Source organism: Leguminivora glycinivorella, chromosome Z, assembly GCF_023078275.1.
Source record: "Leguminivora glycinivorella isolate SPB_JAAS2020 chromosome Z, LegGlyc_1.1, whole genome shotgun sequence".
Lineage (NCBI taxonomy): Eukaryota > Metazoa > Arthropoda > Insecta > Lepidoptera > Tortricidae > Leguminivora > Leguminivora glycinivorella.
This window is the reverse complement of record NC_062998.1, coordinates 8,673,563-8,817,741: the sequence shown is the minus strand read 5'-3', so window position 1 is coordinate 8,817,741 and position 144,179 is coordinate 8,673,563. Positions and strand designations below refer to the sequence as shown.

Genomic DNA, 144,179 nt, shown 5'->3' with positions numbered 1-144,179 from the left:
CAACCCAATACATACCTACCGATAAATAAATACATCAATGTATCTATGGGACAAAACAATGGTTCAAGGACAAAGCCAAAGTTGCGAGTTGAAAGAAGAGTCATTATTTATACTCGGATTTAAATATTCAGAACTTCAGAAGTCGTCCCTACACTGTGTTACCCTTGACCGCTACAGCAGAGTGTGTCACTTGACTGATCGTGAATGCCAGGCTGTGAATCTCGGCCTTTGACGGTAATAAGGTTCAATTGTTTACACTCAGATTTAAATATTCAGAAGTGTATTCCTAGGAGTTAAACTACTGTCGTCATCCATACACTGTGTTACCCTTGACCGCTACAGCAGAGTGTGTCACTTGACTGATCGTGAATGCCAGGCTGTGAATCTCGGCCTTTGACAGTAATGAGGTTCCCTTTCCGCATCTGCAGAATCATTTGTGGTGTAAGCAAAAAGGTCAATCCGCGGCAAGAGTAACACGAGTCACTATTTCATGGCATGTTCATCATTCACGACGCAAGAGTGATAATCTGTCCGTAAATAAATGTTACTTTCTCGATATATGCATAGATCCTTTCATTAGCACCTGTAGTTCAAATAAACACTCGATGAAGTCGTGACTCACGTTACTTTTACGTGGAATCACCCAAAAGGTCGCCGATGCAGTGGACAGCACTATCAGAGTAGTATTGTGTCAAGAGTAGTATTGTGCCTTTAAGCCGTGACGACACGATGTTGCCGCTTTTTAATTTCTTCTATTTTTAGCTAGGCTGTAGACGCACTGCATGGACCACGATCACACGAGAGAGAATACAAACATAAAGTATGGCGATGGATTGTGAAGTATTTTAGTACGGCTTTGTAGAGATATTGTGACCTAGTACTTTGACAACAAATAGATAAGTACCTCGTTTGTCGTTTTCGATATTTGTCAAATAATTAATCAATTTTTTTATGAAAGGATAAAACGTTTATTTAAAAAATGAGTTCACGTAAGATCCTACTTTCTTTCAAATATCTAATCTAAATAAGAAATATGTATGTTCCTACAGCGTTAAGTACGAAAATCGCAATCTTAGAAGTAATTAATTACTTTTGCATTGATACGAATCATATGAAAGTCAATACATATAACTTGTAGGTCATGTAATTAGAAACTGTTCCAGAAAGTCTTGAAGTGGCATATGCATTCCGCGCACACGTGCATATGTCGGCGGCCGATTATAATATCCGGCAGATCGTGCTGATCGTTCAATAGGCATCGTGCAAATATTTTTTTAAAGTCTGTCTTATATGATTAAGTACTGTCCAATTAACCGAAATAAAATCTTATCATATTTTATTATGACTTAAAAATAGCAAAATAGTATTTTATACAATCGTGATATAATACAAAGCTTTTCAGTCGAGTACCATGTTTAGGCCACGAAGCTTGCTGAGTGGCCTAATAGTACGGTACGAGAGTGAAAAGCTTAATTATATCACTATTGTATACAATACTTTTTCTACGAGTCATCATCTTCATCATCAATGGACGGAAATATCATCATTCAAGTTAAAATTAATGTTAATAGAGTCGTTCACCGGTGTATCAACATCGAATTACCTAGCAACCAATTGTTTGTAACAACCGTCTCTGATTGGCCGATAACGCGACAGATAAAAAAAATGTATTTCAGATGCAGAAAAATTTGCCTGGTATCGCAAATTGGTATAGAAATTGTATGAAGTTCTATTTTTGAAATTATTACAGTTAACTATAATGAAGTAAAGTCAACTATAATGAGATATTATAGTTGAGTCGGAACTGCCATAGAGTATCCAACACTGAAAAGTTAGCACTTATAGTTTAGTCTGTGGTGTCCTAATTGACAGATTACAGTCGACGAGTAGAAAAAATATTTTTAAAGTATACTTTTACGTAATCAGGCGAAAACAACACAGTCCTGTTAATCTATAGATTATATGTGTATCAGGTCATTCTATTCGAAAACAACATTTTCTGACTTTTTAAGTATGAAGGCATAAAGTTCAATACGTCAGTGATTGTTTTGACATGCAGTAAGGTTCGAATTCGATGACGTCACTACATCGCTGACAGCGTTTTCGGTGGCCGAAATAAATAAAAAATTACGCACATTTTAATCGAAAATACGTAGTCATCATACACTTTTAATACCCAAAATCTATAAATATTGTTATTTTGTGTCAAATACTACAGAAGACAATCATTTATTGGGCCAAATTCGATTTAAGTCTAGTTGCCTATTCCTAGACATATCGTGAAACGTGAATACGAGTATCTTTTTCTCGTTCTCTGAGTTGACGGAGCACTTAGAGAACTATTTGGCCTATTTGATAGAAGTTTGTCTTTCGAGCATCAATTATCCTTTTTCAGAAATATTATAAATGGGGAAAGGCATTTTTGCATGGTCTGGTCTAGGCGAATCAGAAGGGGTGACCAACTAACCTGCTAAGGACTACATTTTAACGAATATTCGATTCCATCTTAGATGGAGTGGGTAGGTATATTTTAAACCATGTTGATCTCTATATTGACTAAATTAGATACCAAAAACGATTTAATACGGGACTGGCAAAGCGCATACAAAAAAGCGTATGGCGCTGTTCGCAGCCTGGAAGTGGTCAAATCATATTTTTCCCAAATATTTTTGCGTGTTTTTATTTTTTATAAGAACAAATGACATATTTTTTAAAATCATAATATAACGTCAAAACACATTTTGAAACAAATAAATTTGTAGGCATCATCAGTGTAGTTATGATGGTATTTAATAGGTGGCGCCAAAAAATCGAGGTAAGATTCTTAGTATGAAGTATGTAAATCCTATATAATCCTTGTTAGAGACGAAAAAATTCAAAATAAATAATATATTTTAGTTGTAGGTACCTAAGACTAGGTCCAAGCATCGGGAACAGAACCAGATCACAAAGGCAATTTGTTACGGACTATGAATAGATCCGGGCGATACAAAGGTCGTGGTAAAGGTCACTACCCGTCAAGATGCGCCTTAAGGTAAATTGGGTAAGAGGAGAACCACAAGAGGTTGAAATACGCCTCGGCATGGGCATATAAATATATACCGGGTGCGTATCGATCGATATAACTTTTTTTGATATATTTTTAGTCGTTATAACGATCATTTGATATAATTATTGAATCATAGAATAACAAATAATATACTAACAAATTGTATAATTCTTATTTAATATAATGATCATTTTTTCGAATAACATTTATTATAACATACTTTGTGTATAATGCTTATTTCCGATAATAAATAAATTGTATAACACAAATTCTTTCTAAAGCACAGTTAGCATAATAAAAATATAGAATAAATTAGATCTGTAATCTACCAGAAAAGTAGATTAGGTTAGAACTGTGGCCCCTACACACAACGCGCTGCTACCAGACAAAAATAGGTTAGGTTAGGTTATAACTGTGCCCCTTAAACATATGTACTGCTATCAGAAAAGTAGGTTAGGTTAGGTTAGAACTGTGATCCCATCAAAAAAGAATAAAATTAATTCATGAAATGTTTTATACTGCTTGCTAGTTATATTATACTGTATATCAATAGATAGTTATACCATATAACGGTTATTATAAATAAGTGTTATACGAAATAATCATTGTACAAAATAAAAGTAGATATTTCGTGGTTATACCAAATGTTAATTATGTCAAATGAATGATTATATCCTTTAAATATATACCAAATGTTGTTATATCAAATGTAACTATACCAAAAAAGTTTATACCAATCATTACACACCCATATATACCGGGTGTCTCTAAAACTAGGCCAAAATGAAAAGGGATGATAAAAAAATCTCATTAGCTGTCACATTAAGGGTCCCTTGTGTTCAGAACAGAACACAAGTTTAATTTGTATTAAAACTTTTTGTGTGTGAAACTTTTTAAGTAAAAAGTCTATAACTGGTTTATGGTTGAAAAACAATAGAGGACAAAAGAAAAGAAAATGGGGAAAAATATGTAGGCGGATTGAATGTATTTTTTACTTTTATTATGAAATAAATGATGCAGTGAAAGTTAAAGTTGAGTTTTTTATGTGGAAGCTACAAAAATTGTGGTGACCAACATAAAATGGTCCTTCGAGATATGGAGATGAATTAAGTGAAGAAGTCAGTTGTAGAAGATAATAGTGAGTTGTGAAAAATATAAGCTGTTTGCTGAACATAAAAGTTAAAAGAAGATTACGATTTACAAATTAAATTGATTTTCAAGATTTTCCTCATAAGTCGCTTTCAAAAATTTTGTCGAAATTACTAAAACCATCGATGATGTTAGCTGGACAAAACGTTATTTGAAAATTGTGCCAGCACTAGAAGGGTGCGATCGAACATCCTGTCCGAAGAAGTCGCCGTCCGTGCAGTGATTTGGAGTACGCGGTTCCAGTCAACGCTGCAGCAACGGGTTACGAGTATCCGAACGTACCCGCTCACGTTCAACTCTTCGGCCGGCAGAACTGTCAGTGTCAACGCTCCGTCGGTGTGTTTCAAAAGTTTTCGCGACGTTCAAAGGCGGGCGTAGTTTGTATTAATTTATCGTAATACAATTGTGCAGTTATGTTAGTGACTTATGTAAACATTTAGTGTAAATTGTACAATATGTCGTCTGAATTGAGTCAGTTGAAGGCCAATCGGGGCTACCATAAAGGCGCGATAACGCGCATCGGAACTTTCTGTATGTCAGAGGATTTTAAAACTGCTTCTATCGAATTGATTTTGCAGAAAAAAGACAGGTTGATAAAATCTTTTAATGATTATGAGTTGTGCAATAGGGCCATCCTGGCGTTAGAGCCGGAGGATGACGAATCATATGAATCCTACGAGACCAAGCGGGATTTGTGTCTTGCACTAATCGAGACTCGTTTAAAACAAGTATCGCCGGCAGCACAGGCGACTCCATCCTCCGAGCTGGAAACAAGTAAGTTTAAAAAACTTCCCTGTATTAATATAAAAACCTTCGATGGTGTATCCATTATGGATTACCATCCATTTGTAAATATGTTCAGAGCTGTCATTCATAAGGATGCGAAGTTAAGCACCTGCGAAAAATTGTATTATTTGCGGTCCTTTCTAGCAGGGGAAGCCTTGGACTTGATAAAAAACTTGATGTTAAATGATGAAAATTATGAAGTAGCTCTAAAGCTCCTTGATGATAGGTACAATAACATACCTAAAATTGTAAATTTTCATGTAAATAGCATTCTTGACATGCCAGTTTTGACAAAGTGTACAGCTTCTGCCCTGCGGTCTGTAGTGTCAACTGTAAATATGCATCTTGCAGCTTTGAAAAACTTAAATTAGAAAGTTGAGTTCTGGGATACTATATTGGTTAATATTTTAGCTAAGAAGATTGATTCCTATACATACCGTGGATTTCATCTTGAACGTGATGTGAAAGAGGTTCCTAAATTGTGTGAATTCCTTACTTTCCTAGAAAAGAGAGCGATTGCCTTGGAAGCTACCAGTACGGAGGAGCCCAAGAAGACAGTAAAGTCTACTGTGAGTGCCGCGGCCACTATGGGAGTTTCTTGTAAGTATTGCCAGAATTCTCATAAAATATATGAATGTCCCAAGTTCAAGTTGCTTCCTTACCAGGAGCGATGCGAGATTGTTGAGGCCAATGAATTATGTAAGTTATGTCTCAATAGTCATCAGGGTAGATGTCTACTGAAGTTGAAATGTGCCACATGTCATGAATTGCACAATACATTATTACATTCTCCAAATACAGGAAAAGTAACTAATGTCTCCTTAGCTGATGAAGCCTCTCAGAAGGTGAGTGACAATTCCAATACTGATGATCATTGCTTGCCTACCCACTCATCTAAAACTGTGAGCTTTTCTGCTAGGCCGCAGAAGGTCAGTATATTGCTTCCATCCATAATTGTTAAACTAAAGAAAAAGGATGGCACTTTTGTTCATGCTAGGGCCTTGCTAGACTCATGCTCACAGGTGCATTTTGTTAGTGAGGAACTGATAAATGAGGTAGGTGTTTCGGCATACAGATCTGATGAGGTAGTAACTGGTGTGTGTGATAAGGATAATGAAATTGCAAAGATGGCGGATTTAGTTGTTTATTCGACTGTAGGTGATTTTAAGGTTGAAGTGTCATGCTGTGTAACAAAAAGGGTTACTCGTGCCCTTCCACAGCAGTCATTTGATACTTCTCAATTTAATATGCCATCTTATGCCGAATTGGCTGATGAGAAGTTTAACGAATCGAGTGAGAATTCGTTATTATTAGGGGCCGATGTCTTTTTCCAGGCGTTCCAGTATGTCTGCAGGCAGCTGACACCTGTGGGTCCTTACTTGGTGAAGACGAGATTCGGTCATATTGTAGGCGGGAGGCTGCCCTTCCCTGCTGGCAAGAAGTCTATAAGTAACTTTTGTGTTGCTTCCAAAGGTAAGGCATTTACTTGTAATAATGTTGTAGAAGATGATTTACAAGCTCCCTTTCCTTGTTTTAAACAAACTGAAGTTTCCTCCCTGTCAAGGAATTGTGAGGCTTCCGAAGATATTGCAGATATAATGTCGAAATTTTGGGATTGTGAGAAGGTACCTAATATCATCAAAGAGACTGGTACTGAGGCCGAGCAGGCTGAACAGATTTTTCAGGAGTCTGTTAAGTTGGAAAATGACAAGTTTACTGTAGCCTTGCCGGTGAAGGTTGATATGGATAAATTGGAGTTAGGCGATTCTTTTAGTAGCGCTTTGCAACGACTTTACAATTTAGAAAAGCGGTTTGCGCGAGATGTTGATCTGAGTCAAAAGTATAAAAAATTTATACATGATTATATACATCAAGGTCATGCCAAATATTTTGACATGTCTAATTATGACCTTAATGCGGGAAATGTCATGTTTTTGCCCCACCACCCTGTAATTAGTGCCAGTAAAACAACACCTGTTCGGGCTGTCTTTGATGCTGGTGCTGTCACAAAGAATGGTATATGTTTGAATGATATTTTAATAAATGGTCCCGTGGTTCAAAAGGATCTCTTTGAAATTCTGATTTTATTCAGAACTTTCAAATATGTATTATTGTGTGATATAAAGGCTATGTATCGGCAAATCTTGATTGAGGATAAATATCGTTGTTTGCAAAATATTCTGTGGCGTGATTCTCCTGACGAGTCAGTCAAATGTGTGCAGTTGCAGACAGTAACCTATGGGTTAAAAAATTCTGCCTTTTTGGCATGTAGGTGTTTGTTAGAGCTAGCTCAAAGATACGAGGGCCAATATCCTTTGGCTTCGTTTGTGTTGAAGCATACTTGCTATGTGGATGACATTCAGTGTGGTTCAAATGATTTTGATGAGCTTTGTCAGATGAAAAAGGAGTTGATTGATATCATGAGGTTGGGTAGTTTGTCTCTCCACAAATGGTGCTCTAATAATAGGGAAATATTGAGCGACATTCCAGTCGAGCTGCAGCAGCTCGACAGTAGGAGCTTTGACAAAAATAATGAATATGTCAAAACTCTTGGACTGACATATGATGTTATTACTGATACTCTTCACATGCAGTGCCCTGTTAAGGAGGTTCAAGAAAAGTATACGAAACGTCAAATGCTTAGTTTCATAAGCAAATTTTTTGATCCGTTAGGATTGTGTGGCCCTGTGTTAGTGCAGGCAAAGATTTTGATGCAGCAGGTTTGGTTCGAATCGTTAAAATGGGATGATTTTCTACCTCAGGATCTAAATAAAAAATGGGTTGACTTTGCCTATAGTTTAGTTCAGATGTCTGATATTTCTATTGGCAGGAATATCAATGTTCACGGAGCGATATCGTTGGAGTTAGTGGGATTTTCGGATGCTTCCAATGCTGCTCATGGATGTTGTTTGTACTTACGTGTAATTGATACTGATGACAGGGTTTCGGTGAACCTTTTATGTTCAAAGTCCCGAATCAATCCTAAGGATAAATTACAATTAACTGTCCCAAAATTGGAACTGAATGGCGCGCTCTTACTTGCGATTCTAGCTCGGAAGGTGTATTCCGCTCTGTCTTTGAAATACTCGGTAAATGTGCATCTTTACAGTGATTCTATGATTTTGTTGGCATGGTTAAAAACACTTCCAGTAAGGCTTAACGTGTATGTAGGTAACAGAGTTGACAAGATTCAAAAGTTATCCTCCGGCTTTGAATGGCATTATGTAAATACTCAGGACAATGCCGCGGATATGTTATCTCGTGGTGTAGAGCCCCAAATATTGGAAAAATGTAGCTTATGGTGGCATGGGCCTAAGTTTTTGTCTGACCCTACTTTCCATCACAAGACTGTAGAAGATGATGTTTTCAAATCTTCTGACATGCCAGAGTTAAGGCCTACAACTAAATGTTGTAGTACGTGTGTTGATGTAAGCTCGAATTCTATTGATGATCTGATACAGAAACATTCAAGTATTAACAAATTAACAAGGATTGTAGCATTTCTTCTTAGATTTGTATTTAATTGTAAAAAGGTAAATACTAACAAACGTCAAGGATTTTTATCTCCTCGAGAACTAGATTGTGCTTTGCATATAATAAATAATTAAATGTGAACAAAGAAAGTTTTTCAGTAATGATATTGATAACTTAAATAACAACTTGCCATTGAGATCTAGCTTGAATAGTTTGCATCCCTTTCTTGATTCTGAAGGGTTATTACGTGTAGGTGGTAGATTAGAAAATACAGGATTATCCTATGACCAAAAACATCCGATTGTATTGCCGAAAGGTTCTCATGTAACTAAAATTATTATTCATAATGAGCACTTAAGATTGAAACATGCTAGTACCACTTTGTTGTTGAGTACCCTTAATGAAAAATATTGGATTATGAATGCAAATAGGGAACTCAAATATGTTCTGTATAAATGTATAAAATGCTTTAGAATTAAGGCGAAACATGCTTCTCAATTAATGGGTTCTCTGCCTCTTGATCGTGTTAATATGACTCGTCCATTTCAAATGGACTCCTAACTTAGAAATAGGATCTTTAGTTTTGTTGAGGGAAGATAATATCTCTCCGTTGTGTTGGCCAGTAGGTCGGATTGTGGATGTTCAACCCGGTAAGGATGGTAAGGTCCGAGCCTTGCATGTAAAAAATACAAAGGGTTTTATTGTAAAGATGAGTGTCACTAAAATATGTCCCTTACCGATTGACTATAGTGAAGTAGATAAGTGTTTTGTTTAATTTATGTTAATTGACAGAATTAGCTTTCAAGTTTAGTTCGTTTTTTAACGTTGTACATATTTGTTATTGCTTGGCCTGGCCCCCAATATGTTCAGAACAGAACACAAGTTTAATTTGTATTAAAACTTTTTGTGTGTGAAACTTTTTAAGTAAAAAGTCTATAACTGGTTTATGGTTGAAAAACAATAGAGGACAGAAGAAAAGAAAATGGGGAAAAATATGTAGGCGGATTGAATGTATTTTTTACTTTTATTATGAAATAAATGATGCAGTGAAAGTTAAAGTTGAGTTTTTTATTACAAAAATTTTGACCAACATGCACCACCAAAAATGGAGGGGAATTTGACAGTTGATTGCCCACTAATCTTGAGTTAAGTGGGTGGTGTAAGTGGCCCTAAGCGAATTTAATTTGACCTTGAGGAAAATAACATATTTTTCAAGATATTGGTATTTTTTAATTTTTTTCCTTTACGTTCTATAAATTGAACGGCCACGGCCTTAAGAACCACAAATTTAAAGCTCTAAATAACCTTATGTCATCCTGTATACCATATACTGTAGCGTGTCGCTACGATTATTTTCGTATTTTTTATTGTCGCTACTCCCTGTTCGGGCGCCATTTTATCAGAGCAGTTTGTATTATTTTCACTATATATACTGAAAGATACAGATATTTGTACAAAATAATCCATACTAATATTATAAATGGGAAAGTGTGTGTGTGTCTGTTTGTTTGTCCGTCTTTCACGGCAAAACGGAGCGACGAATTGACGTGATTTTTTAAGTGGAGATAGTTAAAGGGATGGAGAGTGACATAGGCTGCTTTTTTCTAACCCCTTACTTCCCTAAATTGGGGGGTGGACGTTTGTATGGAGCATTCCTCAATTTTCGAATTTAACGCGAGCGAAGCCGCGGGCAAATGCTAGTTTATTATAAAATAGAAGGCTCTCATAACTATTGCTATACTCCGTGGAAAAGATCGACATACATTATTTAAATTACGCATTTTTCAAAATATTTGATATTTTATTGCCTCCCATAAAAGGCTTTAATTAGATGATTTTTCGGTATACTAGAGAGGTTGAAATCACACTTCAGTTAGATTCAAGAATTCAAGCTCCCGGGAAGTTTAAGGTTCAAATGTTAAAGAAATATTGAGAACACAAATATTCTCAGAATAACAGAGATTCAATAGAAATACGATTCGCATAATTAAATGAAGAAAATAAGATAAGAATTTTAAATTTTGTTTAGTTTTTAGTGTTTCACCTTTCTGCTTTTTATAGCCTGACAAGTTTTTATTTGACCCTCGCCACGTTGCGGATTTTCAGTTGAACTAATTTCTTTTACTGGCAAGGATTACTTTGACACCCGTCGTCGAAAGTCATCGAACGTCAGTGATGTAAACGAGAAGTAAATATTATACATTTTCTAAAGGTTTCATCGCAAATATGCCCAAAATAATATTAAAAAAGTGAAAATAGTTATACTTAACGTGATAAATTACTAACAACAAAAGAGGATGAAAGATTTCACAGTATTTCGATAACAATGTTCCGAAATCGGTTGTTGACATGTCTGGTACTGACAATTTATAGTGCGGTTCTCCTGTTTTTGTTCTTATTTAAGGTGTCTGTAGCTCTGCCGTGAAAAATATTTATAGAAATAAGGAGGCCACATCATTGATACCAGTATAAAACAAGGTCCCACGCAAAAAGAATCGACGACTTCGATAAAGGCACAAGATTTATGGATTTTAGGCTGTGCGGAGACAAGTAGCGAGTATTTAAACCTTGCTTATTAAACTTGGATTCTCTAAAACCATGTTTTCATTCTCTACAAATATTAACGCGAAACCAGTATACGCTGTCCCCATTATATATGACGTCTTTAGTATGTCATTGACAGATGCCATTTATATGCATGATACGCCGGCTGGACATTATTGCCATATGAAAGCGGTTTGTAGCGACACTCTTTCAGGGTCAAATAAAATCTTGTCAGGCTATATATGATAAAAACTATTTATTTTTTCAGTACAGATGATGTTTTTTTTACGCACTAGTGCGAGAAGTGGTTCATTATATTATGCCAGGGCGAAACTTCGGAGTGCTATCTGTACTGAAAAACGTCATACGATACACGTGCGAAAAGGAAATTTGTAACTCGTATCGATTTAAAACACTCCCATCGGTCGTGTTTTAATTTATCGCCACTCGTTTCGAACTTCCTTTTTTACGCACTTGTATCGTAGTGTACTATTCCAGCTCGGTTGGGCGGCATTCAATAAACTTGCGGATATCTTCAAACCCGCTGACATTCCACAGTGATTGAAAACTCGCCTCTTTAATCAATGTGTCCTGCCCACCATGACCTACGGTGCCGAGACATGGACGCTCACTAAGAAGGCTGTGCATATGATACGAGTAGCACAGAGAGCCATGCTCGGTATTAAGATGCAAGATCGAGTAAGGAATACCGAAATCCGTCGTCGCACTAAGGTGCAAGACGTAGGTTTCGTTATTACTAAACTAAAATGGAGTTGGGCGGGACATGTTGCTTGGCAGACTGATGGCAGGTGGACCAAAATGTTAACGGAATGGTGGCCGCTAACAAATGTAAGAAGTGCCTGGCATCCGTTGGCCCGTTGGGTCGACGACATCCGAAAAACTGCGGGTTACAACTGGATGAGATTAGCCCAGGACCGGGAGAAGTGGCGTACTAGAAGAGAGGCCTATGCTCAGCAGTGGGCGATAAAAGGCTGATATGATGATATGAGGTACTATTCTATGACCATCATGCACTTAGTTTTTAATAGTTTTTTTGAATAACATTCGTGAAATTCACACAGTTTCCTATATTTTGACGCAGAGGTTTGCACTGTCAGCGCAGTATCGTTATAACAATGCGTTGCCATGGTTACAGAGCCAAACAATGCGTTTTCAATTTTTTCGTTACTGCGCGCATGCGCGAAAAGCCGGCGGACACTGGTTTTTGGGGAATAGACTTTTACGTCGGATTTTAAATCTACTTATAGTAAATGACGAATAACAGTTCGGGAGTAGAAAAAAACTATAACAAGTAGACGCGGGTTGTCATTTAATTGTCAAGGATACTAATCATAATTTTCATCCTCCTCCTTGCGTTATCCCAGCATTTGCCACGGCTCATGGGAACCTGGGGTCCGCTTTGACAGCTAATCCCAGGATTTGGCGTAGACACTAGTTTTACGAAAGCGACTGCCATATCTGACCTTCCAACCCGAAGGGTGGTAACTAGGCCGTATTGGAATTAGTCCGGTTCCCTCACGATGTTTTCCTTCACCGAAAAGCGACTGGCAAAATATCAAATGACATTTCGCACATAAGTTCTGAAATCATAATTAATTATTCATTTTAAATAAATCGCTGAAAGTATAGCACGTTCTAACTCACTGTTTCAACTGTCTACAGGATGAAAGAAAAAGGATCGTTCAAGCTTTGCATAGTGAGTTTTGACGTCATAAAGAACAACTTTTTCATCACATTTGATGTTTAAAGGTCTCATTGCGTCCACGTGTACTGAAGAATAATGTACTATTTTATTCCCAAGGGAATAATGGATTTAGTTTTAAAAATTAATACCATCCGTACAATACTTCAGGCAAAGGGTGTTTCAATCAGCCAAGGATTTTTTTTGCACAACTAAAATTTGACTATTAAGCTATAAAAAAATTTATACGGTATGAAAAATGCATTTTATTTATATACAATTATTTCAGTGTGTTTTACATTATTTTGTAAATTTCACGTAGATAAATCGTTATAATTTGCAATCTGGCAGAAAATTGTGACGGCCATTTCGATTTGTGCTTGACCGCGTTGCCATAGCAACGGGCAGTAAAACACCGCCATTCACTAAAAGTTTTGCCTTATGATTTTTTTTCTGTGTTTTCCTCTCAAATGTGATGAAAAATATTGTGTGTAACTCAGGAGGTAAGGAATTTGTAAACTCGTGTCTATAACTCTCTCCAGCCTGCGGCTGTCGCGAGTTATTACACTCGTCGACAAAATCCCCCTTACCTCCCTTGTTGCACAATAGTTATTTTGTGGAATTGAAAAACGAGCAAGTGACAGGATTCTATAGTTGAACCACGAGCGAAGCAAGTGGTTCGAGAATAGAATCCTGAACTTGTGAGTTTTTTAACACACGAGAAGTAAAATACATTTGCACCCGTGTGTATAGTCTGTCCGACGGTTTAAGAGCTAAAAGCCATAAAACTTGTTACAATGGCATACAATGGTTAACAATAGATGAATAATTAGCTTATCTTTATGGCTTTTGGCTCTTACACTGCCGGACGAACTATAACACAAAACTTTTCCCCTCACTATAGCGAGGAAACTACAACGCAAAAAATGCGTTTATCACTGCTTCCAGTAGTTCCACAGGAGGAAAATCATCTTTATTACTAGATTCACCTACGTTTATCAATTTTAAAACAGTTAATTTTACTTTATTCAAGATCAAATTACTTTACCCACTAGTGGATAAACTGCGTTTTTACCCGCTGGTATTAAAGGACAAAACACGTGTTTCCGAGCTAGTGAGGGGAAATATACTATTACTATGGGACCAATGCTGAAATCGCGAAAAAAATAATTGGCTATTCCAAAGAAATGAGCGGCATCATGACAGACGAAATGTATGAAACCGCCAAATTTTTTTTGCGATTTCAGCATTGGCCCCATACTAAATATTGTTCATTATGGCCTCAAAAGTCACTATGCAAAGTTTGAACGGTCTTTTTTCTTTCACCGTGTATAACCAATCGAGTAAAACCTATGTCGTAGAACAAAGCTTACCCGACTGATTCGCAGCCTGTCAGTAACGCCGTGTCTTGCGTGGGCGACGGTCGCGAGACCGTCGCCGTCGCGTCTCATACTTCCATATCGATAAGGTTTGATTTCGTATGCGTCGCATCGCCGTCGCGCTACCATCGCGCGACCGTCGCCCACGCAAGCCACGGCGTAATAGTCCCCCATTCAGCCATTGTCGCTGCAGACATCTCATTTTACAACCTTCGTCCCAGGGTACATAGCTAAATGCACAAACCCTTACTATAATATCGTTGTGGTAGCTCTCTCTACCACTCTTCCGTATTGGCGCGACAGAGACAAACAGCGTTTCGATCGGTGTCTAGCGTCTACGAATGCCATTTCGGCTAGGCCGTCAGTAACCCTCTGTGGATTCAAAATTTAGCTTTAGCTTGTCTTTGCACAGTATATATTAATTAGGTACAGTAAGGTCTCCTAGGTTTTGTTTTCATTCAACCCCTTCATTGCTAAGGTTGGCACTAAAACTTGAGCAGTTTCTTGTGCTATGTCTACCCCTTTGGGAATACATGAGTGAGTTATAATTTGTCTAGTTCGTATTTCTTATGTCGTTCTTATTATTTATAATTGATGAATATCTAGACATAAAGTAAGTAGGTTACCTCAAAATGAAAGGACATGAAAGTAAAGCCTCCGCCACACAGTGGCGTGAGCGGGGCGCGATGAGAGCGTACCGCCAGCGTCGCGCCCCGCTCACGCCACGCTCTCAAAACGCTCATGTGTGGCGGAGGCTTAAGAGCTTGACTCGGGCATAGTCGCTAATGTTGTGCCATAAGTTACTTTAATATAAACATCTTGCTCGCACTGTTCCCAAGTTCGAAATGCGTAGATATGTGGTAAGTTACGCCAAGGATTATTTATGTAGGATTCATTCACATCGGTACTTCATACTAAGAATCGTACCTCAATTTTTAGCGCCACCTATTAAGTACTATCATAACTACACTGATGATGCCTACAAATTTATTTTTTTTCAAAATGGGTATTGAGTATTGATATTGACGTAATATCATGATTTTAAAGTAAAGAAATATGTAATTTGTTCCTTTAAAAAATAAAAACACGCAAAAATATTTGACGAAAATAAAATTTTGGCCACTTCCAGGCTGCAAACAGCGCATTCTAGTTTTAAGCCTAAAAGGCCCATACATTTCAAGGGTACGCTTTTTTGTATAAATAGGCTTTGTCAGTCCAGTATTAAATCGTTCTTGGTTACGCACACTTATAGGTCACAGGAGCCTTAATATTATTTACTTCCTAAATAAAAAGAGTTCTGACATACATTTCTGTGGCGACAAGCTTATTTACCACGTAATCGCCCCGAAGATAATAAAACGAGTTATTTGTAATGAAATGACACACTAGCTAGCAGTAAATAAGGAACTTAGTTTTTATTACCTACGAAGGAATATCGTGGGTCCTATAAACACATTGTTCTCTCTCTTAGGGATTATATGTGGCGTTCCATCTCTAAAGGGTGCTTTGTGTAATAAACACCTTTATAATAATCATAATTTCTGTTGTAATTCCAATTAAAAAATAACCTTCTGTAATGGAAACCTCCATAATACCTCAATGTTTTATTATTACCAAATACATATATAACTCCGTATAGACAGATAAAGTCTAAGAAAAAAACGTAGGTACCTCAGTACTACTATACGAAAAAAGGTACGTTGGCCTAGATGGCATTACACCTTTGGGGTACGCTCAGCTAGATGGCGCTAATATTAATATTTGACATTTTAAAACATATCAAGCTAAGAATATGGGCCAAATTGTCAAAACTGAGGTTCATAAGTTTTAAGCCTGTGTCAAGAGATGGCAGTCTATGCACTGTGATTACACATTTTACTTCGACAGTAACTCTCTATAATACTCGATCCTCTTTGTTATTACCTAATGAGTCTAATGACTGTGCAGTGGCGCCCTCATTAAGGATCAGGTCAGGAGTGTGACACTGAGCTAGGGCAATGTTATTTTAAAGTTGTACTTAGACATTAAGTTACTTTATTATAAATACAGTGGGACTGGATTTTGTAGAAATTAAATGGTTTATTAGGAAATAAAAAATAGTGCGTGGAGTCCCTCCGCGTGGAAGAAGTGAAACTTAATAACATAACCTCAAAAACATTTTGTCAAGTAAGCAAGTAACTATCACGTTTTTGCGTTTAGTTACGTCCATACTTTTACTGTTTTAAATGTTTGTTTTAAATTAATAAAAAAAAACATATACTCATTTCGCACTCGATCTAAATATAACATTCTGGGGATTCTGTTCTGTCGCTGACTGAGTGAATGAATGGAATGAGTGAGTCGCGTTCAGAGCAACGACACTCACGACACAGAGTGAGCGGCGTTTCACGCAACGTAACACTGACTGAGTGTTACGCGCTGTCAGTTGGAAGTTGCATTAGAAGTTTCACTTCAAAAATCTAAGGCCCGATACAAACGAACTGCAACCCAACTGCAGCTTGTGTGGGAATGGGAAATGCTCGCCGATGTTGCAGTTGGCGTGCAGTTAGTTGCAGTTAGGTCGCAGTCCGTTTGTATTGGCCTTTAACTTTTATGGAAACGGCACGCCGACATTGGACTTGGCGTGCAGTCGGTATGCAGTCCCAAATAATATGAGTTGCAGAGCAGTACTTGCTGTTGTGTTGCAGTCGATCTGTATAGGGTGAATAAGGGTGACGACTACATAAAATATGGCATTCTGTTTAGTCCGTCAGTTAGATCGCCAAAAAATACTGAACACATATTTTTCGCTTTATCTAATTAATAAAATAATACAAATATAGTATAGAGCATCAAAGTTCCCGAGTGGGGGCTTGTGACGTCACTTTTAAGAAAAAATTGTACCTAGGCGTGAGGTCACGCGAAACTTCAACGCACTGTGCCGTCGTAATTTTTCGTTTACGAAAGAAAAGAAAAAATATTTATGTCGCCTATTTCAATTTATTATATCCATTTATGTAATTTCCACAAAGTTTAGTATCAAAGTATCATAATAAAGGAACTGTACTTTAAATAAAATTACACCAGCGCCCAGTGTCACATTACTCGCACGGAAGCTGGGAAGAAGCAGAGGCAAGATTCGCGGCGAGTTGCATTCATTAGACGGGGCTTCGTTAGACCGAGTCTTATTTAATTGGGCAAATGAAAGCGTTCGGAGAATATTCGTCAGCTGCTACTTACTTATTTTTTGCAAAGAAACTTGGGTTTAGGAATTTCATCTTTTTGAGTTTTATGCCATGATATATATTCTGGCATTCCCACTTTTTCAATAAACAGGTGAGAAGTTTTTTTTAAACTTTTTCTACACGTCGTAGTGATTATGAAATAATTTATAAGACGGTCATTCGGTCAACCAAATCTTGGCACGACTAAGTGCGTTTTCACATTATCCGATCCGATATCGGATGTCGGACCGAAATAACATAGGTACATTACAGGCGCCGTCTTGCTTTTTTCCATTGAAATCCTTCCGACATAACGTGAACTAATGAGGAGGCACACTGACGTTTTATCCCGCCAGGCGGTGCCTGTGCCAGGGACCGGCCCGCTATCCCTTATACGGGGTTTTGTATGGGTATTTCGTTAGGCTTAACTTACCCTACCCTTTTGACGCGATACCCTTTCCTTTTGCTTTTAAAGCCCTAACGAAAGCGCTTACCTAAAATAGCCCAATACCCTTTCAAAACCCTTATCATCGGCTCAGCCTAACGCCATAAGGGTAAGCCTTATATTGGGTTTTATTTGCTTTCCCTTATAGAGCATATCGTGCGAGTTTAAATCATGTACCTCGCTCATAAAGCACACATTACTCCGAACGAAATAACATACGATCGTTACCTACGGCGGCACTGTGTGTGATATTTGCGCGTTTCTGTTTGATGGAAACGGCTGTAGATAAAATAAGGTTCAATTTTCAATACCAAATAAATACCAACTAAATACTTATAGTTATGATAGGCTCCTGCTTGCTCAGGTGTAACACAGGCAAACGCTGCTTTTTTTTATCGGACTTGTCTTGATGAGTACCCGAAGTCTAGCTGATGCTGAACCCTGGCTGCACCTAGGGGAACTCGGGTTTAGTGTAATAAAGGCAAACGCTATTTTCGTCATCGGACTTGTACTCGAGTGAGCAGTACCCAAAGTCCAGCTGATGCTGAACCCTGGCTGCACCTATGGGAACTCGGGTTTAGTGTAACACAGGCAAACGCTGTTTTCGTCATCGGACTTGTCTTGATGAGTACTCGAGTAAGCAGTACCCGAAGTCCAGTTGATGCTGAACCCTGGCTGCATCTAGGGGAACTCGGGTTTAGTGTAACCCAGGCAAACGCTGTTTTCGTCATCGGACTTGTCTTGATGAGTACTCGAGAGAGCAGTACCCAAAGTCCAGCTAATGCTGAACCCTGGCTGCACCTAGGGGAACTCGGGTTTAGTGTAACACAGGCAAACGCTGTTTTCGTCATCGGACTTGTCTTGATGAGTACTCGAGTGAGCAGTACCCAAAGTCCAACTGATGCTGAACCCTGGCTGCACCTAGGGGAACTCGGGTTTAGTGTAACACAGGCAAACGCTGTTTTCGTCATCGGACTTGTCTTGATGAGTACTCGAGTGAGCAGTACCCAAAGTCCAGCTAATGCTGAACCCTGGCTGCACCTAGGGGAACTCGGGTTTAGTGTAACACAGGCAAACGCTGTTTTCGTCATCGGACTTGTCTTGATGAGTACTCGAGTGAGCAGTACCCGAATTCCAGCTGATGCTGAACCCTGGCTGCACCTAGGGGAACTCGGGTTTAGTGTAACCCAGGCAAACGCTGTTTCCGTCATCGGACTTCTCTTGATGAGTACTCGAGTGAGCGTACCCGAAGTCCAGTTGATGCTCAACCCTGGCTGCACCTAGGGGAACTCGGGTTTAGTGTAACACAGGCAAACGCTGTTTTCGTTATCGGACTTGTCTTGATGAGTACTCGAGTGAGCAGTACCCGAAGTCCAGTTGATGCTGAACCCTGGCTGCACCTAGGGGAACTCGGGTTTAGTGTAACACAGGCAAACGCTGTTTTCGTCATCGGACTTGTCTTGATGAGTACTCGAGTGAGCAGTACCCGAATTCCAGCTGATGCTGAACCCTGGCTGCACCTAGGGGAACTCGGGTTTAGTGTAACCCAGGCAAACACTGTTTTCGTCATCGGACTTCTCTTGATGAGTACTCGAGTGAGCAGTACCCAAAGTCCAGCTGATGCTGAACCCTGGCTGCACCTAGGGGAACTCTGGTTTAGTGTAACACAGGCAAACGCTGTTTTCGTCATCGGACTTGTCTTGATGAGTACTCGAGTGAGCAGTACCCAAAGTCCAGCTGATGCTGAACCCTGGCTGCACCTAGGGGAACTCGGGTTTAGTGTAACCCAAGGCTTATTACAGAGTCGAGGACTATTTGACAGACAAACATGCATGGCCCGAACCAGAAACTACAAAAAACGAATAGCAATTAAAATAATTGTATTATGTATAGAGGACACAGTTCAGATAAGAAAGCACATCAAATATTTTATATTTTATGTTGTGTAGGTAAATTACATATTTAATGATATTGAGATTCATATTATCTTTTTCTTCTGTGACAATTTGATATGTTTTCTCTGAAGAAGAACGACGTATTATTAAGCAATAATATAATTTATTGAAATTAATTTCCATAGAGTACCTAGTCTGTTCATATTCTTTGATGAATACTTTTGCATGTTAAATTGTATCTTGTTATTTAATGCATGTTAGTTATAAGATGTAATGTTTTGAAAAGAAGTTGCCCGCCGAGTTTCTTGCCGGTCCCATAGTGGATACCCCCCTCCCAACTGAGGGGGGACTGAAATCTTCTCGAGGCTGAGGCGTAGGGTTAGAGCCGGCGTAGCTTTATTTGACGTTCATATGCGCATTGTAATATGCCTACTTGAAAAATAAATATTTCATTTTCATTTTCATTTTTCAAATTCCAGGCAAACGCTGTTTTCGTCATCGGACTTCTCTTGATGAGTACTCGAGTGAGCAGTACCCAAAGTCCAGCTGATGCTGAACCCTGGCTGCAGCTAGGGGAACTCTGGTTTAGTGTAACACAGGCAAACGCTGTTTTCGTCATCGGACTTGTCTTGATGAGTACTCGAGTGAGCAGTACCCAAAGTCCAGCTGATGCTGAACCCTGGCTGCACCTAGGGGAACTCGGGTTTAGTGTAACCCAGGCAAACGCTGTTTTCGTCATCGGACTTTTTTTGATGAGTACTCGAGTGAGCAGTACCCGAAGTCCAGTTGATGCTGAACCCTGGCTGCACCTAGGGGAACTCGGGTTTAGTGTAACACAGGCAAACGCTGTTTTCGTCATCGGACTTGTCTTGATGAGTACTCGAGTGAGCAGTACCCGAATTCCAGCTGATGCTGAACCCTGGCTGCACCTAGGGGAACTCGGGTTTAGTGTAACCCAGGCAAACACTGTTTTCGTCATCGGACTTCTCTTGATGAGTACTCGAGTGAGCAGTACCCAAAGTCCAGCTGATGCTGAACCCTGGCTGCACCTAGGGGAACTCTGGTTTAGTGTAACACAGGCAAACGCTGTTTTCGTCATCGGACTTGTCTTGATGAGTACTCGAGTGAGCAGTACCCAAAGTCCAGCTGATGCTGAACCCTGGCTGCACCTAGGGGAACTCGGGTTTAGTGTAACCCAAGGCTTATTACAGAGTCGAGGACTATTTGACAGACAAACATGCATGGCCCGAACCAGAAACTACAAAAAACGAATAGCAATTAAAATAATTGTATTATGTATAGAGGACACAGTTCAGATAAGAAAGCACATCAAATATTTTATATTTTATGTTGTGTAGGTAAATTACATATTTAATGATATTGAGATTCATATTATCTTTTTCTTCTGTGACAATTTGATATGTTTTCTCTGAAGAAGAACGACGTATTATTAAGCAATAATATAATTTATTGAAATTAATTTCCATAGAGTACCTAGTCTGTTCATATTCTTTGATGAATACTTTTGCATGTTAAATTGTATCTTGTTATTTAATGCATGTTAGTTATAAGATGTAATGTTTTGAAAAGAAGTTGCCCGCCGAGTTTCTTGCCGGTCCCATAGTGGATACCCCCCTCCCAACTGAGGGGGGACTGAAATCTTCTCGAGGCTGAGGCGTAGGGTTAGAGCCGGCGTAGCTTTATTTGACGTTCATATGCGCATTGTAATATGCCTACTTGAAAAATAAATATTTCATTTTCATTTTCATTTTTCAAATTCCAGGCAAACGCTGTTTTCGTCATCGGACTTCTCTTGATGAGTACTCGAGTGAGCAGTACCCAAAGTCCAGCTGATGCTGAACCCTGGCTGCAGCTAGGGGAACTCTGGTTTAGTGTAACACAGGCAAACGCTGTTTTCGTCATCGGACTTGTCTTGATGAGTACTCGAGTGAGCAGTACCCAAAGTCCAGCTGATGCTGAACCCTGGCTGCACCTAGGGGAACTCGGGTTTAGTGTAACCCAGGCAAACGCTGTTTTCGTCATCGGACTTTTTTTGATGAGTACTCGAGTGAGCAGTACCCAAAGTCCAGCTGATGCTGAACCCTGGCTGCACCTAGGGGAACTCGGGTTTAGTGAAACACAGGCAAACGCTGTTTTCGTCATCGGAATTGTCTAGATGAGTACTCGATTGAGCAGTACCCGAAGTCCAGCTGATGCTGAACCCTGGCTGCATCTAGGGGAACTCGGGTTTAGTGTAACCCAGGCAAACGCTGTTTCCGTCATCGGACTTGTCTTGACGAGGACTTGGGTGCGCAGTAGCCAAGACAGCGCTGTAGCTGAGCCCTGGCGGTACCTAGGGCAACTCTGGTTTCAGTGTATTATAATATAGAAATATTTCTTGCAATGTCAAGTTAGGCATACAAACATAATATTAACTAAACAAAAATCCTACCAGAAGTGAATATTAACATCAAGTAGTTAGAACAAATTTATTAATTTGCTATACATGAAACACTTTATTTATGTATAAAAAAATACGTATGTATATTCATTTGAATATCAAAATTAAGTACAGTCGATTTCACTAATAGTAACACAGGGAATAAAGAGAATACTGGAGTTCCTAGCGTCCATAGGCTGCGGTAACTACTTACTATCAGACGGGCTGTATGCTTGATTGCCACCAGAAAAGTATTTCTGTTTCAAACGATCTTTATAGAATTCACAACAATCAACAGAAATAGTTTGACAGATTCTATGGTACTACTCAACTCAACCAAGTACCAGTCATAAAGACAAGTCTAAGATATATCACACGAAAAATACTATGAACAGAAAACAGCGTTTATTTATATTGCACCGAACCTGAGTTCCCCTAGGTACCACCAGGTCTCAGCTACAGCGCTGGCTTGGGTACTGCGCACCCAAGTCCTCATTAAGGCAGGGCCTATAACGAAAACCGGGTTAGTCTATGTTGCACCAAACCTATGTTCGCCTAGTTACAGCAAGGGTTCAACATCAGCTTTACCAGTACTCATCAAGACAAGTCCGATTACGAAAACAGCGTTTGCCTATATTGCACGAAACCCGAGTTCCCTTAGGAATAGTCAGGGTTCAGCATCAGCTCTACCTTGGTTACTGCTCACTCAAGTACTCATCAATACAAGTCCGATGACGAAAACAGCGTTTGCCTATGTTGCACGAAACCCGAGTTCCCTTAGGAATAGCCAGGGTTCAGCATCAGCTCTACCTTGGTTACTGCTCACATAAGTACTCATCAAAACAAGTCCGATGACGAAAACAGCGCTTGCCTATGTTACTCCAAACCCGCGTTCCCCTGGGAAAAGTCAGGGTTCAGCATCAGCTCTACCTTGGTTACTGCTCACTCAAGTACTCATCAAGACAAGTCCGATGACGAAAACAGCGTTTGACTATGTTGCACGAAACCCGAGTTCCCTTAGGAATAGCCAGGGTTCAGCATCAGCTCTATATTGGTTACTGCTCACTCAAGTACTCATCAAGACAAGTCCGATGACGAAAACAGCGTTTGCGTATGTTGCACGAAACCCGAGTTCCCCTATGAATAGCCAGGGTTCAGCATCAGCTCTACCTTGGTTACTGCTCACACAAGTACTCACCAAGACAAGTCCGATGAAGAAAACAGCGCTTGCCTATGTTACTCCAAACCTGCGTTTCCCTGGGAAAAGCCAGGGTTCAGCATCAGCTCTACCTTGGTTACTGCTCACTCAAGTACTCATCAATACAAGTCCGATGACGAAAACAGCGTTTGCCTATGTTACACAAAACCCGAGTTCCCCTAGGAATAGCCAGGGTTCAGCATCAGCTCTACCTTGGTTACTGCTCACACAAGTACTCACCAAGACAAGTCCGATGAAGAAAACAGCGCTTGCCTATGTTACTCCAAACCTGCGTTCCCCTGGGAAAAGCCAGGGTTCAGCATCAGCTCTACCTTGGTTACTGCTCACTCAAGTACTCATCAATACAAGTCCGATGACGAAAACAGCGTTTGCCTATGTTGCACGAAACCCGAGTTCCCTTAGGAATAGCCAGGGTTCAGCATCAGCTCTACCTTGGTTACTGCTCACACAAGTACTCATCAAGACAAGTCCGATGACGAAAACAGCGCTTGCCTATGTTACTCCAAACCCGCGTTCCCCTGGGAAAAGCCAGGGTTCAGCATCAGCTCTACCTTGGTTACTGCTCACTCAAGTACTCATTAATACAAGTCCGATGACGAAAACAGCGTTTGCCTATGTTGCACGAAACCCGAGTTCCCCTAGTAATAGCCAGGGTTCAGCATCAGCTCTACCTTGGTTACTGCTCACTCAAGTACTCATCAAAACAAGTCCGATGACGAAAACAGCGCTTGCCTATGTTAAACCAAACCCGCGTTCCCCTGGGAAAAGCCAGGGTTCAGCATCAGCTCCATCTTAGGAACTGCTCACCCAATTAACTCATCAAGGCGAGTTAGATGACGAAAACGGCTTGTTTTTATGTTGGCAATTAACGTTTGCAATGTGTAATGTTAATGATTAATTGTATTGATTTTCGGCCAACACTGTATATTTACATGCATACATACATATTTACATAATTATATACATACATACCTACATACATTCATACATACCTACATACATTCATACGTACGAACATACATACTGATCTGGGCGACGATGATCATTTACCATAATCAGGCGATCCATCAGTCCCTTGTATCCCAGTTCATTAAAAATAATTTCTAGCCGTGTTCTACTTTTATCCAACGAAAACATTGTTTCGTTGCAAAATTAAAAATGGGGCGCATAGTGCGGAGTGGCAACAGCGCATTTTCCTTCCTGTTCTTACACTAGCTTAGATTCATAATCCTGTCTCTTTCACGCAAGGCTCGACTACGCTTTAACAAAAGGGAAAGCCTTATAAATAGCGCTTAAAATAAGGGTAACCCTTATTAAAGGCTTGCAAGCCGTATCGGATAGCGGTAAGCCAATGCACAGGGCTAGCTTTATTGTTTTGCTGAGTTTTTTGTAAGGGCTAGTCAAATGAATGGGCTTGCAGTTGGAAAGGGAGAGTCTCTCGTTTGGGTCGTCCTTACGTTAGGGATTCCCAATGAAAGGCTTGTAGCGCGGAAGGGGTTGTCCGGTCCCTGGCCTGTGCAAGTGTCTCTAGGTATGTCTCTGTCATTCATATGTGTGAGAGAGAAAAGAATATCTTCTTCTCGCTCTCGCGTATGAAATTCTTTATCTGTGCAATGGACTAATGAGGTGGCGCCATCTGTAATAATCTTTGAGTGTGCCACCTCATTAAAAAAAATACTTTCGTCTTGAACTACATGGCCAAATTACTTGTATCTTTCTACTATTCTTGTGTATCCAATAACAAAAAAATAACATAGACAGAAAAATTAAGACGGAAGTTTTTAAGCAGAATTTAAATAACCTTATGGCATTCTGTTCACCTCATAAAGCGTATACCATATTCTGAAAGAGACAGATATAAGCTGCCATGATGTGTATGGGTCACTACGCCACGTCAACAAGTTTGTCACTAGAAAAAAAGAGCGCGAAATTCGAATGTCCAATTGGACCATAAACATTCACGCCTACATTTTTAAACATTTTCTGCTTTTTTCTAGTTACAGAAAGGGCTTACTAGACTTCGCTACACTTTGGCACAGACAACTTATTGTAAATACTCAATGTTCAAAGTAGTCGGCGTGTTTGAAAATGTATTTAAGGGGTATGCTATAGAGTATACCAAACCTACTTACGCAACATGAAGGTTATGTAACACACATGATTGGCTGAATAAAATACTTTCCACGGCAGTTTCCTCAAACACGATGAAAAAAAGTAACTTTTATAAGCAAGTCTTGTCTATGGGTCTGTGGTTCCTGAATCTCAGATCAAAATCTACTACTGCGATAAGTCACGCCTAACACGTGAAAAATTATTAAAGCAATTTATCCAGTGACAAAATTAATAGGTACTTACCTGTCTTAGGCAGCCAAGCAAAGAAATGAATAATTAATAAATCATAATTTCTTGCCCGTTCCGTCTCAGGCGAATTCCGTCATAAATGTCAATAAACGGCTTCGGCTTGTCTATTTATGTGTCTATTTGACGTTTCTGTGTACTGACTGTGGGATTTTCACTTACGGTTTGATTCTAAAATAATAACTATGGTCGACAGGTTTGTATATTACTACTTGGATATCTTAAGCTACATAAATTAGTGTTATTAAGATGAAGGAACATAATTATATTTACCTTACAGTATAAATATAGACGGCACAAGGATATCTTACATCGTGCAAGAACCGACTAACGCTAATGGCGTTTTCTCTATGCAGGTATTTTAATTTATTACTTAATTAAACATTTACCTATTTTATGGAAATAACACCCCCTTTCCTCCCGCGGGTGTCGTAGAAGTAGACTGTGGGATATGGGTTCAATTGTGTTGAGTTGAAGGCAATGGGCTAGCAATCTGTCACTTTAATATCATAATTTCATTATTTTTATTAACTCTCAACCCGCTAATTGCTAAAAGTGGCTCTGGAACTTGAGCCTACCTCTTTTGGGAATACAGACTGAGTTTATGTATGAAGTATGTGTGTGTATGTAATGGTCGCTGTACACATGTGGCCAACGGTTCCACCAACCCTTGGTGGCCAAGATAAGAGCCGCTGTTTACACACTGGCGAACCAATCACTTGGCATCTTTGAGTAATTATGTTAACTAGAGAGGGCACCTCAACTTGATTTTGTGTAACAACACTTAGAGCTGATCAGCACAAACGCGCTTAGTCTGTGCCGAACGGCTGTGGTAGATTGACGTATCGCAATGAAAAATATTTCGTCTAAATAATGCCGTCATGTGTAGTGAGGTACTGCACAAACTGCTCAGGAAAATCTAACAAAAGCTAAGGAGTGACTTTTCATACGTAGGTTTACTGCATTTTTGTTTAAACACGCTTACTTTTTAAAAAATGTATTCAATATAAACTCATGCCGAAGCGCCATGTTGCGGCGGCCATGTTTCGTTGAAACCAAAGAGTAAAAAATGCAACAAAAGCAGACGTGACAATATCGCAAGTTAGTTCAAGTTTCCTATCATACATTAAATTATATATATTTATCGACGCAAAAAAGGTTATTTAATTATTATTGTCAGAATTGCACAGTTTTTCGACATGTCGGTCTATAACAGATTCTCAATACGCGTGTCGAATTTCATGTGAGTATGTAAATGTAAGTGCAGTACCTAACCTGCCTGAATGAATTTGGGTAGGTAGACGGTCAAGCAAATTATGAGAGTATAAAAACGCGCGAAATTCAAATTTTTTATGGGACGATAAACCCGCGCCCATACATACATGGATGTAGATAAAGTTATATGTGTATAATTAGGCATTAAACACTCATGTTATCTTATTAACACAACAAAAACAACACTCATCTTTTAATGCCTACCATTATGCAAATGTCACATAAATAACTAATATCCAGTTGCGGCTACGTGTACACATGTACGCTCAGTCCGTATACAGCTTTAAAAAATGTGGGCATTTGAAAAAATTGGAATTCACAGAGTTGTTAAAAAAAAGTTAAATCGCTGTCGGTTTTGCAACGATAATTAAGCATGGAATTTCAATAAAAACATCGTGAATTATACTAAGCTATAATCTAAATTCAGAACGTGAAAAAAGTTTATAATTACTCAATGCTTGGCATTGGCTCTTCATGAAAGATGGACGTGGGATGAAAAAGGCTAGGAAATTCTAGGTCAAAAACGTTGTCAGCAAAATTTGATTAAAAAATATTAACCCCGTAGTAAAATTAAATTATTTGAAAATTTAACAATTTTTTGAATATTTTGATAAGCACATTTATCTTTTTTAGGCAATACATTAAACATTTGCAAGGTTATTTTATTTCCTAAAATCAACACTAAGTATTATTGGCATAGATAAACTTATTATTTTCGTAAATATTACACTACTGTCCTCTCTGACGGCTGACGACAAACTGAATGAAGCGGCAACGTGTAAACGCAGTTGGCCATTGGCGCCAAGATCCTTTGATGTGTGGACAAAAAACCGACACCAATCGGTTGGCCGGCCAGCGCAAGCGAAAACTGCCAACTTACGGCCAAGTAGCCCTCTACACGCTTGGCCAAGGGGGTTGGTGGAACCGTTGGCCATATGTGTACAGCGGCCATAAGATGCTTTAATGACAATAGTTTTTTTTGTGTTTTCTATGTGTAAAGTAGCACAAGTAAACTTTCTGGTATTTTCATTAGTTATCATTTTTGTATTAGTCAAAATGTGTTAAATGGTCTAAATAACTCCTAAAGAACCATCACATCTACTAGGTATACTTTTAGGTATATAAAGGTAAAGTAAGCGTGTCGTGCGAGTCGTCATATTTCATGCACGAAGCGTAAATGTAATGAATCAAGGTCACAAGATGGCCGACCCTCCAACGCGTTCGGCCGCCATCTTGGGCGCCACACTTTGAAGCACTACGTCAGCGCGCTCACCGCTATGCCCAGCCAATTTTTTTTAATTTCCCTAGAACCCCATGCCATGGGAAGACGACTCCGGCGCGAAGTTCGTGTGCAGTCTGTGCCACAAGACATTCTATAATGCAGTCGCGCTGCAGAACCACAAGAACATGCAACACGACGCGCAGTGCTCGGGCAGCGATGCCGAGTTCCAGTCGGCCACGGGCCAGGTGCAGGTAAGTCGTTATGTTATTACATTACAACCAAAAATTAGGTCAATTTTTGTGAGATACAATGTCTTCATGGATACGGTGCAATTTCAGTGTAATGTCGCTTACCATCAGGCGACCTATTCGCCGTCTGCCTTCCATCTCATTAAAAAACAGTAAGATGCAATTACCAGGATAGATATTTACAGGAGAATGCGGTATTTCCAAGTAGTCTTAAATTCTGAGTCTCTGCAAGTTCCTAACACACTTTTCCTTGTTCCCTGTTTTGCGAACATAAGCTTATTTTGAGTTTTAAGTGCTTGAGGTAGTAAGCATACGCTTATATGCTTTTACAGTATATTCCTATTTTAAATATTTTTTTATTACGTTCATTTTTAATGATTTTTCACACTTTCAGTGTATGAGCGGCATCAGCAGTTATGACTACAAGTTCTATCCGTTGAAAAAACCGTACGATCCCAGTGAAATAATAATCCAAAAAGACGGCATAACGACCAAAACATTTTCGGAAGATACCACGTTCCTTATAGTGAAGGTAGAGGGCGTCAGCATCGACGACAAGAGGCGGCGGCTCGAGGGCGTGGTCAAGAGAGCGAGGATGAAGCCGGTCAAGCAGACTGTCGACTTGAGGTGAGTTACGTTCAGCACTCGAATGTATGGGCTAGGAAAGCTTCTTATTCTATTCTTCTCATCATTATTATTTCCCCGCACAGGGGTCCCTTCACATGCACCTTGCCATCGACGTTGCGGCCCGACATGCAGTGTCACCAAGTGTTCTTCAATTGCTGCCAATACTCCCTTCACTACCGAGAGGAACATACTAAGCGACGAAAGGCCGCGTTGCGGTGCCAGATATGCGAGAAACGATTGGACGAAGACTTTTATTTAGGCTTGAGAGCACCGACTCGAGCTACGTTTTCCTGTCGTCTATGTAACATGACTTTTCACGATAGTTTGGACTATGATGAGCACAACAGTTCCGTACACGCTAAAGTCAAGCCTCACCAGTGTTCACTCTGTGCAAAACGCTTCACTCAGCAAGGCGGTCTGCAGCAACACATGCGAATGCACAGCGGCATCCGCCCATTCGCCTGCACCTTCTGCCCTAAAGCTTTTACTCAACGGGCCGGATTGGATCAGCATTTACGCATCCACACTAAAATAAAGCCGTTCAAATGTGTTATCTGTCACAAGTGCTTCTCCCAATCAGTACACTTGCGGCAGCATATGCGCACTCACACTAACATTCAGCCGTTCGAGTGTTCGGTTTGCGGGCGGCGGTTTAAGCAGACGAGTCACCTGAACTTCCACATGCGGTCGCACGCGAACGAGTGTCAGGCGGGGGTGATGGAGAAGTTGGAGCAGTTGGCGCTGCACGGGCAGGCGTCGCCGCTGAGCCTGGCGCGGCTGCAGCCGGTGCGGGACGGGGACACGCTGTACTACGCCGCCGAGCTGGCCACGCCGGACTCTCACTACTACCAGCAGGTCGCCGAGTCGGGAAACTACCTGCATGCTTGAGGTAGACTTTCATTGCTTGCTTAATCTTGCATAGTTGTATTTTGTGCGTAGCCGCCTTATAGGCTTACATACATGCCTTGTAGCACGTTTTTATTATTCCAATGCAATTCACTGTGACACTGCACGTAGCTTTAATTGTATAAGTGTAAAAGGGTACGTAGCACAATGTTTAAAATGAAAAAACCTAACGTTAAATGACCTACGTTCAAAATACCTAAAATCAAAATACCTAATGATTTTAAATACCTAAGCAAGTTACACCTACGCACGAATTACCGAAATTGAAAATACCTATTGGACTAAATACCTAATGTTTGAAATACCAAAAACTATGTCACCTAAATTTTATACACCAACATTTGAAATACCCTATGGTCAAAATACCTAAAATGATTAACCGGTCAAAATACCGAAGTAGTAGGGTAGGTTCCGCGAGCGTAAAAGAGGGTATATTGAAGTATTAATTTTAAGCATAGTATAGTTACGCATAATATATCTAGGCATATTTTTGTTCGTTCGAATATATGTTGTGCATAAAGGTTTTTCGTCGAATGGTTTTTATGCAATACCTGGTTTAATGGAAATTTATCACGCAGAATTTTTATCATAGCTAATACTACTATATTGATGTGTATTTCTTGAGGTCGCATTCTAACCTAACCTAACCGTCTCTCCTGACTGCATTTAGTATGGGTGGTTATTCTGATTTTAAGAAATATGCCAAATACAATTATATGCAAATCAATGCTATTCATAAAAAAACAATCGGCGTAAAAAGTATTATGCGAACTTATTTTCGGGCAAAGTAATATTAGTATTATTTTAGATTATGTCAAATAAGTTTTCTGCCAAATTAACATTCGTCGAAAATCGATTATGCGAAGTTTGTTATGCGAAAATCGTTCCGGACAATTAAAGGTATGCCAAATAGAGGGAACCAAATAGAGGGAACCCGATAGGTTTAAATCCTATATTAGAGTAGGTTTAGGTTAGGTTAGAACTCCGCCCTTACACAACAACGAACGGCTTTTAAAGTAGGTTTGGGTTAGGTTAGAACTGCGATCACACAGAAAAGAACGGCTTACAGAGTAGGTTTAGGGTAGGTTAGAACTGCGACCCTACACATCAACGCACGACCTTTAAAATAGGTTTAGGTTAGGTTAGAAGAAGGTTAGGTTAGTTGTGACCAAACATAAAAACAAATAATTTACAAATTGTAAAATTTTATAAAAATTAACAATTGAAATAGGTTTATAAAATTGAAATAATATTATGCGTAATAAATTTTATTTCATGTAAAACAAAATGAAATGAAAAAACACAAAACAAAATACCATATCGGAATAAGTTATCCACGAAGTAAAAGTCCACGGTTTAATTTGACTTGTATCGATCATTCTACGATATGAACTGTCGATGAAATGAAATTATTTGAAACGTTGTCTTTGAAATTTAATAATATTCGATTAATTGTCTGTCGACGATTCAAGGGTAAACCGGTTATTTAAGCCCCACTTATTAGACATTTTTGCTTTTCGGATTTAATCATTAAGTATTTCGATTTTAGGTATTTTGAACGTAGGTCATTTAACGTTAGTTTTTTTAATTTTAGGTATTTTGAACGTAGGTCATTTAACGTTAGTTTTTTTATTTTAGACATTATAATATGCACCTTTTTAAACTTTAGGTATTTTGAATTTCGGTCGAAACACCATTATGTATTTTGATTTTAGGTATTTTCAACGTAGGTCATTTAACGTTAGGTTTTTTAACTTTAGACATTGTGATACGTACCCGTGTAAAAGCATACATTTTAAAATAATAATTAGTATTTTAACAGAGTTGACACTGATTTTAATTGTTATATGTACCCTTTTTAAGAGTAAATACAACTCATGGCTCACACTATTTAATTTTTTAGACTTACCTTAACTTCATAATATCACGTTTAAAAGCATTTTAAGTTTAGCTGTAACCTCAAACTATGTTACTTCCGAAATGCCGATCATGCGAAAACTTCAGTTTCACGTTTGACACTGGACTCTATCTAACTCTAATTGCATCGCGTTGAAAATGAGTTTCTCTGCAGGCTTCGTAGTTTTTGAAATATTAAAGAGCTCAGCTTACTGGGGTGCATGTTAACAGCACGACATTTAGCATGCATGAAACACGGAATTATTGCTGTTGCTTCGCGATCCGGTATTGTTCAAACCAGAGTCCCCTGAAACCCTGTCCAAGCTTGGAACACTAAGTTTTCATATTTTGCTTTATACCGAATATTTTCCATTTTAAATTTACAAAGTAAGATGTCTGTTATATACCAAACCTGACGCTAGTTTTTAGGCAAATGTGAGTGTGTTTAGTAAAACGTCCCACTTTGTTACCATTAAAGCGAGATTTACTTGTGTCTTTATATGAATACACTGACAAAGCGGCTTTATAGCAACTGACAAAGTGGGACGTTTTCCCGTGCACACTCACAAATATGCAGGGGTTAATAAAGTAAGTACTTAAGTAAAAAAGTAAGTACCTAAACACTTTATTGTACAAGAAAAGAAAACAACACATATAAAATAAAATGTTTCAGTACAAAGTCGAACTTATCTTTTAGCTGAGATTGACATCCTTCATATTGTAAAAATTGAGCTAGGCAACCAATTTTATGTCAAATTGTTTTGGTGGGATAAAGTTTTCAGTTACCTATATCGATTTTTGAAGTCATAAATAATTACATTGGTTCATTATTGAATCGAAGCTGCATTCGTTTTCGCTCGGTAAGCAATGTAAGCATATGGAATAAATCCCCGAGTATATGCGTATGCATGAAGTAGGCCGCATTGATATAGTTTTGTGGGTATACACGTACACACTAATTAAGGGACGATGAACTATAAGGTGGGTGCACATTGAATTCAATCTTGGAATTGAAAATTTGACAGGCGATAATGATTACAGCAACTGTCAATACTCCTACTGGGACGTAAACAGTGCGAACAACAAAGTTCGCAAATTGTGGGTTATATCAAAAACTCCCGCAAATTTGCTAGCTTTCTTATTGGCATAAGGCCCTCTTTAGTATTACTATACCTACTCTTAAGAGGGTGCGCCCACGGGCGACAAAGTTGCTCGGCGACTTTTTTGTCGCTCACATCTATGGGCTAGCAGCAGCGGCTGATCCATACAAGCCGACTCCCACCGGCTTGCCTAAAATTGATTGCTAGTAAAATACCTTAATGTTAAGGTAGGTTTCTTTTTGCTCAGTGTTTTCACCAGCCGCCATTGTGGGCTAGTATGACAGTGCGCACACTTGCTGGTCTGTCCACTTTCATACTATCCCATAGACTAGATGTGAGCGACAAAAAAGTTTGCCGAGCAACTTTGTCACCCGTGGGCGCGCACCCTAAGTCGTTCCGCCGAATCGTGCCGCGTTTGTACAGTTTGTACACAGATTGTGTGAAAAAATATTATACAATCGTGGCAATATGCGACCGGCCTTACAGTGACGTACACCTGGAAATGCCTTATTACTACACCCATAAGTGCGCAAGTAAACAAACAAGACATGTGTGGCACAGTACACCCTGTCCACCAAATAATTTTTAAGCACCGCTCCTAATATTTTATATTGTGGCTGTTTTCGACGAAACGTGGTAAGTAATGGATAACTGTAAGGTGTAAAGCTTTTCAAACTGTTAAAGAGGAATATGAATTAAGGGAATATTAAGACGTGATGCGTACAGCAAATTACAGTCGAGTTCATAATTATGTGTACATTTCTTCATCTTAACTCGTTGCAATAAGGTAAACAAATGTAAGTACACATATTTATGAACTGGACTGTACTAGCTACACCATCAAAATAATTATATTGAAACCAATAATGGGGTGGTATTTTTAGAAGTCCGATAGCGGTATATAATTACGAAATCCATTTTATCTCGAATTCAAGTCCGATTTGTCTTCTTTATTTGGAAGTTGAAATTGTCTCATACCAATTTTATTACAATAAATATTTATAGAAATAGTCGGTATTCATTGGATAAGGAAAAATGTTCGATCAAAGAAATATCTGCCAGTCATCGGTCCAAGGCTTGATGCCACCGAATATTGGAAGCAATCGACTTTAGTAAGTGGCGGAAAAAGCATATAGAGGAAACACGCATTCAATATGAATAATAATCTGAGCTCGGGAATCGGAGTAAACATAAAAAAAACGTAATAAACGAAGTCTATAGCATCATTTCAAGTGAGGTAAGACCTGCGTGTCGTAATAAGTATCATTTGAGCGAGGGTAGAACCGCAAACAGCCATAAACACAACATATTCATAGAAATCGTATTGTGTTACTGTCCTTCCTTGCTTCGCGGGTTTAGAAAGAGATAGGGTCAACGTGTCGCAAGCATTCGTTTGTGTCGTCGGATACTCGGGGCTCGTTATCCGTGCGTTTGCTGTGTACATAACGAAGCCGAAAACGATGTGACGAGGGAAAAGTGCGCCTTGTTAGCGGCTATACTTAAATTACAGTTTTGAATTTAATGAGACGTCGGCAGTTGACCAATTTGGATATGAAATAGCTTTGTTACGGTGACAAAGACCTACTCGTAACACTCTTAACAGCCTGCTCATTAAAATTGTCGGTGTTAAAAATACCTTCTTATTAAAACAATGCCCAGATAAAACATTTGTTTAGGTCCGGGGATCTCGTTAATTAAAAAAGTCCTGTAATTACTCAGGTTTTATTAAAAATTATATTTTGGTACAAGATTTAATGCGAATGTTTGCGACGCGATGCCCTGTGCATAACTACTATGTTTTCAAAATTTTTAGAAGCAAATTCTATACAGGTAATTCGATTGACGCGCCAGCGGTGTGAGTTCGAACCTCGGCTGAGGCGTGCTTTTGCAGTTTTATTTTTGTTTCTTTTATTTTCTATTATTTGATTGTTTACTTTTTTCTTTCTGTAAGAATCTTCATTCTTATTTTTATTTTATTTTTAATAACTCCGGCTTTTATACTAACAAGGAAAGGTACCCATACAAAAAAAATATAATTAGACTACTCTTTAAGGGGCGTTCATTGTAATTCCTGCGATTCCTGCATTTATTGTAACTCTTAAATAATAATATTATCCTAAACCAGAACTTCTTGTTGCCATATAACAAAAAATACATATAAGACATACCTTTGTGTCGATAGATATTTTTCAGTACAGATGGTGTTTTTATTACGCACTAGTGCGAGAAGTGGTTCATTATATGCCAGGTCGAAACTTCGGAGGCTCATCTGTACTGAAAAACGTCGTACGATACACGTGCGAAAAGGAAATTCGTAACTCGTGTCGATTTAAAACACTCCCTTCGGTCGTGTTTTAATTTATCGCCACTCGTTTCGAACTTCCTTTTTTACGCACTTGTATCGTAATGTACTATTTTAAAGCACATAAAATTCGAATAAAATATACAGCGCTCATAGACAGTGGACCTACGTTCGATAGTCCGGCGCACCGTGCTCTCGTAAGCGTAAGCAGGTAGATAGTTCTGAGAAGTGCTGTATAGGTACTGCGACTAAACAAATCTTGATCCTGATGGTGGCAAACAGGCATACGGTCCGCCTGATTTTTACACATGCAATTTTATCCAAGAAATTTTACTTGAAATCTGATGAGAGTTTGAATTATTATTATATTTCGGGACCAGGGGACCGATTTTTGAGTCTCACGCGTTCGAATTCAGAAAATTGTCACTGAAAATACTAAGCAATTCACTGTTTTCAACCGGTATTTTAGTGACAAATCCCATATGTGAGATTCAAAAACCGGCCCCCAGGATGAGGTTCTGGTCTTCATGGTGGAGTCAGGATATGGTCAACAAAACTGCTATTTTACTCATAATAACTCCACTATGTTTGGGCTTATTACATTTGGGCTGATGAGCAGCGTCGATCTCGATGATGTCCAAGGTCACATGATCGAGTCAGGAAATGAATAACAGAACTGCTATTCTACTTATCGTAACTCGACCATGTTTGATCTCATTAGCCGGGCCAATAACACATGTAATTTTATGCACACAGCTCAGCTCTTTGAAACTGTTTATTTTAAGTTACTTACAATTAGTAGGTACCATATAATAATAATATATTCTTATCTCTTGTAAACTTTACAAAAAAGTTAACACATGAAACCAAAAGAATTGTTACTAGCAATTAAATTCAAAACTATCAAGATCATTCTTGCCTGTGTGTTGCGTTACCGGTGGCTCGCGTACCGAGCACCAACGCCATCTATCAATGGCTATTTCACGAAATTGATGAACGCTCTAAGGAATAAGGGCTCTTAGTGTAGTGGTTATGCCAGTCGACACTAGATGGCAGCATTAAAAACACTGGGTTACACTGTATGACATTTTTTCATTTCAACATTAAGTAAATAGCATTCGTTATAAGTAAATAGTATACGTTAATTCGTTGCTCAATTTTGCCGTGAAGGACGGACAAATAAATAGACACACACACACTTTCCCGTTTATAATATTAGTATGGATTAAAATAAACATTAAGTTCATAAAAACAAAATGCAGTATTATTGTGTGCTACTTAAAACTTTCCTTGTTAGTATAAAACCCGGAGTTCTTAAAAAAAAATAAGAAAGTAGAATCTTAGAGAAAGAAATAAGCAGGTAAACAAAATCAAATAATCCATACTGATAAAACTGGAAAGTGTGTGTGTGTCTGTTTGTTTGTCCGTCTTTCAAGAGAAGCCGCGGGCAAAAGCTAGTAGAACATAAAAGAAAAAAAGTAAATAAAAATGCAAAAAGATTGCGTGAGCCGAGATTCGAACTCACGACACTCATGGCGCAATAAGACCCCAACCACAATGACGAAGCAAACTGACGTTTTATCACGCCTGATGGGCTGATGGCAACTGCTATAACCGCCTGTTCCGTCTGTCCGGTTGAGCCAAATAAAGAGAGAAATGGGTTAAATTACATTTCCAACAGCAAGTTAAATAAACGTTTGTAATACATAATAAGAAACACTTATTTTATTACTTAACGTATTTTTACAAAACTTGTTTCGGTCGAACTTCAATATACAGTGTGTTACCACCACCCGGGTATTTATTAAAACCAATAATAAATACAGTCAATTAGCAATCGTTTGCGCATATCAGCAATTCTGAAAAATTAAATTATCTAAATTATCTGAAAAATTAATTTTCCGGAATCCCAACATTTAATGTAATGCGTGCACTTCTTCATTACTCACATCGCTCATACTTATGACCTGTCATTGCCCTCACTTGACAACTGTGTATGCTGTACATTGCCGGTAATAAATTTTTTGTCAGAAAGTTTATAAAGTCAAGATTTTTAATTAAATTAAGGGCATGGTTAAGTTAAATAACTATTTATGTAAGATTACGTTCCTTTAAAAAAGCCCACTTGTTGGTAACACACTGTGGTGTATGTATGTATGTATGTCAAATATTCGATCTATATGTGATATGGATCGATGTCATAATTTACGTGTATGATGAAGAAATGTCACTTATGACGTAACAGGTCGGTGTCACATCGCAGCATATTAAAGGCATTTTCCGAATACGGCAGTACATCTCAAATACTACAAAAGAGGCAAATGAAATAATCCCCTAGGAAGTTTCATAATGTTTGAACGTTCCAGTTCTAAGCGGAATTATCTGCTCCCATATTCCAGCACGTTCCTCGCTCGTGCAAATCTTGGGATCCCCGATTAATATAAATGTGCACGAGTGCACTAATCGCTGGAATGCACAAAGCTCCAAGCGTTTAAAGAACATGGTGTTATATAAATTCATAAGTTAGAGATGGAACGTACGAATATGTGATGTACAGTGTGGGTGAGCTTTAAAAAGAGTCTTCGGACTTTTAGATCGACAATTACGGGAATAAGACAAATCAGTTTCCATTTTATGATTACGTCCGATTTTACCCGAAAACAGAAGACCATTTTGAAATTTCACGGACTGTATATGGGTTGAATCAGATGTCATTTCAATTCCTGGAAAACTTGGAACTTTATTACGAATTAGTAGGGGACCGACGCCAGGCTGAAATAATTGAAATAGAAACAATATTCTTAACTTAACAGATATGGCGGCGTAGTTAGCATAGATACATGGGGATAGCCCCGCAGTTTACTAACTATATCTAAAAACAAAACTGATGGACAATAATTATATTTTTTTTTATAAATTCAATTTTAATTAATAAGTGGATAAAAATATATAAAAGTAAATGAGTTGACTGTGACTTCACTCAACTCGATATCATATTAAATTCCATATTAACAAACCGTTCAAATTCAATTTGATTGATGATTATTTGACTAAAAGGAAAGTACTGGATATTGAAAATAAAAAAGGTACCCGTAAAATATAAAGCTCATAAAATAAACACGCCATAAGAACATCTGTGAGTACCTGTAAAAATAAAAGCTTGTTCTCGTAATAACATTTCCAGAAAAAACCATTGCGAAAGTGGCTCTTGTAAGCTGATGTTCGGAAAATAAACAATCGAATTAGTCGGCGCGTTCGCGTTATGGCTTTAGATCCAGTTAAATGGAAACAACCCACTGTTTTTGTGGAGTAATTGAAAAGGAAACAAGTTAGAATAGGCTACTGGACTCCTATCGAATTTGGCAAATTTGCATTGGCATTAAATGATTGTCTTCTGTAGTATTTGATAGAAAAAAACAATATTTATAGATTTTGGATATTAAAAGTGTATGATGAGTTGATGACTACGTATTTTCGATTAAAAATGTGTGTAATTTTTTATTTATTTCGGCCATCGAAAACGCTGTCAGCGATGTAGTGACGTCATCGAATTCGAACCTTACTGCATGTCAAAACAATCACTGACATATTGAACTTAATGCCTTCATACTTAAAAAGTCAGAAAATGTTTTCGAATAGAAATAATTATTTTTCTAGATTTTCACATACGCTTTACTATACAATACAAATACTCTTTATTGCACACCTCCAATACAAACTATTTGTACATAAAAAAATCCATACAAAAATTTTCAGCTCCGTCCGTTGTACAGTCAACAACACAGCTGTGAATACAAAGTAGCAAAAATATGTACCTATACATACCTTTATGTACAGGCAATACAGTTCTGTATACATATTTTTGACACTGTGTCTGTATTCACAGCTGTGTTGTTGACTGTACGTACGAGCTAGACCAGAAATACCGGAACGCTTCAATGCTCTTTAATTTCAATTTCGCACTGCCGTTTTCCATATTTTCTATTCGTCACATGAAATTTTCACATTCCACGTCTATTTACATTGCTTCAAACGTTCACCCTAAAGAAAGGAATTTCTCCAGAAAGGCAACCTATTAATGTTAGGCGCTTTGAAAATAGGAAAAATCTAATAGCACTGAGTAGCAATTGAAAATCAAAAGCACAACTAACGTTTTTCTAGTTTAAAGATTTTTATTTCCGATACAGACCAACGAATAAATAAGTACTAAGTAGGTACCTATTTTCTTTTTCTCGATCAAATATGTTAAATAAAACGAAAAAGTTCTGAAAGATTAGGTGTTTTTGGAACTAAAGTCAAATTATATTGGTTTTATAATAACAACCTTTAAATCCATGATTAAACTTTAGACATTAAGTAGGCAAAATCAAATCTCTTTCTGATATGCAAAGTTTCAGACAATCTCTGCTTGGTATTTTGTCCACACATTGGCCGTTAGAGAGCGTTTCAATTTCGAATTAGTTATAGTCACCAATGGAATGAGTTCCAACGTGCAACGGCTGTTTGAACCATGTTTGAACTCATTCCATTCCAATTACAATCTTTATAACAGGCAAGCCAACTGATAGTATCCATACTAATATCATAAATGAGAAAGTGTGTGTGTCTGTTTCAGTTTGATTGCCCGTTTTTCACGTCAAAGCGACTAATTAACGTGATTTTTTAAATGGACATAGTAGAAGAAATGAAGAGTGGTCATAGACTACATTTAATCTCTTTCTAACCCCCCACTTCAATAAAATGGGGTGAGGGTGGAAGTTTGTATGGAGCATTCCGCAATTTTCGAATTGAACGCGAGCTAGGCCGTGGGCAAAAGCTACTTCAGCCATATATCAGCCCTTTTAGATAACCAGCCAGTGCTGACAAATGGGTGCCCTTAAGTCACTTGGAAGTCAAGGTCCCTTTGATCAAGATGAGTGTTTAAAAGGTTGAGGGCGTAAATTATACAGCTTTAGATTTTAATCGCGGGTGGTAATAATTATTTTTATGCCTGAAAAGGCTGGCTGCTCGGAATTTCCGATACTTATATTTAAAATTTGCTGGTGGATATAAACTAGATAAAACTAAAGTTGTGAAATGTCTTCAACATGCCGCGGCATGCCGAGACAGCATTGAAATTGCAAAAGTTAGTTCATTAAATTTGACATAAAACACACATGTAATATGTACGAGTCCAAAATTATGTGAGTTGAGCAAGAAATTATGAAATGCCACATCAGCCAAATCTAATTCGATAAACATATAATGAACAAAGTTAGAGCTCTTAATACGCATTAAAACATTAAAAAGTGTTTAAAAGAGTAAACAATGACAAATCATAAGGGTGGATGAGGCCATTTTGAAGCTAACGGCCATCGTAAAATCTCCGGCACAGGCCGCGGCTGCGTTTTATGACCTTTACTGAAACTGCCTGTATTCTGCTTCTGAGCTTGGGAGAGCTAACCAATGTAGCGAGACCCCTGAGAAGCTACCCAAGCTACAGTGACTTTTGAACCCGAAAACACTTACATAGTCCCGTTTAGTTATGAGTGAAAACCGTGTTAGTTTAAATCAATATATTTTGAACCAGAGTCTAAATAATAGGGTACTAAAATTGGGTAGGTACTTTTCAATACGTAAAAAAAGCTTTGTTACATACTAAAAAGTACCCAATTTCAGTACGCTCGTTTTTGACAGGACCCCCATCAGAAAATATTGAATGGCATTGAGAAACATCTGCAATTTGTTCTATAGAAATTAAACCCTTTTCAAATAAATTCATGTCAGGCGACTTTAAAGAAGCGGCTGAAGCGGGGAATATACGAATCATAGGTACTCGTATATTTGAATAACATACAAATTCGTTGTTTAGGCCAAAAATGCACATCATTTTCAATTTATTCAACATTACTTATCAGGGATTACATAAAGTGTCAATATTAGGTATCGCTCCATAGTCCACAGGTACCTATCCCAGAATCTCCAGTCCAAACTAAAATTTTACTTCACCGTCAACGCATTAGGAATGACGACACTGTGCGTATAAAATTATTGCCCAAATGATAATAACATCTTTAACGCCCTCAATATTTACTCCAACCGTAAATCGACGTAGTTAATGGCAGTATCAGAACTTGATGTTTAACCTTTGCTTTAAAATAAATCAATAGAAGACAATTACACCGTATTGATTATAGCAGAGACAACCGAAGTTTCTTTAGAAATGATATGTCATGTATATTATGGAGTTATTTAACCTATGTAAGTCAAATACTAGTTCAAATTACGACCTTCACTTATCGAATCATTATTAGAAATGGTATATTTTGTTACCTTTTGGGTCAGAGGGCATGCCAAAACAGTCTTAGAACATCGTCCCCTGATTTAAAATTTTTGAAAACACAAGTACAGAGTGTGAGAAAAAGGTACATTTCTCCAAATTATTCCTATGTCAATCGATTCCAGATCTCATACAATCAGCAAAAAACATCTAATAGGAAAAGCGACCAATCGAGGGAAACTTTTCTTTTACAATACCTATATGTATTTTCGATCGACGTCTTTCCTGTCCAGTATCAATATAACCGAACAAGCCACAATGTCATTAGGTATAGTTGGTTGGGTTGGTTGAGTGCAGTAGTTGTGTGTACTGCAGCATTTGTAGAGTAAGCGTCAGAGAAAAGACGACCTTGGAAACTCGGGGGTTCCTTTTCTCTGCAGCTTACTGTACGTTTGCTAGTAAAATACTATGTAGCAGTGTCAAAGTGCTACGAGTATTGCGGCACAAAGGTATAGAGGCTTAGGCAAACGCCATCTTTGTAGTACAATGAGCTTTAATAACGAATAGTTCTAGATTACGTGAGTTTTTTTGCGACTCTGAAAATAGAACGACCGTTTGACTTTGACGATATTAGTGGTTGTATTTTGTTGAGCCAAGAATTGTTATTAATGTAGTAAATCAAACAAGAGCGGAAAAATAACGGTGTGTGCGGCTTTCCGTGGTTATTATTGATCTATACAATTACAATATACATTAGTTACTTAATCATTAAACCATATCACAGAGTTCATTGCAGATTTTTTTTACTATGAATTGTCAATAAAACAAACTGATTTCAGAAAACTTAATGAGATCAAGATTAAAATCTGTCGAGCTACTCGAGCTCACGGTGTATATTTTCATTTCATCAAAGCAAGCAGCTCATTAAATGTATATTGCGTTTCCCTCCCACTTATTCCGGTCACGTGGATATTCTTACCCTTGGGACTAAAGTGAGATTTTGTTTTCTATTTTTTTATTTTAGGGACTTTATGGTACTTTCATTAAGGTCTAGCAAATAAATTTCGGACAACCCCTAATCTGGCTTAATTTGAGAATATCTCAAAGACACGATTTCGACAAACAAAGGTTAATATGGTGCCAAAATATATTTTTTAAGAGTCCTCTTCATGGTTGTTCTATTGGGTACTTGCAGAATAAATGCGGTGAATTTATATAATTAAAAAAAACGCATTTTTGAGTAACGTTCCGGATTGCCGTAAATTTTTGATACAAGCAGGATGAGAGAAATAGATAAAAAAAATTAGGCATAGGCCAATGTCTAATAGACATTCATGGTGTTTGAACAGTGCCTAAACCAGATCGATATACACAGTGTATGATAGTTAAATTCGACATCAAAGTCGGAGTTAGCGTAAGCGCCATGCCATATTCTCTAAATGGTCGCCATGCACATATCATGAACTTTATTTTTTTAAAATAACAGTGGCTAGACTATGTCTAGATATTCTGCTTTGTGGATCATGTGTCGTTGAGGTTCGCACTGTACAATTTTTTTTCGCAATTGTGTCGTCTTGTACGCACTTTGTGAATTTTCTAGTAGCATTTGTCCGAAATCGTAATTGGTACTCGGGAGGATTAAGTCAATGCTGTCTAAACCACATGCTTTACGTCGAGTTTCTAGGACAAAATGCGTACCTTATTATATGCCTTATTAAGCCCATGTCTTGTTATAAGAAAAAAATATAATAGCAAATAAATACGGCTACTCAAAGTTGTCTCCATATTTAACGATACAGTCTTTATCTGCGCGATTGGTAATCGATTCAATTTATTTCAATCACTCAGTGGAAATAGGGAAATTTTGTTTGCAATTCTCTGAATTTGAAAGTTAGTGATACTGTTTGCTTCGTGCACGTGCAGAGGCGCCGTTACAGTCGTAGAACGATGTGAACAAAAATTGCCTGCTGATTATTCCATCGGTCCCAAGGTTGGATTTAAAAAGTGGACCGGTTAAAAACTTATCTTATAAGTTTAGGGGCCCTCGTTTATGGCATTATATTGGCACAATCCATATGGTACGAGCAGGCACTCGCGCGGTTTAAATTCTACCCAACGTCTGTCGCATACGCCCGCGTCAGAGCATTTTCACTTTATATCCGATTTCGGATATAGGAAGGATGTCAATGGCAGATTATGTCAAAACATCCGTGTAGAATATCGGTGTTTAATCCTTAGATCCGATAATGTGATAATGCATTAAGTCAGCGACACTCATTTGACAATTTTTTTTTTGGTAACAGCTTTCTGTGCACACGCGCGGCGTTGCGGACGCCCGTATAGAAAGTTAAGTGACGGAAAAACTTAAAAAAGAAGTAAAACTTGGTATTGTTTTGATCCTAGTCCTAGTGAGAGTTAGAAATGAAATTAAAAATGAAACAAGTGAGCGAGTTGATGTTTCAAAGAAACCAGTAAAATGAATTACACAGTGTAAGGGGGAGGGGGGGGGGGGTCATACTAAATGTGACAAGCCCTGTTAAAGGGATACAAAAAAAGCGTGACATAGGGGGGGGGAGGGGTCCAAAAACCTGAAATTTGGTGTGACGTAATATGTGGATGATCCCATAAAACTCTCCCATTATGGCCTTCAAGTCAACTCAGTGAGAGTTTAGTAGGTAGGTATGTATGTTTTTGACTTGAAGGCCGTTGGGAGAGTTTTATTATACTGGTTACTTTGAAACATCAACTCGCTCACTTGTTCTAATGACATCCCAGGTGGTGCACCTAACATTTCTAACTAAGTAATTGAATTTCTGAATGACTTTCAACGGTACACGAGATTCAACCGTGAATCACTGAAGGATGAACAAAAAGGTATTGCAATAAAGTAAAGTTTAAATTTAAAGAATTATTTGTGGTTGATGTGATATTATTTTCTGGAATTAAAGTCAGTGTGTCGAGGTGCATGCGATATTTGCTACCGATACTGACATTATTAGTGCAGTTCAATAGAAGTGGCAAATTATGTATAGTCCTACTAGTCAAATCAGCTTCTTTTTTAAGAACTGTCAAAACGATTTGCTAATATGGAATTACTATGAAATACTGAGGAGTGACGTCACGGTCAATTCATTTACTTTATATCGTTCTCTTTGACTTATTAAATGGAAATCATCTTTAAACATGACTGCTGTTCGTATTTTTCTTCTAATTATGTGGTGCTTTTTTCGTGCACTGCATAAAATATTTTAGTTAAGTATAGGAAACTAACCTATTGGAACCCTAGGCCACTCTACAACCGTGTCAAAATGACAAGCAGTAAGAGATTTCCTAAAATCTGATGTATAACATCACTCACTATGACATGGTTCTACAGTGGCCTAGGGTTCCAATAGGCTACTAGACTCTTATCGAATTTGGCACAAGAAATGATTGTTTCCTGTAGTATTTGGTATAAGAAACCAATTTATATAGATTTTGGGTATTAAAAGTGTATGGTGGCTACGTATTTTCGATTAAAAATGTGTGTAATATTTTTTTAACTTTGGCCACCGAAAACGCTGTCAGACGTGTAGTGACGTCATAGAACCTAACTTAACTTAATGTCGAGTCAATGACTGACATGATAAACTTTATGCCTCATAACTTAAATGTCAGAAAATTTTGAGTTCAATTCGATTTACGTCATGCGCAGACAATCTACTATAGATTAACATGGCTAATAATGTTTTTGCCTAATTAAGTTAAAGTAAACTTTATAAATGTTTTTTGTAGTTTTCAAGTCGTAATAAAATATGGTAGTATTTTTTTCGGTTAATTGGACAGTAATAAATATTATAAAATAGACTTTAAAAAAGGGTCAAGTAGCCTATTGATTGACTGTACAGTCCGCAATAACATTACACAAAAAGAAGGCCGCTGAAATATCTGATACTGATGATACATGACACAATCAGTGTGTTAGATATTTATGCAGCCTTCTTGTTGTATTGGGTGTACCGGAAAGTTGTGTCGGTTTTGGTACATAGAAATTTTTCTCTATATACTATACGTTAAAAGTAGGTTTAGGTTTAAAGACATTTATTCCCATTTAAGATATACATCACTTCCATGAGAACATTGTTGTTACATAAATACATCATGCATTTAACTAGGTTATTGTCACCGTAATTGTTAAGTAGGTAGGTAGACAACACATACCTGCATTAAGACAAGAAAAAAATACTTATGATAAACAATAATTTTCAATAACATGCAAAAAATAATACCAATACAAGTACTAATTAGCAATTTTTTGACATTTAGAATTTGTTCTAGAAGTTTCTAGACTAGTATTTATACAATTTGACATTTTATTGAATTAATTCAATGTAGTTTTAAAACAATATTGTTCATTGCACACATAAATTGCTCTGATATTTAAAACAAGATGATAATTTTACATTGTTAACTATTTAAAAGCCTATTTAAATAGATTGATTGATTTTACAGTCTTCGTTTTTTTGCTTATTATGACTAATAGTTATTTGTTTTACAAGGGGGCAAAGCTGTAGTTCAAACGTACGTGTCAATATTGATGCCCGAGCAAGCGAAAGACTCCAAATATTGAACCGCGAGCGTAGCGAGTGGTCCAGAAAGTGGAATCCTGAGCATTGTGAGGGCTTCCAGGCCCGAAGGTTAAACAAACTTTGCCCCCGAGTGAAGCACAAAATTTTTCACCACACCAACACGAACAAAATACTAACTACAAAACATCACATCAAATCAAATCCATCAATTTATTCAATGTTTTTTATGATTTATAATCATTATTTATAGATAAATTCTACCAGCCAGCTTAAGACATCAAGTTAAAATCTATATGAAACTACTTTGCACTCCTGTGGATGAAATGCAATTTTGCTATCGGTTCTCGAATAGCAAAGTAAGCTATTCGAGAACCGATAGCAGTATCAGTTAGCATAAGTTACCAGTTGGTGTGGTGAAAATAATATTATTCTGACTTTCAGTTTTAATAGTTTGCTACAACATATTCAGCGAGCCCCTCTTTGAATTCCTTAAGTGAGTTCACATTTTTAATTTCAGGCGGTATTTTATTGTACAGGAGCGCACCTTCAAAAGTTACTGTTTTTTTACCATAATTAGTGCGTATTTTAGGCAAGGCAAGGAAACTAGCGCGGCGTGGTCGAATGCAGAGGTTGGGAACATTTTTCCGTTTAGTAAATTGTAAGGTTGTGTGAATGTCCTTATTTATTGTTTTTCTAATGAAAATACAAGTGTTGTATATGTATAGTTGCTTGATGTTCATCAATTGTGTTTCCGAGTAAATTTGAGCTGTTGGCGTTAAGTAATGATAATTGAAAAGCGATTTGATAATTTTATTTTGCAAAACCTGTAGTTCGTTTATTTTTGTTTTAACGGCACTACCCCAAAGCTCAACAAGGTACAAGAGGTGCGGTTTTACAAGAGCGTTGTATAAAGTGAGACGTAGTGATTTTGGAATACATTTAGTAATGTTGCGAAGAGAACCTCGAAGTGATGCCAATTTACTTTTTATATGGTTGATGTGGGTGTCCCAAGTTAATTTGGAGTCAATATGTAATCCGAGATATTTTTCATGCGATTTTTGTTGTAAAGGGATATTATAGAGGTTCATGTGGAGGTATAGGTTTGTTTTTAGCTTTAAATATAACATAACTTGTTTTTGAAATATTAATCGTTAAAAGATTATATTGGAACCAGTTGTGGAGAATTTGCAGATCTTTTTGAGCTTGTATTGAATAATAATGCGTCATAATTTCTGGGTTACGGACTATAAATACACGTATTGCGCAATAATTTGTCATTCACTTCTGAGTAGCCGCAGTGTCAAAATGAGTGCCAACGATAAAGTTAATTTGAGGCATTGTATACTTTATGAGTTCCAGAAGGGAAATAACGCTGCTACAGCCTGTAAAAATTTGTGTAGTGTTTTTGGACTCGAGTGTGTATCTGAACGTACATGTCAAAGATGGTTTGAGAAATTCAGAAAAGGCGATTTAAGTATTAACGATGAACCTCGTTCTGGAAGACCATCCTTAATTGATGACGACGTTTTGGAAGCGATTCTACAAGAAGATCCATTTCTTACAACATCAGCAATCGGTTCAAGACTAGGCGTAGTTCAGCAAACTGTTTCGGGCCATATTCATCGTTTAGGATATGTACAAAAATATTCCCAGTGGGCACAAAAACCGACAGAACTTTCCGGTACACGCAATACTAAAGATGTTATTGCCGGTGATTGAAGGTGAACATTTTTGTTAGAGCTTCAATTTATTTAATAGGTATCTTTACGAAGGTGGGTTTTATATAATCATCAATAATTATCTTGGATTTTTTAATACTTGGAATCCCTATAAATAATAATTTGAGTGTATAAACCTTTAATAGGATTATATTTTGCTGTCTGAGAAGTTCGATTAAACATTTCATAAAAGTGAATTTAATTATTATTTATCAAGCATAAACGTCTGCAAAACGATTCTTAGAATAACTATTTAATTTAGAAGTATAAAAATAGTGTATGTTGGGAATCGGATACGATTTTCCGGTTCTCGTGACCAATAAGGTAATTTATTTAATGTGATAATACAGTGTTACTGGCGAGTTCCCAATATGATGGATTTCCAGTAGTCAAAGATGTGTAATACTTTTACTTTAGACGTAAAAAAGTAGACCCCCTTGCATACAAATTTGTTTGCAAGGGGGTCTACTTTTCTCTGCTGCTGACTGTACACCACTGGGTTAGCGATCCATGGAGTGAGTTCTAGTCTCACTATGACAGCCATTTTTCCCATTTCAATCCCATATTTTAACACATACCTACCTACATAATATTTGTAATTTATATTATTTCCATAGCAAATAATGGACGGTGTCAATGCGACAGGGTTCTAGAGTGGCCTAGGATTTTAATTGGTTGACTGTACTTGGGGAAAACCTAAACGGCAGCCCGCTATGAACTCACTCGTGTGAACCTTTCTTTGTCTGGCCTTATATCCCCTCATAAGTATTTGAAATCAAGTATCCGAAATGTAATAATTTTTTTGCAAAAGTTTCATTTTTGGCACAAGATTTTATCGCCGACTGTACCTTTCTTTCAACAGTAATCTTCTGCTCTCCGAGACGTTTCAAAAACCCCTTATTCGATGGGGATACGACGTTTCATGACAGAGTTCCTATGACCACCTTTCTGCTCCATCATCAGATCAGCTCCATGATACCATAATATTGCATTGTCACGTGATTTACATATGTGTGCAAAATTTCAGCTCAATCGGAAACCGGGAAGTGGGTCAAATTTAGCTTCTACGTTTTGACGCACATCATCATCATCGACATCATATCAGCCCTTTATCGCCCACTGCTGAGCATAGGCCTCTCTTCTAGTACGCCCCTTTTCCCGGTCCTGGGCTAGTGTCATCCAGTTGTGACCCGCTATTTTCCGCACACTAATATACTAACAAGGCAAGTTGAATAAAAGCTTGTAAAAACGTGTTATTATATTTATTCTATATTAAGATTTTAGCTAATAACATCTGGGAGACGGAGCTTTGCTCGAAAATCCTATAATTAAGTGAAACAAAATAGCATGTTTTCCTAGATATAAGACCTTGCTAGATCATGTTTCCATCCCCAAATACCATCATAGAGCAAATTTTATCGATATCATTAGAACCGGTTCCAAGATTTAAATATAAATAAATGTAGGCACATACACTTAAAAGAAGAAATGCTCGATTATAGGCATAAAGATACAAGATAGTTATAGATTACGTCTTATGTTGTCTTTTGTGGAGGACATAATGGTTAAATTCGAAATCTTGCATGTCATCGTGGAAACGCCTAGTTCTTATTTAGACTAGATTTCGCGACATTATCAAGGAGCTGATACAAAAGTCGTGCAAGTCGCAAAGTCATAATCATAACAACTCAAGTATAACAAACTTTGTTGCCTTGTTTCGGCTCGATACCTATTTGGGTCATTTGTGGGTCATAGGAGAGATGGGGAGTTACTGGAATTGCCAACTAGGACCATTACGTAATGCAAGTTTGTGAATTTCAATGTGGATTGACATTTTGATGTAATTTTCGTGGTCACTTGGGAAATTGGTCGGGTATTGTTTTTTGAGGGAAAATGTTATGAATTTGTCCTTTTTTTTGTTCGGGAAGTTTGTTTTTGTATGTCCGTATGTTATTACAATTTTAGTTCAAAGTATGATCAGATTCCATGATTGAATAGGTTTTTTAGATCCATCTTAATTTAACATTTATCTAAAAATTGGTATAAAATCATTAATCTTCAATAGGATAAGGCCTATTGTGAGTTAACTGCAACAAAAACTTAATGTTTTTTGACTACCTCCTTCTATAACATTATCGCAAGGTAATGAGCCCACAGAGCCTCAAATTGGAGAGTAGGAGTTGGAGGGTTTCGACGACCGGTCTGGCTCAGTCGGTAGAGTGACATTGCCTGCTTAGCCGCTGTCCTCGGTTCGAATCCCGGTAAGGGCATTTATTAGTGTGATGAGCACAGATATTTGTTCCTGAGTCATGGATGTTTCCTATGTACATATATAAGTATGTATATCGTCGCTTAGCAACCCATAGTACAAGCTTTGCTTAGTTTGGGGCTAAGTTGATATGTGTAAGGTGTCCCCAATATTTATTTATTTATTTTAGATAAGTACCTACTTTCAATGTCCTTTTTCCGACTTGTAAAACAATACTTTGAAATGTTCTTAAAAATATGCAAGATCCCTAAAGTACTCATGGTTTTAAGTGCTTTGCCATCAGGCCATCAGCTTGAGAAATTCACTAACGTAGACAACTTACTTTCTCTGTAATAATAATAGGCCTTTGCATCTATAACAGATGATTCAAGCAGCATCCTTGCGACACTTACGTTCGTGGCTGTATAGCCCAATTCGAGAGAGGATCCTTCGTCCGCACACATGGCAGGTGTATGCTCCCCCAGATGGGCGGGGGTTAGAGGCCTGCTCGTGACGCCTCATGCGTTTATCATTCAAGGAGGAGAACCAGGCGTTGTCGTGCTTGGATTGACCGTCATGGACAACACGGCACCACGTGGGTCGGTCTTCGGCCAGCCGCTGCCACTGGTTGCATGGAATATCAAATGTGACCATGTCACGCTTCACGCAATCTTTAAAACGCAGCATTAGCCGTCCGACCGGTCTCTTTGCATCTGCAACCTCTCCCAGTAGGATTTGACGTGGTAAACGAGTCTGCTCCATTCGATACACATGCCCGAGCCACCTCAGTCGCCTCTTCTTTAGTATGGCTGTGATACTAGGAAGCTGTGCCTCGGCTAGAACAGACTCGTTTGTCACGCGATCCTTCCATGTGATGCCCAGTATGCTCCGCACACTCTGCACACTTTCTCTGTATCTCTCATAGTTATAGGTAGAAAGATACCTATAATTATTTTGTGAAATCACGGTCGGGGGCTCAAAACTGAAAGTTACAAGTTACGAGAAATGGGCCTGGCTTTGTGGTTATGTTTCTGCCTGTGAACCCAATAGTCCCGGGTTCATATTTAAGCCGGCATTTATTTATTAATCCAGGGGCCTATTGAATAAGAATTTACAAGTCATATTACAAGCGGTAGTCCCCATCCAATTCCTTTTATAAGAAAGAGAGTTCCACTTGTAATACAAAGTTGTAAATTGTTATGCAATAGGCCCCTGTTTGTTTTTCACCTATATACTTACCTACATATGTAATATCTAATTTGTTCAAGATGTAGGTAGATCTACAACTTTCATCGTCTGGGTATCGAATTATCGTGTAGGTACTTACTGAAGAGCTCTCTAGCCTATGAATCTTCTCCAATCGCTGACTTAGACCATAAAACCAGTGCCCAATAAATTGAATTTCGATTCGTAAAAAAATCTTGTCAGGACAATGCGAACGAACTTACGCTGAAATCGGAATTATAGCAAACCGTTGTCATTCAGTGTTCGTGTCTTTTGATCGTACTTATCCATTATAAGTATAGGCGCAGGCGACATACACAGTGGCCATCAAATATATCAAACACACCGCTGTTGTCAAGCTGTTAGCATGTTCCGCGGCAACTCCGATGTATGGCGACTGTTTGATAACTAAAAAGTATCATTATTCAAGTATTCTTTTATTTCTTGTGATTTTTCGTGCTCCTAGCCCAGGATTTGAATGTAATGGTTTTTATACAAATCTGGTATTGACCTTTGCTCTCATTCATGTTAAATAATGCAACTGTTATAATTTTACAAACCTCTAGTATCTGCGGACTCTGAGATAGGTACTCTAATATTCTAAAGCGACCTTACTCTTCATATTGCCTCGTCTGACCTTTGAATTTTTCACTGTCAAAGACTTTGTATAGGCCAATAGTGAAATTTTGCTGAAAACTTTGCACATTCTTCATTTCAGTTATTTTTAGACATTTTATTTTCTTCATTCATCATGTACAGTCGGCATCAGATACATTAGAGCAGGCAAGATGCCACAGAGAACCTCCTATAGAGTGGCAGTCTTGTATATTTGGTTCGCGATACGAGTCACCAGTGTTTGGGGTGCGAGGTGCGGGCGGGGAATGTGTTAAGCGCGCTGTGATTGGCCGTTTCAAGGACGGCGGGCAGTCGCGCCAGATGAAAAGGGACAGAAGTATGACTGTCCCTCTACTGACGCGTAAGTGGCCAATGTAAGTTGACCTATGCCGGCTCTGAATAAATTATAAATATGACTTATTTGTGGAATGTAATGCCGTCTGTTTTTAAATTTGAGCTTCTTGTTACCTTTCCACACCATTTCACACTACAGGTGGACATCTTTAAGGCATCAAAATACCCTTTTCCAATTTTTTTGTGCGAAAAACACGCGCTTCTTTCGGGTCTGTTACTTGGTCGATACTGATCGGGCACGGCGAGCGCCCGCGCTTATATCAGTGCAAATACTAGGAAGGCTGGCGACCGCGAGTCGTCTTGCTTGTTGGTCTGTGCGTCACTCGCTCGCGGTCGCGCGTTACGGCCTAGCCACGACAATGGTCTAAGGCGTCTTGCGGCAGCGGCAAGCGGTAAGTCACAAAAACAAAAACTGGCCAAGAGCGTGTCGGGCCACGCTCAGTGTAGGGTTCCGTAGTTTTCCGTATTTTTCTCAAAAACTACTGAACCTATCAAGTTCAAAACAATTTTCCTGGAAAGTCTTTATAAAGTTCTACTTTTGTGATTTTTTTCATAATTTTTAAACATATGGTTCAAAAGTTAGAGGGGGGGGACGCACTTTTTTTTCCTTTAGGAGCGATTATTTCCGAAAATATTAATATTACCAAAAAACGATCTTAGTAACCCCTTATTCATTTTTAAATACCTATTCAACGATATATCACACGTTGGGGTTGGAATGAAAAAAAAAATCAGCCGCCACTTTACATGTAGGGGGGGTACCCTAATAAAACATTTTTTTCCATTTTTTATTTTTGCACTTTGTTGGCTTGATTGATATACATATTGGTACCAAATTTCAGCTTTCTAGCGCTAACGGTTACTGAGATTATCCGCGGACGGACGGACGGACGGACGGACAGACAGACATGGCGAAACTATAAGGGTTCCTAGTTGACTACGGAACCCTAAAAACGCAGCGCGCGCGAGGCATGCCACGACCTTGCCGCTGTTCGAAATCGCGCGCGGGTTTTTACGAGCCTACCCGCGGGAGCGGCGCGCGGGGCGGCGCGCGACTCAAACAACTGTAGCGCGCCGCGCGGGCACCGCCACGACATTACAGCGGCGCGACCGGCCTAGGCGGCTAAATGGGGCTAGCGATTCCGCGCGAAACAAAATATTTTGTTTTTATTATGAGCGTCTTGAACCCGAAACCTTTATTTAATGAAAATTGAATTGTACTTTCGCGTATGTAGTATGTAATAATGTTTTCAAACATATTTTTGTATAGTATTTATTCGTATTTACTGTTAATTTTTTTCTAAGTGTTTATTTATATTAAGTATCATTTAACTAGCCATAAAATAAATTCCATGTACTTAGTCATCACACATATTCTCTTGTACAAAACGTAATTGACTAAAGCATTCTATGCACTTTAGAGTCATATTCGACAGTAAAAAACATGTTTTTAAATATGAAAACGTTCTGGCTGCTCCTAGGCCCTGCCGCCGCTTCTAAAAGTACGTGGCATGGCTAGCGCCCGCGCGCGTTTCCCGCGCAGCCCAGCCGCCCCGCTCGCCGCCTTAGACCATTGTCGTGGCTAGGCCGTTAAGTACCTACCCGCTAGCAGTTGCCTCGAGGAAACAAGTGCCCGAGAGGCGCCAAGCGGCCGCCTGTGTACTGTGTAGTCACGTCACGTAGTACGTACCTACTATTCTGAGTTTTACAAAGTAACTTATTAGTATTAGTTAAATTGAGCGTAGGTATTTTTCGTTTTGCAGGCAAGTGAAGGATCTGTTACGTTAGTATCTTATTAATAATATTTGGTAACATGCCTCACCAAAGGGTTAAAGTACTTAGTGTGTGTTTCGATGTTTGTGAACACTTTGCTTGCTTCGATATATCTGATGGTCACTGCACTCGGATTCAGTTACCTATTTATACATTATAATATATCCGTTTTAGTTTTATTTCAATGGTTTCCATGAACATTAGGGGACTTTACGCTTCTACTGGTAAAGTTTTAAAAGCAATGCGAGAAATTCTACCGTAATAACAGTGAAACTTGAACAATTATAGGTGAAATGTGTCAATAACAATTAAAGCAAAATGAGGGACTACTGCGACCGTTGAAGTTAGCAAATTGCAGGCTAACATTACAGTGTTACTATATAAATTAAGATTGAGGGTCTACCGTGACCATCGAAGTTTCCAACTTTCCTTGCAACTCTAATTTCGTCGTATTTAGAGTTCATATTGAACTCATATTGAACTCATATTATGCTCAATATCTGGGCAACCGAGCTTCGCTCGGTTCTGTTTCGTATCCTTGACATGTGTCGCCATCTAGTTCAAAAATGAATAGTACCCACATCGAGCGAAAGAATTCTCAGCCTTAACAACACAACTACTCCACACGAGATGGCGCGCATTTCGCCACAAAAACTCAAATAGTGTATTTTTCTATTCGTTTTAGCCTTGACCTGTGTCGCCATCTAGTGTTTGCAATAAATAGTACTTATATCGACCGAAAGAATTCTGTCTTAACAGTACAACTACTGCACACGAGATGGCGCGCGAAGAAAAACGCATGAAAACTCGAAAATTCGCGTTTTCCGGGACCTAAGGATAAGTTAGACCGATTTTTCACCCCCAAAAACCCCCACATAAAAAAATTCTGCGAAATCGTTAGAGCGGTTTCCGAGATCGTCAGTGTAAATAAATATATATATAAATAAATAAATAAATAAATAAATATACAAGAATTGCTCGTTTAAAAGTATAAGATTCTTAAGGGTACGTGAAATAAACGAAACTGTTATTAAAATTAAAAAATAAAACAATTTTATTTCGGATAAAAAATCCATAGCTATTAGTAACATATACATGCTTATTCCTTAACTCGCCATCTGCTGTCCGTCTGTCTGTATGTATGTCCTAACATATGTCAAAAATAAAAAAAATAGATAAACATTCTATCAAAATAGTATTTTATGCAACAGGAGTTTAAAGGAGGTCAAAAAAGACGAGTGGCGTGGGTAACAATTTGAGGCGAAGCCGAAAATTGTTATTAAGGCGCCACGAGTATTTTTTGACTCAGTTAAACACCGTTGCATACAATACTTTTTCTACGACCATGCACTTACTTTTGAATAGTTTTCTAGAAAAACTTTCGTGAAATTCGAACTGTTTCCTATGTATTTTGACTTGCAAATCTGCAATGTTTCTGCACTCACCCTGTCGCTCGCACTCCCCCGCGCCGCCGCCCGCCCCCGGCCGGCGCCCCGCGGCCCGCTATATCCCTTAACGGCTACCTAACAATGCTGTAAGAGCTATATCGTATGCGTGGGTGCGCGGGGCGCCGGCCGGGGGCGGGCATCTTTTATGTAGGGTTTTAACGATCTATGCACGACACGGTAAATGACGAATAACAACACGGGAGTAGAAAAAATCAATAACATGTATTCAGTAAGTAGGCCACAGGGGTACTTTTACAAGTCAACATTACAATAAATAATACGGATCCAATAAAAAGCTACTTTAAATAAAAAATTAAACATGGTGAAAAAAAAAATACAGACTGATACAAAAAATAAGAACAACTAAAATAACTTTAGAGTTCTAAAAGACTCTAGGATATCACAACTAAAGATAATAAATACACTTAATCAAATTTTTTTAGAGATGTATTATGGTCTCCAAGAGTCAGAAAGAACTAAATAAACAAGGACCGAACAAAGTGCCTCAATGTACCTTACTCAAAATTAAAGTCACAAGTAGATATAGTATAATATAGCCCCTATGGTACTAATATACATTCTGTGCTATTAGTTGAAACAGACCGGTCTTCACAAACAGCACCCATTCCCGAGTATGGCGCAAATCTCATCCATCGCCTCTCTCAACCTTCATTCGGGAAAGTGGCGACCCGACTATTATCTTATTATCTCTGAAACAATTTAGGTAACTTTTAATGTATGATTGTAACCCTACTTTTTGTGAGCATGTGTGATGAATATTCACAGTCGCTCTACAATACTGATGGAGAAAATACAATACACGTTTTAATATCAATATGCGCTTGATTGATATCGGCATCATAATTAAGAGCGCTAAAATGACAAAGGTTATTATGCGACTTCACTCAAAGGTGTCAACTCCCACACTAATTAAGTGTGCAATTTATATGTGTTCGAGGTAAATTGATTATTGTGTATTAATTACCGCTTGTTGTCGATTACATGGGAATAATTTTGTTACTTTCGTCCAATTATTGTAAATTAATTAGGTGGCGCTGGTGGGAACTATTTACTACGCAACGTGAACGAAGTTTTACCTCTTGATCACATTATTTAAATAATATGTAGTGCTATGGACAGGCAAAACTTATTAGAACGCGGTAGGCCCTCGGGTGGCAGCTTGCACAGAGCGGCAGTTGATCCGAGATAGCAGATATAATTGTAATCAAATTGGTATTTTTGGTAATTGTAACCAGAAACTTGTAATCAATGATGAGTTAATTAAACACGAAAATGCAAATATTTCCAAATGAATATTTCATTAAAAACAGATTTTCCCAAAGCTTGCCAAACGAACCTACGTCACCAGAGGATACCGCGAACACGGAAGATATAAAACCGCGATATATTTTCTCTTTAAAAAAATGCCGGTCATTCTCGAACCAGTACTCGACCGTTCGCGTTAAGCCCCAGGGCAGGTGGCCTAGTAAATTTTAATGGGATATTTTAATAGTCCGTCCAGGGTGCGTAGCCGAATGGCACAAATGCTCACGAAACGCTCACGAAACGAAACGCTCGTAGATATCTATCTCTATAGCGTTTCGTTTTCGTTTCGCGTCGGAAAATTGCCATTCGGCTACGGCACCAGGAAGGGTCACGTTGCAGATAATCGTTCTACGAGTAGCTTAAGACAAGCGCGTGCCTCGAACCGCCGGTGGCCGCAGATTTATCACGCCTATTAATTCTCGGCCCCTACGACCTAACCTCGCTTATTCATCCTTGACTTTGACGGGCACCTGATGGATCGGAATATCTGACACGACTTGCTTGGTTGACAAGGAAGTATGCAAATTGGCCACGAAAAGTCAGTTCCTCGCCTTGGAATATTGCAGCAAATAATAGTTATTTGTTTTACAAGGGGGCAAAGTAGTGCCACCGAGTGAAACACAAAATTTTTCACCACACCAACACGAACAAAATACTAACTATAAAACATCAAATTATAATAAAGACAGCTTAAGACATCAAGTTAAAAATTGTATGAAATTATTTTGCACTCTTTTGGATAAAATGCAATTTTGCTATCTGTTTTCGAATAGCAAAGTAAGCCTTTAACAGTTAGTGTGGTGAATAATTGTTTCTGGCTTTGCACTGGTTAAAACTCAATAAATTATACATGTGAGCGTTTTCAGCAATCATTCTACCTATGTATTGACAGGTGAAAACCGCTTGAAAGTCTGCTAAACGATTTTTAAATTAACAGCGAAAATACATAAAAATAGAGATGCGACAGGAGGTTTTGTTTTAAGTAACAATCAGTCTGGCTCTGTCGCGGCCACAGAACACCCCACTAGAAGCCTAATTCAAGCGATATTGTTCGAGACGCAAATCACCAATCCTTGCGGGGTGAGGCGGGCGCGCACGGTGCTGCCATTGGTCGTTTCAAATAATGGCGCGCCTTTACGATTAGGCAGGGATGGGAATGGGACATGTCTATTATAGACAATGGTACCGGTACCAGTACTGTGGTGAATTTGTTTTGCAACAAATTATAATATTATAATTAAATTATAATAAGGCCTAGTTACCCTTCGGGTTGGAAGGTCAGATGGCAGTCGCTTTCATAAAACTAGTGCCTACGCCAAATCTTGGGATTAGTTTCCAAAGCGGACCCCAGGCTCCCATGAGCCGTAGCGAATGCCGATGCCGGGATAACGCAAGGAGGATGATGATTGTGATAGCACCTCAATAAAAATCATTCTAGTAACTAATAACTAAACTGTGCATTTTTACTTACGTTTACTAAGTTAAATTACCAACTAAATATTCTAAACTAATCAATCAACTAAATAACACTACAGACTCTACAGATTCTAGATAATTATTCACAATTACAAATCTGCTTTCTTTTATATTTCATAAAATGGTAGCACATGGTATGAACGGTAGTACGAAGTTCCCGCAACAGACATAAACTAACATGGCCCCATCCCTAGTCGTTTACGTGAAAGGGATAGCATATCGCATTGTTAACTAGGCAAAAAGGGATGGACGCGCCTCGGCGCCGCTCAGTACAACCATACTGACCAGTATAAATGAACTCCGCGGATAATAAACAATATTCAACAAAATAAATAATTTGACTTATTTAACTGTGGAATGGTATTCCATCTTTTTTATATGTAGAAGTGTTAGAAGACTTGCCATACCACTTTATGCTGCAAGAGACCATTGTTTGCAACCAAATTTGATTATTTAAGATTTTTTCCCGAGCGGACACGAACACTGTTAGCGGGTCGTATACTTGGGCGCTACTGATCGGTGTCGCACGCGTTCAAACTTTTATAAACCTTATTTGTCGTATGCTTGGTGACCGCGAGTCGCCCTGTAAGGGCCGTCTTGTTGTATTGGTCTGTGGTCGCGGCAATACACTAGAGCGATAGAGATAGATTGCATTTCTATGGCGTTTGGCCTCGCAGAAATGCCATTCGGGGCCTCATTTTGAAACATAAATAGCATATGGTGAAAAACTTAAGAAAGTCACCTGTTGTATGTGTGAGTGACATGTTCGAATAGAGAACACATATTTAAAACTAGTAACACAAACAAAACAAACGCCTATTCGAACACGTCACTCAAACATACAACGGGTGACTTTCTTAAGTTTTCACCTATACGGACGCCGAGGACGAAGGGCCGGGAAAGCCCAAAGCCTTGATCAGTTCACACCGCCCGGAACTTAATTCTACGCAGTACAGACCCAATAGCGATTAAAATCCTATTAATCTAATATCCCGGGATCTGACAACGAATTGGTGCAATTAAATGTAAATGACTGTGTAGGCGGGTTATTAACTTAATAGGCATTACTCCGATGTTTTATAATCCTTAAAGTAGACTATAGGTAATTAGGTATGCCTTGCCTGCCATTTTTAAAATTAATCTTCAGTTAGAAATAAGATTCTTATAATACACCGTGTTTTTTTTTGTTTTCCCTTAAATTCGACACGCAGTTAGGTTCATCATCAGCAACCATCCTGTATATAGCTTATCGTTAAATTCGATTTTTTTTCCTTTCCATACATAATAAATGATTTCATTAGTGTGAGAGGACCTTAATCATAACATTAATGTCAATCGGACGGCAGGACGGCACATGTCAAAACAAATACATAAGGAAGTGGTAAGGGATGCCACACACGTGTTCAGTAATTAAATTTATTTTTTTAATAATTCGATAACTGTAAGAGTTAGGACGCTAGTTTCTTAGAGAAATTAATTGTATTTGACCTAAAGAACCTTCCCTTAAGGGTAACGGAAATCAATAAAAACACTGTGTATAAGATACGGCATATACCTGTCCACCATCGCCATCTAGAGGTTTTCTTAGATTATTATGGAATAACCTATTAAACAGCACTCAACTAAGTTTCAGGAGACCTTGGTGACAATTTGACGCCGAACTGCACCAGCAATTGTGTGACTGATTGCCTCGACGACTTAGTTCTCAAACATTTGACATAATCTTTAATAATCCACTTTATACACTTCCCGTAAGGTGACGGGTAAGAATTTCACAACTCTCCCGTGGGTGCCGAAGTCAACTTGTGACAATGGGCTGGCATCCGTTCAATGTAATACCACAATTTTGTTTGCTTTTAACCAAATTACCTACCTATTGGTAGCTTTTCTTGACTTCGTGTTAAATGGCAATCTGATTACACCTATTCCGTCGTTCTAGCGCTAGTCATTTTAAAAATTTGATAATTGAGACTGACGTCACTTGAAAATTAACGCTTTAAAAACACTTTCGTAAAATTTGAGCCACATTATCATTTCCTCGCTTATCATTTTTCCCTTCAATAGGCCCGCCCACCAAAATTAATTTTCGCAGACTTAATGTATATGAAACTCAGAGGTAGTATTTGTAATGCAAATAAGCCGTTTATTATGCTTCAAGGGAAAAATATCGCGGTTACGAATCTTAAACGAGACTGCGGAATAACTTTTTAAGAGTTCCAGGAATATTACACTTTAAGTTCTCGCGCTTTGTACACATATTTAAAGTCACACACAGGTCGAACGCGATTAATTAACATTATTTTTAAACGTTGGGAAAAAAGGTAAAAATAATGTTAATTAATCGCGTTCGACCTGTGTGTGACTTTAAATATGTCCAGGAATATTGTTTGAAGCGTGGAGCATACAATAACAGGAGCAGCATTCATTCATACGCCGGATTTTAGTGCGGGTATGACTTATATAGCTAAAAATAGGTAAAAATCTATATTTAAAAGCACGGTTCTGATCACGCTCGTGCATATTATATGTAGGTTCGGAGTTTAGCCATCGCGAGCACTATAGATTAAGCAAACGCATCGACTTACCGTGCCTAACGAACTTAGTCGAAGATATATACCTACTATTTCAGAATAGCTATTTAAAAATAAATAAAGTTATTAACACAAAAAAAAACCGGCCAAGAGCGTGTCTGGCCACGCTCAGTGTAGGGTTCCGTAGTTTTCCGTATTTTTCTCAAAAACTACTGAACCTATCAAGTTCAAAACAATTTTCCTAGAAAGTCTTTATAAAGTTCTACTTTTGTGATTTTTTTCATATTTTTTAAACTTTTTTCCTTTAGGAGCGATTATTTCCGAAAATAGTAATATTATCAAAAAAACGATCTTTGTAAACCCTTATGCATTTTTAAATACCTATCCAACAATATATCACACGTTGGGGTTGGAATGAAAAAAAAAATGTCAGCCCCCACTTTACAGTAATGTAGGGGGGGTACCCTAATAAAACATTTTTTCCACTTTTTTTTTTGCACTTTGTCGGCGTGACTGATATACATATTGGTACCAAATTTCAGCTCTCTAGTGCTAACGGTCACTGAGATTATCCGCGGACAGACGGACGGACGGACGGACGGACAGACAGACATGGCGAAACTATAAGGGTTCCTAGTTGACTACGGAACCCTAAAAACATTCCCGCTCTCGAAAACCCAGCGGCATATGCTTATTTCGTCTTCTTGTGTACCACAATTTATGTACAGAAATGTCTGCCAAATTTCACTCAGAAGTGCAAAAGATTGTTCACTCATGCAAAAAAGATCTGTGACAAACACAAAAAGACACTTGTACGTTAAATTAAAAACAGAATCTCATTTTGATGCACATACCTATGTACTTTGCAAATCGTATGTTTGCGTACAACTTTTTAAATAGGGTTTACTAAAATGCTACTTCATTAATCATTACTGTATCACACTGTATGCTTTGACATAATCTAACTATCCTCGTTGATAGATGTCAAAAAATAACTGGTAACTTCATTGCAAAATACGGAACCCTAAAAAGTATTTTTAAGAAAAAAAATGTTATTTTTTATTTTAAGTGCCAGTTTTACGAATAACATTTACTTTATGTGAAAATATATCCAATAAAAAAAAAAAAAATACAAAATTAAATTTTTTTTGGCGAAATTCGCTTGACGTTATGACGTTTTTAACATTTTATCTTTATTTTGCCCTCCGAAATGCGTAGTTAAAATATTTCGGTTCCCTCATGTTACACTGGTCAATAAAAAAAATGAGTTTCTTTGCTTAATGCTTAAATTCTAATTGAAAATCTTTTGAATTTCTGTCTCTAGCTTTTAAGTTTGTTTTGTCAGATCTATAATTTTTATTTTCTCTCTCTTCTCCTAGGATAATCTTACTATTTAGGGCAATAATGGACGGTTTCACGATAATACTCATGACAACATGATAAAAAAGTTGTTTTTCTACTCCCGTACTGTTATTCGTGAGTTACAAGGTCGTGCATAGAACTTTAAAACCCTACATAAAAGATGTCAGGACAAGTCTATCTAGTCTATACCCTGAAAACATTTAGTAGCAGTAGCACGATATAGCTGTTACAGTTCAGTAAATACATTGCTACCAACTTAACAAACCAATTCGCAGAGTCGAGACTCCTTCGTTTTCTGCTGCGTTCATTGGCGACGCGTCGAATCGCATTCAAATGTATGAGAACTCGATTCAACTCGGCTCGATTCGTCTTAGTGGCCAGGCTTCAAAGAACCATACCATAGACAGTTTTATTTTCATGTTTGCACTCAAACTGCATATTCAAAATGGTAGGCGGTCCACTAGATAACTAAGATGACTGAAAGTAGGTATTTGTTGATTTATAATTTTCTTTCAAAATAAGTGCTTGGTCGTAGAAAAAGTATTGTATGCAACGGTGTTTAACTGAGTCAAAAAATGCTCGTGGCGTCTTTATTAACAATTTTCGGCTTCGCCTCAAATTGTTACCCACGCCACTCACCTTTTTTGGCCTCTTTTAACCACCAGTTGCATAAAATACTACTTATTAAGTGACTCGAAAAGTATCGATAAAGAAACATTTGAGTGGTTGTCAACAGGTAAGTTGCTGTATCAATATCCAAGACACGGGGTGGAGACACAACTCGATATCTCAAGCAGTCAATGTCAGCAATAAGTGGAGCGATTACGTGAAGTCGTATCCTCAACGCATCCACTTTCGAGTAGACGAAGGGGGGAAGACGGTCAGTTTAAACACTGGTAATGTGCGCTAGATCGGTGGTGTGCTCCATGGGTTGAGGAAGGGGTACCTCAGCAATTCCCGTCAACTTTGTACAAAAATTAAGGGAAAAGTTAAATTTGTTTTTATTAATTCCTATTTTGTTACCAAGATTTTGTTGATGAATTGAGATTTTATTAAGTTTTATTTCGTCATTAAGGTTCTCTAGTATCTATATTTTCTTAATTATAACAATTATCCTGTATATATCTTACGAAAGTCGAAGTATATTACTAAATGTTGGTAACAAAATAGGATCAATTAAAATTTGCTGACGTGGCATTGTACAAAGTTGACGGGAATTGCTGACCTAAGTGTAAGGGCTGAGTGCTCGCTCATATTGGGCAGGGCGTGCGGCGTGTATATCAAACAATTGAAGCTTATACTATACAAGTGTCCGTGTGTGTCTACAAGTGTCGACGCTGCACGCCCCACCGAACGCTTCGCTTCGAGCGTTCATACAGACCTTACACTAAGGGGAGGTTAAAGCGTGTTTGATCTTTGTATTTGTACCCAGTCTAAGCACACCTCGTACAACGGTGATCAAAAATAGGAAACGCTTGTATAGTTTTAACTATAAAACTCCCGTGAGACTCATACATATTTAAAAATATTTTAAGCGGGTTACTCACGTATTAAGTCGATATAGCGTTCGAAATGTTTCGGTCCAATTTCCATTTCGACATGTAAAGGCGGAGTCGCTACTCTTGAGAAAGGTCCTCGAAATTGGACCGAAACATGTCGAACGCTATATCGACTTAATACGTGAGTAACACGCTTAAAATATTTTTAAATAACGCTTGTATAGTGTAAGCGAACGCGTACCATGCTTGCATGAGTGAGATTCAGACAGGTCTACCGGTCGCGTTATTGATAGGCGGTAACTGTGAGGTAACCGAGAGCGGGTGGACGGTACTTTCAGCGGGAAGTAGGGAGTGGCCATATGTTAATAAGTTAATATACACACAGGTACTGTAATCTAAGCTAGTTTGCTGACAGGGGACGTCATGGCAAAACGTTCGCGATCCTACGTCGTCCAAGTGGTTTCGCACAACTTGCACTCTCGCGCGCGAGTCAATACCTACTCCAAGTCGCGGTAGATGTATGGGCATTTTCAGAATTTGGGTCCCCCAAATTAGCGTAAGTCGTTAACAAAAATTAACTCGCTGTCAGTTTTGTGACGACAACTAAGCATAAAAAATGTCTACTTTTTCACATTTTGGTTGTACATAGATTATCGCTTAAAGTTTATGTAACTAACACGAAAACAATATTTTTATTGAAATTTCATGCTTAATTATCGTACAAAACTGACAGTGAGTTAATTTTTCTGCTAATTGGGGGGTCCCAAATTCTGAAAATGCCCGAAAAACGCGCGCGCGAAAACGCATGCTATGCTAGCCCGACTAATGTAAAGACATTCCGAAGTGAGTAATTGTAATGGGTACAACATCTCCGCATTTTTTCGCTAAGAGAAAGCGATAGCCCCACGTAATACCCTATGCCTTCCCAGGCACAGTTATGCTGACGATATGGAATTGTAGACGATTTAAAAAGTTAATTAAATAAGATTGTGGGTAAAGCAGACATCAGCCCTTTATAGGTCGTTTTCTTAAATCTTGGCAATTAGTAATTTTTTGAATAAAGATTGTGAGTCATGATTACAAAAAAATAAGCGCGTTACAAAACACGGAGAAACTAAAAAGCCAAAAATAATAAACCTTTCAATTCAGATTTCTTATCGTATTGCAATAAGCTAAACATCCAAATTATAAACAAATCAATTATTTTTGTAGTCGGTACCAGACCTGTTCGTCGCCTTGCTATTGCCTGTTTGCCCCACCCAACCATACACAGGCTGGTACCGACTCCAAAAATAATTGATTTGTTTATAATTTGGATGTTTAGCTTATTGCAATACGATAAGAAATCTGAATTGAAAGGTTTATTATTTTTGGCTTTTTAGTTTCTCCGTGTTTTGTAACGCGCTTATTTTTGAAGGCGGTTTTATTTTTTGTTAAAAAGTTTATTTATTTGTTGATTTTTAGTGGTTCCTAGTGATATTATATGTATCAGTCCGAATACATGTACAGTAGTGAAAGAATTATCCTTTAACTCCTAACCATTGAGGAGTTGACCTTCCATCATCAGCTCAGCCACATAAAATTATTACCATCAGACGTAAATACTGGTGTACCTTTGAAAAATAGACTAAAAACATTACATGTGCCTATAACATTTGAAGAGTTCCCTCGATTTCTCCAGGATCCCATCATCAGACCCTGACTTGGTGCCAATGGGACCATCTCGGGGTTATACCGGTTCGATCAAAAAAAAAATTTTGAAAATCGGTCCACGATTCTCGGAGATATCGAATAACATACATACAAAAAAAAAAAAAAAAAAAAAAAAAAAAAAAAAAAAAAACATTCAGTCGAATTGAGAACCTCCTCCTTTTTTGAAGTCGGTTAAAAAAAAGAATAATCCACTGCTGCCGTGCTATTTTATTTTTAAACCCTTAGAACTTTAGTAGGGTAATAAAAGTAAACTCTTGTACCATATAAAACCCTAACTTCGCCACTGATGTCCAATTTCAAAGACGCATAACTTAATTTCTGCAGTACATCTCGCTCGCACTAATACGCTCACTCTGCGAATATGTCAGTGTCAAGCTCTTGGTAAGGCTACATTGGACGGAAGCCAATTGCATAAGTTTGCGGATTCCAGACGTTTCCATCCACTCTGCCTTGCGATAGCTCTTAATTTATGACCATTCCACCGACAACTCGTAGGTACGTCGAGTACAAAGAGATGTATCCACTTTTTCACCTTATTGCACTGTAATAAGGCGAAAAAATGGATACATCTCTGTACAACCAAGGTATTCCCCATTAGAAATTATGACTTAAGCGTTCTGGTACAGTGTTCAAGATAATAAATATAGATGCCGACAAAGTGCCAAAAAAATGTATCCACAACCTTAACATGTAAGCAATAAAGTAGTGTACTTAACGTGTAAGCAATAAAGTAGTGTACTTAACGTGTAAGCAATAAAGTAGTGTACTTAACGTGTAAGCAATAAAGTAGTGTACATATTCATAGTTTTGTAACTTTGTTCGCTTTGATATTTATTATCTTGAACACTGTACCAGAACGCTTAAGCCATAATTTCTAATGAGGAGGCACACTTACATTTTATCATATTATTTATTACTATCATATTATTAATATTGTCCCAAATTTTCCATACATAGATTTTAGTTCATCAATGAACACTTTTTTTTATTTCAATATCCGTTTAAAGTTTTCTAATATCTGTTATATTTAACGAATAATCGGCTGGCTACATTTAACTATTACACCCATGAAACTACAGCTATGAAATTAGGAAAGTAAATATTAATAGAGAAAAATAATCAAAACGCTATAAACTAAAAATAATTTATATTTTTATGGAACTCTCGCCTTGGGAGGGAATTCAACTCGCACCCTTCCGATATTGGAAAACAACACAACGTTCAGAAACGTCTAATAGATAAAAACTAGTGACCTACTTGTCGGTCGTTCACCCCAATCGTGACATGGATAACAAATGTTTTTATTTGCGTTTTCCCCTAACGCTATAAAGCACATAACGAGTACTGCCTCCTCTAATTGGCATAGTATCGCGTTGATCTCAAACGTGTAAAAGATACCGTACACCATGTGCACAAAGTTTGTTCTACTCTAGCTTGACTATATACTTATATATACTATATTGACTATATGTTGCATAACACATACTGCCTCCTGAATATCCAAACATTGCATCACCTGACGTCATACAGGCAACGCTGTATTATTTATTTTGGAATGCGAACATTTTTTGTTAGTCGAAATAGAAGCATGCATGTCCCAGTTAAATAAACGATGTAGTTTTTACAGAGAAACACAGATTTCTTTGATATCAATCGTTGCAGTCTATTTGCATAAGCTTTTTGATATTTTACTTGGAACGAACGATAATTTTAAAGAAAAACAAAACGCTGTTGGGCATTTTCAAAAACTGGTACCCGAAATTAGTGATAGTTGTTAACAAAAAATAACTAGATGTCCGTTTTGTGACGACAATTAAGCTGTACCTTACAAACCTACATTAGATTGAAGACTAGCTATTTATATCATAAGTAACCTTACCCCGGTGGACACAAGATTTAACTAGTAGTTATACCTAGAGAATACGGAAATTATTCAGCTTTACGTAATGTCCTAGCATAGATTTATGTCACTTGTCAAGTGCGACGACTGCCTTTATCTGGTCTGCTGACGAGCTTACGCCTGCGGCCTGCGGCTAGCTTACTCGTATTGTATTCACTGAAAGCCTAGCCGAAGTGATAACCGTTGTAGCTACAACACAGTCTGGCTCTGTCGCGCCACTACAGGTGATCGATAAGGAGAGCTAGCTACGAAACGCTTCCGAAGCGTAAGGGACTGCGATGTTGGCTAGGTAACCTGGTCGGCCGACGGCCCACGCCAGCGGTAAGCTTATTATATTTACTGTGCTCCTTACGGCTATACTGACCAGGTGGACTCTAATGGTGGCCGCATCCGTCTGAAACAAATGACGAACTGTATGACTAGGGAGTCACCACACTTGTTATAGGGGAATCGTCATAAGCCGGTCAGGAAGGCAAGTATCGAGAGGGTGAATGATAAGAAGAAAAGTAAACTACAGTTGCCAATTTTGACTCTGCTTGGAATCATTTTTCATTCTTAAGCGTAATGCTTTGGTTTTAGATCACAGAACATTATGGCTCCTCTACAGTTCTACACTATTGGCAATGATGAACAATCAGTTTAACAGTGAGTGTGTCACATCATCGATTTGCCGAAAACCAACAGAATGGCTATTGCTATTACCCTCGATCATCACCGATCATGGGCAACTAGAGGAAATGATCTCTACGATCGCCACGTGATCGATATCACCTATAAGCGCCCATCATAGTGGATGGTATAGAGTAGCCATTAAGCGACAACTGCTTATCAAATGATAGCTTGGCTATCATCTTCCGAGCGAGGTTGTCGCGGCTCCTAGTGCGTCAGTGTTTAAAATGAAATTGAAAAACTGGCTTGTCGAGCAGGCCTTCTATAACTACAATGAGTTATTTATAATAAGATAATTTTATTGTACTTTCATTATACTGTTGTATTTTATATTATTGTACATAAGTGTAAATGTGATTTGACATGTAATATGATTTTACCAATAAATATGATTATGATTATGATTATGTCAAATCTGCGGTAAGTCACTATATCATTTTTTAAAGTATAATTACCTACGGTGTCGTCGGTAAATGTAACTTCACTGCAGTCTTAACTTATCTGGACTTTATTACATATATGACCCGATTGGTCCAAATCTAGATCAATATGTACGGAAACCCCATGATTTTATCAGCCTTGGTACAGTAGGCAGGTAGGTAAGTCGCATGCTTCCATTGCACAGGCCATTAGAAATAAGTAAGTAGTATTGGATGCTATTCATGCTACGATCAAGATGCATATTATAATCGGGATCGAGGACTACGTGATTCCGAATACTAAGAAGAACAATTTACACTACAAAAGTAAAATGTACTGAAGTGGGAAAGAGCAAAGTAAAGTCATAGATAAAATATAAAAAGAAAAGATCATACCATGCCTAAGAACGCGCATACACTACACCAGTACACCACAACACCACACATAGATGGCGCCACAAGAAAAATGTCTTGTACATACATACATACAATCACGCCTGTATCCCATAAAGGGGTAGGCAGAGCACATGAAACTACTAAAGCTTCAGTGCCACTCTTGGCAAACAAATGGTTCAAAGAAAACAAAACTGTGACATATCTGTGATGTCTTGTAGCTTTTGATTATACTTGTAGATGGCGTTAAGTGTCACTTATGACATAGATTTATGGCTTGAAAGTGACACTTAACGCTAATCTACAAATAATCGATATCATAATAATCGAGCTCAGAGTTATGAGAAAAGATTATTGAAACATTTTATTTCGACGGTAGTTTAAAAGTTAGGTTTTGTTTGCTTGGAGAAGAGAAGAGAACTTTATTTGTAAGAATGCAGATACAGTATAAAATGTGTAGATTTTGACGTGCATAGTTCTGTCGCAATTCATACACAAAGTAAATAAATGTAATATCAACAAATTACAATAAAGATCATTACAATTAATTAAATCATGTTACAGGTAAGGCCGGCAATGCCGCCGCTTAATTTTTTCAAATATTTTATCATTTAATTGTACAGTCAACCAATTGGAACCCTAGGCCGCTCTACAACCATGTCAAAATGACATGCAGTAAGAGATTTCTTACAATCTGATTTATAACGTCACTATGACATAGTTCTACAGTGGCCTATTGTGGTTCCAATTGGTTGACTGTACTTGCGTATATTCAGCATCTACTCGAGTACTAGTATAGTAAGGGAAGATAGCAGACGAAATGACGCGTCAAAAATACTTTTGAAATGTATATTTGATGCTAACTGTACGCGCGAGATTCAGAAGTTTCGAGATATACGAGTATATCGGATATATATTTGGAGATGTTCATCAAAATAATTTTTCACATTATTATATAGTATCACATTTTATTCCCATGTGTAAACTTCTACTACTATTTAAAAAAAGTAACAGGCCTGTAGGTAATAATAGGTACACGTGAGCAAACTCCGCTGAGATTATAGTATTTATAGTCAACTAGCTTTTGCCTGCGGCTTCGCACGCGTTACAAAGAGACAAAAAGTAGCCTATGTCACTCTCCATCCCTACAACTATCTCCACTTAAAAAATCCGTCAATACATCGCTCCGTTTGGCCGTGAAAGACGGACAAATAAACAGACACACACACTTTCCTATTTATAATATTAGTAAGGATAGTATGGATAATACTAATAATAGGTCCTTACTATAAACTAATAAGTGCCTGCCTACTTAATCGAGTGCCAGCGGCAGTCACGCTCTGTCTTGTCAACAACAAAGACAGTCTAGACGACGTCGAAACTTCTCTAATTTTTGCTTTGAATCCGAGAGAAGCTAAATCAACGCACTTGAGTCGAAAATGACAGCCCAACAAATCTGAGGGTATTAAAGGGAACGAAAGATACCGCGAAATCTCTGTACTTAATAAACTAACCACAAAATTAAAATTTTGAAAAAACCCCCGACCGCGAACGGTCTACTATGACCGATTTACATAAAACATGGCTAAGAACACTCCCGACTAACTCAGCTTTCAGGCAAAAAAAAACGAAATCTAAATCGGTTCATCCGCTCGGGAGCTACAATGCCACAGACAGACACACACACAGACAGATAGACAGACAGACAGATAGACAAACAAACAGACAGACACGTCAAACTTACAACACCCCGTCGTTTTTGCGTCGGGGGTTAAAAAATAATGATAAATCAAACACGAAGTATTCTCTCAGAACGTCGTTTATGAAATGTAATCTTATGATTATCTTCTGAAAAATTAAAATTAATGGAGCTAACAGTGTTAAATAAAAACGACCTTCCAGGTTCTTAGAACTGTAAACATCGATTTTTAGAATTGGTTTAAAAAAGTTGAGATTTACTGATAGGTATACTGTAGTGTAGGTATGTAACTATAAATATGATGTAATCATCCATACTTCCATTCCATACTAATAATGGGAAAGTCTGTTTGTCTGCTTGTTCGCCCGTTTTTCACGGCAAAGCAGAGCGATGTGTTGACGTGATTTTTTAAGTGGAGATAGTTGAAGGGATGGAGAGAGACATAGGCTACTTTTTGTCTCTTTCTAACCCCCCATTTCCCTAATATGAAGAGTGGAAGTTTGTATGGAGCATTCCGCAATTTTCGAATTTAACGCGAGTGAAGCCGCGGGCAAAAGCTAATAATATATAAACAGATGTATAATCATACAAAATCACACATAATTCAATTATTATCACTCTAAAAGTGAATCTTGATTTGCTAATGTGAAATCCGTGTTCGTCCACACGAACTCGTGTAACTTCATACATATAAAGTAGCGTAGCACCTCACCGAACATAAAACTTTTTAAAACTTCATTAAGTAAGTGCTCACTCGTTTCTTTTATCGTTCGTATAAACAGATAGCTTATTATTCCCGTGTCCGTTATCAAGTACTCAGGATTATTAGGTTCTACCTCACACATGATTACCATAAAGGATACAACTTTGTGGGAGTGAACGTAGCTTATTGTACTAATAGGAGCCGGCCTAGTCGAAGTGACAATCGTTTATGTAACGTGGCGACCGAAACGCAGTCTGCCTCTGTCGCACCAGTACAGAAAGGCTATAGGGAAAGCTAGCTATAAAAGGCAAGAAGCGTAAATGATTGTGACGTTGGCTAGGTAACCAGCTCTGGCCATTTCTCAAAATTTTGGCACCGACAGGTGAAAGATTTGCTTTTTTTTAAATGTCGCATTTAAAAAAAAATTTGTAGGGATCGTTTGAATGCGTCTCAAACATTTCAAAAATGTCAAAGGCACCGATATCAATTAATTATTTTAGAAGTTATAATCGATTAAAATTCAGGTGAACGACATCATGATCAGGTGAAGGATAAATATACACAGGTTATCGACAACAGCAGCAGGTTAACGACAAATTAGTACAAATTTGTATGACACATTTGACAAGTTAACGACAAGCGTCGCTAACCTGCGTCCGTAGTCGATCACCTGTAGTTTGGTAGTCATTCACCTGATATGGACGTCATTCACCTGCCCATCAGCATTATGATAGTTTTTAACCGCCGACCAAATCTCGAGGAAGGGGCTCATTAATATTTTATACCCGACCTTTAAATAAAATTATAATATACTTAATAGCTACTCTGAAGTATAATGAAGTGACTTCACTTCAAGCAATCACTTGCTTACTTACACGGTATTTAGACTATAATTAATATTTCATTTTTTAAAGGGGGCAAAAAACAAATGAAAAAATTAAAATATGTAAATAAATCACAGAAGAGTTAATTTTAATTATAAAAATATAAGGATACTCATTATTATTATTATCATAATACTCATATTCTAGATTATGTTTTAATACTCGTTATCATTACTTATTGATCCGATTGATCGCCCCTCGTAATGGTTCATCTGGCTTAAAATATGACAAGTGATCGACGTGTCGGTTTCCTGTCACTGAGTCGTTCACCTGGCTTTATCGCACAGGTGAAGGACACACACCACAAAAAAGCAACAATCCTTTGAGAAATGCAGCCTAAACCGATATAACAGTAATACTTTTCTCATTTAACGCACAAAACAAATAGTGAAGGTGTAAAAAAGTATTATTACGATTGGTAAATTTATCATTTTTGTCGTCACCCTGTCCCAAAATGTCGTTCACTTGCCTATTTTAGCCAGGTGAACGATGCACAGGTGACCGACAAAATGCCAGTTAAATCGCCAAAACTCAAAAAGTATTTGCCAAACGAACTAAATATTTAGGTGCCTAAAAATAAGCAACAAAATACGAAACATATGTTACAGTTAATGCATTATCTCAAACAATAACCAGTTTATGATTGACAGAATAACGACTACTTACCCGTTACAAACTCCCGTTCGAAGTAATTAAAAATTTCTATTTTCTAATCAAGGCGTAGTGAGTACGTGCCGTTGCTTGCAGGTGATGGCCGATACTGGCGGCTTCGATTCATGCGGGGTGGGGCGGCAGAGGTGGAGTAGGGATCGCACAGTGCTTGCGAGTTTGTCTCGACAGGTCAACGACAAAAACGGCCGTGGACAAACTTTAAAGCCAAATAACTTGGAACATAAGTGTAATATTATTATCAGATACTCTAGTTTTAAAAGTTAAGGATATATGCAAATAAAATACAGCAAGAAAGGTAATTAAAGTCAATAATTTGTGTACTTTTAACAACTCGAAACATGAGTACTCCGCGTTGGGACACGGAAGGTGAACGACAAAACTTAGTTACAATTATTATTTATTTCATTAATTTAAAATAAATCGATTTCAAAGCATCAGGCCTCTATGTAAAAACTGTCTTTTAATATGTATTGATAATTTATTTATGAAGATATTGTATACTAAAAAAAAAGTTCTAACATAAACGTACTGACAGGTGGGGGTGGCAAAATTTTGAGAAATGACCATAAGGTTTTTAACCGTCGCCTCATATCTCAAGAAGGACGGTTATCAAGTCGTCTGTATGTTTTTTTTTTTATTTTTTATGTTTGTTCCTCGATATCTCCGTCGTTCCTGGACCGATTTTGAAAATTTTTTTTTTGATTGAATGTATTATACATACAGATTGGTCCCATTTTTCTCAGAACCCAGTTCTGATGATGGGATCCTGGAGAAATCGAGGGAACTCCTCAAATCTGAAAGGCATACATATGGTGATTTTTGTGTTAATAAAGGAACAGCATGCATTTAGGTACGGAACAGTGACATTTGGTGCAGTGGAACTGCTGATGATGGCCAGAACGGAACTCTTCAAATCTGAACGGCACGCTTATAGTGACTTGGGTATTTTTATACGAACAGCATGCACTTTCGTACAGAACAGTGACATTTGGTGCAGTGGAATTTCTGATGATGGTCAGAACCGAACTCCTCAAATCTGAACGGCACGCTTATAGTGACTTTGGTATTTTTATAAGAATAGCATGCACTTTCGTCCAGAACAGTGACATTTGGTGCAGTGGAACTGCTGATGATGGCCAGAACCAAACTCCTCAAATCTGAACGGCACGCTTATAGTGACTTTGCCATTTTTATAAGAACAGCATGCACTTTCGTCCAGAACAGTGACATTTGGTGCAGTGGAATTTCTGATGATGGTCAGAACCGATCTCCTCAAATCTGAACGGCACGCTTATAGTGACTTTGGTATTTTTATAAGAACATCATGCACTTTCGTTCAGAACAGTGACATTTGGTGCGGTGGAACTGCTGATGATGGCCAGAACCAAACTCCTCAAATCTGAACGGCACGCTTATAGTGACTTTGCCATTTTTATAAGAACAGCGTGCACTTTCATCCAGAACAGTGACATTTGGTGCAGTGGAATTTCTGATGATGGTCAGAACCGAACTCCTCAAATTTGAACGGCATACTTATAGTGACTTTGGTATTTTTATAAGAACAGCATGCACTTTCGTCCAGAACAGTGACATTTGGTGCAGTGGAACTGCTGATGATGGCCAGAACCAAACTCTTCAAACCTGAACGGCACACTCATAGTGACTTTGGTATTTTTGTAAGAAAAGCATGCATTTAAGTTCAGAACAGTGACATTTATTTAGTTATGTTTGTTAAGCATATGTTTTGAAGTCAAAGTTTGTCAAGCTTCGATTTCTTATAATATAATCGGATTCATGAGGAATTGAGGAAACTCCTCAAACCTTAACGTTATACGTATATTCATTTGTGTTTCCATCTAATAATTAAAGCATTAAAAGCAGTTTTAAAAAATACTTACACATTTCTACATAATCCAACATTCGCAAGTAGCTTTCACCAGAACCCGAAAGGCGACGGTTTTTTTTTTCTTAAAAATTATTTATTGTATGTTACCTGTGTGGACAATGGCATGTTTATATGAACTAGTTGTCCAAACAGTTATAAGTTCGTGTACAAAGTAGTATGTGTGGTCACGCTATAAAACAATTATATAACCGAAACTAAGTACATCAAGGTGAATTAACCATTGATATTCTTGAGTGCCCCAGTCAATACGGATTCGATGGAAACGTTGAAAACGTACCTATCTTTCGGTCGGACATACAAAAGTAATGTAACCTCTAGTTTGACGTCAGGGTTTTTAGGCCGCATTTACCAAGTAACTAATGGGGACGTTTCATCATCATCATATCAGCCGAAAGACGTCCACAGCTGGGCATAGGCCTCCCCCAAAGATTGCCACAATGGTCTGTCCTACGCCAGCCGCATTTACTCCTTGCGGAAATTTAGATTAATTAATGATTTAAACCCCCCATTTTCGGCTTTTCAATGCGTTTTACGTTGCGTTTATCGCATAAAATTAACACGATGTATATTATAGTACTATACGTGGACAGAATAGGCTAGTTTCCTACTAGTCAGATCAACGATTTGCTACGTATCGTCACTACTTTTCAAAAATCTCGTATCTCAAGCTGTTCCTCAAAGATAAAACGCAGTAAGTCTATATGCATTCCATACATACTTACTACAATTTTATTTTCATTGACAGACGAAGATACAAGTTTTTTTTAAAGAAGTGACGATATGGAATTACTATGAAATACTGAGGAGTGACGTCACGGTCAATTCATTTACTTTATATCTTTCTCTTTGTCATTAAATAGAAATGATGTTAAAATATAACTAATGTCCATATTTTTCTTCTTATTATGTGGTGATTTATTTCGTGCACTGCATAAAATATTTTATTAATGTGTTGGAAACTAGCCTATTATAATTATGTAAATTTGAAATCGCCACTAATAATAGATGATGTATACACGTAGCCACGTCGTCACCTAGTATCATATTCTCAGGTCCTCAGAAAAACATAGTTTATTCGATGATTGCAGTTGTACTAGCTGTTAATATTTAACTGATGTCGGTTATTTTAAGTCTTTGCGTCATCGGTTGAGTTAGCACCTTTGGTGAAGGTTCCATTAATTATGCCTTAGCACCAGGGTGGCTAGCCGAATGGCACAATCGTTCACGAAACGCTCACGAAACGAAGCGCTAGTAGATATCTATCTCTATCGCGCTTGCGTATTGGCGCGACAGAGCCAGCGGCGTATCGCTTTCGTTTGGCGACGGAGAAATGCCATTCGGCTACGGGGCCTGCTATTAGCGATTCTGCTTATTAGGAGCATTCCATGAAATAGTCTACCGTTGTCCTATACAAATGCGAATTTTGTGAAAATTGGCTGGTGTAAGACGATCTTCCAAAGCATTCTTCAGAATTATGTACAGAAAGATGACCGATTGCTTTAAATTGCAAATAAAAATTGCAACATGAGTGTTTTAAAAAAAAACCCGAATATCGAATTTCACCAGATATCACAAGCTATCCCGACGATAAAAAATGTCTCATTTTTTTCCTTTTTTTACGATTTTAGTATGAACTTACTACGAGCGTGACGTAACGGAACTCGAATTTTGTATTGAAAATTTGGGACACATTTTTTATAGTTGGGATCGAATTAGCTCGTGATTCTGAGAAGAATGAGCCCAAACACGTCCAGATCTGGTGAAATTCGATATTCGGTAGTTTTTTTTAAAGATAACTCACGTTAGACCGGGCTGGATCTGCGACGGAGTTTGCGGCGCTTTGGATTCTATACAAAGCATCACGTGTTCAATATCACCCTGTTTATTTACCTGTCTAACGCCTTTAAAATCGATGCACAATCATGTTTTATTGAACAGTTTAAAAAACTACCTTTCAGTACATAAATGAAAAAAATGTTGTTAATGCGTGACCCGTTATAAATGTGTGTCACATAAAAAACCTAAAAAATAGCATTTGGTTCAATTCCACAAATGCAAACTTATGGATTTTGCTCAAAACACAAGTGAAGAATATTGAGTTTACCACTTCACTTTTAAAGTTTATAGGCGTTTCCGCATCGTTCAGCGGTGGCGCTTTTTCCTTAACGAGTGCTGTAAAAGGCGTTTTCACGATGTCAACTCGACTTAAACGGAAATAGAACTGTCTATTTCCGCGCACTTTACACGTTGCGATGACTTATATGAGTTATATGACCTATATCCTACCAGGGGCGGCTCACTCCGCGATTCTATCGCCGCGCTACAAGTACATGCCGGCGGCCGCGAGTTCGCGGCCCGTTCACTGGTGACGACCTTCACGCGGCGCAATAGAATTCAATGTCGGCTGCTCGCGTGCGGTCCGTATGTTAATGTAGGTAAGAATTTAGAATGGCGGCATTTTGTGAATATCAAAGGAGTGAGCCTTCTGTACTTGTACTATTATATATTCTGTGATCCTACTTAGGAGTTTTTTAAGTCTAATTATCTAAGGCACTGGTCCCACCGCGAGCTAGTAAACTATGAGCTATCGGCTATAAGAACGAACAAAAGATAATCACTCCCGTGCAAATAAAAGAGACACGGCGTTGTTTATAGTTACTCGCCCAGCGGTGAGCTATCAATATCGCCGTGTCTCGTACGTATTAAACAGATGAAAATAATATTTTATTAAAATAAAATAAGTTTCTGAACATGTCTTAATATGGCAACCTCAATAAAAATGGTAAAGATTATTTTTTTAAATCTTTGAAAAATAAACATAATATCATTTTACTTTTAAAATAAAATATTTTGTAACATGCACGAAATGAAACATCAGATAATAGGCTAGTTTCCTATACTTAAAATAAATTATTTTATGCAGTGCACGAAATAAAAGCACCACATAATTAGAAGAAAAACATGGACAGTAGTTATGTTTAAACATAATTTCTATTTAATAAGTCAAAGAGAAAGATATAAAGTAAATGAATTGACCGTGACGTCACTCCTCAGTATTTCATAGTAATTTCATATTACCAAATCGTTTTGACAGTTCTTAAAAAGAAGCTGATTTGACTAGTAGGAAACTAGCCTATTATAAGAAAAACATGGACAGTAGTTATTTAAAACCCTATTTCTGTTTAATAATTCGGATACAAATAAATAAAATTAATGAGTTGACACTGACGTCACTCAACTCGATTTTATATTAATTCCATAGGGTGCATTGGGGTAATTTCGAAAGACATAAAAATCACCATTCTTTCCATCATATGAAGATTCCCCTTTCGAAATTACAAAAGCATTTCTGTGCTTCGAAATTACCCCAATGCACCCTATTAGCAAATCGTCAAAATTCGTTTACACAGTGGTCAGTTTCATTCGTGGATAAATAATGGACCAGTTACAATTGGCTCCGCTGTATTACCTTAATCGTAAATGTTCACTAAGATAAACTAAAACTAGACGTTGGCTCCCTGACCCTGGTGACTAAGTTAATTAGTAAGTACAAGACTTTTACACGAATACAAGCTCCCTCAGTAGCTTTGAGAAAAAACGCTCTGCGAATCACTTTCAATCTAGGCTCGTAATTATGTACCTACCTAGTTGACGTTACGCGGCGAAAAACGCAGTATGTCTCTGTCGCGCCAGGGACAGCTAGTAGCGATAGAGACAGCTAGTAGCTACGATACGCTCACGTAGCCTAAGCGATTGCAACGTTCACTAGGTACCCTGCTAGCATTGTAAATTAAACTTTATTTCTTTCCTTTTTGGTTTGCTTTAGCTGACTTACAAATAAAGTTACACCATGAAGATACTCTTAAATTAATCGAGAAAGTTCGTACGCGAGTTTGAACAAGGTTGAAAGTTGAATGATAAAAGTGTTAGGAAGGGATAGCAAATATTTGCTGACACTCACTTTAGCGATTTTCATAGAAGGCATTTCTTAGGCTGAAGGTGAATTTTATTTCAAGGAATTTAATAATGTTACTCGTAGTTAGGGCCAGTTGTATAGTTACAGAAGTTAACAGACGCCAACGTAGACACGCAGCAGAAGTATATGGAAGTTCCCATAAAAAAATGCGAACGCTAAATTCGTTGACAGGCGGTTTGGTGCAACCGACCCTTAGTATAAGGCACTGGGTCCCACCACGAGCTAGTAAACTATGAGCTATCGGCTATAAAAACGAACGAAAGATAATCATTCCAGCACACAGACCAACCCCTATAGACATCCATTACAAGACGACTCGCGGTCGCCAGCCTTCCTAGTATTTGCACTGATATAAGCGCGGGCGCTTGCCGTGCCCGATCAGTATCGACCAAGTAACAGACCCGAAAGCAGCGCGTGTTTTTCGCACAAAAAAATTGGAAGTTGAATGATAAAAGTGTTAGGAAGGGATAGCAAATATTTGCCGACACTCACTTTAGCGATTTTCATAGAAGGCATTTCTTAGGCTGAAGGTGAATTTTATTTCAAGGAATTTAATAATGTTACTCGTAGTTAGGGCCAGTTGTATAGTTACAGAAGTTAACAGACGCCAACGTAGACACGCAGCAGAAGTATATGGAAGTTCCCATAAAAAAATGCGAACGCTAAATTCGTTGACAGGCGGTTTGGTGCAACCGACCCTTAGTATAAGGCACTGGGTCCCACCACGAGCTAGTAAACTATGAGCTATCGGCTATAAAAACGAACGAAAGATAATCATTCCAGCACACAGACCAACCCCTATAGACATCCATTACAAGACGACTCGCGGTCGCCAGCCTTCCTAGTATTTGCACTGATATAAGCGCGGGCGCTTGCCGTGATGCCGTGCCCGATCAGTATCGACCAAGTAACAGACCCGAAAGCAGCGCGTGTTTTTCGCACAAAAAAATTGGAAAAGGGTATTTTGATGCCTTAAAGATGTCCACCTGTAGTGTGAAATGGTGTGGAAAGGTAACAAGAAGCTCAAATTTAAAAACAGACGGCATTACATTCCACAAATAAGTCATATTTATAATTTATTCAGAGCCGGCATAGGTCAACTTACATTGGCCACTTACGCGTCAGTAGAGGGACAGTCATACTTCTGTCCCTTTTCATCTGGCGCGACTGCCCGCCGTCCTTGAAACGGCCAATCGCAGCGCGCTTAACACATTCCCCGCCCGCTCCTCGCACCCCAAACACTGGTGACTCGTATCGCGAACAAAATATACAAGATTGCCACTCTATAGGAGGTTCTCTGTGTTCCAGCATCAATAAAAGAGACACGGCGATGTTTATAAACATTTGACGCGTGATTGTCGCTAGATATCAGTATCACTTAACTATGTCTATACAAATAACCCGCATTTACTGATGATGTATGGAGTTACAACTCTTCCCTTACTTATTCCTCTATCATTTAATGTACCTATTCGTATATCGTGACAGTGCAATAATTTATATGGCTTCACTAACGGCCCAGCCACGACATTGGTCTAAACGCGGCAGCCATACGTGCGAATGAAAAGCCCATCGCTGTGTCTCGCTTCAATGTATGGCCGCCGCTCGCCGCTGTCGCGCTTAGACCAATGTCGTGGCTGAGCCGTAAGACGGAAGACTGTTTCTATAAGGGTTGGAACACTTGAAACGTAAATAGACTATTTCACTTTATGTCGAAAACTGAGTAAAACAAGTATTTGCCAGCTGAAAGGCATTCAAAGACATTCGACGGCATGGCTATATTGTTGAGATTTAAACATAAGGTTAACAGTGTATCAATTGTAACTAATACATTTATTTAACCCCCGACGCAAAAACGACGGGGTGTTATAAGTTTGACGTGTCTATCTGTCTGTTTGTCTGTCTGTCTGTGTGTTTGTCTGTCTGTGTCATCGTAGCTCCCGAACGGGTCAACCGATTTTGATTTAGTTTTTTTTTGTTACAGCTTGTAAGTATTAGTCGGGTGAGCTATGTTTGATGGAAATCGGTCCACTAAGTCGAAGGTTTTTTTTTAATTTGAATTAGCTTTCCCATTATTACGCCGTGTCTTGCGTGGGCGACGGTCGCGCGACGGTCGACGCCGTCGCGTCTCACACTTCCATATCGATAAGATTTGATTTCGTATTCGTCGCATCGCCGTCGCGCGACCATCGCGCGACCGTCGCCCACGCAAGCCACGGCGTTACACTATGATGTTGAGTTCTACATGTACAAACATTGTATAACATAGAAAAAATGGACCAGTTACATTTTGCCCCCCAGTCGAGATTTGCCCCGCTGTACCTTACCCTGATTTGTTATGTTATGTTATAATAATAAATCGTTTTTTTTTCTACCACGTCGGTGGCAAACAGGAATACGGTCCGCCTCATGGAAAGCGGTCACCGTAACCTATGGACGCCTGCAACTCAAGGGGTGCCACATGCGCGTTGCCGACCCATTAGAAACTTGACAGTAATTAATAATGACATTTCGGATAACATGACCCATACATTACAAATACAATATTTACATTAAAAACACTATAAGTATCACTTTGGTTTTTGGACGAGGTTCTTAGTGTCCCTTTGTATTATAATTCACGCGATAAAATCTAATATGTTTTTGTATATCTTTAAAGTTGCTATTATTCGTCCGTAAGCGGCTGTAAGGCGGTCCTATTTGGCTTCGAACTGCAAATATATGCTAACTAGCCGTGACCCTCCGTCGGAATCAAGGCGCTCACATCGCGGCCTGTTTATAGCGACGACATGAGTCGACTTCCAAACTAAAGCCTCGGCAAACATAGGGCGTTTGATAGCGTAGCGTTAGCGTAACGGAATGCGCGCTGAATGCGATCTCTGGTGCCGTAGCCGAATGTGATCCATTGAAATCGTATGTTTCAGGGGATTGGTTTGCATCAAATGAGGTAGTTCTAATTTTTTATACATATTGTTAGCGATGAAATAGTGATGTCAAATCCGAGTTTTCCACCTCGAAAGCCGATGGGGTCATTATTAAATACTTGAAAAACCATTAAATTTTTGGACTCTTTTTGTTTTTTTTTTTCACATTTTAACACCAAAAACGTGTTTCAGTTTCGTGTAACGTAGTTTCAGGACGTATCCGGGTCCTATTAAGTAGTTTAAGGACAAAACATTAACTCACCCTCAGTATATGACTATACACTGTGTTTTTATGAAATAGTGAAAATTTTAACTAAGCGTATCACAAAACTACTGGGGCTAAAATGATCCTTTTTTATATTATTTTATTGGTAACTAATTTATTATTCTTAAAATTGTTCATAATGACTTTAGCCCTTAAACAAGTTTTTGGTGGTAAAATATAAAAAAAAAAAACAAAAAAAGTCCAAAAATTTCATGGTTTTTCAAGTATTTAATAATGACCCCATCGGCTTTCGAGGTGGAAAACCCGGATTTGACATCACTCTATTTCATCGCTAACAATTAGAACTACCTCATTTGATGCAAGGCTGAATATACGATTTCAATGGATCAATGGCATTTCTGCGACGCGAAACGAAAACGAAACGCCGCGAAAGGTAGTCTGGCTCAGTCACGCCAGTGCGCAAGAGCGATAGAGATAGATATCTAGGAGCGTTTCGTTTCGTGAGCGTTTAGTGAGCGTTTGTGCCATTCCGCTACGTACCCTGAATACGCTTGCGCGGTCACATAATATCAGGGGCGGCTCACTCCGCGATCCTTTCACCGCGCTACAAGTACATGCCGGCGGCCGCGAGTTCGCGGCCCATTCACTGGCGACGACCTTGGCGCGGCGCAATAGAATTCAATGTCGTCTGCACGCGTGCGGTCCGTTTGTTAATGTAGGTAAAAATTTAGAATGGCGGCGTTTTGTGAACATCAAAGGAGTGAGCCTTCTGTACTTGTACTATTATATATTCTGTGATAATATATAATACAGCGCGCGTTGTGAGCGGACTTGTCCGAATATGGATTACATGTTAACCATTTAGCTAATACTTTTTCCCCTCACTAGCTCGGAAACACGTGTTTTGTCGTTTAATACCAGCGGGTAAAAACGCATTTTATCCACTAGTGGATAAAGTAATTTGACCTTGAATATAGACAAATTTTCTGCTTTAAAACTGATAAAAGTGGGTTAATCTAGTGATGAAGATGATTTACCACCTGTGGAACTACTGGAAGCAGTGATAAACGCGTTTTTTACGTAGAACTTTCCTTGCTATAGTGAGGAGAAAAGTTTTGTGTTACACACGGGTGCAAATGTATTTTACTTCTCGTGTGTTGAAAAACTCGCAAGTTCAGGATTCTATTCTCGAACCACTCGCTTCGCTTGTGGTTCAACTATAGAAACCTTTCACTTGCTCGTTTTTCAATTTCACACTCGGCGTTAAAATACAACTTTGCACCCTTGTATAACAAATAACTATTATTCTACATGTTGTTTTAATTTTTTATGTGTCATTCAATACTTATTAGAAGTTTACATTTGCAAAATATTGCCATAAGCCAATCCGCGCGCATTCTGCTCCGTCCAGCGCACCGCCATCATTGCGCTCCACTAACGCTGCACTCTCAAAACGTGCATGTGTGGCCGAGCTTTAATACTTTATTTAAAACATAGATGCAGTAAACAGCACCTATAGTGTTCAGGTAAGTAATTATATAAATGTAAACAAAATCTACTCTCAAAAGGCTTCTTATGCTAAAGGGAAAATGAAATCATTAAACGACCAAATAATAAGGATACAGACAGGTTGCTCAGTGACACATGTGCTTGGTTTTTGTTTGGTTAAACATACACCATACCATATACTTAGTTGCAGTACTACTGGACTATAGTTAGTTGCTTTTGTAGTAGGTAATAAGTATAGGTAGAGGTACAGCGGGGCAAATCTCGACTGGGGGGCAATTGTAACTAGTCCATTTAATTATTACACTATGATCTTATTTATCGTATGGCATTTTATATCTACATGTCACTGCATAACACATTTAAAAATTAAACCTAGAAGTCTTAAAATAGTCCACGGCTTTCCCATTTAAAGTTTTGAGCTCTTCAAAGCTGCCATTGAATTTGGTGTTAGGGCATTCCAGCACCATATGGCGGATTGTCTGCTTTGGTATGCCACATTCGCATGCTGCCGACTCGCACCATCCCCATTTGTTCCTATGGTATGCGGAGTTGCCTACGTCAGTTCTAAAACGGTTCAGCAGGCACCAGACACGTCGTTGGGTAGTGAAGCCTGGTGGTTTTGTGCGGGGGCTTAGTTCGAAAAAGTCTCTCGGCACCTGATTGGAATGCCACTCGTTAAGCCAGGCATTATTTATCTTCCACAGGGGATCCATGGTATTGAGGCTGGCTAGTGGTGGATTGCGAGACTTTAGCCTGCGGTCAGTCTTAGCAAGCACATCTCCGTGAATGGGTAGGGTCGGGTCTCTCCGTATCTTATCAAGCTCTCGATAGAGACAGTGTTCCCGGCGAAGATGGGGTGGGGCGATGTTGCTGAGAGCAGGTAGCCAGTAGGTAGGTGTAGGGCGTATACAGCCTGTGATGAGGCGCATGGTTTGGTTAAGTTGCGTGTCCACAGCTGAAACATGGTTGCTGTTGATCCACACAGGCGAGCAGTACTCTGCCGAAGCGTAGACCAGCGCTAGAGCAGTTGTTCGGAGGCAAGCAGCATTGGCTCCCCAGGTTGTTCCGGTCAGTTTCTGAACTATATTGTTACGAGTCCTCAGTTTTCCCGCAGTTTTGTTGAGGTGGGTCTTGTAGGTGAGGCTCCGGTCAAGAGTGACACCAAGGTATTTGGGATTTGGGTTATGTTTCAGTGTCTTTCCCATAAACTCCACATTGAGCTCGGTATTTGCTAGCTTGTTGTTCAGGTGAAAGCAGCATACCTCGGTTTTATTTGCATTAGGGCATAGTCGCCATCGGGAGAAGTAATCGTTCATAGTTCGTAAATCTCGTTCTAACGTTACTTCAGTTATCTTAATGTCCCGGTTTTGTGCTCCTAAGGCAATGTCGTCAGCATATGCAAATTTCCGAGAGTCGGTCGCAGGGAGGTCATGGGTGTACACATTAAATAGAAGTGGAGCAAGTACCGACCCTTGTGGGAGACCATTATTTAAGGTTTTGGTGCTACTGACACTATTGCCGAGGTGGACTTGAAAGACTCTGTTCGTGAGTGAGTTTTCCACAAGTTTGTAGATTTTTAAGCACGGAACCAGTTTGATGAGCTTATATAGAAGTCCTTGTCGCCAAACAGTGTCATACGCAGCCGACAGATCGATGAACGCTACCGATGTTTTCTGGTTCTCTTCGTAGCCTTTTTCTATGAATGATGTGAGTGCCAAGACCTGATCACAGCAGTTACGATTCGACCGGAAGTCAGCTTGCTCTTTTGGTATAGCCCTGTCGATTGTGTCAGCTATGCGGTTGTAGATAATCCTTTCCAGTAGCTTGTAGATGACACTTAGCAGAGCTATAGGCCTATAGCTGTCCGCACTGTCTCCCGACTTTCCCGGTTTGAGTATCGCTATAATTTTAGCTCGTTTCAGGGTTCTTGGTATTTTGCCAGTGTTGATGATATGGCTGTAGAAATTGGCAAGCCAGTTTTGGGTTTTGCTCCCGCAGTATTTGAGGAATTCCGGAAATATGTCGTCAGCACCACAGGCTTTGTTTGTGTTAACTATGATCTTGAGTCCTACATGTATCCACTGAACAGGCCTACCATATAATATATGTATAACCGGTGGATACTCTATTTAATAATGCAAAAAATGTAAAACATGGAAAAAATGGACGTTACATTTGCCCCAGTCGAGATTTGTCCCGCTGTACTTTACCAATGTTTTATACTCGCTTAACATGCTTTCAGTAGGTACGTAAATAAATCACCCAAGCCTTCACTTAACGACTGGTGATGGGCGGTCGAGGTCGATCCAAGTAAACACCATGCGGGTACACACTGTGAACCACGTGTCACTCTTTAACCCTTAGTGAGAGACAGGGACGGCTGCCGTGGCTAATAACTAGTTCCAAAGACATATGTAACTCCATATAGACAGGTAAGGTCTAAGAAAAAAAACGTAGGTACGGTGGCCGAGACGGCGTTACACCTTTGGGGAACGCTCGGCTAGATGGCGCTAATATTAATATTTGACATTTTAACACATATCAAGCTATGGGCCAAATTGTTAAGGTGGCTCGCTTTCCATACAAAAAACATCTACCATTTATTTAGTCACCGCACACTACAACTAAATAAAAATATGCGCATACATCTACTATACATTATCCGTCGTCGCGGTAGTGAATGAAATACATTGTTTCATACAGAAATCATGGACAAATCCATGTGAATTTTTTATTAATTTTACGTAAATGTGCGTGCCAAATTTTGTGTACAGACACAGAGCCGTCATATTTCGCGCATTTTTAATTGACACTGTCATCAGTGACACTTGGCTCTTGACAAGTAATTATTAAAGATATTGGTTTAGTTAACTCAAGCAGACTCAGAAATAATGACGCATTTTGTCAATAAAGATACATATCGTATATTTCGGCACTGCTAATGTAAATCGAAATGGCGTCTTGGTCAAATGCACCGATTATGAAGCAGGTGATTCTGAGTTCCATCCCGCAGTTTTTTTTAATCATTTGAACTTTTTTTGGATTTTTTTTTTATATATTTTTTAAATGGAATATTTGACTATTACTATATTGCTTTCCTATTTTTTATTTTCATACAAAAATACAATACAATCCTTTATTATGCCTTTGTTGATAAAATAAAATATTACACGTCTGGTATATTAATACATTATACATAGGTCAAAGTGTGGGCATAGTATTAGTAATGTATTGCATTTACTGAGCTGGTTGACCTATGTTATTGTTGTGTGAATGTTTTTCTTCAACAACTAAATGGTTATATACAAGAATATGGGTAGCTTTTGCACATTGTAATTTTTCCTCAGTCACCCGTTGACCACGAACGCTGTAAAAGTGTTCGAAACATCGGGATGAATTTTAAACTCATATACGCGATTTAATCCGTTTTCATAGTTTTTATTTCATGAGTAACTATCGCGGTAACTGAAGACAATATTAACTAAATGGTTACAAATAATAATTATCATCAAATTATCATCAATATAATCTGGTCCAGGCAGGCAGTTATGGTCACGCGATAAATGATAAAACATCTGGCCGTCCCTATAATCGCACTTAGTAATAGTGCGACAGGGACGGCATGATATTTTATCGTCTATCGCGCGACCATGCTACCCGTGCTGTACTAGCTTTTGCCCGCGGCTTCGCTTGCGTTAGAAAGAGACAAAAGTAGCATATGTCACTCTCCATCCCTTCAACTATCTCCACTTAAAAAACATGTCAATCCGTCGCTCCGTTTGGCCGTGAAAGACGGACAAACAAACAAACACACATTATCTTTGGTGAAACAACGAATTCTTCCACTTCAGATTATAGAGTAACCAGCTTTTCCCATTTATAATAAACTAGCTTTTGACCGCGGCTTCGCTCGCGTAAGAAAGAGACAAAAAGTAGCCTAATATGTCACTCTCCATCCCTTCAACTAAATCCCCTTAAATAATCACGTCAATTCGTCGCTCCGGTTTTGCCGTGAAAGACGGACAAACAAACAGACACACACCCTTTCCCATTTGTAATATTAGTATGGATTTGACATTATTATTTATATTTAAATAATTATATATGTATAGCCCAATTTCGTCGATAACAGCGTGTTATGTAATGGCGTCGTTGGGGAACAATCGTCTGTCACGCCGTGAAGGTGCGTTCGATTCCCAGGATTCTATAAACTTTTTGTATTTTTTTGGATATAAATTTCGTTTTTTTTATTGACCGAGCAAGAATGGAGAGCCGAAGGTATCAATTTTATCTTAGAGAACATATTGATTTTTTTATTGTCATTTTGATTTTCTATTTATTAAGTTGAGATATAAAACACAACTTTTAATACCCTCGCTAAATATAATATTTTATCGAAATCACTCCTTAGATAAAAAAAGTCCACTTGAGTTTTTAAAGCATTACGTTACTCAGTTAACTATTGCATTTTCATTTACTAATTTAAGATTTCAAAAGCGATTTGAATACCCTTGCTCCATCCAAAATAAACAATTAGAAAAAAAAATCATTCGGATCGTAGTTTAGAAACTAAAATTTATCTATACTTTTTGGAATTTTTTAAAATATCAGATTAGGATAATTATGTTAGAAATTCTGAGTTCGACGAACCCAAAAATTATTACCATGTAAGATAATAGGTTTGTAATCTTTTTTGTGGAAAACGCTCAGTAACTACTGTAATACATTTATGTATAATAATAAAACAAAAAATAGTGTCACATAGTGTTGTGTTCCTGCCGGTGAGTAAGGCTGCCAGAGCTCAACGAGGGTGCGGGGTGCTGACGACGGGAGGACTTACGGAACTAATTTGTTCCGTCTATTGTCCTTTGATTTGAGTCGTCGGCAACCCAAACCCTCCTTTGAACTTGTACACTCCTTTTTGCTGTGCATACGCAGCAAAGGGGAGTGTACAAGTTTCTAATGGGGCGGCAACGCGCATACGACACTCTTCGAGTTGCAGGCGTCCATAGGTTACGGTGACCGCTTTCCATCAGGCGGACCGTATGCTTGTTTGCCACCGACGTAGTATAAAAAAAAAAGAGAAAAAGTCCTGGATTCGAACCCAGTACTTCCATGCAAATCATGCGATGGCACGTATTTACCGCAAGGCTATTTAAACAAGCTGTCGCCGCGTGAAATTATCGACTAGAAGGAATACAAAAACACTGTTTGTATGTGTGAGTGGTACTTAAAAATAGTGTAAAATAGTAAATTTATTTACATTAAGGGGATTAACGTTACAATGAGAAGTTGAATGTTTGTTGTAATACGTCAATTTTAATATTAAATGTTCGCGAAGCATAATTGAAAGTATATAAATGCCTGTACGACTCCACAAAAAAAATAAGACTGGTAATTTGCAGATTAACGCCATCTAACGCAGCCTGAGCTTCGGGTAACCAAGGCGAGCCACCTTAAAACTGAGGTTTAAAAGTTTTATGGCTGTGTCGATAGATGGCAGTCTATGTGTCGGCGGCCGAACGAAGAATCCGCCAGGTCACGAGATTCCTAAGGCATATCATGAAACGGCGCCAAATCATGATTTGGCTTGGTAACATTCGCCATATCGTTCAAAGCTCACCGTTTAACGATTTGCCCAGTGACGTTTAAGCAGATCATGAAATTCCTAGGCATATCATAAAACGCCACCATTTCGTGATTTCACCAAGTAAAACCCGCTAGTGGCATTTAGGCAGATCATGTGATTCCTAGGCCATATTAAGTATGGAATTGTTTGTGGCAGCTCATATCAGTTCTCTCCAACATGTAGGTGATCGACCGCGCGACCGCTTGCTTTCCACTCGACCTTGGACGAGTCGTGCCATGGAGTTTTGGTTCATGATTCATGTTATGTTAGGGTAAACTCGCCTCATTCGGTGACGCGCCTAATGCGGTGAAACAACCAAAAATCATCTTTCGGAATAGTACTTCAAAGCTTGTATCACCGAATTAGGCATGTGAATTACCCTAAGTACAAAATATTTATACACTACAAAATATTTGCATGTCTTTATGACCAAACATGTAGAACTGTTATACTTAGTATTAAGACCTTATTGTAAATACCATGTTTCAGCAAATAAATTTCTGAATCTGAACCTACATCGGTATCGGGCGTACCTAAATGAAAATACTAACTAGCTGCAACTTCTAAGCTTACACTTAACTTCCTCAGTCTTCGTGTACAATCTTTTTGTACATGATTATTCTAAAATGTTTTTTAACTTTTATTGAGTAACAAAGGGTTATAAATTCAAAAACAAAATGCTTGTAGGACTAAGGATTATTTTGATTTTGACAATCTTTTTTATTTTCATCTTCAAAAACTGAAGAAAAAAACCGAATATACACCACAAAAATTTTTGGTGTTTCTGTTTGTACGTACATATTTATAAAATATTTAAACGTTTGTAAAAATATGTTTTTAAGTTATCGTGAATAAATAAACAGCTTTCAGTGCGCAAATTTGAGCCACGTTTAGTATAAAATTCGGAAAATCGGACCATTACAGACTTAATTGATTTAGCATAGTAACGTGTTTATAAATCCACTTTCCGGCATATTTTCCTCTCGGGCTTTCCTTGACTTCTAGGGGACGTTTAACTGGAGATTCAATTTGTCACTTTCGCGAAGTAGGCCGATCGGATAAAACTAAAAGCTGGTTGTCAAGTCAATCTGGGAATTTTGTGCAAAATATATTTGACCGCGGCTCGCTCGCGTTAGAAAGAGACAAAAAGTAGCCTATGTCACTCTCCATCACTTCAACTATCTCCACTTAAAAAATCACGTCAATTCGTCGCTCCGTTTTGCCGTGAAAGACGGACAAACAAACGGATACACCCACTTTTCCATTTATAATATTAGTTTGGATCATTAATGGTCTCGGAGCTCATTTTGTGTGATTTACAAACTACCTACTACTTATTTAAATTGTGACGGCTAAATAATTGCACTACCCCCTTTCATTTCGTGGGTCGACTACAAGTAGGATATGGATTGATTGAAATGTGGTGCGCGCGATAGGCTAGCAAAGCAACCTGTCACTACAATTATGGGCATTTTCAAAATTTGGGTCTCCCCAATTAGCGTAAGTCGTTAACAAAAATTAACTAGCTGTCAGTTTTGTGACGACAATTAAGCATAAAATATGTCTAACTTTTTTTCATATTCTGAGTGTAGATTATCGCTTAAAGTTCTAACTTACACAAAAACAATATTTTTATTGAAATTTCATGCTTAATTATCGTCACAAAACTGACAGTGAGTTAATTTTTAACCGACTTCAAAAAAGGAGGAGGTTCTCAATTCGACTGAATTTTTGGAGTCGGGGCCAGCCTGCGTATGGTTGGGTGGGGCAAACAGGAAATAGCAAGGCGACGAACAGGTCTGGAACCGACTACAAAAATAATTGATTTGTTTATAATTTGGATGTTTAGATTATTGCAATCCGATAAGAAATCTGAATTCGAAGGTTTATTATTTTTGGCTTTTTAGTTTCTCCGTGTTTTGTAACACGCTTTTTTTGAAGGCGGTTTTATTTTTTGTTATTGTTAACCACTTACGCTAATAGGGGTCCCAAATTCTGAAAATGCTCTTATCACAAATTTCGTTTTATATTCGCGTTATACTTCATTACACCTGCGCCTGACAATGTGATTTAATTTTGATTAACTTATTGTTAGTCCTTTATCCAACCTTTATCTTGTTTTAATTGCTTTGTTACTCGTATAAATCGCTGGACAACTTCCGACTTTAATTATCTGCAGGCTTTTAAGGGTTAAATAACTACCAGGGTTTATAATGGCGTAATGGGCGCTCTGGTAGGTATGTATATTGACTGTTCCTTAAATCTTATTATTTTGATAACAAATGTTCGCATAATTATGAGGTCGATAGTCCACTATCATATATTATGTTTGTCATGGCAACATGCCGTCCTTTTTCTTCACGTTGGAGAAAAAGGGAGGCATACAGACCTATGATCATATTTCTATGATAACACATATGATAGTGTACTTTCAGCCTAAATATATTTAATAATTTAATAGGTACTTACTACTAATCAGCAAAATTATTTTTTCTTACCTATGTAATAAATTCTTATACGTATGATACGCATACGCAATAGATACATAAATACATAGTTTATCATTCAGAGATGTGTTGAACCTATATGTTCATTATTGAAATAGGTATTGAGAATTAGTATACGTAGGTGAAAAGTGAAGGTTCCAGTGTTAGTTCAAATTCAAAATATCCAATTTAAACAATAAGCAGTGACTTTATCAGCTGCGAACCTCGAGGTCCTCCTGGTTCCTTATATTTTTGTCTAAAATTAAAGCTTACAATTTTTTTTAGAAATGTAATTTAGTGGCCTGTCCTGATTTTTATTCCATGTTCTGATACTTTTACACATGGTCTACCAGTTGTCGCCTGTGACTTCGACAATTCGTCTCCCAAACGGTCTCAGCCATCTTCTTCTTCAAATTACTTTATCACAAAGAGCCCGCCTCGTGTGATGGACAGCGAGTATATAAGGACTTGCGGCGATGGAGATATTAAACGCTATATGAAGAGGCTTACATGTAACTGTTATTTATTCTCGAAATCTACCGGGTGACAGGGGCGCCGGGAATATACTTCAGCGGCATGACGTCATCAAAATTACTCCTGCCTCAAATATACAATATACAGCAATCAGCAACTTCGGCAAGTGTGTGTCCATGGTTGTGAAATAACAAATAACCTGCTATTCTAAACCTGCAGTGTGATAGGGACGGCCTGATATTTTATCGTCTATCGCGCGACCATGCTTCCCGTGCTGGGTGGCTAGCCGAATGGCACAATCGCTCACGAAACGCTCACGAAACGAAGCGCTAGTAGATATCTATCTCTATCGCGCTTGCGTATTGGCGCGACAGAGCCAGCGACGTATCGCTTTCGTTTGGCGTCGGAGAAATGCCATTCGGCTACGGGGCCTGCTGAGCTGACAGACATGGCGAAACTATAAGGGTTCCTAGTTGATTACGGAACCCTAAAAAGCACCATCTGTTATAATTGATTTCAAACCAAAGCGAGCGCGGCCGTGGCGCCACTTCCGCGCGAAAGTACAGCTATCCTGCTTGCATTCGCTGGCTTGCAGTTCCGATGCCGATATTGCCGGTTTCGTTATCAACATTTTCGAGTCGAGTCATGTGGGAGTGGGACCGATCGGTACGTTCGTTCGGCTGCGTTCCGTCTGCTCGTTGGAACCGGTTTGGTGAACTGTCAAACCGAGTCGGGCCGAGTTGAGCCTAACTCGGTTTGAACCGGGTTGGCAAACCGGGTTGACACATCTCTAGCCTGCTCGGAGTCAGCGGAGGCGGTCCTATATACTTCAGCGAAATGACGTCATCAAAATGACTACAGACTCGTATGGCGGTGTGCGAGTGTGTTCAAAACGAGACAGAGGAAAGGCTTACATCGCACTGCTATTCTCCAAACCTGGTCGGAAACAGCGGTGTGAGACCTATACTTGAGCGAAATGACGTCATCAAAATGACTCCAGACTTGTATGGCGGCTAGCGAGTGTGTTCAGAACTAGACATAAGAGAAAGGCTTACATCGCACTGCTAGCTCGTCGGTGCAGGAATTGGAAGAGGCTGCCCTCAGCGGAGGAGCAGAGGCTGCGGCTGCGCAGGCGGCGGCTCTCCTCCATCTCGCGCCGCTCGCCGCGCTCGCGCCACCGCGCCATTATGGACTCGAGACACAACATCCCGACATCACTCCCAACACCGCCTCAGTCTTTTAATCATTGTTCTAATTCAAAACAAACTTCATTGTATGCGTGAACTTGCGAAAAGTTCCGTTCGAATTTGTACACTGACACGGAAAAATGCGGCAAATAACTCACGTCCCGTTGTTTACCAAGTTAATCACATGATTGTACACTTCTCACACATAATCTTTGCCTTAGCGAAGTTTGTATACAACACAGATGCGAATGTCAATTGTTTGTAGTTGTTTTTCGAGTGACGGTGGAAGCGACGCGACTGGTCCGTGGGGCGGCGCGAACAGAACTGCCGCGAATCGCGCCGCTGCTGCCTTAATGTATCAGCTGTCCTATAGCATTACCTACTGCTGTAGCGGCGCAGGGAGGTTTCATTGTTAAACTGAAATGAGACTTTTTAAGCCAGTTTTCGGTGCCCTAGTCATTCTTCAAGGTTGCAAGGGTTGGGTTTTAGTTTTAAGTCTCTGCATTGCCTGGCATTCCTATAAATATACTTGACCTACATATTAAATCAGTACTAAATAATTCCTTAACTTTACCCTGAACTTTGAATATTAAAAAAATGTATTTGTATGTCTACATACCTACCTACATAAATTGGTTGAAATGATGAATTAAGAGGAACTTTATTGTTACGTCAATTAGAAATTTAACTACCTACCTATCGGGTACGCGAAGAATTTTATAAATGAGAACTTCTTTCATCACGGCATTTACGTAAAAATCCCTGAATACAACAGTTCCAGCTCAAACACAAATATTATTTAAGATCACACGAAGAAAATAAGATGCCGAAAGCACATTGACACAATTTCGGCCGGGGCCTTATTAAACTAGAGCAAATACTATTGTCTCAGCCCGCTGCAGTTGACAACGCCCTGCAACGGGTCGCTGACCGGGTTATGGGGGAATCCTGCCAAAACCGCCCTGTGCGTACACACGCCTCTCGCCAGTCTCGCTTCCAAACAGAGCCCGTAGCAAAAAGTACTATTTGACGCTCCCTGGCTTATGGTTCGCAACTGTCCGTGTCGCTCTAATACGGAAAAGCGATAAAGATAACAGACTACCTGCGATGCTACCGACCCAGAGCGATACGACTTACTTTAGTGAGTTATGACCCTTTGGCTATTTGGACGATGGCCATTTTAAGTAATATGGTCGACAACGCAGACTCCGTAGTTCGGTTCATACACATTTACGACATAAAAACTATAGGCGGTCTTTTATTTAAAGTTTTCCTTAACCCGCTGTATTTTACACAAGTAAAAATGTACGAGTAGACCCAACTGAAAGTTTAGGCAACTTTGTCTGTAGGTTCAATTTTTTAACCCCCGACGCAAAAACGACAGGGTGTTATAAATTTGACGTGTATGTCTGTCTGTCTGTCTGTCTGCCTGTCTGTGTGTGTCTGTCTGTGGCATCGTAGCTCCCGAACGGATGAACCGATTGAGATTTTAGTTTTTTTTCTGAAAGCTGAGTTAGTCGGGAGTGTTCTTAGCCATGTTTCATGAAAATAGGTCTACTATGTCGCGGTCGGGGTTTTCTTTTAACACTTTCGAAACCGGGCTCTACGCGGCGCTACGACATTTTCGCTACATACGGGGAAACCCATGTAATCGGCTACGCTTCTACGAGCGGTGTGCCCGACAGTCGGGTTCTTGGTAGCGAAAGTGTTAATTTTAATTTTGTGATTAGGTTAAGATATTTGATTGAATCAGCCAAACATGTATATGTTTAAAACAATATGTGACAAGTTGCTTTTATAAAATCGACTTGTTGATTCAAATATAGTTTTTTTTATGAAATAGGCAGCAAACGAGCAGACGAGCCGCCTGATGGGAAGCAGTCATCGCCGCCCATGGACATAAGCAACATCAGAGGAGCCACTTATGCGTTGCCGACCTTTGAGAACCCTAACTACCTGCTTCTTGAAGAACCCCATGTCATAGCGCAAGGGAAACACCTCAGAAGGTAGCCCATTCCACAACTTGCACGTTCTGGGCAAAAACGAGCGAGAGGCCAAAAAGTGTTGATTTAAATGACGAGTAACTTGTAGCATTAGAATGTACTAAACATTACACATTACACTTAACAAAATCTAACTTGTTGTTTGAACCAAAGAGCACGTTGGCGCTATTTTAACCAAAAAGCTTGTTAAATGAACATGAAAACTGACCTCCGTGTACTTGATTTATTGTTTTCCGTTTGATGTTGGCGATGTTCTCCCATGGATGTCATAGAAGTAACGTAAATCGTGGGATATCGGTTCCATTGTGATCTCAATTTAGTTTTTATTTCAACCCGAGTAGTACTGAGACTTGAGCCGATTCTGCCTACCCCTACCCGTTTCTACCTTTCGCAGATAAACAATCCCTCGTCGGTACTCCTTCCAAACCGGCTGCTGCACACCACTCTGGTTTAGTTTGGCTCGGGACGGTAAAAAACTGCTTGCCCGACGTTAAACTAGTGTTGTTTTTGCAACTTTTCATGAAACAAGACTTTATTCGAGACATTTTATATTGTTTTTATATACACAAGCACAAATTCAGCGGTATGCGATAGTTATTAAATTTTGTTTGTTGATAGTGTTGACACTGTTGATAGTGACACTTGACAGTTAGTCATCTCGGACTGTTTAAGCTGAATGTTAAAACTTTTTTTTTAGGAATGATTTTGTCGTTTTCTTAGGTGTATGAAACAACACATGTGACGTCAAAAAGCCGCGTCTTGACGTTTGTAACTTACGCTCTTTCTGTTCGGAGTAGTAATAAAAAGGGATTTTCGCATTAAAATAGCAGTTTTTGAGAAAAATAAAAAAATACGTGCATCTTTAAATATTGAGTTCTTTCAAACCAAACAATAAAAAGTAGTAGTCGAAAATATGAAATGTTGTCAATTGATCAATATTGAAGCGGTTAATCAGTCTCATATAAAACATTATGTATTCATTCTATTTACAGAAAAAAGGGTAATTTTCTCGTTAGAAACGAAACAAGTCAGCACTTAAAGTATTATTTCTTGTGCGATGGGATTCTGTGATCGAACCTGCGGGTGGCGAACACAGCGTGTTCTGGTCTCGAGGGCTTTAATTACTGCCCAACGTCCCATTAAATGGACATTAAATGTTGGAACACTGAAGCCGAAGGTATTAGAACAGTATCTCGATATTTCTGATACACATTAAAATATTCTGTTTAGAACTGAAATAGATACCATACAATACATATTTACACTAAAGAAACAGCGATCAAGTCCACTGATGGCGAAGCCGGGAATCCGGGTCTTCAGCTATCACGGATGATGTGCTAAATCCTAAATACACCACCTCAACCGCTTCGAAAAAAAAAGTTGTGTTTAGGTTTTGATAGTTTCTTTAGTCGACTTTTAAAACGAAATGATCCTTTGAGTGCATTGTTACGAAATGTTTGCAGAAAGCACAAAATAAACACAAGGAAGCGACAACTCTGTAGTGTCCATTTTCTAACGTAAATATGTCTTTAATTAAATAGTTTTTTTTCTTTTCTTAATAAATGCTTGTGTTCTGATAAAATCTTGACGATTACCAGGGTGATAGGCACGCATGTCACGCGCGAATTTCACTTCTATTCGCATGCAACAATCAACAAACGATCTTTGGTGTTAAAGCTGAGAGAACAGGGTTTTGGAAACAAATACCACAACACGATTGGCAAAATTATTTACCGAAAATATTTGGCCTTTCTCTGATCTAGGGTAACATAGGTTAGGTAAAGTCACGGACTTTAATTGTTGATCCACTACTATCTCGTTTTAAATAAAAAACTATTACTTAAATACATTTTTAGCTGTGCGCTCAACAGGGTTAAGGAGGCATTTTACGAGATGTAGCGCTCCGTCTTGCGTGAGCGACGGGCGACGCGACGCGACGCGACGCGATGCGACGCGATGCGACGGCGATGGCTCAAGGTCATCGCGTATCCATCGCGCGAAACTTCGGCACTAGCATTTTGATGATTAGAATCACAAGATTCGCCATCTTTCACAATGTGCAAATGGTCTAGCGGGTTTGACTTCTAGGTGGAATCGTTTGCGCCATGAGTGTCGTGAGTTCGAATCTCGGCTCACGCAATCTTTTTGCATTTTTATTTACTTTTTTTCTTTTATGTTCTACTAGCTTTTGCCCGCGGCTTCTCTTGAAAGACGGACAAACAAACAGACACACACACACTTTCCAGTTTTATCAGTATGGATTATTTGATTTTGTTTACCTGCTTATTTCTTTCTCTAAGATTCTACTTTCTTATTTTTTTTTAAGAACTCCGGGTTTTATACTAACAAGGAAAGTTTTAAGTAGCACACAATAATACTGCATTTTGTTTTTATGAACTTAATGTTTATTTTAATCCATACTAATATTATAAACGGGAAAGTGTGTGTGTGTCTATTTATTTGTCCGTCCTTCACGGCAAAATTGAGCAACGAATTAACGTATACTATTTACTTATAACGAATGCTATTTACTTAATGTTGAAATGAAAAAATGTCATACAGTGTAACCCAGTGTTTTTAATGCTGCCATCTAGTGTCGACTGGCATAACCACTACACTAAGAGCCCTTATTCCTTAGAGCGTTCATCAATTTCGTGAAATAGCCATTGATAGATGGCGTTGGTGCTCGGTACGCGAGCCACCGGTAACGCAACACACAGGCAAGAATGATCTTGATAGTTTTGAATTTAATTGCTAGTAACAATTCTTTTGGTTTCATGTGTTAACTTTTTTGTAAAGTTTACAAGAGATAAGAATATATTATTATTATATGGTACCTACTAATTGTAAGTAACTTAAAATAAACAGTTTCAAAGAGCTGAGCTGTGTGCATAAAATTACATGTGTTATTGGCCCGGCTAATGAGATCAAACATGGTCGAGTTACGATAAGTAGAATAGCAGTTCTGTTATTCATTTCCTGACTCGATCATGTGACCTTGGACATCATCGAGATCGACGCTGCTCATCAGCCCAAATGTAATAAGCCCAAACATAGTGGAGTTATTATGAGTAAAATAGCAGTTTTGTTGACCATATCCTGACTCCACCATGAAGACCAGAACCTCATCCTGGGGGCCGGTTTTTGAATCTCACATATGGGATTTGTCACTAAAATACCGGTTGAAAACAGTGAATTGCTTAGTATTTTCAGTGACAATTTTCTGAATTCGAACGCGTGAGACTCAAAAATCGGTCCCCTGGTCCCGAAATATAATAATAATTCAAACTCTCATCAGATTTCAAGTAAAATTTCTTGGATAAAATTGCATGTGTAAAAATCAGGCGGACCGTATGCCTGTTTGCCACCATCAGGATCAAGATTTGTTTAGTCGCAGTACCTATACAGCACTTCTCAGAACTATCTACCTGCTTACGCTTACGAGAGCACGGTGCGCCGGACTATCGAACGTAGGTCCACTGTCTATGAGCGCTGTATATTTTATTCGAATTTTATGTGCTTTAAAATAGTACATTACGATACAAGTGCGTAAAAAAGGAAGTTCGAAACGAGTGGCGATAAATTAAAACACGACCGAAGGGAGTGTTTTAAATCGACACGAGTTACGAATTTCCTTTTCGCACGTGTATCGTACGACGTTTTTCAGTACAGATGAGCCTCCGAAGTTTCGACCTGGCATATAATGAACCACTTCTCGCACTAGTGCGTAATAAAAACACCATCTGTACTGAAAAATATCTATCGACACAAAGGTATGTCTTATATGTATTTTTTGTTATATGGCAACAAGAAGTTCTGGTTTAGGATAATATTATTATTTAAGAGTTACAATAAATGCAGGAATCGCAGGAATTACAATGAACGCCCCTTAAAGAGTAGTCTAATTATATTTTTTTTGTATGGGTACCTTTCCTTGTTAGTATAAAAGCCGGAGTTATTAAAAATAAAATAAAAATAAGAATGAAGATTCTTACAGAAAGAAAAAAGTAAACAATCAAATAATAGAAAATAAAAGAAACAAAAATAAAACTGCAAAAGCACGCCTCAGCCGAGGTTCGAACTCACACCGCTGGCGCGGCGTCCAGACGTCGAAACCGCTAGGCTACGAGCCCGTTGTAATAATTAGTTAATTTTGTGATCCTATTCACCAAAGTCAAGTGCTAGTACATATATCGTAAGGTCATCGCACTAGTGTTTCATATTTTTAGTTCACACTTAAATTTTAATATTTTACGCAGACAATCTCGTATCACCGTGCACATAATCAAAGGCTGTCAATACAAGTTACAAAAGTTGTAATTTCCTTACTTTTTAGGCACATTACTCCTTTGGTCAACTTATGTTAATTTGAATATTTTGAATTTTTATTATAAGAAAATATAAAGAATGAAATGTGAGACTAGTAATCAATCGTTATTTCTCTAGTCCGACCTCTCTACGTATTGAATTTGCTTCTAAAAATCAAATAGCTTGATCGCGCGCCCATCGCCATCGCATCGCGTCGCATCGCCGTCGCGGGCCGTCGCGGGCCGTCGCTTACGCAAGACACTCCCATATGAACACAGCGGTTTGATCGCATCGCGTCGCATCGCGTCGCTTAACATTCGCATGTTCATCGCTAGTTCGTCGCGTCGCATCGCCGTCGCGTTCCGTCGCCCACCTAAGACAAGTCCATAGAGTTAGAAGGTTTGATTTCGTCGCATCGCATCGCATCGCATCGCCGTCGCGGGTTCGTCGCTCACGCAAGACGCGGCGTAATTCTTCTAATACTTGGGCCATTTTTTTTGAAGTTGTCCATAAATTATTAAATTTGTTTCGGATATTGAATAGATATTTTGGAATTGGCCCCGTAACCGAATGGCATTTCTCCAACGCGAAACGAAAACGAAACGCCGCGAAAGGTAGTCTGGCTCTGTCGCGCCAATACGCAAGAGCGATAGAGATAGATATCTACTAGCGTTTCGTTTCGTGAGCGTTTGTGCCATTCGGCTACGCACCCTGGTTATTAATAGTTATTTGTTATACAAGGGAGCAAAGTTGTATTTTAACCGAGTGTGGAATTGCAACACGATCTAGCGAACTTTTGAACTACTCGCTTCGCTCAGGATTCTATTTTCGAACCACGAGCAAAGTGGTTCAACCATAGAATCCATTCGCTAGCTCGTAGTTCAACCCTAGAATCCTGAGCGTAGAGAGTGTTGCAATACACACGAGGTAAAATAACTTTGCATCCCGTGTGTAACACATAACTTTTCACCTCACTAAAGCGAGGAAACACGCAATAAAAACAACTGGAACATAATTGCACAGAAATAAGTTAATTTGCGTTTATTACAATTTCCACGATGCACCCACCGACACCACAAAAGTTTCAAATTAAGAATCAAGAAGAAAAATCTATTTGGGTGCGTTCCGTTTCACGCGTTTTGAGATTGCAACTGTTACTTAAGGTGCGTTCTGAATAAGTACAGTGGAAAAGTCAAAAATATTTCTTGTACGATTTCAAGTGTTTCATGGTAAAATCACGTTATAAAATTGTTTGAATTTAATGTTTTTAGTCGGATACAATTCGATGTGAAATTATTATTACGTTCACATCACATGATTTGTTAAGACAATTTAAGCACAGGGAGAAAATTGTCCTGTCTGGGACAGCCTTTACAAGAAATTATATTTAAAAAAGTAAAAAATGACACGTTCGGATTTCAAATATTCTTTGCACTCTTGTGGATAAAATGCGATTTTGCTATCTGTTTTTAAAGAATAAAAAAGTCCTTTCCGAGCTAGTGAGATGAAAACAAATTAATTTTAAAATGAAACGGTTTAATTTATTGTGTACCTGGCAGGGCAAGCGGGGGCCCTGAGTTGTATTGTTATTGTCCCAGAGCTGTAAGAACCTCTTTTTGACACATAACAGCGTCTACAAAACGTAAACTCGCGCAACCTAATGAAATTTTAAATAAAATCCTGTAATAATATTTAAAAAAATCAAGTACTTACAAACAATATTTCGCTTACTTTAAACATAATCTAACACATGTTACATTTTTGCGGATCTTCGTTAGTGAGTATTTTACGATATTAATTTATCACGCAGGATTTACTTATTATGTCATTTATCATTCATTTTTAGGGTTCCGTACCAAAAAGGTACAACAGGAACCCTTATGGTGCGACTCTGTCCGTCTGTCTGTCCGTCTGTCACATTCCTAAATATCTCCAGAACTACTAATGCTATCAACTTTAAATTTGAAATAGTTGTGAACATTGTGAACCTCTACAAATAGAAGGTATAATTTTTTTAAATTTATTAATTTTAATTGTAGAAAATGGCCAAAATGAAAGGGGGGCAAACTGTAAATTTCAAGTTACTAGGTCATCGTTAGAAAGAGCTCAAATTGAACGTAAATAAACTATTTTTTATAATTTTTTTGTTGTAAAAAAAAAAGAATTTTGAAGGAAAATGTAAAAAAAAATACCGTTCCCCCCCCCCCCTTATCTCCGAAGTTTACCAACGAAAAATTATGAAAATTTTAGGAATCATTGGTTTTATGCTAAATATTACAGGAAAAATTAATCGTGTTTGTATCTTGAAAACTTTTTTTTTTATTCACAAAAAACTTTTCACATTTTTACTTTTAATTTACCCACCTTTGCGGATGTATATAGTACTTAAAATTAATACGAGATGTTACGTAAATCATCTTCTTTCCAATAAAGTAAAAATTGTTTAAATCGGTTAACATTATAAAGAATAATCCCTGAAAAACCAACATACTATCGTCGCGCAAATTAGTTAGCGAATTCACCGAGAGATGGCGCTATACACAATAATGCTCATTAGTACCTATACTTTTGTCTTCTAGTCAAGTCGTTAGAGTTATGTGAAAACATGAGATTATTTTAACTGGGGAGTTTGAAAGTTTGTACGGAACCCTCGGTGGGCGAGTCCGACTCGCACTAGACCGGTTTTTTATTATTATTTCTTAACTAGTGCTGTGGCAGAGTCTGTCATTTCGATTCAAATGACATTTCAGTAAGTTGATAGAAATCGTATATTTGTTTAAGCGCCTCCTTGTACATAGGGAATAATCGATTCAACCAATTCGAAATTAATCGTTAAATTTGGCAAACGATACGTCTTAGCCACAACGCAATATACTTCAAAACAAATGTGTCAAAAATGTGAACTTACAGATCCGGGACAATAGGTATTCCTTACAATTTCGGAAGAGGCAATTAGACCTGTCATAGTTGTCATCTACCTTGACAGAATTAGGGATGAAATGGGTTGCGATGGTTACCTTTGAGTAAGATTTGCTAGTTATTGATGATACAATTACATGCTTCTTCTTCTTCTTCTTCTAACTTAAGAGCTGTGCTCTTGTCAATTACATAGCTACACTACTTTATATTTCTCCGAAGAAGAACGACGTATTATTAAGCTATAATATAATTTTCAGTACAGATGGTGCTTTTTATACGCATTAGTGCGAGAAGTGGTTCATTATATGTCAGGTCAAAATTTCGAAGGGGCATCTGTACTGAAAAACGTCGTACGATACACGTGTGAAAAGGAAATTCGTAACTCGTGTCGATTTAAAACACTCCCTTTGGTCGTGTTTTAATTTATCGCCACTCGTTTCGAACTTCCTTTTTTACGCACTTGTATCGTAATGTTAACAACCCTCACGATTGTATGAGCTCGTACTGAAGAGTGAAGAGTACCTAGTCTGTTAGTATTTTTTGATGAATACTTTTGTACTTATGTTAAATTGTATCTTGTTATTTAATGCATGTTAAATACAGTCACGGACTTTAACTGTTGATCCACTTCTAGCTCATTTTATACTGGAACTGTTTAACTATGCTTAACTGTGAGATATCCAGTATAAAATGAGCTAGAAGTTGATCAACAATTTAAGTCTGTGACCGTACCTATAAGATGTAATGTTTTGAAAAGAAGTGGCCCTCCGAGTTTCTTGCCGGTCCCATAGTGGATACCCCCCTCCAACTGAGGGGGGACTGAAATCTTCTCGAGGGTGAGGCGTAGGGTTAAAGCCAGCGTAGCTTTATTTGACGTTCATATGCGTATTGTAATATGCCTACTTAAAAAATAAATATTTCATTTTCATATTTATGTACACAATTATTCGTTTTTATAGGGTGTCCCAAGAACAGAAAACGATAAAGATAAAATAAATCAAAGTAACGTAGTTATTGAAAAAAATAAATTACGACAGTGTAGACCTTAGATATTTCTGAATCCGCCGTAGACCGTAGAACAGAACCTTTGTCAACGAATTTCTGGGCCACCCTGTACGGTTTGAAAATTCGTAGTGCCTTATTAGTTCATTCCCTTTTACAACAGAGCTATGCCTACTTTACCACAGATTTCTGTGTCTTGTTCTGGGTTGATAAGTAACAGACAATGAACGTCAGAGTGGTGAAATAGGCCACTGACTTTTTATTTGGGCCACAATATTATAAACTGTACCTACACAATGTGACGTGATCGTGACACAAGCGATGGCCGCTACGTCGTAGCAATGTTCGTAGCAAAGTCGTAGAAGCTCTACGCAACTAGAACACACATACATAAAGCTAGGTGTAGACGAAGCCAGTGCTGGCTGCCAGTGGCACTGGCTTGTTATTGGCCTCCTTTAAATAAGAGTGCCGGACTGTTTTTCAAGACAGTGATCCCCTCCCGCATGCTCCACAATCCCCGCGCTAGTGCAAGGATACGTGTAGACACATCGCGCCAGTCGATGGCACATATCAGTAGATTGCACACGAGCTTGTGTTCCAAGAATGAATCCAGTAATAAAATGAACTCACTGGCCTCATCTAAACAACACGTGCTAGGCCAGCGCTGGCTTGCCTGAGGACTAACGCAAGCGTTACTGGCTTCGTCTAAACCCAGCTTAATAATAATCATGTAAACACGTCATTCACCGCTGACCTACGGTTGTGGAAGTAACGAAAAGGCGTCGTAGAGGTAGAACGACAACGTGTCGTGATTAGCATTGAATGGGTTAACCGTAGTAACGGCACCGATCATATTTTACAGAAAATTTGGAGAATTATTGGTACCTACCTCACTGATAACAGTGATAACTATATTTTTTCCCCTCACTAGCTCGGAAACACGTGTTTTGTCCTTTAATACCAGCGGGTAAAAACGCATTTTATCCACTAGTGGGTAAAGTAATTTGACATTGAATAAAGTCAAATTATCTGCTTTAAAATTGATAAAAGTAGGTGAATCTAGTAATAAAGATGATTTACCACCTGTGGAACTACTGGAAGCAGTGATAAATGCATTTGTTGCGTTGTAGTTTCCTCGCTATAGTGAGGGGAAAAGTTTTGTGTTACACTCGGGTGCAAATGTATTTTACTTCTCGTGTGTTAAAAAACTCGCAAGTTCAGGATTCTATTCTCGAACCACTCGCTTCGCTCGTGGTTCAACTATAGAATCCTTTCACTTGCTCGTTTTTCAATACCACACTCGGCGTTAAAATACAACTTTGCCCCCTTGTATAACAAATAACTATTTCCGTACGCATTGCAAGTTTCTGTCCTAACAAGTAAGGAGGGTAAACTTGCCTCAATCGGTGATACGCCTAATTCGGTGAAACAACCAAAAATCGTCTTTCGGAAGTGCTTCAAAGCTTGTTTGTACCCTAGTTGAATAGTAGGTAATGTGGTATTAAGTTCGCCCTGCGTTCTTCATATTGTGCAAAAAAGGTTCAATAAGTAAGTAAATAAAATAAAACTAAAAGTTTATGCATTAAAAGGACAATTAGGCACTGGTCCCATCGCGAGCTAGTAAGCTATGAGCTATCGAGCTATAAAAACGAACAAAAGATAAGCACTCCCGTGAAAATAAAAGAGACACGGCGATTTTGATAGCTCACCGCCGGGCGAGTAACTATAAACATCGCCGTGTCTCTTTTATTTGCACGGGAGCGACTATCTTTTGTTCGTTTTTATAGCCGATATCTCATAGCTTACTAGCTCTAGTGTATGTCGGACCAGTGCTGTCGGGTACACCGCTTAGAAGCGTAGCCGATTATGGGTTTCGAAAATAATGAACATTAGAGCCCGGTTTCGAAAGTGTTAAGAATAAATGAATCTTGCTGTTTTAGTTACAGTCATGGAACGTCATAACCTCATTAATTTTAAAACAAAAATGAATAGATAATACTTATTATTCCAGCTCAGCATTACTGTGTTTATATGAAAAATGTTTAGTCACACAATACACCTATCATTAGACGACATGAATAGAGCCCCGAGCCACGATACGAACACAACAGAAACGCCAAGTCATGCGATCGTCATTGAAATGCTGTATTTTATATCCCTTGTATGTAATAAAAAAAACAATAAACAAACAAAATAAGCAAATAAAGTTGTAACTCAAAGAAAACAAAAGCACTCAGGTAAACAAAACTTTACTTAAAACAACATTTTCTTCAGCAAAAATGAACTTTCTTCCAACAGTGTAAGAACGGTACGGTTTGTACCATTAGAGCGGTTTCTAAAAACCTTCTGGGCCATAAAATCGCACTTTACAACACCGAAAGTGGAACAATTTGGAAGGATAACATCGACAGTCGGATATTAAATTCCAGAGAGTTTACTAACCAAGGCTTTAACACTGGAAGTGGATAGTCTTTCAGCTAATGTAGGCTAAGTGCGTTTGCGTGTCCGATCTGATGTCGGATGTAGGACCGGTATCCTAACTAAAGAAATCATCTTTGATATTTGCTTTGCTTTAGACATCCTCTCTACATCCGATATCGGATCGGATAATGTTTGCCGAAGAAATCAATTTAGGTGCATCCATTATGAACCCCCGACGCAAAAACATCGGGTGTTATAAGTTTGACGTGTCTGTCTGTGTGTGTGTCTGTCTGTTTGTATATCTGTCTGTGTGTGTGTCTGTCTGTGGCATCGTAGCTCCCGAACAGATGAACCGATTTAGATTTAGTTTTTTTTTGTCCGAAAGCTGAGTTAGTCGGGAGTGTTCTTAGTCATGTTTCATGAAAATCGGTCTACTATGTCGCGGTTGGGGGTTTTTTCAAAATTTTAATTTTGTGGTTAGGTTAGTTGCATACGTCAGATAACTATCATTTTCTCTTTAAATATTGCAATTCAGGTTCTATGACACGATTTCCGGTAGCGAGTGTGGCAATTTCCATACATGTTTGGTGTTCAAAGTTGATAAGAATTCTGAAACGAGTCCGACACAAGCTGCCTTCCAGATTCTCCCAATGTTGGCTTTAAAAAGATTTTATTTTCACTTGTTTTGTTTTGGTGGAACTCTTCGCGTGAAGTTAGATTAAACTACAAACTAGTTTCAGTCAGTTTGCATACTTGTGGTTTGCTTATGTAATTCATATTTTGGAATATAATAACTACCTGAGAGAAGTAGATACATACTATTAAGAAAATCATAGTTTGAAAGTTTAAAGTTACTTAAAAGCAAACGCTGAAACTCATAATTGCTATAATATCAGGTAATCGCTCATAAAGCGCATGAAGTAAAGGGTTAAGAGAATAGGTCTTGGTTGAGTATATATATATATATCATATATATATATATATTATGTTCATGTCATGTGGCCAATGATTTTGTCCCGGTCGCCATTGAATCGGCAGGGCCTTGGTGTGCGGAGGCCAAGGCTTTTATTGGAGCTTTGGGATGCGGCGATTAAGGGACACTGGTCCAACAAATTTCGCTGGATGTGCAACGCGGCAATGCTGCTAGAATTTTTGGCACCTTTGGATCAGGTGATAGCCGGAACGGAACTTAATTATTAATTTATTTATTTTCTATTTTTTTTTAATTTAGTTTTAATTTTAGTTTAGAGTAGCTGTTAACTTTTAGTTTAGAATAGTTTTAATTTGTTTTGTTTGTTATTTGTAGTTTTACTTTATCCCTGTTTTATTGAATAAATTATTGTTCATGTGTAGGTATACATAACTAAAACTTATATAAATATATATCTAAAAACTACGTAGTTTGATAAGTGTATGGGAGCCTCGTCTGCCAACAAACTACAATGTGATTTGGCAGAAGACAGCATTACTCGTACGTTCCGAATAAACCTTTTTTTTTATTCAGCGTGTCTCATTTTCCTCTAAAAATCACTTCATAATTACTTGTACTTCACAGTGCCTGTCTCTTAATTCATTCGCGATCAGACTTCTATGCAATTTTCACCTACCAATAGATTCTTGAGGAATGTTTAAATGTACATTTTTATTACTTTACTCTTCAACTTTTCTATTTAAGGCAGCGTTCACTTAACTTAAGTGTAATTCAAAAAACGTCTCCTCAGTACATTTTGTATGAGGTATATGTATTTAAATAGACGACGCGTTTATAGCTACAATAAAAGGTTGTTACTATTAAAAGCCGATATATTGTTATAATTAGAGTTTTAATGTAGGGGTGAAGAAGTGGGAGTTAAAGGCACAGGCCCTGAACCCTAGACATAACGGTGGAATCCTAAAGAAATGTCACGAACAGCCAAAGACATTCAAAGTGACTAGCACCAGAAATGCTCTTTGGTTGTATCAAATGATACAGTGGATCAAATCAATCTTGATAGAATGAACATGCGATAGTATCAATTTTGATTTGATTTTTAAGTGTTGCGACTTTTAACAGCTACCTAACCCCTGAAACGCCGTTGTCAAAATCTACAATTTTTTCATTAAAGTTTAATTTGTCTGGGACAGATCTGGAACAAGGCATTTGAGGGTTAACGCGATGTGAATAAGGCCCCTGTATCGTAGCCATGATGAAAATCCGTTATAGTATAGGTAACCCCCTTATTCATAAACGTTCTCTAAAGTTATAAAGCCGATAAAGTTCGTTTGCCCCTTTCTATCACACCAATACATCGGAAAAGGACAAACGAACTTTATTGGCTTGATAACTTTATTGAACGTTTATGAATAAGGGGTTATATAAATATGTGTCGTGACAATATTAGATTTACATTACACGATGTCTCTTTCAGTATGATTCTCAGTAATGATAGAGGGCTTCGAAACATGATTTAAATACCTATGATACACATCACAAAAATGAGACTAGACTTTTTAACGCGAACTGTACATATTTCCCTTTATTTTAAAACATTATTCAGGGTATCAAATAGTTTGTGTGTTGTCTCACTCGTTATTACTGAGGCTGACTGTACTAAGTTCCCCAGCGAGTGGTAATTGTAAAACGGGTTCCGTGGTGGCGGCAAGTGTCTCCCGCGGCTTCGTTGAGGACATTTAATTAAATTGTTGTGATCGCGTACGAACACAGCGGGCGCGTCGCCATTTATAAAAACGTTGCCCTATATAATATCGGGCGTGTAGAGAAGTAGCCGATCACTCACACTTCGTACCGTGTTCCTAGTTATCTCTCTTCGCTCTAACGTGTTGGTGCGACAGAGACATCGTTCGCCACGGGATACGTGAGCGAATGGTTACTTGTTCACGGGCGATGGTTGGTTGGCTCGTCCTAAGTCACAACGATTAAAATGCCCAACGATGCGCAATTGTATCTGTTTCTGATAATGATAACATTGATAACTATGAGACGCGATCGTAATTTAACTTGACTGATATAGCCGTAGCGCAGAAAGTACAACTAGGAGCTAATATCCATACTAGTATTATAAATGGGAAAGTGTGTGTGTCTGTTTGTTTGTCCGTCTTTAACGGCAAAACGGAGCGACGAATTGACGCGATTTTTTAAGTGGAGATAGTTGAAGGGGTGGTGAGTGCCATAGGCTACTTTTTGTCTCATTCTAACGCGAACGAAGCCGCGGGCAAAAGCTAGTCAGTAATAAAGGCAATCGGCCAACTATCGTGAGAATAAGGGCCGGTTGCATCAAACCGTCTGTCACCGTTAAAGCGTTCGTTAAATTTTATTGTATGGGAAGTTCCATAGTCGTCTGCTGCGTAACGATGATGTGTCTGTCAAATGTGGTTGATGCAACTGGCCCTAAGTGTTGCTGACGCGCACCTAATACCGTCTAATAAAAATAAAAATCGGCCAATCATGAAATAGGTAGGACAGTTCCTTTTGTACCTTTTTTGTTCGGAATCCTAAAAATTGTCAAAAAAGCAAAACTCACAGCATTGAGTGAAAACTCAGAACATTAAAATCACTACACTAATATTGAATTTCTCTTGAGAATCCAATGCTATATTAAACAAATAAATAGGTATAAAGAGATTTCTTTGCGTTTGAAATCGTCATTTCTTTTCCTTTCAATAAAACACGAATAGTTATGCTCGAAACTTGAGATTTGTCGTCTTAAAGAAAGGAATGGTGTTTGCTTTTATAACGAGTAACGAGAAACACTTTTAAGTGCAAACCTCGACTGCGTAACTCCTTTTGAGAAATATGAAACATATTCTAGGAAGAACTTCGACACAATATAAACCCGTAATAACTCTTCTTACAAACTTCACGCCACGCGGTGTGTCGAAAAACTACCCTCGCATGCAGCGAAAACATGCGAAACTGGTAATTATTGGGCTGGACAGTCGGGGCCGCGTTTGCGTGCTGTTTTGATGTGTGTGTGAAAATGACGTTAGTGCCGAGGTCATTTCGTTACTGTAGTGTTTATGGATGTATGGAGAACAGTTCTAAAAATCCGGATATAACATTCTTCACAATTCCTAGACTTCCAGAAAAGTAAGTGGTTTTTATACTTACATTTTGCAGTGTTAGGTAAAAAGTAAGATATAGTGATGAATTAAAATCAATAAGGATACCTGTAACGACATTAATTACTTTGCAACCAAATACTTGTTATTTATTTAGGTAGCTGATGCGATCTATCTTATCTCGAAAGTTTGGTACCTACTTAAATATTGTGGAACCATATTATCTATTCAGACATTTTATGTAAATACTATTTCGTCAGTATTTAAGAAAAAAACACGTACCTACTTGAATGGTACGTAGTAGAAAGTGCGTTTTTATTTTAAATAATATCTAAGTATAACATATAAATTACCACATACGTGATGTGAAAAGCCGTCCCCGTGAATTTTGCTCCCTCGTTACACAATCTAGTATTGCGCTTATGAGACTAATATATGAATAATATTTTTTTGTGTATTCAATATTGACTGGTGTGGTATTGTTATACTAATACCTAATAGTACCTATTAGATAACAACAACTTACTTTGTACGAAGTTGATTGAATAACTTTATAGTAATTTTGTTCAACCATGCGTGACCTTGCGCAGTAGAGACCGCCCGCATCTACCTGCCGGAGATTAACTACTGAATATTCCTTATACTGTGGCATAAGGGTGCTTTCGAGAAAAACAACAAAATAATGTAAAATTTATAGTTTTAATCGGTGAAATACTACACTTTTCGTTATCTAATAGATATATTTAATTTAAGTTTCAATTAGAGCATCTTATCATCTTGATACTTATCAGACTGGAGTTTAGAAAACTAACTCATTAAATTAATTATGAATTTTTCTCTGATGCACGTTTAGGAAAACCCGCGTATACCTAGTGCTGGATTAGTTGATCTTATTTGTAAAATTTTGACAATTTGGAATACGGAAACTGGTAAATTTATAATACGTAAATACGTATATCCTGTACTACAAACTTCTCAGACTACATTTTTATTATAAGGTTTTTAAAAAGAGTAAACAAGGCTAAGACGAATTAAATTTTTTTCAGAAATTATCTAAAATTATGTGACAATTTCTTTAAAAATCTACATCACATAGGAGTTATTTTCGTACAAAATTAATCTGCCACGTTTACTAAAATTGCTCTTATGCCTTAGTGATTATAAATTTCTATTATATATTTTTGGCAATTTTTTGAAAACGAGCCTTCCCCGTCACAATTATTGCCACTTCTGGACATTTTCTCATATTTTGTTAGACCAAGTAGAAAAAGTCCTATAATATGTTATATATTTGTAAACTACTCGGAAAGCTCTTTAATATAATACCACACATGATTAAGCGCTCGGTTGCGATTTCACTATTTTTCACATGAAAGCCCTCATAATAGCCGATAAATGTTGATCCACTTCTAGCTCATTTTATACTGGATAAAACATAGTTAAGCTATAACGTTCCAGTATAAAATGAGCTAGAAGTGGATAAACAATTAAAGTCCGTGACTGTACTCGTAAGGTATTGCTTTAGATGGTAAAATTAATTTTTTGTCAAGTTCATAAATTCGTTCCATTCTGCTTTAGAATAGTTTAGAATAACGAATGAGAAGAAATAACTAGTCAAATACAACATTTATGAAAAAAAACCTACAACACGGACTTTTTTTTTTAATATCTATATTTAAGTTTACGGTCCTCGCTTTCAGTACGGGCGGCCGATAACTCTTGTTACTTTACTTGATATATTTGCTGTTTATAATGTTTTTACTGTCTTAATAGTATTTAGATAAATATTAGGTATTTATATGTATATGTGTGAGTTCTTTCTGTTTTATGTACTGATTTAACACACATTTTTAGCGGTAGGGCGATTTTTGAATCTCGCATACGGGATTTTGTCACTAAAATACCGCTTGAAAACGGTGACTTGCTTATTATTTTCAGTGACAATTTTCTGAATTCGAACGCGTGAGACTCAAAAATCGGCCCTGTTAAATTATTGAGTGAGATACGACTTCGATAAATTACGTGAGTTACAAGCAAAATGGCACAGGGTGATTGTTAAAAAGTTTGCTTCATTATACCTCGCCCCAATTATAACTGCCCTCTTGCGATAAGGGAGAGTTGGTGGTTCGCGTTTCAGCCCGTGGATATGACTTTTTGATATTACTGCGTAAGTTTGTGGGATAGCGGATTTTTACACATGAAAAAGTTTAGGAAACATCAGACACAAGGAAGGAAATTTGTATGATAATTAAGTGATAATTTTAATAACCGCGGGCCGATTTTTGAGTCTCACGCGTTTGAATTCAGAAAATTGTCACTGAAAATAATAAGCAAGTCACCGTTTTCAACCGGTATTTTAGTGACAAAATCCCGTAGGTATGCGAGATTCAAAAATCGGAAAAGGAAGATTCAGAAGGTAAGTAAATTGAAACTTTTCTTGGGTTACCCTCATATGGCAGAATCATTTTCGTCAGAAACACACTTCGTATAGCATGTTTCGCAGAAACACTTTTGGTCGAATGTTAATTTTGCAGAAAATTAGTAGGATTATTACTACCACGCATACGACACACTTTGGTCGAATTTGATTTAGCATAATTTTATGTACCTACCATAATAATCATATTAATCTTCTAAATTGTTAATTTTATGAATAAATGAATATGAATATGAATATGAATATAGCATAATATTACAAGAGCAAGATTCTGTCACGCTGTCAAAAAGGAAATACTGTCCCAGAGCCACCGTTAAGGTACGACAACGAGCGACGCGAGGAGGAGTGTTAGGCATCTTGCATTCCTAATAAGTCGGACTCGCTACAGTCTACAAGTGATAGAGAGAGAGAGATGAAAAAGTCCCCACCGTTGCGATTGTCAGTGTGACAATTTGTTTGCCTGTTTGTTTGAAATGGACTAGGTACTTCGGTAAGTAATTCAATATACCGTTTAGCAATGTCCTAATTTTGTACAACGGTAGATAGAAATGACGAGATACCAATCCAAATAGTTCCTCAGCAAACTTCGCACTGTCTTTGAGAAACTCTCTACTGCTATCAACTCTGCTTAGTATTGAACTGAGCAACCTATCTCGGCGCCCTCTCGTGTGACTAAACCTCAACTAACTTCGTAAAGTTCGTAAACTACTTAGTACCAACGAACTGCAGGAGAAATTCATCACAATTAGGTTTAGCAAATGCACCTAAAGCCTGACCAGATATATGACTATTGTCAGGAGGGCGCTGTTATTCTGATGTATGGGTTGACAATTCAGTATAGTATGAAGAAAATAGTTCAATGAAATTCCGCAACATGGCGCATAGTCATATTATGTTCCAGGGTACGTAGCCGAATGGCACAAACGCTCACGACACAAAACGCTCTTAGATATCTATCTCTATCGCTCGTGCGTATTGGCGCGATAGAGCCAGACTACCTTTCGCGGCGTTTCGTTTTCGTTTCGCGTCGGCGAAATGCCATTCGGCTACGTACGCTGTTCAGCTCAGTATTGTCACGGCCTAATAAAACTGTGCGTAGCTGAATGCACAAACGCTCGCGAAACGCTCACGATAATATCTCTTTCGTAGCTATCTATCTCCGTAGCCAAATGGCATTTCCGCCACGCGAGACGAAATCAAAACGCCGCGAAATGTAGTCTGACTTTGTCGCGCCAATACGCAAGAGCAATAGAGATAGATATCTACGAGCGTTTCGTTTCGCGAGCGTTTGTGCATTCGGCTACGTACCCTGGTCAGAAACATCGACTTCATGACGTTGGCGGCACGGTAGTAACGTCGGTCAAACGAGTTGTTATATTATAAAATTTCGTCATTGGAATAAAACTAGCTGTGGACGGAAACTAGCACCTTACCCCTGTCATTTTAATCACGATAAAAAAATATTTGTGATTTTTATTTTAGCGCCATCTATTAATTTTGTTGTACAACACTAGACTCCATAGCCACTCTTGGCACTTCGTTACACGCACGTTACAAACCGAACGAGTTCCATTAGAACTTGGTAGATGTCGCTTTTAGATGAACTTACGTTCTGAAACTAAGTTATCGATTATGCTCTAAGTTTTACGGTCTGTTACTATACTCTGTTAAACAAGTCTGTCAGTAAATAAGAACAAGGAAAACTATAGGTATCCTTTTCTCTAGCACCCGAAAGAAAAGGATGCATATAGTTTTCTTCGTTCTTATTTACTGACAGACTTGTTTGACAGAGTTTATCATTAAATATTACCGATGTTAATACACATTATAAAATGAAATAAATGCTATTAAGCTTCATAGTTTTTGTGACGTATTATAGTAAAAAATCAGTTAGCTACATTCACAGTGTCCATGCGCGCCTTGTTATAAATAAATACCTAATTATTACAGTAAAATGATATAATGTTAGGAGCGTTTTGTTTGTAACTTTTTGACAGTGACAGTTGGTGTCTGGTGTGATATGGTACAGGAGATAATATAATATAAGCTCCTGTGAAAAAAATAAAAGAAATACATTAAATAACAATTTAGGAGTCTAATAAAACAACGTGAAAAAGTAATAAAATACGTGACAACGTCCCAAAGTCTCTACTTACCCGCTGGTCCAGCCTTCGAGGGAACTGCTTCTGAACTCCGGTTTGGACTTTTTATGTTTTACACTGTTTAGTTTCTTTTTTATTTTAACACTTAATCGTTTTGGACTACTTGGCAAAGATATAATAGATTTCGTATTCATATTCTTAGCTTCGTCTAAAACAATTTCTTGTGTTTATTTGCAGAGCTATGGACGGTATTGAAAACCCGGAGTCGAATGGTGAATTTGCTTTTGAGACTGACCACCTTGCGTTACGTGGTAACAAGGATTACAATGATTTATTGAAATATATAGTTCTGCTTGAGTCCCAAAGAGTAGCCGCATTAAAAGACATAGAGGATTTGACTGAAGCACGCAACAAGGCACTTGAGGAACCACTAGAGTTTGTTCAAAAGCTACAGGCTGGTGCAATTGAGTTTCCGCCTCGGCATCATATCAGAGAGTTACCTACAATAGACTGGGATCAATATGGAGTAGACAATGCTCAAGATATTGATGAATTTAGTAGAGACATAAAACCAGAAATTTCTGAAGCTGGATTAAAAGTTCGCGGGCGGAAATACACTGACAGCAAACCGGAGACATTCAATCAGCTTTGGTCCTGTGAGGAACAAAAGAGGCTGGAGGAACTTTTAGAAATATACCCAGAAGAAGCAGTAGAAGCAAGACGATACAAAAAAATAGCCCAAGCACTTAGACTCGTACACCTATTCAAGTAATGAGTAGAGTGCAAAAGTATTTTGCAAAACTAGCCAAAGCTGGCTTGCCTATACCGGGGCGGACACCAAAAGGTGTCGGGCGGGATAAATGTAAGTCAATACTTTACAAGAAATCAAACTTTTTCCCTCAGCTGCATGTTCCTGTTAAAATGGAGGAAATGTATGATGCTGCTGAGATGCCTTACACAGCAATAACAACCACAGTCCAAGAGGCCAAAGTTGGCAACAAGCACATTGTGGAGCTATTACGGGCAGCCAAACAACAGAGGGCGCTTGATGAAACTGCACCAGTGTACCAGAAGAATACCATGTGTGTTGGGTGCCAGGCGAAAGGTTTCCTGGGTGCACGGTGGACAGACAATGCAGGCACTGATTACTGCACTGACTGTGTCGTAAAGCATTTACCAACAGAAAAATTGACCCCGGTTCGGATACCTTTAGATTCCAGTACGGTCCAGTCAACCTCCAGTACGCCAGACAAATCTAGACAGTCCAATAGTAATAAATGGTCTTAAATAATAGGATATTTATGCTAATTTACACTGACTAGCATTATAACATGCTTGAATATTTTGATATATTAAGAGAGAATCTTAAATTGTAATTATCGGTATAGTATTATCAAATCCTTTTAACATCATATGATTAGGACCAACCAACTACTGACTTAACAAAAATAATATGGTCACTACTAAACAATCTGTGGGCCATTTCTCAAAACTGAAAGTTACAAGTTACAAGCGGAAGTCTCTTTCCAACTTGTCATATTAGACATTGACAACCACTTGTAAATTGTAACTTGTAGCTTCGAGTAATGGGCCCTTGGGGCCCGTTTCTCGAAAGGTACAAGCCTTGTATTACAAGTGCGCGAACTGTCAAATCGTATGGGTTGTCATGGAAACACACTTGTAATACAAGGCTTGTACCTTTCGAGAAACGGGCCACTGGTATTTTAGATTGCTACAAAAGATAGTAACTCTGCATGTGTTCCATACATGTTTCATGTTATGAGTAGCAATGTAAGATACAAGATTTTTCTTTTAAATAATATAACAAAATGAAAGTTTTTTTTTCAAATTAATACTCTATTTATTTCATAACATGTAATCCATGCTGTTTTAAGCATTTTTATGCTGTATTATATATTTTACTGTTTTAAAGCTTCTCTTTTTACTTGTTGTTAAGTGTAAGTATACTCTGACACATACATAAGTATAAGTAATAAATACTGGATTGTCATAATCCTTTTATACATTTTAGCCAAAACATGACATAGAAATAGAAACAAAATCAATTGAATTGTTCATTTTAAGGTATGATAATTTTATCTAGTGCACTATAGTTACCTATTTAAAATCAATTTGTGCTTTAATCAATTTACAATAATCATTTTTTGATTTAGTGTTAATAAATTTAGTTGAACTAATCTGTTTTTGTTCTTGTAACATTGCTACGGAGTCCCAAAAGATAGGTAGGTATCTTACTACAAAATAGTGTACATATACTATAGATATATTTCAGTAAAAATTAGCTTAGCAGGCCTTGATCAGAATGAATGTCAGCCAAGTAACATTATCCTGTTCTACATTAAGCTTCTAATTAATCTAAAAACTGAATGGTTTATCATATGATAAAAAGCTTTTTGTAACTAGGATTAGTATGCTTATAGCAAGCTAGGGGACAATCGAATTTCCATACAAATAGTCTCCTTTTTCCTCCCTGAATATAGACATACCTTATAGAAAATATTTTTAAATATTTGGAAAATTTAGGTCACAAGTAGATTCCACCTTTAATTTTATGTAGGCTTTAAGTATAAGAGGTTAGTTATATGAGCCAATACAATTATGTATTATAACCAACAGTTAAGTATATATATATATATATATATATATATATGTATATATACCTAGATATTCTTCTGGCACGAACGTCAAGTTGTAAGTGACAAAATAAAAATATCGACAATCCTTTTCTCGATAAAGTAGCCTACTTACATAAGGTTAATAATTACCCCTAATTAATCTTTAAAATCATGAATAATAATGTAAGAAACTATGTAAACTAATAAAATATGATTCGTTTTATTATTATTGTCCATTTCTTTTCAAACGTGACTATGTGTATATGACATTAATGTTTTATTCAAATTCAAGTCTAATTCCCTAAAATGGGTAGGCAGAGCACATGAAACTACTGAAGATTCAGTGCTACGGCAATAATTAATGACATAATTATAATAATTAATGACATACCAATATCACAAAATAAGTTAGGTATCGATGAACTAAATATTGGAATGAAGTCACTAGTGTCACTTAGTTCGTGCTAGAAAAGTATCTAGGTATAGTTATGTATTATACAAATTCTAAAGAACTTATATTTATGAATACTATAACGTAATAATAACCAAGCGATTTAGCATCGCCATAGCTACCTATATTAACAACCTAAGTGCGTTTTCACATTATCCGATCCGATATCGGATGTCGGACCGATATCCCATACATTACAGGCGCCATCTTGGATTTTTTCTATTGAAATCCTTCCGACATCCGATATCGGATCGGATAATGTGAAAACGGCCTAAGTCTACGTTGTCTGAGTACCACGCCTTCTTGAGCTTACCGTGGAACTCAGTCAATCTGTGTAAGAATATCCTATAATACATAATAATATTTATTTACTTAAATACAATAAAGTGTGTAAATAATACCCTATTCATATTCAAAGAGGAAAACGGGAGTACCTTTCTATGGAAAGGCGTTTTCGGGCGATCCTTCCTTTCAACAGAGATTTATTTCAAAACTATACCACTTCGACGTCACAAAAACAGCACTGTCACTATAAATACTCGGTTACGTAAGCAAGAACATGCGGACCCGGGGCAACGGTACCTATCGCGGTGGGAGCTGAGGACCCACTGGCGTGGAACAGTGAACACGGCCTAGTAACTATTGTACCTAGTTATACGACCACAGGGTTTGCTCGTCACGATGTGTCGGGAACTCGGGAATAATGGGATTAGGAAAGCTTTTTAAAGTATTAAAAAAGTTGTACAACTCATTCTATAACCACAAAATTAAAATTTTGAAAATTTTCCCGATCGCGACATAGTGAGCCGATTTTCATGAAACATGGCTAAGAACACTCCCGACTAGAGATGGGCCGAATATTCGGTAAATATTCGGTATTCGGCAAGTTTTTTAATGTTCGTATTCGGCCGAATAATTCGGTTGCATTGCCGAATACTTACCGAATAAACAAAGTAAATAACTAATGTAGATCTTACGTATTCCACTGGATAGTAAGCTCCTATTTTAGTAGCTTTCTAAGGAACTACTAAAAAGAGATAATTGCCAATGCGTCAAAATACTCAACATATAAATACAAAGTTGAAAAAACCGTAGTTTAGGAATTCAGAAGAGTTCAGAGTTGTTTTAACTAAGTTTTAGTTAAATCCACTAAATCGTAAGACCATAATATGTAGTTCGAGTTAGAAAATCTTCGCTGGTCTCAGGTCTTCGTAGTGGTGGTAGAAATAATAAGCGGACTGTAGTTTGGTGCTGGTTTTAATCCGAATTGTGGAAGACAAAGAAAGTGGTACAGTGAATGTCGTTGGAGGCGGAATAACGAACAGAACAAACCGTAAATTTTTGAAAGCTCTAAAAAGCTGTCAGATTTGAATCTTGAATTGTAAACATTGCCATACATGAAATTTGAATATACAAACTTGAATTACATATGTGATTTTAAACAATACTGATATTTTATTTAAAAAATACAAATTGAATAAATAATGAATTATGAATGCTTAATGAATTAAAAATAATACAAATGATTTATAAAATGCGTAATGTCAACTTGAATGAATACAATATTGAATATTTGAATTAAAAAATATGCAAATTGAACATATGATGTGACAATTATTATGAATTAAATTAAATAATATTAAATGGAAATTAATGAAAATACAGATTTAAAGAAAAAGGATCAAAAATGAATTAATGTTTGAACGTTTCTGAACAGAGTAACATATGTAAGTAATCATTATCAATCATTTAATAGTTTTAATCTTAACATATCCGCTTTCTAAACATGGCGTAACAGAATATTCGGCCGAATGTTCGGTTCGGTAAGAGCTGAACCGAATGTTCGGCCGAATATTCGTATTCGGCAAAGTCCATATTCGGCCCATCTCTACTCCCGACTAACTCAGCTTTCAGACAAAAAAAACTAAACCTAAATCGGTTCATCCGTTCGGGAGCTACGATGCCACAGACAGACACACACACAGACAGACAGTCTGTGGCATCGTAGCTCCCGAACGGATGAACCGATTTAGATTTAGTTTGTTTTTGTTTGAAAGCCTTCTTAGTAGGGAGTGTTCTTAGCCATGTCTCATGAAAATCGGTCCACTATGACGCGGTCGGTGGTTTTTTCAAAATTTTAATTTTGTGGTTATTAAAGTATTAAAAAAAGTTGTAGGTACGACTCATTAGTTAAGTAACCGTTTGGAGGCGCTGTTCACTTTTTCCATACGCACCTATAATGGATGTTATTTTCCGTGCTATCACGAAATCATTAAAATACTTCTGCTAATAGTTCCGAAGGATACAATACGAGTAGGTATGCAAAGGGCGTACACCCATCTTAAATTCCTTCAATGCACCACCAACCCTTTTGGTGTTTCGGGTGTCCATGTGCGACAGTGATCGCTTACCATCAGCTGTACGTATTTAAAATTTGACGACCGGTCTGGCCTAGCGGGTAGTGACCCTGCCTGCTAAGCCGCAGTCCCGGGTTCGAATCCCGGTAAGGGCATTTATTTGTGTGATGAGCACAGATATTTGTTCCTTAGTCATGGATGTTTTCTATGTATACTTAAGTATTTGTATATTATATAAACATATCGTTGTCACCCACAACAGAAGCCTTCTTGAGCTTACCGTGGGACTCAGTCAATCTGTGTAAGAATAATGTCCTATAATATTAAAAAAAAAATGTAGGTACCATCTCTCCATTATTGCCAGGCTATAAATATATTCAGGCAATTAAGATTCAAGGCCTAAACAGATTAGGAATTAGGAAACAGTCTAGCATTAGAAGTCTGTGCTCAAAGGTATTCTCATTATGATGTTATAGGATTATGTTAATGCGATTAAAATTTGAACTTGACCTCGCCAGAGACAGTTAAACGGTACGGACAGTAGATGTCTCTGTACAAAGTTGTATTTAGATGACGTTACGATATAAAAGATACATTAACCCTTAAATGCATAGTGATTTATATATGCATCATGTATTTTTGACTCTATTGACAACATGTCAAAATTAAAATTTGAACAAATCATTGTCAAGGTCATGCATTTAAGTGTGAATTAATAATTACCTATATATGTTTAGGTTTCAAACTGGTTCGCACTAGTGAAAATATGCTTAAAAATTTTATGGAGAAATTATGATTGAATTCATTGATAAATTGCACTTTTGCAGCTCACTGTACAATAAGGACCCTGTTATGAGAATATCTTCTTCTTCTTCCTTGACCTTTTCCCATTTACCTAAGTGGGGTCGGCCTTTCTTGTCCTTTTCCTCCATAATACATATGAGAATATCTGTTGTCGGATATTTAGCACTTTATATTGGGTTGGTAAGAAAGTAATGAGCGATCGATTGAATTCCACATAAAATTTTTGAGAGAGTTCTAGAATCTTCTATGGTCGAAAGTCGAAAGTATATAAAGGGTGAGTCGCACAGTTCCTCGTCAGTCATTCACTAGCTGTCGCCGAGCTAATATAAGGAAGAAAATGGACGAATTAAAAGTGCATGTAAGGCATTGCTTACTATATGAATTTCAGTCTGGCCATTCAGCCGCCGAAGCAGTGCGTAATATATGTCGGCGTGTTGCTCCTGAAGTTGTGTCTGAGGCCACGGCGAAACGATGGTTCCAGCGGTTTCGTAGTGGCGACTTTTCATTATCAGATCAACCTAAGTCTGGTCGACCGGTGAAGATTGATGTAGCCAAATTAAAAACCTTAATTGAAGGAGATCCGAGGCTAACGAGTCGTACTCTTGCTACCGAGTTAGGCTGCTCTCATGTCACCATAGAAACACATTTACACGAGTTGGGAAAAAACTACAAATACAGTGTTTGGATACCGCACGAACTTGATAGAGATCAACTAAACCGCCGTGCCGATATCTGCAGATTCTGCATACAACTTCTGTCTTTTCGCCGCACATTCAACTGGTTGGACCATCTTATCACTGGAGATGAAAAATGGGTCTTATATATAAATCACACACGCAAACGTCAGTGGCTAGCTCCAAACGAAAAAGGAATAGAGGCACCAAAAACAGAGCCTCACCCGAAAAAAGTTATGCTGTCCGTTTGGTGGGATATTCATGGTATTATTCACTGGGAACTCCTACCAAGTGGAATGACTGTTACCGCATCAGTATACTGTAATCAGCTTGAAAATTTAAACCAAAAAATCTGTCAGAATCGTCCAAAGCATGCTAAAGTTTTTTTCTTACACGACAATGCTCGCCCACATATTGCAAAAGTGACTCGGCTAAAGCTATTGGAGCTAGGTTGGAAAGTGATACCTCATCCACCGTACTCTCCAGACTTGGCACCTACGGATTACGCATTGTTCAGATCGCTAAGCAATGCCTTGAATGAAAAAAAGTTCGATGATCAAGCCCATCTACGACAGTACATAGCTGAGTTTTTTGAATCTAAACCTAAGAACTTCTTCGCCGATGCTATTCATTCTTTACCAGAACGATGGAGACAAGTAGTAGATAACGAAGGCCGTTATATTTTTGATAAATGATTAAAATAATAAATTAAATAAAAATTACAATATTGGTTATGATTCGCTCATTATTGGTTATGGTTTTCTTACCAACCCAATATATTATATGCCTTTGGGTAAATCCGCGGCAAGAGTAACATTAAACCACACACGTGACACACGTGAGTCACGATTTTATGACATGTTTCCATTTATTCACGATGCAAGTTCAAGTGATAATCTATATCTAAATAAGTGTTACTTTCCCGATATATGCATAGATCCTTTGATTTGCAGCTGTAGTTCAAATAAACACCCAATGAAGTCGTGACTCACGTTACTTTTACGAGGATTCACCCCTTTAGCAAAATTTACCTAAATTCATAATAAGTATAACCTGCTTAATTCCTTCTTTGGGCCTTAGAAATACTTAAACTCTTTTTGAGTACAGTTGGGTCAAAATAGCGGTACCTAAGTCTTACATTTTATCTGTCACCGTTGACCCAGATTTATGATTTGGAGGTAATGTGCACTCCGTGCACTCGAGTGTAATTAATCCCTTAATTTGACCTTAATATCTTAATGTTTTCAGGGGGGTTACCATGACGTGCTAAAGCCGTTCAGTTTAGGTTGAGAGAGAGGGACGGAGCTATGTAACTGCTATAGCTGTGTGCCTTTCTCTCAACCTAAACTGAACGTCTTTAGTACGTCATGGTAACCCCCCAGAATTTCAAACGGTTTCTATATTTTATAACATTTATTTATTAAAGATATTTTTACCAAAGTGCGTTATTAGCTTGTTCTTAATTTAATTACTGCGCTAACTGTGTGAAAACTGACCTATGAATTCTCTTGTTCGACACCAATGAAATGTACAGAGCTCAGTGGAAAGCTAGGTCGCTTAAAAGGGTTCAAAGTAAATCTTCACTAGCGATTTAAATTCTACTAACAGAATCGGAAACGACTGGTTTTAAAATTACTAGCCGTCCTTTTTCAAAAATAGCATTAAGGTACAGCGGGGCAAATCGTTCCACCCGTGGCAGTAGTTACATTTTTGCGGCGTTTGGCGTGGAAACACTATGGGGCCATGGGGTCCAAGCGCGCATCAGCCATACAAAGAGTTTGCGGCGCGCCTAATTGACGTCACAGGTGACCAGAGGGCTGGCCAATATTTTGCTCAACGCATTAGCTTTGCCATCCAACGTGACAACTTCTGGGCACACTGCCCAGTGGCAGCAACTTGGGTGAGATTTTTATTTATAAGTTTTTAATAGAATTTCATTTACTTTATTTATTCTTATTCATAAGAATATTTATAAAGTGTGGACACGAAAAAGTCTGGTTGGACATGAAATGGTATATTATTTTATACATAAATAGATTATTAAATATAGTTTTCATATAGAATGTAGTTTTATACATATAGATTATTAAAAATATTAAATTGCACGTAAATACACTCGAGAAAAAAATATACCATTTCATGTCCGACCAGATTTTTTCGTGTCCACACTTTAGTTGATATATTCTTTGTTTTTGAATAAAAAAATCCTCATTCTTAAATAATATGTAATCACGCAAAATAATCCACATTCAGCCACATTATTACAACTTCTATGAGGTAATTTTAAGAGAGGAATATTGAGAAGTGTATTTAATGTGTGACGCGTCTACTTTTTAATTATTTAATCTGCGTCCTCGATATAATATGTATAATAAGTTGTCCGTTGACTAGCGCAAGTTCTATTTATGGCACTATTGTTTTGTACCATAAATAGAACAGCAGGTTTATTAGCTTAAACTGAGAGATGTCCGAATTGCTAGCGGTTGCATCTGATATAAATATGTAGTACAGATAAGTACAGTCACAAGAATATGTGACTTGTTTCGTACCTACTCTTCGAAGGCCGCAAAAAATGTGAAACGCTCTTAAGGCTCAACAAATAATTAGTGTCAGATATTATATGACCGTCTAAAATGTACAGTAACTTATAAAAGTAGGTAATTTTTTAGCTTTTATACCCAGGTATATATTAGGCCCAACGAACTAGAATAGATGCATAAGATTTTGGGTAACAAAGCTATATGTAACATTTTTTTTGTTGACTAATGGTCGTGATTATTAAGTGACATTAAAACTGTCGATTATATTGGCGATAAGCTGATAAGAGAGGACAAACCTCTGGAAAACATACGTTTAGCTACATAAAATATCACTCCAAAATTAACTTGTAGAGAAATCCATTCGCATTTTGAGTGTTGATTTCTTCAAAAATAATAAATATTTTGCGCCTTGAAGTCAGTTCATGTGCTCAAAGTGCAATAGCTTATCTTATCATGCAAGCAGTGCTTATTATTGGCACACCTGTTGCTTTAAGGATTGCCTGCTTGACAACGATTTTCATGCCACAGTTTGCGCTAGGTTATTCTAAACGCCTAACTTCTACCAAATTATTAGTCTGCAATGTCTGTCTTTAAATCGTTGTCAAGGTAGCTCGTGCAGACTCTAAAAAAATACTAAAGTATCCTTGCAATAGCTGTTTAGACCAATTGGCATTTCTGCGTGGCAATTAATTACATCAATGATTCTCCCAGATTTTCCTCAATGAGCAATATGCAAAGTATGATATATTTTTCAGGATCAAAAGTGACGTACCAGCTGGAAAGAATTGATTTTTGACAAATAAAATCTACAGATAGTATTTCGACTGATACTTGTTATGAAGTAAGTGCAGGCTGCTACTATGCTATAGCTATACTCCAATTGCTAATTCGAGTCCAAAAAAACTACTACGATGTTGCCACTGCAATAAAATGTTTGTAAAATAGTATAATCCTTTTTTATAAAAACACACGCCAAGATAAATTATTTATTATTTATTTCAATCCTTTGATTTATATATTTAATAGTCTTTTATTATTTACATAAATACTAGGTCGCTCGATTTTTTTTCTTTTTTTCCGTGATTTTTAGTTGTAAAGTTGGTATTGCGCTTGTATCACTTCAGGTATCAATAACATGAAAAGTATTTTGACAGTGACATAAGTGACATTGACAGCTGTGACATTGACGTATCTGTCGTAGTTTTTTTGGACTCGAATTAGCAATTGGAGTATAGTTTGACGTACGCTGCCCTTATTTTAGATTCTCATTATTAGATGCCATTTGCATGACAATTTAATTTCCTTGCTTTGAAGAAAAAAGTATATAAATGTACAGTCGAGTTTATAAATATGTGTACATTTTTTCACCTAATTTCAGCGGGTTAGTGCGTTTTCACATTATCCGATACGATATCGGATATTCCATATATTTGAGCCGCCATCTTTGATATATTTTTTTTGTAAACCTTCCTACATCCGATATCGGATCGGATAATGTGAAAACGCACTTAAGGTGAAAAAATGTACCTACTCATAATTATGAACTCGACTGTGTGTTAGGTTAGTGCACAAAGTGAGGTAAGAGATTTTAATATTACATTTTCCTTCGAAATATTACGTGATCAGCGGGCCGATTTTTGAGTCTCACCATAAATTAAATATAACAAGATCATACCATCCCATACATTAAAATGCGACCGCCTACGAACGCGCTTACACTCCACCACACATAGATGGCGCCACAAAAAATGCCTTGTTGCCACCGATTATTTGTAGATTGGCATTAAGTGTCAATTCCGAGCCGTAAATCTATGTCAAAAGTGACACTTAACGCCATCTACAAGTATAATCGAAAGCTACAAGACATTTTTTTTGTGGCGCCATCTATGTGTGGTGGAGTGTAAGCGCGTTCGTAGGCGGTCGCATTTTAATGTATGGGATGGTATGATCTTGTTATATTTAATTTATGGTCTCACGCGTTCGAATTCAGAAAATTGTCACTGAAAATAATAAGCTAGTCACCGTTTTCAACCGGTATTTTAGTGTCAAAATCCCGTATGCGAGATTCAAAAATCACCCTTCAGGGGGGCGCAAATCGGCCCGCAGAACTAGAAGAATCACCGTTGGGGCCTCAATTCTCCGTTCCGAAAGAAGTTCAAGCACTGGCAAACTAAACTCACCTAGGTCCCTTTTTGTTTTGAAACACTGAAAACAATTACCAATTAATACAAATTTGAAAAAAAAAGACTGCATACAAATATAGTATGTGTCGTAAGCACGTGTCAGTTTTCATATCTAGTATCTAATTTATTCAGAGACCATATTCTCAAATCCGCAACGCAGGCTTCGTCAACTGAATACAAAATCCGTTATTAGCTACAAGCTTCGTCAAAAAGTAAGACAATGGAAAATCCGCAACATGCATCGTCAATATATATAGGCGTAGGCGGTCGCATTTTAATGTATGGGATGGTATGATCTTGTTATATTTAATTTATGGTGAGACTCAAAAATCGGCCCGCTGATCACGTAATATTTCGAAGGAAAATGTAATATTAAAATCTCTTACCTCACTTTGTGCACTAACCTAACACACAGTCGAGTTCATAATTATGAGTAGGTACATTTTTTCACCTTAAGTGCGTTTTCACATTATCCGATCCGATATCGGATGTAGGAAGGTTTACAAAAAAAATATATCAAAGATGGCGGCTCAAATATATGGAATATCCGATATCGGATCGGATAATGTGAAAACGCACTAACCCGCTGAAATTAGGTGAAAAAATGTACACATATTTATAAACTCGACTGTACATTTATATACTTTTTTCTTCAAAGCAAGGAAATTAAATTGTCATGCAAATGGCATCTAATAATGAGAATCTAAAATAAGGGCAGCGTACGTCAAACTAGCTATAGCATAGTAGCAGCCTGCACTTACTTCATAACAAGTATCAGTCGAAATACTATCTGTAGATTTTATTTGTCAAAAATCAATTCTTTCCAGCTGGTACGTCACTTTTGATCCTGAAAAATATATCATACTTTGCATATTGCTCATTGAGGAAAATCTGGGAGAATCATTGATGGAATTAATTGCCACGCAGAAATGCCAATTGGTCTAAACAGCTATTGCAAGGATACTTTAGTATTTTTTTAGAGTCTGCACGAGCTACCTTGACAACGATTTAAAGACAGACATTGCAGACTAATAATTTGGTAGAAGTTAGGCGTTTAGAATAACCTAGCGCAAACTGTGGCATGAAAATCGTTGTCAAGCAGGCAATCCTTAAAGCAACAGGTGTGCCAATAATAAGCACTGCTTGCATGATAAGATAAGCTATTGCACTTTGAGCACATGAACTGACTTCAAGGCGCAAAATATTTATTATTTTTGAAGAAATCAACACTCAAAATGCGAATGGATTTCTCTACAAGTTAATTTTGGAGTGATATTTTATGTAGCTAAACGTATGTTTTCCAGAGGTTTGTCCTCTCTTATCAGCTTATCGCCAATATAATCGACAGTTTTAATGTCACTTAATAATCACGACCATTAGTCAACAAAAAAAATGTTACATATAGCTTTGTTACCCAAAATCTTATGCATCTATTCTAGTTCGTTGGGCCTAATATATACCTGGGTATAAAAGCTAAAAAATTACCTACTTTTATAAGTTACTGTACATTTTAGACGGTCATATAATATCTGACACTAATTATTTGTTGAGCCTTAAGAGCGTTTCACATTTTTTGCGGCCTTCGAAGAGTAGGTACGAAACAAGTCACATATTCTTGTGACTGTACTTATCTGTACTACATATTTATATCAGATGCAACCGCTAGCAATTCGGACATCTCTCAGTTTAATGCTAATGGGAATCGGAATTGATTAGATTCAAACCGACAGCTTACTGACAGGTTTAGTCTAGATAGAAGCTTTAAGCTTACGGTTACCATGAAATTGGCACCAACTTGACATTTCAATATGGGCATTTTCAGAATTTGGAACCGAATTATCGACAGTTGTTAACAAAAATTAACTCGATGTCAGTTTTGTGACGACATGACACGACACGACGCATCGTAGCTCCCGAACGGATGAACCGATTTAGATTTAGTTTGAATGCTGAGTTGAGCATTTCTTTTTTTTGCCAATAATTTTTTTTTATTGTTTTAGGGAATTTTAGGTCAATTGTACTCAGAATCACGAGTACTTTCAATATAGTATGTGTCGTAAGCACGTGTCAGTTTTCATATCTAGTATCTAATTTATTCAGAGACCATATTCTCAAATCCGTGCAACTAGTATCTAATTTATTCAGAGGCAACGCAGGCTTCGTCAACTGAATACAAAATCCGTTATTAGCTACAAGCTTCGTCAAAAAGTAAGACAATGGAAAATCCGCAACATGCATCGTCAATAAACTAAACCTAAAAGTACATACTAAAAAAAAAAAAAACACACACACACACACCTACAACTCAAAAACACCCTGCAAGTCGCCACCAACAGGCAGCGTGCCCAAAAGGCTGGCCGCATTGCCTCGCTGAATGGCGATGCTTATTCTCTGAGCAAAATACTGGCCAGCCCTTTTGTCACCCGTCACATCTACCAAACGAGACGCCAAATCTTTATAGAGGCGCCGAGCCCCGGGCCCCCAAGGTCCCATCGTTTCGACCGCAAACGCCTCAAAAATATACCCACTGCCCAGCGTATCGTACTTGCGACGTTTACGGTCTTCGGCAGTAGACGCCGCATGACCAGCAAGAGCGCTAGTGCCCGGCAAATGGGAAACGGCGAAAGTGTCCACAGTGTGTGTGTGTTTTCATATCTTCACTATCACTCTCATCACTACATGGTATACCTAACCACAATTTTTTTTAAACCCCCGAAATAGTGAACCGATTTTCATGAAACATCGTTAAGAACACTCCCGACTAACTAAGCTGACTACTTTTTTTTTGCCACTTTTATGAAGTGTGATATTTTTGAAAAAAAAAAAATGCTATTTCTACTCAGAATTACTAGCCTTTTCAATCCTAGTAGTTAAAAAAATTGTCCCATACGATTTTTTCTTATTTTGTTACCATTTTCCGTACATGTTGTATGGGGTAACAAAAGAGGAAAGTAACAAAAATGTATGGAAATTCTGGGACACTTTTTGTCTCCCAGTGAGATTGAAAGTACTCGTGATTCTGAGTACAATTGACCTAAAATTCCCTAAAACAATAAAAAAAAAATTATTGGCAAAAAAAAAGAAATGCTCAACTCAGCATTCAAACTAAATCTAAATCGGTTCATCCGTTCGGGAGCTACGATGCATATCGTGTCATGTCGTCACAAAACTGACATCGAGTTAATTTTTGTTAACAACTGTCGATAATTCGGTTCCAAATTCTGAAAATGCCCATATTGAAATGTCAAGTCGGTGCCAATTTCATGGTAACCGTACAGCTTAAAGCTTCTATCTAGACTAAACCTGTCAGGAAGCTGTCGGTTTGAATCTAATCAATTCCGATTCCCATTAGCTTAGGACACATGTACAACACAAATCTGGATTAAACTAGAGTAGGGTAATAATCCATACTTCCATACTAATATTATAAATGGGAAAGTGTGTGTATCTGTTTGTTTGTCCGTCTTTCACAGCAAAACGGAGCAACAAATTGACGTGATTTTTAAGTGGAAATAGTTGAAGGGATGGAGAGTGACATAGGCTACTTTTTGTCTCTTTCTAACGCAAGCGCAGCCGTAGGCAAAAGCTAGTATAATATTATAAATGGGATAATGTGTGTGTCTGTTTGTTTGTCCGTCTTTCACGGCAAAACGGAGCGACGAAATGACGTAATTTTATAAATGGGGTAAGTTGAAGGGATAGAGAGTGACATAGGCTACTTTTTGTCTCTTTCTAACCCCCCACTTTCCTAAAATGGGGGGTGGAAGTTTGTATGGAGAATTCTGCAATTTTAGCGAGCTAAGCTGCTGGAAGAAGCTAGTATTCGATAAATGTTGACTTATTTTAGACAAGTATATTGGCCTCGAGATATTGTTTTTATGAACGCAAATGAGCAGACAGGTCGCCTGATGCCTGGTGATAAGTAAATGATCACCGCCGCCCATGGATACCCTAAACAAAAGTTTGGAGGTGCGATGACGGCGTTGAAGACTAAACTGGCAAAGAAACATATTTATTTTAAGTTGTGTTTTAAAACTTATAATATAAATCGTTTGACAGCGAGCCATCAGGCGACCCTGCTTTGTGGTAATGAACGATTTGAACGATTCGTAGATATAAAAATATGAACTTGTACTTGTCCCTACCGACGCCGTAACCCACTAGAACTGTCCCAGTAGCCGAACGGCATTTCTGCGACGCCAAACGCCACCGAAACGCTGCATAAAGGTAGTCTGGCTCTGTCGCGCCAATACGCAAGAGCGATAGATATATAGATAGCTACGAAAGAGATATTATCGTAAGCGCTAAGGCCGTTTTCAATTATCCGATCCGATATTATTAAAATGTAAGATTTATGCGCTTCCAGGTCTTCATTTATGTATTCAATAAATAGTTATTACTAAAAAACTATATAAAACGCAAAAATTGCGGATTTAATGCCGATGGCACTCTCCTATAACAGTTTTTGTTCGAGTCACCATCGAACTGCCGATATCGGCAGGACGCTTCCGACCATTTTTAGCATGCCGGACCCCCGCCAGTTGTCGGCCGATAATATTTTGTTTGTGTGCGTATATAATGTAGGTATAAGTTTGTAGTAGTGTGCGTGACAAAAATGGCGTCTATTAAACAGTTGTTAATGATCGAAATTCAAATTAGTTGACAGTTTCCATTGAAAAAAAAAAGATTGTAATGCATCGGTCCGAATTGCGGATACTAGTTTTTTCATCTTTTAGTAGATATATTTGAATGTAAAATTATTTATTTTGTCTGACACTCTGAGTATTTTTTTATGCTCGTTATTTTAATTTTACAATATAATATTTGGAATATTACTGCTTATAATTATTAAATATAAAACATTTTTTAATTATTTCTTGATACAAAATCATACTTCATTGATTTGGAACAATGCGTTTTATCGGACCTACATCCGACACTATCGGAAGCATTTATCGGGTGTAGGATGTCGGTCCGACACCCGATATCGGATCGGATAATGTGAAAACGGCCTAAAGCGTTTGTGCATTCGGCTACGCACACTGACTTGCTACGGGCTACGACGTAGCGCTCTACGCGGAAATTATAAAGAAGCTTGTTCGATATAAGTAAAATAATATTCTATGAAAATGTTTATCAGTAGAAGATTTTTTGCTAAAAAAAAATCGTTCTGCCTTGACTAGACCGGTAAAAAGTAAGATGCCATTTATTGTATGATAAAATCTCTCCGAAATTGTTAAGAAATCTCCGGCCGCCGGATACGAGTTTCCAGTCGGAAAATATAAAGTTACCACTTTCAGAGACCGACATCTTGCGAATTCTAATTTGCAAGATGTTATTTGTAGCGAGCGACTTATGAGCTTAGGCCGGCCGCCGCGGCATAACAATGAGCGAAATTATCGAAACGGGATCGTGCTGAAATAATACTATATATCTATATTAAATGAACCCGGTTACCGATTAATATTTATTTATTGATTTTTTTAACCTTAATGCGTAATCCATTATCCGTAAAATATTATACGTTAAAAATTGTACCTATGTCCTAAAATTATTGTCCTTTCAGTGTAGAATGTTTATTGAACAAATACTGTTTTCTCAAACATGCAATGAAATATTGTCTTTACGTTCCTTAAAATGGGCTGGGAAGTATCGCTTTTTGGGCGCAACAACTCGAGAGGACTGTAAAGGGATTTCATATTATTTTTTAGGCCTAGGCCTGCAAAGTAACTTTTTTTTATAAAATATTGTCCTTTAGAGCATTTTTTTTTAATTTCATTGTATGTTTGAGAAAAGCACTATACATGCCTCGGCGTGAAAACGGATTCCCGGCCTCGTATCTATATACCCACTTGGCCGGAAATCCTCATTTTCCCGGCCTCTGATGTAATGTACTATTGTTTGCCCATCTTTCACGGCAAAACGGAGCGACGTATTGATGTGATTTTTTAAGTGGAGATAGTTGAAGGGATGGAGAGTTTCATAGGCTACTTTTTGTCTCTTTCTAACCCCCCCATTCCCTAGAATGGGAGGTGGAAGTTTGTATGGAGCATTCGAATTTAACGCGAGTGAAGCCGCGGGCAAAAGCTAGTAATTTATATATGAATTCCGGTATTGAGCAACATGGCGGTAAGAATATTTAAACAAATAAATATTAATGATAGAAATATTGTAAGTAACTCTATTCGGCTCTCGTTAATGGTAAAATATCGCAAGCGTTTAAAACCTGCGGGCCGATTTTTGAGTCTCACGCGTTCGGCCCCCTGACGGTAGTGTTTACTATACCATTAATTATTTCAACAAATTATTCTTTAACTACAAGTTATTATCGCTAATTACACTTCGACGATTTTCTCAGCTGAGTATGTTTTGGGCTCGACGACATCTAAGGAATTCTTCATCTCTGAGTATCATGATTCTTGATTGGCAAGGCGTTATTATCTATTTGCGCATGTATGTTTAAGATTGGCTCGAGGTCGACCATGCCTGATATCCACTACTTTTTCCCTTTGCCTAGTCCGTCTATCGGAATTCAATCATACCCAGGGATCACCTATAAAGGAATATAAATTGGATCCGACAGTACCTACTATTGACAGGCTCATGTGTCTATGAATGAAATTACATAACAATAATAATGTTTTGCGTCTCCTGTAGCCCTTGTAGTAGGTAGGTATATCAACTTACAATTAATAAGAAGCAAGCTATAAATACATATACTAGGTAATAACTATTTATCATATATATTGTTCCTATTTATAGACGATCAGTCTGGCGTAGAGGACAGTGACCATGCCTGCTATGCCGATGGTCCTGAGTTGGAATCCAGGTAAGGGCATTTATTTGTGTGATGAGCACAAATATTTGTGCCGGAGTCATGGCTGTGTCAGTATTTTTATAATGTAAATATGTACATATCGCTGAGTATCAACAAGCTGAACTTTCCGGGGGTTTGGTCAATATGTGTAAGAATTTCCTATAAGGTACAGCGGGGCCATTTCGACGGGGTCAAATGCAACTGGTCGATTTTTTTCCATGATTTACAATGTTTGCAATATAAGTGTCCACTGGTTATATATGGCCCGCGTGTTCAATGGATACATGTGGAACTCAACTTGATCCTGTGGCACTTAAGAGGATACGGTAGCGAAAATGCTAAAATGGAAAGGAGCCGTTTCAACTTGGGAATTTTAATTAAATATACAAGTGTTATTAACTAGATTTATCGAAAAAAAAATTGTCCATTAAGAACAACACAGTCAAAAGATATTTCAAAAAAATCTTTAAAATCGAGGTTCCGCTCTCGACTCTTTCCTCCTTCAAAACTTAATCAATCAGAACGAAATTTGACAATCTGAATAACAATGAAATAATCTATGTCGGACCGTTTAGCTTTTTGGTTAATTGTTACCAATCTTGAGTATCACACCTTTTTTTGCGCCACAATGAAAAATGCCGTTTTTGGAAATTTTTGATTGGCTCTTCTAGAGTCTTTAAAAAGCAGAATATCAAAAAAAAGTCAAAACGGTCCGACACAGATAAAAATAATAACAATCTGTGTTGAAAAAATCATTGCTTTATCTTCAAAAGCCAGGGAGGAAATAGTCGAGAGCGTTTGTTTGGAGAATTGACCCCTACCGTATCGGGTATCTTAACTTTATAGTGTAATAATGGAAAAAATGTGGATCAGTTACAATTGTCCCCCAGTCGGGATTTGCCCCGCTGTGCCTTCACATATCCATACTAATATGTATTGGGAAGGTGTGTGTCTGTTTGTTTATAAATGGGAAAGTGTGTGTGTCTGTTTGTTTGTCCGTCTGTCACGGCAAAACGGAGCGACGACTTGACGTGATTATTTAAGTGGGGATAGTTGAAGGGACTTCCCTAAAATGGGGGGGGGTTCTGCGAGCGAAGCCGCGGGCAGAAGCTAGTATGTACTTGTACTAATATGTATTCTGTGGTATGTGTATAAAATTATGATGTAAAACAGGCTTCGTCAACTGAATATAAAATCCGTTATTAGCTACAAGCTTCGTCAAAAAGTAAGACAATGGAAAATCTGCAACATGCATCGTCAATAAACTAAACCTAAAAGTACATACTTAAAAAAAAAAACACACACACACACACACACCTACAACTCAAAAACACCCTGCAAGTCGCCACCAACAGGCAGCGTGCCCAAAAGGCTGGCCGCATTGCCTCGCTGAATGGCGATGCTTATTTTCTGAGCAAAATACTGGCCAGCCCTTTTGTCACCCGTCACATCTACCAAACGAGACGCCAAATCTTTATAGAGGCGCCGAGACCCGGGCCCCCAAGGTCCCATCGTTTCGACCGCAAACGCCTCAAAATATACCCACTGCCCAGCGTATCGTACTTGCGACGTTTACGGTCTTCGGCAGTAGACGCCGCATGACCAGAAGACCAGAGACCGACATCTTGCGAATTCTAATTTGCAAGATGTTATTTGTAGCGAGCGACTTATGAGCTTAGGCCGGCCGCCGCAGCATAATAATGAGCGAAATTATCGAAACGGGATCGTGCTGAAATAATACTATATATCTATATTAAATGAACCCGGTTACCGATTAATATTTATTTATTGATTTTTTTAACCTTTATGCGTAATCCATTATCCGTAAAATATTATACGTTAAAAATTGTACCTCTGTCCTAAAATTATTGTTCTTTTAGTGTAGAATGTTTATTGAACAAATACTAAATTTATTTTTAACAAGCAGAAACGTCTGCTAACGATTCTAAACATTTAAGAAAGGCATAAGAAAGGCATGCAAAGAAAGGCATTTAAGAAAGGGATAAGGAAAGGCATGGAAAGATTTGCGACGTCCGGCGCGGCTTCCGTAGCTCAATTGGTTAAGAGCCTTGCACGGATTGCAAATGATGCGGGTTCAAGTCCCGCCGGAAGCGTAAATTTTTCCATTTTTTCCTTTAATATAAAAATGTGAACAAATACTGTTTGTTTGCCCATCTTTCACGGCAAAACGGAGCGACGTATTGATGTGATTTTTTAAGTGGAGATAGTTGAAGGGATGGAGAGTTTCATAGGCTACTTTTTGTCTCTTTCTAACCCCCCAATTCCCTAGAATGGGAGGTGGAAGTTTGTATGGAGCATTCGAATTTAACGCGAGTGAAGCCGCGGTAAAAGCTAGTAATTTATATATGAATTCCGGTATTGAGCAACATGGCGGTAAGAATATTTAAACAAATAAATATTAATGATAGAAATATTGTAAGCAACTCTATTCGGCTCTCGTTAATGGTAAAATATCGCAAGCGTTTAAAACCTGCGGGCCGATTTTTGAGTCTCACGCGTTCGGCCCCTTGACGGTAGTGTTTACTATACCATTAATTATTTCAACAAATTATTCTTTAACTACAAGTTATTATCGCCAATTACACTTCGACGATTTTCTCAGCTGATATGTTTTGGGCTCGACGACATCTAAGGAATTCTTCATCTCTGAGTATCATGATTCTTGATTGGCAAGGCGTTATTTTCTATTTGCGCATGTATATTTAGGATTAGCTCGAGGTCAACCATGCCTGATATCCACTACTTTTTCCCTTTGCCTAGTCCGTCTATCGGAATTCAATCATACCCAGGGATCACCTATAAAGGAATATAAATTGGATCCGATAGTACCTACTATTGACAGGCTCATGTGTCTATGAATGAAATTACATAGCAATAATAATGTTTTGCGTACAATTAATAAGAAGCAAGCTATAAATACTTATACTAGGTAATAACTATTTATCATATATATTGTTCCTATTTATAGACGATCAGTCTGGCGTAGAGGACAGTGACCATGCCTGCTATGCCGATGGTCCTGAGTTGGAATCCAGGTAAGGGCATTTATTTGTGTGATGAGCACAAATATTTGTGCCGGAGTCATGGCTGTGTCAGTATTTTTATAATGTAAATATGTACATATCGCTGAGTATCAACAAGCTGAACTTTCCGGGGTTTGGTCAATATGTGTAAGAATTTCCTATAAGGTACAGCGGGGCCATTTCGACGGGGTCAAATGCAACTGGTCGATTTTTTTCCATGATTTACAATGTTTGCAATATAAGTGTCCACTGGTTATATATGGCCCGCGTGTTCAATGGATACATGTGGAACTCAACTTGATCCTGTGGCACTTAAGAGGATACGGTAGCGAAAATGCTAAAATGGAAAGGAGCCGTTTCAACTTGGGAATTTTAATTAAATATACAAGTGTTATTAACTAGATTTATCGAAAAAAAATTGTCCATTAAGAACAACACAGTCAAAAGATATTTCAAAAAAATCTTTAAAATCGAGGTTCCGCTCTCGACTCTTTCCTCCTTCAAAACTTAATCAATCAGAACGAAATTTGACAATCTGAATAACAATGAAATAATCTATGTCGGACCGTTTAGCTTTTTGGTTAATTGTTACCAATCTTGAGTATCACACCTTTTTTTGCGCCACAATGAAAAAGGCCGTTTTTGGAAATTTTTGATTGGCTCTTCTAGAGTCTTTAAAAAGCAGAATATCAAAAAAAAATCAAAACGGTCCGACACAGATAAAAATAATAACAATCTGTGTTGAAAAAATCATTGCTTTATCTTCAAAAGCCAGGGAGGAAATAGTCGAGAGCGTTTGTTTGGAGAATTGACCCCTACCGTATCGGGTATCTTAACTTTATAGTGTAATAATGGAAAAAATGTGGATCAGTTACAATTGTCCCCCAGTCGGGATTTGCCCCGCTGTGCCTTCACATATCCATACTAATATGTATTGGGAAGGTGTGTGTCTGTTTGTTTATAAATGGGAAAGTGTGTGTGTCTGTTTGTTTGTCCGTCTGTCACGGCAAAACGGAGCGACGACTTGACGTGATTATTTAAGTGGGGATAGTTGAAGGGACTTCCTTAAAATGGGGGGGGGGGGTTCTGCGAGCGAAGCCGCGGGCAGAAGCTAGTATGTACTTGTACTAATATGTATTCTGTGGTATGTGTATAAAATTATGATGTAAAACAGGCCTCGTCAACTGAATACAAAATCCGTTATTAGCTACAAGCTTCGTCAAAAAGTAAGACAATGGAAAATCCGCAACATGCATCGTCAATAAACTAAACCTAAAAGTACATACTTAAAAAAAAAAACACACACACACCTACAACTCAAAAACACCCTGCAAGTCGCCACCAACAAGCAGCGTGCCCAAAAGGCTGGCCGCATTGCCTCGCTGAATGGCGATGCTTATTTTCTGAGCAAAATACTGGCCAGCCCTTTTGTCACCCGTCACATCTACCAAACGAGACGCCAAATCTTTATAGAGGCGCCGAGCCCCGGGCCCCCAAGGTCCCATCGTTTCGACCGCAAACGCCTCAAAATATACCCACTGCCCAGCGTATCGTACTTGCGACGTTTACGGTCTTCGGCAGTAGACGCCGCATGACCAGTAAGAGTGCTAGTGCCCGGCAAATGGGAAACGGCGAAAGTGTCCACGCACGTCGCATCCCAAACCAGAGGCCTCCCCATGGATCACGGCACCAACGTCATGCCGTCGGGCCTCTTGCCATCATCTCTTGCCAGACCACAAGGTTGATGTAAAATGACATCATTACTTCATTTCTTTACTTTAAATCTTGCTTTAAATCATTACAAATATACCTCAATAAAATTAAATTTGAACCACTACTTCAACTTTAAAAGCAAATATTGGAGCAAAGTATAACTTTTCCGGATTGGAGAACCGTTATGGCCATGTAAACATTATCAAAAACTACAGTTAATTTGGTGGGTGTTAATTGACCACTTTAATTATGAATACGAGACCTTAGTATTCAAAATCTGGTACAATATGAGGCCACCGAATCGTTTATGTTACTTACGATACGTTTTCGGATAATACTTATACCTTAATAAGTATAGTATAATAAGTAACTCGTGTTCGCGTTCGTCTGACACTTGTATTTGAGTATATAACTGAATAGATATTTGCCATTAAAGTTTATTCACAGGTGACAAAATGTGAAAGGGACAAAATAATGTCACTATTTTACGCCAAGACACTTCTTCATTTATGGTTTTACTCCCGCCACAGTAATAAGAAACGTAAAAAAGTTATGGCTCATAAAAAGTTTTCGGGTTTAGCTGTGCCGGAGGTGGCACCTGATACCTTATTCATATGTAAGTTTTCTGTATATTTTCACTACCCGTCCCGGCTTAGCACGGAAAGTAAAGCATTAAAAATGGATAAAGTCAGTTTTCCGCATAACTATAACATCTCGGACTTTTTTGTAGACCTATGAAAGAAAGACTTTTAAACCACACACTAAAAGATTTTAGATTTAGATTTATTTATTTCATAATATAAAATCATATGCGATTGCCAAGTCAGTCCATTTTCTTTAAAACATGAAATATTTTTCATATTGATATGATCGCTATGAGTAATATGTTATTAGGTTAGCTATAGGTAAACTACGTAATAACTAGTGGCAGAAGGTCCTTTAAGTAGGGACTGAATAAATTAACCGACTTGGTATTACAGGGATCTCAACTCTTTTTACGCCAGAAGAACTGAGTTGCGAAGACTTGGTGTTTTTACAAGTTTTGTTTTTGATGGGATCTCATTTCTTTTTGTAGACTCTCTGTAGATAGTCCAACTTTTTTCCTTCTTCCCTATTTATAAGCTTAATATACATTATACATTTGAACCTCCTCATACACGCCCTAATAGGTATATGGCTCTGGGGCTGATAGGGGATATCGTGTTCATGTACCTACGACATAACGGAGTCAGAAACCCGACTTTAAATAAGAACGTGAGCGTAGCAAACGCGAAATTTTGACTAAGTATGTAAGTGAAAAATGCATTCTGTTCGCCATTTGCACTTATTTCTTTATGTCCAATAAATAAAAGACATTTGGCGGAACCAGTAAACGCGAGCGAAGCGAGCGCGAATTTTTTTCCTATTATTGACTCAATTTATCAAGACTCAACCCGCAAGTGGAGAGGAAGGGGGAGATATATAAAAGCCCTTGGCTTTCATAGGCCAAATATACTTATAGATCTAGTAACTCTGTCAGCATGCCCATTTCGGTGTTTTTTTTTTCAGTAGGTCACTTCGGTTCCCTAGTGTGCTCATCATCACGCTTACGCTCCTTTGACTCTCTGAGACGTTTTGCGCCTTTGGCGGCTTTAGCTTTATGGAGAACTCCACTTCGACTGTATTTTAACTATTTGGATTACGACGTAACTTTGTAACTACGTAACTTTATTTGATGTAAGGCAACACCACGTAATTGATACAATTTCAATAGAATAGGTATTGTCTTTCAAAGGTTTGTCAATGACTAAAATCCTCCTTTCATGGTACCTTAGCGCGCCTTATGAATGTTGTATACTGCGACATTTTTTTACATCGTTCCACAATCACTTCAATATCTGAATTAATTCCTGACACCTCTCGCTATTTTGGAATATGTACGCGCCCACGCAATCTAAGTAATACTTTTATTTGATTTTTTTTCACATGTAGCTGTACGATTTTGGTGGCCCTCTTAACATTTGGCGCCTAAAGCGGTCGCTCTACTTGCTCTACGCTTAATCAGCTACACATTCTTTCACCTTAACCCATTGCAAATTAGTTGAAAAAAAATGTACACATATTTATGATTTCGACTGTACCTACTATTAACGACTTAACGAAACATACAAGTTTTTTTCACATTTGAACATATTATTTTGGTACGTATTATTTAATTGTATTTTACAACCCACTGATTTATTCACTGTAATTATAATTACTGCACATGTAACTGATTTATTCAACTATATATTGTTTTTTTTTTTTTTTATTAATAAATATAATTACTAGCCAAACAAAGACGTGGCCTACGATAACCAGAAGATGCCTGTTCAATAGTTGCAATCGTATATATTGATATGGGATTACAAAGTTAGTTATGCGGTTGGTGATGTAGGAAAACTGATTGTTTGAAAATTTCGTTTACACAGATATGTATTCCCAAACAGGGTAGGCAGAGCACACGAAACTACACTTTTCAGTGCCACCGTTGGCAAATTATTAAAGGGTTGTCAGCCTATTCGCACACATCACAATGGAATCCATATCCCATAGTTGACTTCTACGACTTCCATGTGAGGAAATGGGGTTGTGAGGAAATCAAGGGGTGGCAAACGGTACGGTTGGCAAAAAACACAAATACTTACATTTAAATATTCACTTTGTTCTTAACTACAAAATAAATACTTACCTTCTTAGGATTACACCTCTACGGTACAAAGCCTTTTCCGATGAACTATATATTTTTAAAACAGTATAGGTACGTAAATGACATTAATTATGTCATAAAAATACATTACGCGAAGTGTAGACATATTATTTTAATCAAAATAATCAAATAGAGTGCATTTGAGTGACTAGATAAGACTATCTAGAATTGTTATTCAAGTACCCAGTTCAAGTCAAAAGTTTTTAACCCATCTTTACCACACCGGGCATCTGTATAAATTTATTATTTTACATAGACAGCTAGGTACACTGATTTAGGTACTCACTGCAAATCAACTGCAAATATAACTAGGTAATCCTATATATTGATATGAGATTACAAAGTTATTTATGCAGTTGATGTATCTAAAAACCTGGAATGAAATTGCAATATTTCTTAATTTTTGTGTGATCTATACACTAAACACTTACTGTATTCTAAATTTGAAGCTTCCAAGTGTACTAGAAGTGTCTTATTATCATTGATGATCGTGTGTCAGTCAGCCAGTGAGTGACAAAACTAAGAAACTTTGGTTAGTAATTATTCCTAAACTATTGGTTCAAATTAATGAAATTTGGAATATACCGTGTCTATACAATGACTATTTGGGTGCTGAAAATTGAGGCTTCTAGTTTTATCCAGAACGGAGTAACAGGGGGTTGAAAATGGTCTGAAATGCTTCGAGAAAAGGATGGTACGGCCGTGCCTCTTTTTGCTCGACTTGGCGGGGGCACTGCCGTGCCCCCAGATATATCAAACGGTATGCAACGTTTTTGATTTCAGCTCATGCCAGCGTGATTTTTCCGAATTTATGAGTAGGTATATCGCGTATTTCTTTACCCAATGCACACTATTTTTTATATTTATTTAGCTAAACCTTCCTTAATAATCCTTCTAGTAGGTGAAAACCACAAGAAAATCCGTTCAGTAGTTATCAAGTTTATCGCACTTTTCGTACGAAAGCGACCCAACGCAAAGGAGACTCAATGATTTGGGTCGGGTTTGCCCTAAAGGTGCGACATACAGACACACAGACGGCGATAGTGTATTTATAGTTATAGTGATAGTTGATTCAAATAGTTATCGACTATAACGCGCTGGAAAGATTCTTATCTTAGTAGCGTTTTCTTGAAATATTAATGTTAAATAATTTTTAGTATACCTAAGTATACCGCCAAGGTAAGTTCAGTTCAAGGACATTCTTATCCGTCAAAGGAGGCAGTTAATTAAGAACGTGAACAGTATGACGAGTGTTTTCCTTTATAATGAGTGAACGTGTCCTTTTTAGGTGAAGTAGGAAAACATATTGAGGTAAGAGTAATCCTGACATGGAATTGGTTTTTTTATTCAAGTTGGAGTAGAGGGTTCTTTTCGTGAAAAAAGTAAATACAAAGTTGATTTTTTTTATGTTTACATACTTTGGCAACGTCATAAAAGCGTTAACAATAAAGTCATTTATTCGTAGGCACATTTTTATTTCGCAAGTAGTAAATACTAGCTTTTGCCCGCGGCTTCGCTCGCGTTAGAAAGAGACACAATGTAGCCTATGTCACTCTCCGTCCCTTCAACTATCTTCACTTAAAAATCACGTCAATTCGTCGCTCCGTTTTGCCGTGAAAGACGGACAAACAGACACACACTTTCCCATTTATAATAGTATGGATTTAACTACCTACTTAACTTATTAATATAGCTTAGCTATCACAAGAGGATCTTGGCCTCCAAAACGTAAGCACGCCACTTATCCCGATCTTGCGCTACTTTTAGGCAATTATCGAGCTGACGGAGATCCGCTGACACACTGTCTCCCCATAGCGTTTTCTGGGCAGACGCACCGGGCGGCCACCAGTTGGTCTTCCCAGATACGCAGTTTTAGCAGCCCAAATACCTACGCTACCCTTGAACATGTACAATGTACATTATTTGCGTATACCGAAGTTTAATAAAAGCGAAATCGATTACCGCGTTCAAGAGCCTTTGTCGGTTCACATTGTAAAACAGTAGGGCTGCCACTTTCAGATTTTACTTTATAATGTTATTAATACAAATGACATTCATTATATGGAGTAAGAGCACCCACAAATGCTATCGAATAAGTTATTCCAAAACTAAAAAAGAGAATAATAAGTATTAGGTTTCGTTTAATATTTGAAATTACAAAATTACTTATTAGTACTTATTTAAATTGAAAAGTCAAATCCAGAATCCAAGAATTTTCTAAATAAAGACCACATTTTATGTCTTTTAAATATTTACATGTCTCATTCTCTGTCTATCTACATATTAAAATAAAGTTATTTGTGATAATAATGCTCCAATGTAAATTAGAATAATAATTAAGGTTCAGTAAACTAAATTATGCTGGCTTAATAATTAATTTTACTCCCGAGGGCATTGTGAGTAAATTAGTTTTGGGTGTAGGTTAATTGATAGTCGACTGTTGAAGTATTTAATAATGGCAACCCTAAAAGTACTTTCTCGTGTATTTATGTATTTTCGATCGTTCAGTGACTCGCCCGCATTCGATTCGCTCGCTCGACTTATTGACTACAAAATTGAATACTTAAGAGTATATGATATCAATGTCAAGGCTTCGTTCTTAGGTATTGTCCGCTCGTAAAATCCGGTATATTGTGAAATGCCTAGGCATTTTATGGAATTAGAAAATTTTGTTCCTTGAATTGATGATGCGGTGAGAAGTATTTTTGGGCAGTTTACGCTTGGGAACTAAAGCAAGCAAGCTGTATTGTACTTTTTATTGAAAGAATACAATCTGTTAGATCGATTGGCGGGTGACGCATACAATACTCGTTCCTCCATCAAATAAATGACGCACGAAAGCGCGCAATATATATACTTACGGTATATATACTTACCTAAGTATTTTGTTTTTTAGAGCAATGCTTAGTCCCCTTAGGGTCCAAAATATTTGTTATAACGTGATTTTCTACGTGCAGTCTCAGATAGACCCAATATCGTATGTCAAGCGAGTTGTGATGACGGCAAACTTGCTAGTAGATACTAGTGTCGCTTTATTGAGTTTGAGCATAGATTAATATGAGAAGATCATACCATCTGATACATTAAAATGAGACCGCCTAAGAACGCGCATACACTACACCACACATAGATGGCGCCACAAAAAAAATGCCTTCTTGCCATCGATTACTTGTAGAAGATTGGCGTTAAGTGTCACTTTCGAGCCATAAATCTATGTCAAAAGTGGCACTTAACGCCATGCGCATCTAGAAGTATAATCCAAAGCTACAAGACATTTTTTTTGTGGCGCCAACTATGTGAGGTGTAGTGTATGCGCGTTCTTAGGCGATCGCATTTTAATGTACGGGATGGACGTATGATCTTCTAATATTTAATCTATGGTTTGAGAGACTGATTCTCGCTCTCGCTGTGAGTTTGTAGTCCTTGGCGTACGTAATTATGCGGGTTGATTTAATAATTACAGACGCTAACTTATATCAAGACGCTTGATGAAACGGTGAAACGGTTTAAGAACCAACCTTAATGAATTAATGATGATTTGATTTTATATTTGAATTTGTAAAATTCGGTAACAAAATTATTCAAATAGAAATATAGCTTCAGTTGATATCGTACGGTACAGAAGAGTACCTACGAAATACATTATTATATAATGAAATGATTACGTTTACTCAATACTCAACTGAAACAAGTGAAGACCATGCTGAAGTGGGGCTAACTAATCTTGATCAACTCTAATCAGCCAAAGAGAAAATACGATTAAAACCTGGACGCTGTCTCTCTGGTTTTGTTAGAAACTTTATTTTTGCACATTACGTATGTAGTTATGTATACTCCAATTGCTAATTCGAGTCCAAAAAAACTACTACGATGTTGCGGGTTGCCACTGCAATAAAATGTTTGTAAAATAGTGTAATCCTTTTTTATAAAAACACACGCCAAGATAAATTATTTATTATTTATTTCAATCCTTTGATTTATATATTTAATAG

General features: G+C 38.0%; 3 protein-coding genes across 4 annotated transcripts; all 3 read left to right on the top strand.

Moving 5' to 3' along the window:
- Positions 1 to 4,577: 4,577 nt before the first annotated feature.
- LOC125240845 lies at positions 4,578 to 6,788 on the top strand. Its single transcript, XM_048148984.1, has 3 exons — positions 4,578 to 4,972; positions 5,489 to 5,584; positions 6,319 to 6,788. The coding sequence occupies exons 1-3, from the start codon at positions 4,654 to 4,656 to the stop codon at positions 6,435 to 6,437; spliced, it is 534 nt and encodes a 177-aa protein (XP_048004941.1). The 5' UTR covers positions 4,578 to 4,653; the 3' UTR covers positions 6,438 to 6,788.
- A 21,431-nt stretch (positions 6,789 to 28,219) lies between these two features.
- Positions 28,220 to 62,951, top strand: LOC125240841 (zinc finger protein 12-like). 2 transcript variants are annotated; one of them, XM_048148980.1, is made up of 4 exons: positions 28,220 to 28,391; positions 28,783 to 29,015; positions 29,099 to 29,904; positions 62,858 to 62,951. In XM_048148980.1, exons 1-3 carry the CDS (start codon positions 28,233 to 28,235, stop codon positions 29,901 to 29,903), a joined length of 1,197 nt encoding a protein of 398 aa, XP_048004937.1. In that variant the 5' UTR covers positions 28,220 to 28,232; the 3' UTR covers position 29,904; positions 62,858 to 62,951. The 2 variants fall into 2 exon arrangements, with proteins under 2 accessions (XP_048004937.1, XP_048004936.1); XM_048148979.1 differs by lacking the exon at positions 62,858 to 62,951 and having other exon boundaries at positions 29,099 to 30,161.
- A 51,151-nt stretch (positions 62,952 to 114,102) lies between these two features.
- LOC125240843 (ZZ-type zinc finger-containing protein 3) lies at positions 114,103 to 115,823 on the top strand. The gene is given in 3 exon segments (XM_048148981.1): positions 114,103 to 114,334; positions 114,478 to 114,986; positions 114,989 to 115,823. Coding segments are annotated over 2 exon segments (1,044 nt in total). The 5' UTR covers positions 114,103 to 114,334; positions 114,478 to 114,481; the 3' UTR covers positions 115,528 to 115,823.
- The last annotated feature ends 28,356 nt before the right edge of the window (positions 115,824 to 144,179 follow it).

What these genes read in the sequence shown, in the direction of transcription:
- LOC125240845 (XM_048148984.1), top strand. Translation starts at nt 4,654, where the DNA reads ATGTCGTCTGAATTGAGTCAGTTGAAGGCCAATCGGGGCTACCATAAA. An exon ending in ATCCTCCGAGCTGGAAACAA is followed by an intron (nt 4,973 to 5,488) that starts GTAAGTTTAAAA and finishes TTACTTTCCTAG; the next exon opens with AAAAGAGAGCGATTGCCTTG. An exon ending in GGCCACTATGGGAGTTTCTT is followed by an intron (nt 5,585 to 6,318) that starts GTAAGTATTGCC and finishes GTCTTTTTCCAG; the next exon opens with GCGTTCCAGTATGTCTGCAG.
- LOC125240841 (XM_048148980.1), top strand. Translation starts at nt 28,233, where the DNA reads ATGCCATGGGAAGACGACTCCGGCGCGAAGTTCGTGTGCAGTCTGTGC. An exon ending in CGGCCACGGGCCAGGTGCAG is followed by an intron (nt 28,392 to 28,782) that starts GTAAGTCGTTAT and finishes TCACACTTTCAG; the next exon opens with TGTATGAGCGGCATCAGCAG. An exon ending in AAGCAGACTGTCGACTTGAG is followed by an intron (nt 29,016 to 29,098) that starts GTGAGTTACGTT and finishes TTCCCCGCACAG; the next exon opens with GGGTCCCTTCACATGCACCT.